This window comes from Rhea pennata, chromosome 7 (genome assembly GCF_028389875.1).
Source record: "Rhea pennata isolate bPtePen1 chromosome 7, bPtePen1.pri, whole genome shotgun sequence".
NCBI lineage: Eukaryota > Metazoa > Chordata > Aves > Rheiformes > Rheidae > Rhea > Rhea pennata.
The window spans coordinates 1,139,128-1,283,306 of NC_084669.1; the positions used below are offsets into that span (position 1 = coordinate 1,139,128).

Sequence of the window (144,179 nt, forward strand, 5' to 3'; positions counted from 1 at the left end):
GCTTTCCCGACGGGAGCCGCCGCCAACGGCCCCTTTCCCGACGGCGGCGGCGTCGCCCCGCGTCTCCCCTCAGCGCCGGGGTGTGTGTGGGGCGGGGGGCGGTAGGGAGGAGGAGGAGGAGGCGGCGCCGCCCCCGCGCGGCCCGCGGCCTCCGCTCCCCGCGGCCGGGCGGCGCCTGAGCCGGGCGCGGGGCGGGGCCTGGCGGCGGCGCCCCGCCGCGAAGTGGAGTTCGCCGCGGCTCTGCCGCCGCCGCCGAGCGTGGCGCGGCGCCCCGTGCCATGCAGGATGCTGCCGGCTGCCGCCGCCAGCAAGCGGCCGCCGCTGCTCTGGCCCGTGCGCGCCGAGCCGCCGGCGCCGCCCTGGGTTTGGATGGTGCCGGGCGCGGCGCTGCCGCCGCCGCCGCCGCCTCCCCTGCTGCTCGCCCCGCCGCCGCCGCCGCCCGCCGCCGCGCTGCTCCCGGCGGGCTGGCCGCTGCCCTGCGAGCCGCTGCTGCCGCTGCTGTCGGCGGCGGAGCCGCGGCGGCCGCGCGGGCAGGTAAGAGCCGCGCCGGCGGTGGGGGGGCGCCGCGCTCGGCTTCGCGCCCCGCGGGTCCGGCCGCAGCCGTGCGCGTCTGGTGTCCGGGGAGCTGGGGGTATTTCTGATCTGTTTTTTTGGGGGGGGATTTTGTGGCTTGGGGGAGTTTTTTAGCTTTGGGGTTTTTTTTCGATTTTTTTTTCCTCTTTCTGCATTAAAACAGAGAGATTCCGGGCCGCGGGAGCCGCAGCGCTGCACGTCGTGGGCGCCGTCCGGCGGGGTGGCCCAGGCGAGCGGCGAGCTGCCCGGCTCGGCGGTTCGCCCCGCTCAGCGCGCCGAGGGGAAGCGGGGCGAGTTCTGCCTCCTCTTCTACCTTCCCTTTTTCAACAAGGAACAGTCGGGACCTCAGGCACGGCGGTGTCGCCGGCACCTGCGCTTGGGGAGAAAACAGCTGGTTTGGGGTGTAAGGGGAGCGTAAGACCGACTGTTTTCACGTGCGAGACCGCCCAAGCAAGCTGCGAAAATACGGCTGCTGTGCGAGCCCGCTGCCAAAATAATTTGAGAGAACATACATTTCCCGGTTTTATTCTGCTTCTCCTTTGCCTCTTGAGGCGTATTTTGAGAACGCTTTCACCTGCTGTTTTTCTGCCTTGCGTGTGAGATTTTGTCTGAGCAGGGAGAAACCAGGCTGCACTAATGAGTATTAACAGTTAACCAAGTGCCCTTTAACTACTAGACTATTAGTTTATAGATTTCTAAAGCAGTTTGTAATGTCAGTCCCAGGCGTTACGTGTCGCTCACCACCTAATGCCTAACAAAACAAAATAACGTTTGCTGAGTCGGAATTTTGCATGCTTATCTTCTATGTAATGAAGAATTCATGAGAAATACTGCTTTATTCAGTGTAAAATAACTTTGTCACTGTTCCTTCCCCCCTCCCCCCCCCCGCCCCTTAAGTGGATATTTGGAGCTCATTCTCCGGTCATAGGATTTTCACCATCCTCTAGCGTGGAATTTGTTCCTATTTTTCCACCTGTGTATACATCTACTGTTCCACCGCACGCTGGAAAAAGTTGGATAGACAAAAGGCTACCTAATTGCAAAGTAAGTCTGATCTCGGTGTTTGGAGGTATTTTTAAGGCTAATGTATGTTCTAAGGGCTGAAAAGTATTACAGCTTTTGTAAATTGTGAAGGCATGCAAAAGGTCAGTAGTCTGTCAAGCAAAATCCTATTAAGAGGGAATGCTGTAAGGAAGGATTAGTAAAGAAAGCTGTTTCAGTAGTTATAAATCTTCAATTTTCTGAAGTTCTGAAAAGACTGAAGTACCTTTAATATTTATATTAAGTAAAATTACAACCACAGTGTGATTTTTTTTTGAGAACTTTGTTTTTTCCCTCTGTTCTCAACACATTATTATTTTTGCATACAGTGGGTGAAATTCTGGCACCGCTGACATCACTGGGAGTTTTTGCCAGTTTCATGGGGGCCAGAATTCCACTTTCACCTGCTTGGGTTGTAACTTTGCCTGAGGGTATGCACATGTGTAAATGTAACTGAATAATTAAAATTAGCTTTTGTTATTTTATCCTTCCCCCTTCCCCATCCCCTGTCTCTCCAATTTAGAAGAAGACTGAACTTGCCATATTGCAGCTAGCCTCGTTCTAGAGTAGCTATGTCTGAGACACAGTTGGCACAATCTATTATTTTCTTTTTGCAGTGCTCTATAAGCTGATTAGTCATGTTAAAAGCCCATCGATTTAGAACTGATCAGCTAACCACTGCCTGCAAACGCTTATGGAGCGTAAATCAATCTATTTTTGTGAGTTTGTCCCTGAATTGAGATACTATTCATGTCATAATATTGAGTCAAAGATACAAAACTTAGAGGAAAAAAAAGTGTGAATAAATTATCTTCATCCTTAATATTATTGTATTTACTTGTTTTGGGCAGATATATTTGAATAATGCGTTTGCTCTGGATTCAGCATGGATACATCCTGAGGAATCAAGAATCTTCCAGGGAAATGAGAAACCTCTGTTAATGACAAATCAAGTAGCTATGGCTATAGCTAGGCCAGCATCTGCCTCAAGGCCTCTCCCCACGGTGGTGTTGGCACCTCAGCTTATACCAGGTCAGTAATAAATAAATAAATATTTCTTAAGCTATTCTTACCAACTCCCAGAGATGAGTAAGTCATTATCTAAAGAAGGAGTTTTGTTCCATTCATATGAAAATATTTTGTTGGAACCTTGATTGTGAAAAGCTTTTCATCCTCTAAATTATTTTTAAAGAAGGAAAAGAACATATAATAATAGAATGCTGTAACAGATTCTCTAGTAACCAGCTGTCCTCTTCCAAAATGAAGGGGCAAAACACCTGCAGGACATTTGGTATATTTTCAAACAGAAAAAAATGCTGTTGCAGTTCATTTGTATTACCCTTCAGTTGCTAATTTTAAGAATTCAATGTGGTCTGTGTAGACAGCTATTAGTAGAGAAGAGTAATTGATCCATCAACTCATTAAAACTCAGTTATGCAAGACAATATTCATGAAATAAATTTCATTAATCTGTATAATTCAAGTATGTTACAGCTGTTAGCAGGAAAATGTTTTCAGTCTTACTGCTAAGCTTTACCCTTGAACAGAAAGTTTACTGCTGTAAAGATGGATCTGTCTATTTTTGTATTACTGTATTAATTTGGAATACCAGTTGTCTCATAGAAAAAGTTAAGAAGTAAAATGCCACTGATATTTAAACTGCCACCATATATTCTCAAATTCAAAACTGGACTATTCTTCGTGGCTTACTGACATGGTTTCTACGTTTCTTAGATCAAAAGTAATGTTCATTCAGTTGATAGCAAAGCCACTGTTATCTTGGTCATCTTATGAAATATTATTTTCTTTAGAAACTGTATAGCACCCAGAATTTTCTTATATTTTTCCAATAATGCAGAGATTTAGTAAGAGCATGCTAGAAGAGATCTTTTTACTGTTTGCGTTGATTTGCCACAATGATTAACAGTGAACATTATTCAGTATTGAAACATGCTGAACAACTCCAATCCATCCTGTATTTTAATGTCTTTAACAATACTTTAGAGGAAGCGGCATCTATTCTTGCCAGGATTATTTGATACTCAACTGTAGTGCTTGTTGGCTTTCTATTATGACTGATAGCGAGCATAAATAATAATGCCATGGGTTAAAAAACAAAAAACAAGAAACTTTCCCCAAAACATCATATTAATGCCTTCTTACCTGGATGTTATAAGGAATATTTGAGCTGTGTTCCCATATAGGACACATTGTTCAAAATGTGTTTTTAATGACGTATGCCATGGTGGGGCAAATGTTTAACATCCCTGAGTGAATGCTGTGTTTATAGACAGGTTGGGAGTCTGGTAATGTTAAATTGCTTAAGTATGCTTATGGTGACTTGTAGGTGCCATTTCTGATAGTGTATGAAGAGGGCTCTATTCTGAACTGTCGACTCAGGCAATATTCACAGTGAACCCATATAAAGAAAGTGTTTGGCAGTGGATGAGGAATTATTTGTTGTGAGTCTTCCAAGCCCAATTCCAAGTTTGTTATCATTAAGTCGCAGAAAAAAACTAAGTTGTTTCAAAGTGTTTTTTATTTTTTATTTTTTTGTTCTTGGATCTGTAACTCAGTCTGTTCTGACTAAAGAGATCTTTGGATGGATCAAGCTGGTGTAGATCCATTTTCTTTTCTTAGTCTCTTGCTGTGAAAGGTTTGTGGTAGAATTATCCTGAACATGCTTTTTTCTGCTGCTACAAAGACTGTCTGCTGCTAATTCTGTCTGACCTAACTCTACTTACCTGTCAGACTGAACCTACTGTGCAACCCAGTCACTCTTGTTTCTTTTGTCTTTCCTCAGCCTCTGCCTTTTCCCTTCTTTTCCATGCTCTTGATCATTTTCCCTCTGCTCTGTAATTCTATTCCATAGTGTGCTTAGTCACTCAGCACTGCAACATACCATCTTCACCTGAGTCCTCAGGTGCACATGTTCGTGTTATATCTGACTCTTTGATCTCTGAGATTAAATGCTTTGTATTCTCAGACAGCACTTTGTCATTGCAAATTTTATAATGACAATGAATTTCTGTGGGCATACCATTTCTTTGTGGCTTTATAGAGAAAAGGAAAACTCTACTATTTCTTGAGATAATGCATTGATTTTAGGGTTCATCCAGAGTGCAGCTTTTCCAGCTTCTTGATACAGCTCTATTATAGCTACTGAAGTCACGTAAAATAAACTTCTAGATCTGATCTAGAATATCCTTTCAATGGCTCAGGCCTTATATGAGAGACCTGTATTACTGAAGTAACAAAATGTCTTTTGGGAGATAGCTGCTATTATGTTCTTGCTCTGTGTGTTCTTGCTCTGTCCTGCTGCTGGAGATTGGCCCAGCTGGAGGAAATGGAGGAAATCAATCGATGTCCCACATGGTCTGCAAACTCTAGACCTTATGAAGACAAGCATGTGAATTTATGATGTTGCTGCAAGAATGCAAAGTTGTAATATCTGTGTCCTTGAACATAATCAGGATCTATTTCCAGACATACTTAAAGTTTTGGAGAAGTGTTATGGTAGTCCTTGAACTATTTCCCGTGTAATCTTTACACTTAATATGAAGATTAATGAAAATACTGAGGGCAAATAACATAGATGGTTTAAATTGAAAAGTCTATAAGCTTTTTGCAGACTATGTGAGTACATTAATTTTGAAAGCATCAGATACAGGAAGGTTTACCTTCCACAGTTATCAGTAATGATATAATTATTTTCTCAATTTGTCAGCAATGTTAGAGAGATAAAGGAATGAAATATTGGAGTTTGTTGAATGGCAATGCACATAATTTAACAGCTGGATGGCAGTGCACACAATTTAACAGCTGGAAGTATCACCTACTGGAAGTTGTTATTTTCTGTAAGAAAAGGAAGCTACTATTATTCCCTAACACATTACAAAACTTAAAATTATATTCTTATGATTTTGTGTATCTAAAGCAAATAATAACATTTTAGTTTCTTGCCTAGAAATAGTAGCTTGTTTTATTTTTACTAGTTGCTGTATTTTTTTTGAGGAAGGCGGTATCTGGATATTTGTGCAAAAGAAAGGACTAAGATTTTTTTCTACTGTGTTGTACATCTGCCACATGGCGTGAAGCATGGTTGGTTTGGTTATGAGTCAGATATGCCTCTGTTTCCTATGATATTCCTCTCTTCCCCAGAGCTGTCCTAGCCAGGTCATTTTTTCAGAACTAGCTCTTGTTTAGCACTGAATTGGTAGGGCTTCAGGATGGAGCCTCCTTTGGTGGAGGCACCCAGAGGTGTGACTTAACACTGGGGAAAGGGTTGTAAGAAGGCTGTGTTGCCTTCCTTTCCATTTGTGTTTAGCACTTCCCAGTATGGTTGGTGGCCTGCTGAAATTGTGTTACTGGAGCATCTGATCTGAAGGGCTGCTTAGTTGTCCCATTCAAATGAAAGCTTTAGCCCTCTGATCCTCAGTGTTTAGTGCTTTTATGATTCTCAATACTGTTAAAACTGTTAAATGTATCGAGATACTTGCTTACTGTTTGGAATTTCTGGTTTTCAAGAGTATTGCCCACGGTGATTCCTTTTAAAGCAAGTTTTCTTATTAGCATGCTCAAGAAGATATTCCAAGGAAATCTTGGAGAACAAGCATTTCATCAAGTCCTGTAAAGGAGGGATGAAGAGATATAAATAGAAAAGTGTTGTCATCTTTTTCTTTACAAAGAGAACTCTACAAACCATCGGTTACAGGACTGGTGGTTAGAATCAGCATGAGCAAATACCAAAGCAGGTTGCAGTAGCAACTTACAGTACAAGAGCTGGTGCATTGAGGGTGAGGTAAAAGATCCTGGTTGGTGTCAGAAGCAACTCAGTGCTTTTGTTGCTTTCAGATATTAGTTTTTAGCCTATAGCCCTTGAATTCCAGCCATGACTTCGTTTTGCTGAAGGGTGACTGTGAAATGGTGATAAAAGTTGCACAGATTCCCCCTCTCCCTGCCCTGTTTCGTTTCTATTATTTATTTATTTATTTATTTATTCCCTGGCAAGAACAAGGGTGAGAGCTTCTGCATTTTGGGGGGAAAATATGGATAATTAGGAATTTGGAAGAGAGAGTCTCAGGTTGGGAAATGATGCGATCAAGGCGAAAGGAGAGAGGAGCCATTCCTTACCCAGCAAAGGGATGACTGAAATTGAATTTAGACAGTTGAAATGGTACTTTGCACTGCTTTAGTGGCCCAGGGAAAGCACTGCTCTGGCATGACAGCATCTTTGGGTGCTCTGTTCTCTCTTCATGTGGACAAAATGTAACATGACTCAAGAATTATGGAAAGAGCCTGCTTCCTCTGAAAGGTTCAGAGTAAAAGAGCTTTGCAGAATTCACAGCCATTTATTAAACCGAAAGATATCTGACAAATACAGGGCTGCCGGCTGCCTATGTGTTCTGGTGCTGGTAAAGCAGTGTATCTTGACCTAACGTAGGAGACAGGAAGAACAGAAACAAAAGAATCATTCAAGCAAGGGTTACAGCATGTATTAGGAAACTAATTATGCAAGTTTAAGTGCTCTCGGACATCTTTGGTGGGTATAGAACAGTGCTTTTATTTCTAGATATTGGGGAATATCATGGGTAATCTTTATATAAGAAGCTGTTCATCCTTGATAACTTTGTTATCTTTCATTGGAAGTTGCACCTTGTACATTTAAGAATTTTTGTAGTCTTAGAACAGATACAGTTGTTCGATCAGCTGCTTGCTTAATATTCTGTGATTGCTTTCAGTGTGTTGTGTTTTGAGTAGATCTATGCACAGACTCAGGAATCCTGCAGGGAGATCCTGAGGCCTGTCTAACCATAGCCGGCTGTTCACTGCCAACGTACTAGGGCACAGACCCAAAGATTGTTTCTAATGCGTTCCCTACAGCTTACTGAATGCATGTCCTCAAGAGTTTCTAAGAGCAGATGTCATGGGCAGCCCAGCTATCTGGAGACCTACATACCCCTGAAAATGCAATGTTTATGATGCAGGAGCTCCAATTAGTTTGTTGGGTAAATGAAGCTTTGAATACTGCCTTCTACAGTTCCTACTCAGAGCTAAGTGAAACTTTAACACTTGAAAATTTATTTTCACTTTGAACTGCTTGATATTCCTCAAATTTATTTATTTTTTTTAAAAAAAAAAAAAAACACGTTTCAACATAAAGCAGATTTCCTTACTGATCTTACAAGTATTGTACTGGTTCTGGTACTGCAGGCTGCTTCAGTAGCTGTGTAGAAGAATGTATTAGGCAAATACATTGCATTCTTGGACATGTCCTTCAGGGAGCCCTGTCAGTCAGAGCAGTAAATGCTGTTGGGAGATACTGAAGAGGTGAAAGCTTTTTAGTGGTTTTAGTATTTCACAAAAATGATCTAGATATTTACTTTTTTTTCATTATTACGTGGGGCAAGCTAACCTGGATGAAGACTTTAGTGTTGACTTCCTTGAAGGAAAATAGAGTATTAAATAAAACCTGTTTTCTTGGAGTGACCTTTCAGTAGAAGATATTTTTTTGCTAAGTCAAAATTTTGTTATCTCCTTTAAATTTTAGCACTGTCTCTTTGCTCAAAAAGCAGGTTTTTTGCTTTCATCCACTGATACTGAAATTGGAAATATAAGAATTAATGAATTCATATTTTTTTTAACAAATTGGTTTGGTATTACCGATGCTATATAGATTAAAAATACTTGATGCTTCCTATTACTATTGTTTTTTTTCTTATAATCCTATTAACTTTTACTGAGTCAATGTTTTCTATGGCAAGTATCTGTATTAGAATGTATATACATATACATGTATATGTAGACATAAAATTTTCTAGATAACTTTATCTTAAATTTCACACACTTCCAAATACAAATCTATCAAGAAACGTGGTTGCTTTGTGTGTTAAATTTTGGTCACCTTCTCTTTGAGAAGTCTTAAGATTTTTAACAGATTTGGAATAGAGAAGTTTGGAGATCTTTTTGTCAGGTGTCCTGTCAAATTGTTGCCAAACTGAGCTAAGTCTGAGGCTTTTGAAAAATTCCAGTATGCATGTACTTGGTGAGATTTTAGGGACTACGTTGCTGAAGGACTGTGCCCATATATTCTAGATGGGAATTTTCCTCACCTGTAGCTCAGGGTTGTAGCTTGCCAGGAGTCTTGTACAAGCCATAAAGCTGGGAAATATTTCTCTTGTAGTTTTTTCAGTGCCTCCTTGTTGGCAAAGATGGAGAAGAAACTGGCTGTTTGGAGCAGGCTCAGAACAGGCGGACATGGATGGGGAGCAGTGTCCCTTCAGGTTCATGGGTCCGCTCCGAGGCTGAGGAGTGGAGCGATAGGAAGGCAGGTGGCCTTTGCGCCTGGAAGAGGAGGTCTGTGTTGAGGCAGAAGTGGCTATGGGACATGAAGAGCCAAATTATAAGAGCTAGCATTAATTAGGCTAGGAAACTGGAAAATCTAAAGGTCTGAGACTAAGAGTTGGCATATGGTAGGGGTTTGCAAGAAATGGTAATCTACTTTTATTGTTAAATTTGGTCCTGAAAGATGGGACTCCCTCACTGCCTTTGCCACATGTAATACTCTGCTTGTTTCTTAACTTATTTATAAATTCTTGATTTTTCCAGAGAGCTGAGAAACAGAAAAGTTGCAGGCTTTATGTTTGGAGCACATGACCATTTGTAATGCCAAGTATACTTAAAAAGTCAGGGTTTGGGCCTCTCAAATTGGATGCCTTAAATTTGTGGATTCTTCTGTGTTTAATGTGTGTGTGCTACAGCTTTCCACATGTAAAACAAAAACAGTAATGCAGGAGCTTGAATATTCTGCAAATGTCATGGAAACCCATCTTTGTTCGTGGACCACGCAGGCATTGCAGAGATGAATGCTAAATGAAGTCTCTGGGGATGCTTGACTTTGGAACTTTAATTGCAGCCTTTATGAAGTTTTTGTTTTGATTAATAAATTTGTGCCTAATCTACCTGAATTGAGTATAAATTTCAGTCTCCAGTTATGATTGTTTTTCACTTAAATTTACGTAAGTAAAACTACATGCAGTACCTCTACTGAAAGGCCGGTAGTTCTGACTCTTTTTTATAATATTGCCTTACTCTGCTCCCAAGACACCATTATAAAGAAATTCATATATTTGAGTGATTTGTAGAGACTGTTTTTATTTGATGAGAGCAAGATTCTTTTATTTATTGTGTATGGGCAGAAAAGTAAGCTGTTAGGGATTACTGGCAGATGTGTAATAAAACGAATTTGCATATATAAAAACAAATGTGCTTTTTTTCTTTAGGCTTCAGAAGATTAGAAGTATCAATATGTTTTCCCTTGCATTGAGAAATATACACTATTTAAGTCAACCCATTGCTTCATTTTATTTATTGATAAATACTGCTTCACTGTTGTTTACCACCTAGAATTTCAAAGCATGTGCATTTTAGGTCACAAGCCCATCAGATTTTCAGTAATCTGAATTCTGCAAGTAAAAATACTAGTGCCGTGAATTTATGTGCTATAGATCTTCCAAATATTCATGCAAGTTCCTTGCAACAGGCATCTGCAGTTCCTATTGAAACCACAAATGGTATCAAGTGCGTGTGGTAGTTTTATAGGAACACTGCAAGCAGACAGTTGATTTGAGTGCAAATTCCGGGTGGCTAATGGACACTAGGAGAGAAAAAGCAAAGAAACCAAGATGCAGTCACATCGCATGGGTGGGTACTTGCCCTAAGGAGGGGGCACATTGGTACGTTTATAGATTGCTATTCAATGAATTTTAAACTGTGTAAGAAATGACAGGAGGGAATTAACTAAGAAGCAACTGTGTCCCCATCTTGTTAACATATAATTCAAATCTTCAGCTCAAAATTTCAAGAATGCTTTTTACTGATAAAGGAAGTAATTGTTTTGTATTCATTCATTGTATTCATGCAGTCCTAAAACCGTCCAGTGTTAGACAAGATTTCCAGAATTTCTAGAATTAGTGATAAACTGGATTTAGTACTCTGTAGAATATTATATAAAGGTAGGTCCAATTTAAATAACACTTTTCATCACTTTTTTCGGGTGAGATTTTTGGTTGGAGCAAGTACTCTAGTCAGTTGTCTTCAGTGAAGTCCAACAGGCATCCAGCTGTGCAGAGTAACTGACACTCGGCCTGTTAAACAGATGTGGATCATAGAATCTGTAGAAACAAATTTGAGAAATGATTAAAAGGTTTCATTGTTTCTGAAAATTAAACCATATTTTATTGATAGTTTGTGTGTAGCCTTCTTAGAGCTACATTTATTCCTGTGGAAATAGTGTTAACTATTACACAGCTGGAGTGAAATCTTAGACCATCAGAATCCAACATACTGGTCCTATTGACGTCGCTGTACTAGAAAATCATCTTAGCTCATAGAGATCTAAGTAGAGCAAGCAAGGAGGATATCTATTTGATCATAATGATATGTAACAAATAGCCTTTTAATCTGAGCTGTAAATAAAACAATAATAAAGGTAGTTTTATCTCCAAGTGCTATCAATTTGGGGGGAATTATCTAAAAAAAAAACAACCACTGTTTTCAGCTTTAGGAGCTAAAAAGCTCATATCCTAACAATCACAAAATTTCTGCAGATGTGAGGCTTGCCTCCAACTCATTACATTTGGAGGGGAAAAAAACTTTTATTTAAAGCCTCTTTTCCATTTGGCACTTGCCTCTGATCAACCTGTGCGAGAAGAGGTTTGTTGAAAAAGTTGGAAAATTCATCCTTTGGTGCACACAGGATGTGAGCCCCGACCTGTCTGCTTGGAGGGGGGTGTCGGCGCTGCCCCTTTGCAGCCCTGGGAGGGGGGAGCTGCCTTTCGGCTCTGCCTTCGTGGCTTGCTGCTGCACCGTCCCCGCGCTCCGGCACGGCGCTGCCCGTGCAGCGGGGAGACCGGCAGCGAGCAGGCGAGCGCCAGGGAGCACCTGGCCTCTCCGAGCGTTCTCGGGGAAGATTTGGTGCCAGCAGAAGGTTTTATGTGCTGGTACCTGCTGGGACTGTTTTTTCCAATGCACACCTTGCATGTTGAGAAATGTTGAGAAACCTTAATCTAAGCAGCAATTCCTAGAAAGCTTCCTGAAATCAGTATATTTAGATGCATCTGTATAAAGAGTAAATATCTATATTAATTATTAGAACGATACAGATGTCATTAAACTTAAAATTTTTATAACAATGTAATTTAATCCTGTCATTTTTGTATAGAACTGTTCTTCTTATAATCAACTGTACAAACGATCCAGCATGTAGGGTTTTCAAAAATACTACATCTATAGCTGGTGGTTGAAATAATTTTGTGAAGATGTTCTTAGCTCACGCAGGGCAGCAGTTAGCAGGGAGCTGGGCTCCCTTGCAGAGGCTCTGGCCGGACGCCCCGCAGTCAGTGGGGAGCCCTGCATCGTCTGCAGGCGGGGAAACACTCGTCTTCCTGAGAAGGCCTGGATGTTTTGTCCCGTTCTTTTTCTTTTCATCTTGCTTTATAATAAATGTTTTGCTTAGCTGGGAAAGACTATTTCTCTTGTAATGCTACTGTTAGTCAAAAAAAAAAAAAAAAAAAAAAAGTGGTTGAAAGCAACATTAACCTGTCAGATGCTGGTATAAGTTATCATAGCAGCAAGGTTGTAAATATTCTATTCTAAATATTCCATTCTATGTAAATATTTTATTCTGCTTTTTATGGCTTGTCATCAAGGAAGGAGGATCAATCAGCAACAGTCATTTTAGCCTATTTTAACTTTATTCTCCTTTTTTCCACATCAAAAGGCAGTTGGTATCAATTCTAATACTGATAACAGTTTAATAATTTTAATGAAGAACTGTCATCTAAAAGACTTTAGCATTCTTTTCCCTAAAATGCTGTAGATGAAGGAAAAAAGGAATAAGGGATAATAAGCAATACATACAGCAAATGCAGACCAGCTGTCTGTGAGGGCTTTAACTAGTGGCTTGGCTTGAGCCTCGCAAGAAACAAGGATGCAGAAAATGAGAATGTTAGCAATAATTTGTTTTATGAATTAAAATAGTAAACTTGTATATTACTTCAAAGAGAAAGAAATATGAACACCATTTTCTCATGTATGAGATTTAAGACCTCCATGTTACTAACTTTTGTAAACATTGTGGTCAAAGTATTTGACTGAATTATACCAACTTAACTGAATTGGTATCTAATTTTATACAACTTCTGTAGTGTATGTATTTCTGTGTAAGGGCTTCAAACGTGTAGTATTTTGAATGTACACAGAAGATATTAGAGATCCCTCTGGACATTGCACGGTCCTTAGTATGTTTTTTTCCTATTAGTATTAAGTGCTGGTGCATTTCTCCCAAAGTAGACTATAATAGACAGTGTATATAATGGGGGAGCTTTTGAAAAGCTCTTCAACATACTTTGGGAAGCTTTAGTGTGTAGGGAGTGTTGTGTCCTTCCATATATTTGGCATGTGTTTACCTTGGTAGAAGCAGATCAGTACACTGAAGTGGGAACCATTTGTGTTATAATTGTGGCTTCTGGCTATTGCAAGTGAAAAAGAAAAAGCAGCAAAGTCAATGCCTTGCCGTGGTGCTTTTGTCCTCGCCAGGAGGAGGACACCTCCCAGTGCAAAGGAGCTCTCGCGGCGCCTTTGTTGGGCGCTCACAATAGATAATGTGCTGAAAGTATAAGCAAAACCCAACATTTCCTTTGATCTTTAAAAGAAGTTGCAAGGAACATACACTGGTGTGTATTAATTCTTCCTTCCTCCAAGACAGCCAAGAAATTCAAAAGGTCTCTAACTTGCTTGACTTTTTTTGCTCTTTTAATTTTTTATGTGGCTCTTTTGGGAAAGATATTCCTATCTTTTTGAGGAGGATGTTTTCCTGTAGTCAAACTGAAGAAAAAGACTGAATGACTGTAATTATCAAGTGCAATTTTAAATATAGTATTTTATCTGTACACTAAATTTTCACAATATGGATTTTTTTCCTCAAAGAGAAGAGTTCAAATTAATCATTTTGGATAAAAATAGATCTTCAAGTTTTACAAGTGTTGGTACACTTTTATTTTGTTAAATAAGGTAACTTTTGTTCTTTTGCCTTTCTCTCAAGGGGGAAAATGTAGGAACCCATTTTCAATAAGTTAGACAACATTAATAGCCAAAAGTCAGCTTTTGGTGTGTTCTACATAGGTGCAGAAATCTTACTTGAATTTAAGAAGGGCTCCCAAGGGCAGTATGTCATGCCGTGTGACTTCCTGTGTGTCATACAGCACCTGTCCGTCTACCATCGGGTTGGTGTACCGACACATGTAAAGTTCTCCGGAAAGAAGGAGCAATGGAAGAGCTGGAGGCTCTTGCCTTTCTTCTGAAGAACATGTGCAGGGTGGGCTGCAGCTGCTGAAAACAAAGCTCTTCTGGCCACCTTGTGCTGGCGAGATACAGTAGCGTGGCCCGAACTGTTTGATCCCACTACAAGAATTGTACCTGGGAGCTCAAGGTACAGTATGTAGCCTGCAGGCACAAGCCTGCCAGGTGAAAATAGGTCTTCCAGGTCAAAAGCAGGGAATAAGGTACAACTCGCAATGTTACGTAGATGACGCTATGTTAGAGTGAAGGAGAAGGTACCGCAGAAACAGCTGCTTTTCTACCTCTGTGCATATAGGCACTTTTCTATAAGGATGTTTCAGGGTAAGTATTTGAGATCCCGTCATCCATTGTGATGGGTTTGCTGCGTTGTTTCATTATCCTTGTTTACTTCATTTCATCATCTTAATTATCTCTGAATAAGCTCTTCATTGCTTCTTCAGCTGCTCTTCGTTCTTCAATTGCCTCACATAAAAATGTGTTGACCACCTCAAATATTTTCCCCTAATCTGTTTGCTTGTGAAGAGCAAGTTTGGAAGTCTGGGGAAGGGTGTTAAAATGGGGGTTTTAATTTAAGCAGCCAGTTTTTACCTGTGACGTGGCATATCTAGACAGAAGCAGATTTAGATGCTAGGGACCAGTGTTAGCAGTTTTTGCCACCTCGACTATATAGTGGTGATAGTATTTTCCTACTATTTCCAGGGTATTTGACCATTGAAATTTGGGTAAGTGGGTCATCAACAATTCTAGGAAACCCTTTCAAAAAGCATTTGGAAATGCTTATAGCCTTGCAAAATTAGATTTGTTTCTGGGAGAACGTTTTTCTCTCCAGCTAAGCTGAATACAGCAGAGAATCCCTTACTATAGAAGAGCCATGTTCTGGGCCACTTCTGGTAGGAGTTCCTTTGGCAAATCATAGCTGATTTTATGTTAGAGCTTGATAAATTGATGAGATGAATTCTTCAGTTGGCTGCAGAGCAAGGGACTGGGCTTGGTGACCCCAAAATATCCTCCCAGCTATATGTTCCCAAGTATTAACAATTAAAGGCATCGTCTTTTCTTCATGGAATTATTTAGCAAGAGGGGGAAAGAGAGTGAACTTCATCAAAGGCAGGGAAATCACCAAAACTTGTCTTTCAGCTGATTGATGAAACTTTAATAAGGAAATTGATGAAACTTTAATAAGGAACCCCTGCTAACTCCTCCTGCTTGAGTAGTGTTACTCATGTGTGCTCATAGAAGACTTGGGCTATCTGTGCATCTAAGGCTTATATTATTGTGCTGCTTTCTCTGACTCTTGGGGGAATTGCGTTTTCTCTCCCAAAATGAAAGAATCAAATGAGCAGTAAACAACCTTTCTGCTTATGAATCACCCACGGAAGCTGGTAGGAAAGTCACTTTTCCATACAGCGTTAGTTTTTGTAAACATTTTGGAACACATTTTGTTGGTTTTCACAAGTGCAGACAACTCCTGGAACTAGAAATGGGTGCCGTCTTTTGGAGGCTAGGTGTTTATTTTAACCTAATGATCTGTATTATTCCTCACGTGAATAAACAAAATTGTACTAAACATTTGGATTAGCTAGATGCTTTTTAAAAAAATATTTCCATTGTTGCTCTGATAGGATAATCTATTTTTTGTCTATCCATGACTGAAGGCTCAAAGCTGTAGTAATATCTGTTAGCGGGGAGTTTTTATGGCCTGTGTGTCTGTTGTATTAGCATGTAGGCAGGTGTTCTAAAGGAGTTATGTTTGGAATCCACAAATACAGTGGAAATAATGTAAGTTTTTTTCCGTGATCCTGACTGAAAATATCTGACTTCTGTTTTGCTAATGCAGAGAGCTTATTTTGTTGGCAAATAATTATTTATTAGCTATAACCAAAGCAGATTCCTTTCCAAAAACCATGGACCTGCTTTTTTTTTTTTTTTTCCACCCCCAGTAGTAATTGAGAGCGGTAACAGCAGTTGTCTGAATCCAGAGGAGAATCTGAAAGCCCGAATTCAACCTCTGGAAGCCTCTTCCGTGCGTGGGGAGCTGCGCGCCTTGGGGTGCGATGCGCAGCAGCACATGCGCTCGGGGCACCGCTCCCTGCGTAAACCGTAGCAGCAGCGTTGCAGTCCGGCTGCGTCGCCGGGCTCCGTGCCCGGCAGCCGGGCTTCCCTGACGCCCGTAACGGGCTGCGTCGGCGCCGGCTCGCGCGCCCGGGATGCAGAAAATCCCGAGGCTCTTCTCTCCCAAGCCTTGAGGATCCCAGCTGGGGGCTGATGCACTTGCCACGGGGAGAGGTCTTGGGTGAAGCCCTGGAAGGTATCCCTGTGGGCTGTCCGGGGCTTGCTGGGGGGGGTTAGCAGTCGCTTTGCCAGCCCCCGTGAGCTAGTGGCCTCCCTGGCTCCTCCTGCCCTCTGCTCCTCAGCAGGGCCTGCGAGACGTGCCCTGGGCATCCCCTTGCTGGAGAAATCCCGCTGCAGCCCGTTCACTGCTGCTGGAGATACTCTGTACCACGGCGCAGTTACCTACCGGTGTCTTGAGCTGGCCTTAAATGTCCCTTTGCTGGCTATTTAAAAAAAAAAAAAAAAAAAAAAAAAAAAAAAAAAAAAAAAAAAAAAAAAAAGGCGAGAGAAAGAAAGAAAAGAAAAAAAAAATATATGCACAGATACTCTTTGGGAAAAGAAATTCCATAAACTTATGAAATGCCTAAAGTGATGACTGTGATCAAACAGTGATTTTTGTAGAGCTACCAGTTGGCTGTTCTTGCCTGAAGGATTTCCATATGCACTGAAAACATTTGCTAAATGACATAATAAGCTAATGATTGCTTAATTTTTGAATACATAGCTCAGTGTAAAGAGAGAGTAACAGCTGGTGTTTGTCAAATTAGGTTTTCTTCTTAAGATTTTTGCTACTTATTTTTTTTGTTTATTTAACATACTTAGCCCTGATTGAGCTCTGAAGGTCTTCCCCTAAGTTTGTTACCCTTAAAGGTGAATGTTACATAGTGAAAAGTGTGCTCAAGCCTGGATTTGCTAGACTTCTTACCAGTTTTCATTTAAAATAATTAAAAGTTTTCTGCATTGAATGTTTTCGAGAGGAAGGTTGCCCATACATACAACTTCTAAAGCTCTGGTATTTGCATGCTTATTATTACAGGAAAGCAGTCCAATATGTAACATTAACATTAGACAGTTAATATAACAAAAAAGTCAGATTTGAAATCAGACAACTTGTATTTAGGAAGAAACAAAATAAGGTTGTTCATATAGGATTAGGAAGCCATGGAACTGAAAATACCAATATATTCAAATATTTGGCTTTTTAACATAGATTTTTCATTTCAGTGTGGTAACTCCACACAGTTTATATAGGACTTGTATAGTATTTTTGTTTGCTTTGTCCCCCTAGGTTACAATGGGATATTCAAATATGTGAGTGTTTTAATCTCTAAAGATGCACTAACTACAAACTGGGATTTTTAGGGTAAGAATTATGAAAGGGGTGAGGCTCTGGGGGATGAGCTACTGACGGGAACAATTACACTGAATCAGTGGCTCAGCAATAGAGATTGGACAATGGCTTTTGAGTTCTTTGAAAATGTTTTTAAAAACTAGTGTCTCAATAAGGTAGACATGCAGACAGTGGAGGCCATGTGAAAAATATTGAATGCTTTCCTTTCTTCTTGTTTTGAAATTCAGAATGCTGAAAAATACTACATAAATTCATTTGTTTCCGATTAAAGTTAATTATATATATTGTATTTCTTTCTTCTATAGGTGGTTGCCAGAATAGCCTTAAACCAGTTGGTGGTAGTCAAACCATTGCGTTAGCTGCTGCAGCAGCAGCCGCCACCACCGCCGTGATGTCAGTAGATTCTGAAACACCTCAGGGACCTTCATCTATGAGTGTCCAGCCATGCCATGTGCTGACCTTGTCACCAATCAGAATTCCAGTTTTGACTTCACCTTTTCCAGGTAAGACCTATTCCTGGTGGCTTTTATCAAATTTGGAGCAAGGAGAGCCTCCTGAGCATGAGTGTTGTTCTCAGTGATCTTTGTTAAACCCTTGCTGGATATGGATTACATTACTGTGTTCAGGACTTAGAGGTGTCCTCTGAAATTGTCTTAAAAATGAGTTCAAAACCCAGATTATTCCATATAAACTTTCAATTTTTATTAACATGTATGCATAGTATAGGAACTGAGTTACATCCTGTATGATCCTACTGACTTTTGTGGTCAGTAAGATGACATGATCAATGGCATTTAGTCTTTGCAGAAGACTCGATCTGTAATATTGGCAGTTGAAAGGTATCTGCTGTACATGCAATAATACTTGATTAAGAATCAACTAGATTGTTTGGTATACTGGAGAAGTTGGCCACTGTGCTTTATGATACGTTTAGATTGTTTCTTACATGAAAAAATGCTGTTTTTAGCAAGATATCATGTAACAGCATTCTGAATATGACACCTGAGGAGGTACTACTACATCCCTAACTTGTTATAACAAATCTGACTGATACAAAGTCATAGGGCTATTTTTGAAACAGTTTGTATCTTGACTGTATTTTAGAAATATTATATACCAATTATGTTAAAGGTTTCAACATGGGTGCATTTTCCATCATCTTTTGGTATTTGAAGTGTAACATAGCAAAATAGAGTGAGATAGAAATTTGTGGAAAGTATACAGTTATGGTTTTAGGTGTTCAAATGAAATTCTCATGTGAAAAATTATCTTGGTAATTACTGTTCCTGTTGAGCAATCATCAGAATCATTCAGGTAAATGACTTCCAGGAAAGTACGGTTAGAAGAAGTTGTTACCTATATTGACTCTGTGAAACTTCTCAGGTATTTGAAGAAGGTGGAGCAAACTGACTCATACAAACGAAAGTATAAGTCTTTCAGATGTTGTCAAGAGATGAGTGTGCTTAAATAAAGGTACAGAGCACAGTTACGTGCTGTTATGGGACAAGCTGTTGGTGAGACTTCCCACAGGGTTCTCGTTTGATCCACAGAAACTGTTCTGCATCCCTTTAAGTAAGCACCTGTAAGGAGACTCCGGAAGGGAAAAGTCATTCTTTATCTGTACTGAAAAAAAATTACGTGCCAGATATATTCTTCCAGACAAGAGCTTCCTTGAATTCAAATACTCAGGCATTCTAGGAAGAAGCAGTCACAAGGCTTTAGATTTATGACTGCAATAGCAAGCTCTGCGTGAATTGTGTTAGACACGATAGAATATTATAATATCAGGAAGCTATACCATTTAGATAACTGGCTCAGCTTTACAATGATAAACATGTCAGGCCATGATAATTGTTGCTTTCCTTTCAAATGAGTGTATGATAGGCTATCAGATATCATGTTTGGAGTGTCTGGGCAATCATCCTAGTGTCAATCATTCACAGTAAACTGCACAGTTCTGGGTCTTGTTTCTCCAACAGAATATATATTAGCTTTTTAAAAACAGAAGGTTTGAAAATGCCCAATACATGTAAAATAAACTTGAGATTCACCTAAACATTTTTCTCTATTAATCGTCAAGTTGCTGTGGTGAGGGCTATGTACTATGCGAAGATTTCTATAAAGCATTTTTCATGAGTTTCTTTTTATTGCGCTAGTAGCAAAGAGGATTTTAAGGTGTTCATTTTAGATTACCTTTGTCAATATGAGGTTAATGAAAAGCTTCCTGAACTTCCTATTAAGTTCAGTGCATTATGGAGTAGACGAGGAAGCAGAATTGTTCATACAACCTTGGAATAGGCATGGCTTTCAAGCTGTGCTGGCATTAAGTTCACAGAAATACAAGTATAGCTACCTGATAAAAGGCATGAGGATTTTCATAAACGCTAGTGAGTGAACCAGAATTTTGATAGACATGAATGGAAAGAGCTCTTGAATTAAACTGAGAACATAGCAGTTAAATCCTTTGCAGAAACATTAAAAAAAAAAAAAAATTTAGTCGGTACATACTGCTGCTGCAATATGACTTCCTATGATTTTTTTCTGTTGAAATACACGGTAGACAAGATGTTGAAGCTGGATTTAACTTAAAAATGGTCAGCTGGTCAAAGGCAGCTCTCTGCTGTCAAAAACAAAATTATATTTCTATATTGCAGTATAAGTTAAGGGTTGGGAAAGCATCAAGGAAAAGTAATCTAATGCACAGATAATCCCAAGTGTGAATATATTTTATTACCCTGTCTGCCTTTGAGTTAAAAACATCAGTGTGTTGACATTTATTAAAGATGACTTATTGTTCTCAAAAAAAAATAAATCTTTGAAAGAACATAATCTGTGGACCCTGGGGGCGGTTGCATTTTTCTTGTTTCATATATGATTTATAAAGTAACATGATAATTAATGAACTTCTCGTGTTCTCCTTGTCTCAAGTTTATGTAAGGCAATGTTCACATAGTGTAAATCAACTTAGGAAACAGAAGAGTGGATTATTTCAGTCTTAAATCTACTTGCATATTGTTATCTATAAGACTAAACATTTGTGTGCTTATTTATGAACTGTTAATTGATTATACTGGAGATGGCTATTACCACCTTGTGTAATACTATTTCTAACTGCAGTGTGGGTGGACTTTGTTTTATCAATAATCTTATAATTGAATATTTGTTCTGAAAGAGGCTTTTTAAAATGACTACTTATGCACCCTTACAGCTATGTTACTTTTTGGCAACTTAACTTAGTAAGTTAGTAAGAATTAGTAAATTAGGAAAAAAAAGGAGGAGTGTTAGTGATGTATGCCAACAGTAATTGGCAAATAGAATTTCCAGTATCTTACAGATTTCCTGTATCATAGATTTAATTTCTGGAATCTGAATTTCTTTGAGTCTGTGTCTTTGTGCCCCTTTCCCCCCTCCCCCCTTTTTTATAGCAAAAAATGAGATTGGAAGGTGGGAGTGAATCACCAATTCCTGTGGGAAGGGAAGCTTAAGTATTCAGAATGCTATGATATTTTTTACAAGTTCATTTTAATATAATTCATTTTATGTTTTATAAAAGAAAATCAGAAATAGAGATATCAGGATATTTGAATTTAAAACTTTTTGCAGCCTTTTTCTGTACAGGATTCTGTAAAAAGATCCCTCTTGAGCTTACGTGCATCTTCTCCCCCAGTAAAAAGCAGATGATAAGACGCTAATCCTGTTCAAGGGAGAAGGAGTAAAGCAAGTTTGCTGTGAGTGTAAGGGCTCTGTGATATGAAAAACTTTTGTAGTAATTTTTGGCATTATGTATTAGTTTGGCCCTGTGCTGATCTTACAGACTTTTAATGGTGGAAATAGATTTGTGGAAAAGAAGAAAAATTAAAATATTTGATTTCCGGGCGTTAGGGGATAGAGCCATGTGCAGAGCGTTGTCCTGGTTTGGACAAGCTTTTCTTGCTGCTCAGTGGCCGAGTGTCACCTGGGCAAGGACAGAGGTACGGTGGCATGAGAAGCCCGCATGGTGAGGTGGGTCTGCGTGGAGCTTTGAGGTGGTGCAATGCTTGAAATACAACTTAAACGCATTGCAAGCAGATCTGTGGGTCAGAGGGTTTTTTGTTTTTTTGTTTTTTCTTTCAGAGAATTACATATAGATCTGTATAAATTAAAGAGACTGTGGGTAAGGGGGAGGCATGTGTATGCATGCTGGCAATTGGCACTCAGCAGAAGTCATAGAAGTACCTGCTCAGCCGGTGCCTCTCTGCTAAGATCCAAAATTCAGACAGAAAACACCTTAGGCTGAGAAAATAAGCGTCAGCGAGCACTGTGGCGTAGCTCCCAAATGAGCAAGGATAACCGAGCCAAAAATGTGGTGATGTTTAATCATTTGTGCTCACCTGCTCCACGGAAATGTGAACTCGCCGTACACGTCTCCACCCAGTAACAGATGTTACCAGAGTCAAAAATCCCTGTGGTCAGTAAGTTTTTTAATGTGGCTGTTGCTTTTTCTTCTAACCTTAGGACTTCAACTTCCTTTAGCCCAAGAACCCGCTGTAGCGTGCAGTTACTCTTAGCATAGCACATCAATTTTCAGCTAGTAATGTTGCTGGACTTGAGATTTAAAATGTTATTAAGTCCTTTAAAAATCAGAAACCCAATTTAATTTTAGTATTGCCTGGGCAGTTGAATAATCCCATACTGCTAATCCTTGTGATGACTCTGTATGGGTTGAAATTGAATACCACTACAATTCTAATTTGTATTTGTGTTTGTTTACTATTCACATGACTGAAAGCAATTGTTTCCAACCTATAAAAACTAGTTTGGGCCATCATCATGATTTTAGTCTGTGTAAATGCATAGTATAATTAGAATAAGTTTGAGGAACACTATTCTCCCACTTTCACCACAGATGCATACAAAGGACAAATTTGTCTTAAAAATAGGGGGCGCAGTCATTTTGTGCATGGCTTTGCTATTTCTGTGTTGTTTTTAAAGAAATAAATATTCTTAGAAAATAAGACATTCAAGAGCTCCGCAGAGATGAACACAAATCTGATGGCTTCAGCTGAGTTGCTGCTGACATCTCTTTGAGAGAAAAGAATCAGAAGTATACTGGAAACAAAAAATAAATGAGCACACTGGTAAGTCTTTTTTTCCCATAGCATTACCTGCATTTTAAAAAAATCCTGAATTAGATGAATGTACATGGAGAACATGTACGTTGGAGTACTTGCCCAACTTGCAAAATTGTTTTCTTAATCATCTAATATACCCCAATCCTCCACTCCTTCAAAAAACAAACAAACAAACAAAAACAAACAAAAAAAGCACCCTTCACTGTTCAGCTTTCTGGCATGTGAAAAGGCCTCTAAAACCACTGATGTCCTGTCTCCGTCCTATAAAATTTGGGGGGATTTTGCTAGTGACTTATATGGCTATAGGGCCATAATTAAAATTGGTAAGTGGGTGTATGCTGAGACTGGAAAATCTTGTAACCTTTGTATATATTGTCACAGAAAGATAAGGCTTACTGCCGACCAGGTCGTACAGTCTGAAAGGGAAATGGTTCTGGGAAACAGCTAGGTTCCAGGATATCATAGGAAAAGATGTAAAAGCGAGTGTACACTGAGAAGCCTGGCTGGAACTCCGCTAGCAAATTACGTTAGTTCAGCTACCTGTGCCCCGAGGAGCGATGCAAGGGAGGGAGGTAGTCCCCAGGCTTCTTGTTCTGCCACCTGGAAAAAAGCATTTTTGTCCTAGGCTCTTGCTTTGTGGACTGTTCTTGCTTATTAATTCACTTCTCATTTGTTCTTCCTTTTTAAAAAAAAAAATGAAGTGAAATACTTGTGAAAATAACAGAATTTTGTTCTGGAGAATGGATAGATTAATTTCTGTAATAATGTGATTTATGAAGTTTTTCAAGATGCACATGTGTCCCTCAGACTTGATTTCCAAATTTTTTTCCACTTCTAAGAACTGTTGATCTCAAACCGTTCAAGACAAGGCATGTGACAATCAGTTTTGTAACATAGTTGTTAAATATTTGTACAGTTGTCAGACATATTATTCTGCTTACTGCCTTTCAGAATGTAGGATTCTATCTAGAAATTTATTTTAGCATTTTTCTAACGAAAGCTGAGTGTAACTATTGTGCCTCTTTGATGCCATTTTTGTTAATGAAAGTACTTTTTTTCCCTGAAACTTTTAAACAAAGGTAAACATTTCAAATTTCCTTCATTGACGGGGTCTTTGATATGCATATTTTCTTTTACTGAAATTTCACTGTGTTTAACATGGTGCCTCTTATCATTCCTGTACAATGAATTCTGTTTGTAATGCACTGAAATGCTGAGTGGAGTTGGCAACCCCCTCAGAACATCTAATAACTTGATTAGTGAGCACAGTTCACTATATAATCAAGCTTGAAAAAAGAAAGAGCTATGTGGTATCTTCCATACGTTACAGAGAACAAAGCAGCTGATTCAGCCAGCTTCTAATGATGAATATCCTGAATATTATGATTAGGCCTTCTTCTGAAAGTGGTTAAAACAGTAATTATTAGTGACTCCAGCAACAATAAAATTATGTCTTTGGTACCGCTTTTGGTTTCCTTTAAAAGCTATTAAGCTTACAGCTCCTTCTGGAAAAATGGAATTCCAGCAGAAAGTCATCAAAGCCAACATCCAGGGTAAGGTTTTGAGTAGTGTGTTATGGTCAGCCAACATTCACTCTTGCAGAGAAGGACATTCAAGATGCTCGTATATAATCCTAAAATGTTATTGCTTCTGTAATTATCTTTTGACAACTTCCAGAAGGTAACATGTAATTAGTTGTTTTACTTTACATTTTATTGATGATGGCTTGAGATAAGCCTCTCACACCAAGCTGGAGGTGTAATACCAATGCTTTTGGCTAAACAAATGTTTAAAATATTGATATTTGAGCTATTCATAAGCAATTCCCGTTAACATTCATGCATATGTAATGTAGTTATGTGAGCACTATGACTGTTTCTTCACTGTGCCTCAATGGTTAGTGTCTGGTGAAAAAAGTTACCCAAATTTCAATAGTAGGAGATATTAGAAAAATTAATTACTTGGATAGTGGGGCAGAGTGCATGCTCAGCAAGTTTGCAGACAAGACAAAACTGCGAGGAGTGCCTGGTACAGCAGATGGGTGTGCTGCTGTTCAGGGGGACCTCGACAGGCTGGAGAGGTGGGCAGAGAGCAACCTCATGAAGCTCAACGAAGGCGAGTGCAAAGTCCTACCCCTGGGAAGGAATCGCCCCAGCCATCGGGACAGGCTGGGGATTGGCCACCTGGAGAGCAGCTTGGCAGAGAAGGACCCAGCGGTCCTGGTGGATGGTGGACACCAAAGTGAACATGAGGCAGCGATGCACCCTCCTGGCAAAGGCAGCCAGTGGCCTCCTGGGCTGCATTAGGCAGAGAGTTGCCAGCAGGTCGGGAGAGGTGATCCTGCCCCTCTGCTCAGCACTGGTGAGGCCACACCTGGTGTGCTGGGTCCAGTGCTGGGCTCCCCGGTATGAGAGACAGATTGACTGAAGCAGGGAAGGGCTGCAGAGCTGATAAAGGGACTGGGGCCTCTCTCACATAAAGAGAAGCTGAGAGAGCCATGACTGTTCTGCCTGGAGAAGAGAAGGCTCAGGAGGAATCATATTGATGTGTATAAATACTTCTTTACTGTTGCCCAGAGAGTTGAGGAGTCTCCATCCTTGGAGAGATTCAAAACTCAACTAGACGCAGTCCTGGGCAACTATTCTGTGCTTCTGCTGTGTTTTGTAGCACTGTATTTTTTTCTTAATTTTTTTTATTGTTTTTATTAAAAAAAAAAAAAAAGACTGTAAGTCCACCCTATGTCCCTGAGAAGCCCGCTGAGTCAATCTATAGCACCAGTTTGAGAAATGGCAGCATAATCAACAACTTTTGCATCCTTATCCTGGTGTTGGACATTTTGTTCAATGATCCCTTTGCTCATCCTTTCCTAGAGAATATTGTAATTTAAATTGTTTGCAAGCAGCAGGGTATGCTGTAATCAACACTTTGGAAAAAAAATTATTTTTCTTTGAATAACTCTAAGCTTCATCTGTCATGAAAGTTTACACTAATGCTTGAATTCCTGAACTTTATCCCAGCTCTCCCCTTTCAGTGGAACTGAACAGGGGTTGGCGTTCCCTGACACAGCCTCCTAGAAGATTTTATCTGCAGAGCTAAAAGGTAGGTAGGGACGTTCAAGTTTGTTCAAGGAAGTGCTTACCGTGGGTGGGTGCATTTGCTAGAGTAAAATTCAAGGAGCCTCAGACGGAGTCTTTCAGAAACATAAGTTAGAGAGAAATACCCAAGCACAGTATTCCTACAGTTGCTGTAGAGCATAGGGAAAACTTTATTCACATCGATGAGGTAAAACGGAGACAGTTCCAGAAATTCTGTTGGAGCTCGGGTTTACTTTATCTCTTTTTTTTTCCTATTTTCGTTTATTGGTTCATCTGCTTATGCATGTGCCTAGCAACACATTCCTTTACAGAAATATTTTAATATTTAGTCTTGCTATTAGTGCAGTTTTTGTACCAGATTTAATATAAAGACAAACTAGGAGCTTTTAGAGATAAAGCTAGTTAGAGTGACATGTACTGCAGCTTCAATTTGATTTACTCTGCTTTTAAAGAGAAAACTTAATTTTCCAGTACCATCAAGCCAAATCTTTGAGGAGGACTATGTCTTAAAAAAACAAGACAAAAACTTGCAGTAAGCTTCTGGAATTTACGGTTATGTGGTATAATTAGGGTACAGGGTGTCTCACAGTCTCTAATACCACTCTTAGGGCTACTGTACCAATATAACAGAAGTTGCAATTTATCTTTTTTTAAAGAGTTGTGGTATTTATTTTCATACTTTCACATACAATTTCCTAATTACTCAAGTGAAAAAAGGTAAAATATGAGACTGCGGTTACGGACTCTGTAAATTAGCAGTGAGTACAAATATTAAAAAAGGCACCATCTGCCATATAAACCATTTGCCACCTGTTCTTTTGCTTTCAAAATTATTTAATGGTTTAAATTTAATGTTTTAGCCTGCCACAGAACAGCTGGGAAGTGACTAAGTATTTTTCCTATCAGGAACTTAGCAGCCAAGCAATGCTGTATGTTAGAAACAGCTCTTAATGCCAGAATTTTTCTGCATGGTCTTTCATGTGTCTGTCAGCTTGCTTCATGAGGAAATTCTGCTGATGTGAAACACATTCTTATAACAACAATTACTCAATTATTTTTATGGTATTTTCTGGAAAAGTTTCTCTTCCATAATAAACAGGAATGACGGGCAATTCACAGCAGTCACGTATCTATCATTGGGGGGAAATTAATGTGCTGGAGGGGCTACTAATGTGCAACCCTTGAATGCAGCACGCTTTTCTAAAGCCAGAGTTGCTCAGTCCAACCTGCCACATGAGTTTTCAAGTATAACGTGAGAGAACGTTTTCCGTAAGAGCAGCCCCTTTCTGGGTTGTAGTTGAAGAGTAAGCTTAGTCAGCTCTAGCCCCTTGAGCTCATCTGGAGATGAGGGCTGGGAGTTGTGTCAGTCTTAGCGGGACGCAACTTGTGTGGTTGGATGTGCCGAGGAAGCTCCTTGGCTCAGGCCAGCTGATGCCATTTTTGACTGTCGTGGGCTCCTTGTGTCACTACCAAGTGCGTTGGTGCGTTGGTTCAGCCTCTGCTGGAACTAGGAGCACTGCTGTTTGTTCTTTTTTAAAAAAAATTATTCTTAGATTAAATATATAAATATATATAAGAAGAGCTGTAAATACTTGGAGACCTTCTTTTACAGTTTTGGGCGTTTGAGGGTTTCTTTATGCTCTGCTGACCAAGGTATTCTGCAGGGCTTTATAGCTGTCTGGTTTTCTTTGCCTCCGACAGGCACTCGAATCAGTAAGACAATTCACTCATCAGTAACTTTCCTTGTGTGTTTGTTATTTAAGAGAGACTAGCCAGTCCATGTACTGGAAATCACAGATTTTAGATGGGCAAGAAATAATGTTTATGGAAAATAAAATGAGCATTTCCCAAATATTCAAAATGGAAACATGATACTCATCTATCCAGGAAGCTGGATTTTTTCCTGTGTGTGTCCTATGTGTCTAGCAGTTTAAAAAGCTTCACTTTGAATACTGAGTAGTTTTAACAAGCTTGTTGTAAATGATCTGCCCAGCTTTAATGCTGTGTAATGAAGCAAGCAAATGAATGTTTATAGTTATTAAAGTGATAACTTCCTACTCAAGCTAATATTCAACATAAAATTATTTTTCAGTTTTATATCTGTGTTGGCCCATGCGGGGAAAGGCATGCACATACAGCGGTTTTCTGAGCTAAAATAATGTCAGAGATTTCATTTAAATGAATATCAGTTTTCTGCTACTGTGGGACAGTAAATCTGTGCTGAAAACGGCAAGCACTCAGCTTCCCAACTAAGATTCTCTAAAACTGGGTAATTTTTCCTAAGATGATTCTGAGATGTCGTATGAGAATTCAGCCGTTTGTTTTCTGTCATTGCTAGAAAGCTCGATGGCTTTCATAATGAGAAAGTGTTGCAAAGGTAAACAGACTACATAAGAAAAAGGGATGCAGAATAATACCGGGCAGAAATTTTTGATACTGAAATTTCTTCAACATCCGTTGCCATTGAAAAATGAAGTCTGTCATGGAACACGATGCAAATATATGGATGGACAGATCTCAGTAGGCTTTATGGATCGTGATTCAGCTAGTCTATGTAAATAGATTATGACTTCTAATGCAGTAAGACAAACTTTCCGAATCTCTCATGTAACTAAGTATGAAAATACATTTATAACACACTTCTCATTGGAATAGGATTGACGTGAGTAACTAGAAGGCAAGAACTTTTGTCGTGGTAAAAATACACTTGCAGAGGGAATATACGGCTGTGATCCTTTATCTTATCTCCTGCAAGAATCGTGTGACCAAGCTGAGTTACGTTGCAAATTAGTTCTCCTTCATTCATTCCTCTTAGATAAACAACTGATTTTTCTAGTGTGAAGCAGAAGAAATTGGTTCAGTGTTTTGAATGTAATATCAAGATATTGACAATAGCAAAAACTTAATTAAGTATTTTATGTAGTGGTTGGAAAAAGCAAACAAGGCAAATCCTTTCATTCATGCCCAGCTGTTTGCTTGGTAAATGTCATGAAAGTCAGACTTAATTTACTATATATTTAACTACTTGTTAAAGCAAGTAGTATGGTTTTCCCTTCCAAAAAATGTCAGTGCAGTGCTGTTGAAAGAATGTTTTAAACCAGGTTTCACATGTCAATAGCAGCATATACACTCTTAAAACATCTGTGGGCTGTTTTTTCCCCATTTGGGGACAAATCAGTGGTGCAGATGTAGGCAGTTACTGTTGCTGAGAGTTGAGATGTTAGTACAACTATAACACTTAGCAATTTCCCTGCGGAGAGTAGAGGTAGCTGCTGAACAAAGTCAAAGGGAAGAGCAGCGAGCAGATTCCAGGACAGCTTGGCCCTGTGTTTTGGCAGCCAACTTCCATGTTTCGTTTCCAGCTTTGTTTTCATGCAATGTCAGGTAGAGCAAGCACACTTTGTAAAGTTTAAAAGCTAACAAAAACCATAACTGTTCTTTGTCTTTTGTGCCTTGTAATTATTTGTCCAACCTCATAATATTTGCCTGTCCATCTCAGGATTTTCCAACTCCTGCCTTCACTGGAGTTGGATGTCTTAATGTTTCTTGATCTCGTGTGTAAGACAAGAATGAAGTGGGTGGGAACGGAGTTAAGACTGGAGGGAATCTTTGTGGTTCTTGGTCTCTAATTTAAGACTGGTCAACTGGCTCAGGAATCTGTTGGGTAAATCTAGTTCAGGGGTACCTGCAAAAGTCGATGTGTGTAATACGTGTGACGGAGGGCGAGGAGGAGAGAGACATCACTGAGCAAGACGTATCTGCTGCAGTAGCGACTGTTGACACGGGAGTTTTTCTGGTGCTCGCTGCCACAGGTCAGCCCTCCCAGCAGTACAGCGGGAGCTGTGCGGTGCTAGCTCAAGTTAGCTAATCTCACGAGAGCAGTTCTTTCCATGCAGTCCTTTCCCAAGGGCTAATTTCATCTGTGTTGAGCTGGATCATTGCTGATCCATAAGGGAAGAGATCTCCTTTTTCTTACAGCTTCTAGGATGCGAATATACCCACCAACATTACAAAAGTATTGTCTGTAAGCTGAGCTCATTTTTTGTGTGTGATGTATATATTTATACGCTTGCTTAAGTGTTCCTGTGTGTATGTAAATCAATTTATCGCCTCGTCATCCACTATGAGACTTTTTTTTCCCCTGAAGGACTTTTCCACAAGGAATTTTACTTCATGTTCTTTCTAGTATAGACTAAAATTTAGTTGAGGTTTCTTTTGCTTAATACAGGGTATACAAAAGCCACAGGAGAAAAGAACAAGTTACACAAAACTAAGAAGTAGAATGCAAACAAATAGCTTCAAGGCAAGGAGAGTCATTAGACTGCCCCTTCTAGGACGTGTGCAGACAAGAATTTTTGTTTGTAATTGTGAGTTTTTATTATTTGTGACCATGAGGTTTTTAATTGGACCTAAATGAACAAGTTGTTTGGGTGACTGCTGTAGTTAATTTATGCAAGTAAACCACCAGGAACTTCAGATGTGTTTTCCAAGACCTAAAATAGTTATGTTACACTGCTGTGCTATGAAATAGTTCAAGGGGTAATGACACACAGACATCTTTTCTGAGTTGATTAGAAATATTGTGCAGCTGTTGAGCAATACAGTGAAGCAAGTTTTGCTAAGCTCAATATAAAAAGATGGAAAGATGCAACAGGCATAACAGTACTCTATATTTTTCTTTCACTAGAGAAAATGTTAAGTGGGAAGAGACGTGCATGTTTTTCTTAGTTATTTAAATATGTTTTTGTAATATTTTCAGCCAAATTTATTATTTTTCAGTATTTTTTTTTGCTTATTTTGATGTTAAAAAAAAAAAAAAAAAAAGCTGTAGTGTGGATTTGAATTAACATGTTCTCAATGTTCTCAATGCTTGATTTTTACCTGTGGTACCAAATCAAGTCTGTATGTTACATACGCCAGTAAATCTACTGCAAACAGACAGAGTCAGGTGGATGAAAAATTCTTTGGTCTCTGAGAATTGACGTATTCTTGTAGAATTTCCCTCTGCAGAATTTTCTACCTTCTAGTGGAAGATGTTTATGATGATGATTAGTTAGGAAGTAATTTTACAGCATTCCATGAAATTGAGTGCATTCAAAGGAGGCTAATATTTTGTTAATTTTTCTCCTAAACAGTTTGCATAATGTAATTGTTAATTTAACGTTGAGTAATTCCATGCCAGAAGAGCATGCTTCAGATAATTTAAGAATGCTATTACATTTAATCTGGGAAATTAAGAATAACATAGACATACCTATTGCTTTGGAAGTTTCTTCTACAGAAACCTGAATGTAAATATAAATTTCAGGGAACCGTAGCAATTATGTGCTCTTGGCCTATTAGCAACTCCAAGCAGACACATAAGATTTGTAGTGGTTAGATCAGAAGAGTAGCATGGAAAAGGGCCTTCTGTCCCTTTTGCTAATTGTTTCAGTCCTTCAGCTTCTAACCAGTGCCACAAGGGACACCAGAGATAATTAGCATACGCAACAAGAGTGTACAGGAAATACAAGATTTTTTTAAACATTATTTTTTCATTTAACCAATAAAACAACTATTCCCATTTAACCTCTTAGATGGTAGAAAACAAATGTATAGTAATTTTCATGGTATCTTTAACTAGTTAAAGTTAGGAGCCAGTGAACGTTTTCCAGTTGGCTTCACAGGATTCTCAATCAGGCCACACTATAAACGTTTAGATAAACTTAATGAGGTAAAATGAATCTTGGCTAATTGAGCAGAATATAAATAAGAAAAATTAATTAAATTCCACAATTTTAAGTGTGCCAAAGATGCTTCCCTGGAGTAGCTAAATAGAATTTCATTGATTTTTATTGCAAATTTAGTTCTGTTTACTGTGCTCGAAACTAGATGAGTACGCTCCTCTCCAGAAACAAGGTGGGAACGCTCACAGGGCCTTGGGGGAAAGCCGGTTGCTGCCGCGGCTCTAAGTGCTCGCACTCCACAAAAGGCAAACAAGTTACTTGGATAAATAACTTTCTTCGAATTTGCAAAATCCATTGTCGGTATGAAACGGGCTCTGTCTGCAGTCGCACCGGAAACTCATCTCGATGTCCAGCGTACAGGACTGATCTAAACTGAAGGCGGCTGCCATCGTGCCATGGAGCTGCACCGTGGACCGTTGGGCCACCAGGCTGCAAGTTGTTCAGCGGTTCTGTGGGAAAAGCCATTCCTGACCCATAGGTGCACTGATACCCAGAGATGTTTTGTTTTCTCTCCTTGGGGTGGTATTTATCTGAGACGTGCAAGGGTACTGATGCTCCCGGGGTGTGGAGCACTGGACAGGGCCATGTGCATCTGCCTCGTGCACAGCCTGAAACCCACCACCTGATTTAGGTACATATTTATTATGATCTCCAAAGGAACCAGGCTTTAGATGCATCTGAAAATATGACTGAAGAGAAAGGATTGGAAATTATTCAGTTAACAGTTTACCGAAGGAGCTGTTCTCTGTGGTGCACTGATGAACTGGCAGAAGATTCCCCAGAGGAGAGTGTTGGTGCCTGTCCCTGCTGCACCGCAGAACCTCAGAGAAGCAGGTAGAATCTAACTAGAGCTCCACGTTTCCTGGGGAAACAAATCCTGTTGTGTCCTCTATCATGTTGACTTCCATGCTGTAATTTCAAGAACCACTTATTTTAAATCTCAGTTCAGACACCATCATAAAAATAGTATATAAGAAATAAAAAAGATAGAATCAGATTTCTGGTTTCTACTTTACTAGTTTCAAAATTCCAGACCTGCTTTAGGACTGAAATCCTCCTAGAGGCATTTATTTGAAAAGATTTTACCGTGAAATACAAACGGATCAGTTCATGCAGAAATAATTGCTTTGATATAACAGATAGAAATTTGAAGTTCCAAAGATCTGGTACTGCATAATTTATTATATTCTTTCAGAATTACATCCTATTAAAGCAAAACATTCAAGATTTTTGCAGGAGTTAGTTTTCATAACACTGGACATAAATCACAGAAGTTTTACAAATGTGAATATATTAACAAGCAGTGAAAAGCATTACAAAAGATAAAATATTTTAAGTGATCAAGCTGTGTGCCAACCATCTTCATTTGCTGTGAGCGAATTGTTGGAGGTACCAGGTGCTCGCACACATCGGAGGAGAGGGAAGGGAGGCGGTGAGCCTTTGGACGTAACTGCAGGGTAATGAGAAACTGTGTGAGCTGAGCCCTGGCTCTGGATACTCTTGGCCTAAGGAAATACGGGGTAGCATAGTGCTCGGAAAAAGCCTCTCCCGTGCCGAGTTTACTGATTTGCAGCCAAAGGATGGTAAAGGAGCCGAAGTGGAGGAATAGCGCTGGTGTCCAGCTCTGTAGCATGTAGAAGTACAACGCAAAGCACAAGCCACTAGCAAGGAGCCGCTCTGGATCAGATAATCGAGGCTGAAGTGCTGCTGCCCTTACTCAGGTAAGCAGTTCCCTCATCTTCAAAGCGGAGGGCGCTCAGGCAGAGCGTCGGTGGTGCCTTCGCGGTGCCACGTCTCCAGCGCGCATGGGACGCCCTGGAGAGCTCCAGGACGGGAGCCAGCACGTGCCCCTCCTGTCCCACGGCGTGGCGAGCGCGGCACGGGGGCGTCATCCCTCTGCTGTGTTCGCCCGTCAGCTCAGGGTGGACCTTGGTGGGACCTTTCCTGCCAGCCTAGTCCCCTTGATTCCCGAGGGTGCACTAGGCTTCCTGGTCGGAGCACAAGCGGGTTTCTCAAAGGAGGGCCAGTGGCACCAGCTTGGCACTGTGCTGCAGCACTGCCAGGTCTTTGCGTTCCAGGAATCCAGCTCGTTTCCTCTAGCATCAGGGAGGCCAAGCCTTGGTGTTTTTGGCACCTTGCAGCCGTTGGGTGTGGAAGGGCAGTGGGATTCGTGGCTGGATAGGAGGAGGCAGGTGCTACCACCAGCACAAGCCCCAATGTGAAGTCACTTCAGAAGCGAAAATCTACGTGTTGCTGCCTTTTGTCAGGTGGCATTCATTCTCCTAGCTATTAAAATGAGGCACAGAAGAAAAGAAAGCCCTTTAAAATGAAAGGGTAGACAAGCCTTTTTATTTCTTTAGGGAGCAGAAATGCCTGATTTTCGTTAATACATTGCTTATTTTTATGGTAAATCTAGAGGATGACTTAAATTCTACAGCTTTTGTAAATCACACAATATAAGCATCCCATTTTAACAAAATTTAAACATTTTAACGAAAGAATAGTTTGACTTTCTGTGCAATATTGCTTAAGTACAGTGTCCTTTCTTTCATTATGTCTAACAGGTGCATTCTGTTTACTGTAGGCAAAGATTGTTTTGCTGGGAGAGTGGTAGTGTTTGCATTTTTTTTTCTGAAATAGCATATTGTTTGCTTTCCAGAGGATCATATTTGCTGGGTTGCTTGGTTTTAGAAGGCTATAATCACTTTGAAAGGATAAAGATAACTGTCCTTTTGCTGTGCAGTGCAGAACAATTCAATAACATTGTGTACATTTCTTCTGCAAGCGAACAGTGCTAGTTACATATACCTAAGACAGATTATATGAATCTATTTAAATTATTTCTGTGTACTTGTAAGTTCATATAATTTATGGAAATGAAAATGAAGATTAGGCTTGATGCACTTTACAAAAATCGTTTTAGTAGCTTTAACGCTGGTTTTTGGAACACAAAGGCATGGTGGCATTGTTCGGATGTAACTAGGAGCGGGATTTGTCAGAAGAATGTTTTGGCTGTTGTTTGCTTTTTTTAGGAAATGTGGGGATAGTGAGGCAGCCCAAGCAGTTTGGAGAAACTGTATTACATAATGAAAATCGTAGTTAAATGTGGAATTTATCTTTACGTACTTGAGATGCCTTCCAAGTACTGTGAGCTTTCCTGTCTAGCTGTGATGACTTCTGCCGGAGAGCAGCCCTATTGACTCCTGGTGGCAGTGCCCAGAGAATCAAGATGTTTAATGCCACTTAGTGGGGTGTAAAGGGAGCCCTGCTGAAAGGAGAATAGCCACAGCTGGAAAAAGGATGCAGAAGAGAAATGGGCCCTGCAGACCTAAAGGGAGACGCAGCACGGCAGTATGGGGCGATGGGGTGAAGCAACGCTGGGCAGGCAGTGCTGGGGCTTGGGGCTTTAGGGAGTAGAGCAAGGCACTTGACTCTGTCAGACCTGCACACTAACCTCGGTTGAAGGAAAAAGCAAATACAATATGGATGTTACAGAACTTTAAATGGTAGAGACAGTAGTAGTATTTCTCATCTGCTTAACTGGTATTTATTTACAATAAAAAAGAATATCCCTGGAAAAGTTTAATGTCATTACATAGGTAGTGTATTGGGCATATATTTATTTATATATGTATAAATATACATTTGAGATTGCTCTGTTAGTGCTCTGGAACAGGTTGCAAGGGTGGTGGGACATCTTTAACCTATTTGAGTTTGGGAAAATGGTGCAAGCCCTTTGATCTGTAAAGTCCGTTCAGTTTCTTTGGCCTTGAGATTAAACTTATAGTGAAATTACTGCATTTAAATACATTGTAGATCTGTAATATATCACAATCAAATTAGTTCTCTCTCTTTAAGGTCAATTCCAAAATAATATAGAATAGTTATACTTCTGCAGTTTCTCTCTGACAAACTGAAAGACTAAGCGTCTAATTTGCATTAGTGAGTATTTTTTAATCAGTTCTCTCTAACAAAAGATTTATTTTCTTAATCTCAGAAGAACATACTGCTCTAGCATGGCAGAGTTTTATGACCATGTCAGTGTTCGTTTGGCGTTAGCAAAAAAATAGAGTTGGGAAGTTAATCTGGAGAACAACTTGTGCAATTGCTCGTTTGCTGGGGAGCTAGGTTGGAAGGGAGGAGGCTACGGCGCGGCGGCGTGCCGGCGCCGAGCAACGAAGGGCTGTCTCTGCGTGCGGCTGCGTCGGTCCCTACTGCCCCGTGTTCTCCGTGGGTAGTTTAAAGATAGGAAAGAAGCCATTTTTCTTTCTTTCCTCTCTGTTTTGCAAATGCGTGGCTGATTTTAGCGCTCGTGAAAATGAGTGATTAATCCAACTGCGGTGAGCCAAATGAAGCAGGTGCGGTTTAGGTGTCCTGTTGGAGATCCGGGCTGCCTCTCCATTCTGCCTTTTTGGTCGGTTCCCAGGGGTCTCTTGAGTACAGGCTGCTAATTTGTGGTTGGAGGCAGAGTTTGTGAGAATGAAAATTGCAGTGTGTGGAGAATGAAAATTTAGTGCTAATTTTTTGTTGACTAGAATTTTGACATACTTATTTTCCTTTTTAATAATTAAGCAGTGACATTTTCACAATTGTTTTCATGAATAGGGTTAAGAAATTTCACTGGGCTGCTGTTTCCTGTTACCATAAATATTAGAAAGTTTCAAGTCTCACTAGAAAATGGTGACACTGAAATTTAAAGATTTGAGTGATGCTTTCTAGAAGAGAAGTCCACTCGGTTCACTTGCATCAAATATATGAGTTTTCTTTAGTGTTTCTGGTATTTGTCCCTTTTTTCTGAAATTGCTTTCCCTTTCTTATTAAACTAGGCAAGTTTTCAAATCATCTGAAGATACAGAAACTAATCACAAGCAAAATGTCTCAAGCATTAGGAGTAATGGTAGTTCAGGCAGGTGAGGAGTTAAAAGAGGACGCCAGCTGAGACTTCTGGGATTTACATAATTTACTTTTCTAAGTACAGGTCTTAAAAGTTGTGGTGGTGTTCAATAATCTTGTTATTTTTGTTATTAAATATACTATGATAACATTAATATATGACACTTGTAAGGATATTGCAATGAGAAAACTCATTAAAAGTTGGGAAAGGGTTTGTATTAACTTTTACAGGTCACAAGCTCTAGTTTAAGTCTAGACTTTTTTCAATTAAACCTCACAGACAGAGGAGATAACTGTTTTCATGCACAAAGGAAATTAATTCCTGGCTTGGGTCATACATACCGTAAAGGCAGTGTCAGAAGATGGGGAGTGCACTGTAATGCTGTCAGGCGCTATAATAGGATACGTCTCAGAGAAAACTTACTGATTTGTAGAACCATTTCCCCCAAAAAGGCAAGAAATAGGAAGCTAAAAAACCCATCTAAAAATCATTCCACTGAGGAATCTTTTAAATCACAAAGTTTCTACTTTCCCAAATGTGGCAACAAGACTTTCAAAAAGCAATTAGTTTTAACTGTCTGCAATTAGCATCTTTTGAATGGCAAAACCGTGGAGGAGAGGGGGAGTGAAGAAAGGTTTATACAAGATTCTTCAACAAGCTTCTGACATTGAAAACCTTCCATTCAATGAATATTTCCATGCATAATAAAATCAACCGATTGGTTGTGATTTAGTGTACTGCCTGGAGATTTCATGGCTTGCTTGTCCCTTTAGTGGTGCTCTGGCTGCTGTTTCCAATGGGTTGTTTTCTTAAGGTGGGAAGGTAGAAATCAGGGAAGCCTTTGAAGCACTGGGTTCATGTCATTCCTCATCCGGACTGAAAGGGTGGGGAATACAACCCAGACTGGTGAGTTTTTACTGTGACTTTCCACCTCCCTCGGGTTATGGAGGAAAGCCACCTTTTCTAGATAGGGAAACATTTTTCTATAATGGGATTATTAATGCAAGACCAGTAACAGATGTTTTAGTCAGGTACTGCTGGAGGGAGAATTGCATTTTATTTTCCTTCCGTAGTAATCCTTCAGTGGCCACGGTTCGACGTAGCCGGGTGGCAGGGACAGGCCACGGGGCGATGCCATGCACAAGGAAGTCTGCCAAGGCTTTGCTGACAGTATTTTTCCATCCTTACTTCTAGACAGTTTTTCCTGCTATCTTGCCGGAATCTTCCTTGCTGCAGTTGAAGACTAATTCTTCTCCTCCTGTCTGCTATGGATGGCTACCCCATCATTTCTTCATTTCTGCACTGGTCTGTACTGCATTTAGAGATTGCTTTTCCCTTCCCTAGACACACATAGCATTTGCTGTCTTGGGCTAGACAACCCCAGTTTACTCAGATTTTCATCAGAGGTCTTGATTTCTTGTTCTCTGATTATTTTGGTTGTTCTCTCCAAGGAGCACTCTCTCATGGCTTTCTTCAAAAAAGATGGCTCAGAACTAACCTGAACACACCACTGGCAGCCATACTTGGTGCCCTCTTCAGTGGCGGGTAGGATGAGTCCAGCAATGGCCCAGACAAAATATATTTCAGCTTTGTGTTTGATATTAATCTCTACCCAGCTTCTTTCTTCTATTAGAAGCAAAGTAATGGAAAACAAAAACTACCTAGAACTGTGAATGTTTGGGAAACACAGTGCCGCAGCTGGATGGGCCAGTTCATGTGGTTTCTGCATTTTGAAACCTTTTGTACCCTTCGATTTCCTGGCAAATTCATTTAGCTGCAGAAATTTATGGAAATTGATAGTCAGAAGGCTCAGAAAACTTACCTAAGCAGGCCAGATTCTGCCCTTAGATGTATATTTACTTCTCTAATGGAGTTTTTACGTTTGACTTAATTAGCCTTGCTTTGATTTGTGACCACTGCTGCAGCGTTAATTATCTGTAAAGGAGAACGGTGACAGTTTTAGCGATGACCACTGTTTACTACTTCGGAGCTGGCTGTGAGCCTGTGGGTCGTACCTGGTCACGGAGGGAGGAAAGTCCCTAGCTGAGCACATGCTTTTTTAGTATTCATGTGCACGTAAATATGTGTGCATTTTAAAATCAACGTTCCATGTATTTAGACCATGGTTCTGTGCACCGTCCTCTTTTGATTTGGAGACTTTCTCAGTCCTCTGTGTAAAATGCTGTTTGTGGCCGTGTCGAGACTGCTTGGCATCTGCTCAGGAAAGGCAGTGCCACGTGCAGCGGGCTGCAGTTGCGAAGCCTAGGACTTCAGGAGCTAAGGAGCTCCAGGTGATCCAGGCATAAGGAGCTTCTCAAGAACACGAGAAAGCTGTAGGAACCAAACCTAAACTCACCTCCAGGTCTGAAGTCAGGCAGGAATTCTTCATCTCAGACTGGTAAGAACTGTTTGGTTTTTTGCTGCTTTCGTTTTTTTATGGCTGCCTCGTCTTTTACGCCGTAAGAAATTCTCTTTACTTCAGGGCTGGAATATGTAGAAAAGTCTCTTCATCTCCTCTGCTTTCTTCCTGTGGCACACAGTTGTTTCAAAACTTTTGATGTTCCAGGCCTTGAGGTTGTATGAGGACCTAAAAAATAAATAAATAAATAAAAATAAATAAAATAAAAGGCGCAATACTCTGAATGAAATTGGAAGGCACTGGACTAGTTTTGTGTTCTTCTTTTACTAATTCTTGTTGCAGAGAGAGGACAGTTCCAGTGCTGGAGTGAGAACTACAGCTTGCAGCCATGGATGGCTCATAAGAGTATTTCTGCCTTGCACTACCCTCTCTTTTATTTTACTGTCTTGGCCTTTCTTTTATAAAAAGTAAAAATTTTATCAATATTTAAACAGCTATGTATGTCACATTTATTTTGAGGTTGCATTTCCTGGAGATTTCTTAACTAATCTATTCATAGGGTTTATTCTGAAAGATTTTTTTTTTTCTTAGAAAAAGAAAAGTTATTGCAGCACATTACAGAAGGCAATTGTATATATGATTTTATGTATTTGGATATTGTGAAATAATTTCTGAACCAGGTGGAAAGTTAGTTTAAATACTACCATGTTAATTGGCTAGCCGTTTGCACGTTTTATAGCCATTCTACAAGGTTCAGGGTAATGGGAAATCAAACCTGGATAATTTGCTAAATATTCCTTACCACAAAAAGAAAATGGCTGATTTTCTTCTCGTTCCCCGCAAATGAGAATTTTGTATGTGTGTGTCTGTAATATATGTTTGGAGGAAACATTTTTCAGGATCAGCTTTAGCAGATGAGAAGTACTTCGAAGCAATGCTGATTGAACTTAGACTGCAGTCTAATATTTGTAGCCATGTCCTTTTTACAGTTTGCATCTTGTAAATTCTGTTTGCGTGGAATGACATAATGAAATCGTATCTTTTCTTCTTCACTTAAAATAAATTTTCTTGTTAAAATCATGGTGAATAAAATTGCACATTATATAGTAGTTTGATAATTTGCGGTCATATAGTGCAGTCTGAACATTTTTCTAGTCTACTCAGTGGTATAAAACCAGTCATCATATTCATTTCTTTTTAAAGGAAAAGGAATAGGGTTACTGACATGTGGGAATTTCTCTTCATCAGCAGCTGGGCTTAGGTGGAACAAATCGAAGTTTCCGGAAGGCTGCACGAGCGTGACTGGGGTATCACTATTTTGGTTTTTTTTTTCATAGCTCATACTAGAGCCAAAATGAGTCTTCAGAGACAAAATTTGAGCTTCCCACTACTCAAAATGCAGTTCCAGGAGTGATTTGTGGAATAACCCTTCATATGAAACTGGTAACAGACAGAGTCCTGTAGGAATACAGGAGGCAATACGAGGTTAGGGCTTTTAAAATGAGAACCTAAACTGAAATTCTTGAATTTTTACTTTGTTGTCTGAACCTTGACTTGGCTTCTACAGAGCTAAAAATCTTTCCAGAAAGAAAAGATGTAGGAGGAATAAATGATGCTCAGCTCATCTCTGCATTAATGCATAAGGCCTCCTGAGAGGGAAGTTTTCAGCTGGGAGCCTCATGCCCTGGAGAGGTGGTTGCTCCATCCGTCTCTATGTGGCTACGAGTAGTTGAGTTCATGCAGGCTTCTTGCGTTCAAGCGAATCATTCAGAAATGCCATGCAAGTTCTCTGTGGCGTTTCACAAGGACAGCACTAAGCTTGTAATTTGTAAGAAGCTATATGAAAACACTGAGGTCTTTTTTTATTCTTATTTTTTCTCAGTGAAAGCTCTTGACATAGTTTAAAACCCAAGTTAAAAGCAAAACAATAATAAAGATGCAAAAGGAGAATGACCTATGATCTTGATTTGGCTCTGTATAATTACAGTACTACAGGATTTGGCTCTGCTCCAAAATACATCTCACTCAATTATCTGAAACTGATAGTGACACACAGCTTACAAGTTATTTGACATTATACTTTATTTTTGATTTTAACTTTAAAGGAACCAAAGATTATTGCACACAACAAAATGAAAATCATGAATTCATTTTTTTTAAACATTTTGATAAGTTTCTCAACATCTCATCATATTCTTTCTCTGTTAAGCTTCATGTATTTCTTTTTTGACAAAAAATCAAATTAGATTTAATTTAGTGTTTCTTAGACAACAAAAACATAGCTAGAAAATATTTTTTTAAAAAAAGCTCCAAGGATTTAACTTCAGGCAACCACAACAGAAGAACCACTGACTTGCTTCATAAATTATTAGAAACAAGTTGTTATTGAATTGTGAAATTTAGCCTGCTGCACATGAACTGTGTCTATTAGTTATAAAGGTCTGATTCTGATAAACTTACTCAGAGTGAATTTTATTCAACATAAATAACAGTGCCAGAGTCAGACTCTCAATATAAGTGAATGCTTATTTCTATTTTACGTGCTCAGAAATGTCTGTAAATAGGTGGCACCTAAGTTTGCAGCCTACACATCCTGTGCTTTAGGCTTCTGTTCAATTTGAAGTCTGGAGGATGGCAAAGTTTGAAAAATGAATTCAGAGACAACTGTGTGCGAGGTAAGGGAGCTGCAGGGTTGCATCCTTCCTGGCCAGATTACCCTTGTAAGAAAGACGAATGCTCCTGCTGCTGTGCCACGGGAGACCTGTGAAGAGCATCGATAGCTACGGAGGCAAAAAGGCAGAAGTGCAGAAGAGCTTCTCTGTTGGGCATATTCTCTGTGTTAGTGGTTCCACTTTACTCAAGGGTAGAGAAAAAGGTTGAAAAAATTTCTGCATTAATTTTCACTATGGGATTTATGAAGCATAAAGTAGAGCAATGTGGAGGAACTGACAGTATGAGAACATCATGCCACCATCTCTGGACAGCTAGCTCTCATCTGCGAACTTAAGCTGTCCCTAGGAACTGATGGCATTCTTCCTGTAGAGGTTCAGTAGAGTATGGAGGGACACTAAATGACACCCTCCAAACATTGCTAATGAGTCAAAAATAAATAGGCTGTAGATTTTGAGTCTTGTGAGTTTTTAATTAAAAGCTGGATGTCAAATAGTGTCAGGGTAGGTTTCTGTGATATGAGTCTGGCATGATTAGATATCCTAGAGACTGCTTTCCCCAGCTATGTCATATGTTGTGTTTGGCCAGGGCTGAGTTTAGTCAGTGAGCTTCAGTCTCAGGTAGTCATTAGCAAAATCAGTCATCTGCACTTCCCAGGTAGCATAAAATCAGCGTAAAGAGACAGCGTTACGTGTGATCTGCTACTGCCAGTCATTTATTTTATCTCAGCTGCAACTTCGAAATATTTGGTGAAGTCCAACCTGCGATTCGTGCCTTGGAATTCCCCAGGCACTTCTAGAAGGTCCATGAGTAATTCTGATCATCATAGTCAGAAAATTCTAGTAGTTCTTCTCTCATCCGCAGGATGGTTTACAAGCAAGCAATTGTATCTTCCATTTAAAGTGAACGTTCCGAGTAATACGAAGCAGTGAAAAGTAAAGCTGTAAAGTCTTGCTTGATCAAAAATAGATCTTTCTCTATAAGCCAGCAGTATTGAGGTGATACTACTTTCTCTGGAGGTAGCTTGTAATCGGTGGGGTGGGGTAAATGAAGATGGGAAAGGTCTTCCATGCTGGGTCCAATGTGAGTTTAAAACTTACAGTTATTTACCATCCGCTGGCCTTCCTGCCTCAAGGTGAAACAAAATACTGTAGAGTCTGTTTCTCTCTTGATTTACTGTTCTACTTCTTAATTATTGTATTCACCTTCTTGATAGAAGCATTTTCTAGTGATGTTTCTTGCCCTTGGGACCAGGGGCTGTCCCTGCGCTTTGCTCGGGGCCTGCTGCAGTGGAGTTCGTTATGACAAAATGCTGTAATTCCAGTAACTGAATTTCTAACCTCTGTAGGTGAAACCTCAGGCTTTCGTGCTTGCTGGAAAACAAACAAGTTTGAGAGCTGGTTATCCCTCTGCTGCCTCAAAGGTACCAAGGTTTGGTATTTTGGAGTACTTGCTGGGAAGTTTTAATCAGTTGTTCAGGTGACTCGAATGTGGCCAGTGTAGAGTTGGGTAAGATTCCCAGCTTTGGGGGAAAAGGCCAGTATTTGCCTAGTTAAATACCTCGTGAGCTCCTTGCTTCACGAGGAACTGTTTGGGAGGGCCACTGTAGCAATTGTGGAAAACGTAACAGAATTTGGGAATTGCACCCGTATGCCATCTGTACATTCCAGGTTCAGATTTGCTTACTTTATACAAAACTTGAGCAATTTTTTAAAACTTTGCTAAGGTTTTAAAAAGGCACCTTTATCCTCACTTCTTGGAAGATCACGGTTGTAAGAGATGTAGAGGTGGTAGCAAACTTTAATATGGATTTCAGCTACAGGAGTGGCTTTATCCTGTGAGAGGATGTGCCTAGTGTTAGAGAGGGAAGCGATGGGGTGGCGGTGCACAGCTTCGGAGTGGTCTCCCCAGCCGAGACGTGGCGTGTCTGCAGCAGTGCCTCTGCCCTGCCTCGGAGAAAGGTGGTGCAGGGAGACGTTGCTGTGGTGTGCAGCGTGCGAGCCTGGCTGCTGTCAGTGCAGGTCCCACGCTCGATGCCTGGCAAAGCAGTATGCCTAAGGACGAAATCGGCAGCCTTGATGCGGTGATGTCTGCACACGCGCGCGCGCACACACACACACGTGGGTAGGCTGCCTAGCAGCTGCGCTTTGCGTGGGCTCCAGGCCTCTGCCAAACGCCGAGCCGCGTTCGAGGTGTCAGCATGCATCCGAGAGCCCGTGCAGGAAAGGAGATCTGCTGAGGAGCTGGCACAGCTTGAGCCAGCATGACCATCAAGAAGTTGTTTGCATCACACAGCAGGATTTTCCAAAAACGCTGTTTAAAAACACAGGAAAGCAGAATCTAACTCCATCAAGTGTCAGAATATAATTGACTTTCCAAACCAGAAATCTGAGCTGTACACAACATAGGTTTGCTACTACAACTATTTCTATTCAGTTTAGCATTTTACTTATGCAGAGTAATCAGAGTTTAAAGGATTGGCATCCAGTTTCAAAAATAATCAGCAAAGCTTTGCTTGTAGTGTGGAGGAGCCATGTTGTGATGTAAATAGTTTTGAAACACTTTTTAGAGGTTTGGGGATACAAAAGGGAAGCTTATGGATCCCATAAATTCTCACTGAATCTTTTAAAATTTCCTCTTTAAATAACACACAGAATCAAACTGATTAAAAAATAAAAAATAAAATTCTGCTCTTCTCACTGTGGAGGCAAAGCCGTTTATGTTGAAACAGCTTCTGAAGTAGTCACCTAGCACTGTCTTTTTTTCTTAGTATGATCAGAGCAAGTATGAAATTCTACAGCTCTTCTGCCGTATTTAAGCAAGTAACGTTTGAACATAATGGCCTTCAGAGGAGGGAAGTCTCAAGTTCCAAAATTTAAGTTTATAATTTTTTTGAAAAATATACTGAATACATTAGAATTATTTTCAATCTACAAATAGCTAATTTTACCCTCAACACATCAAAACCAATCCAGATCTGTATATTTTGCTCTTATTCACACCATCTGGTTGTTTTTTATTTCCTGTGGTTGTTTGTTCAATAAGACTATGCTTCAGTGCTTCAGTTGCAGAGCAGAAAATCTGTTTCTTTTGTAACACTGATTTTTTTTATGGCTATACTCCCAATATTTATGGTTTGGCAAGAAGACTTGAAAACATAGTTTATTCTAGATTTAGAATTGCCTTTGGAACAAAAAAAAAAAAAAATCCTGTCAGCCTCCGGAAGGTATGTTTTGTGTTCATGCGTGAGGTTTGCAAGTGTGCAGTGTTACCAAATGCAGTATCAGCTCCCTAAAAGGCCAGCAGAAGTGGATCTACTTACCCTTGGCTCTTCTTTCTGAGGACCACTTGTGTTTTAAGCTTGCTCCCTCTTGCCACATGTGCCCATCTTAGCACACAGTAAGATGCTAGTTACTGTACTTAGGAGATGCCTTCCTAAGGTTGTCCAGAGTTACTTCAGTATCCGTAAGCTGATCAAAGTGTTTCACCAGCTGTGATCAAAACAATACTGATTTTCGATGTGTTGGAAGTGTAAGAAAGTGGGTGGAGGTTGTTGTTTTACTACTTAGGAGCCAGGCTCAAAGTGGGACAGCATGAAGACCGTCACTCATCGTTGGCTCTGAGGTGCAGCTCTGCGTAACGGCAGGTCTGCCCTTGAGAGGCTTCACACTGCAAGGTCTTACTTTGCCCTCCTCCACTAGTATTTTGCCTCTAAATAAGAGAGGAGGGAGACGCACCGACAATATTGTATGATGTTGTATCTTTGCTATCCTTAATTACGATTAAGGATAATACAAGTTTCACATTTTCTTGCCACTGATAGATAGAGCAACTTGAAAGATATATAGAGCTGCAGTGTTGTTTGGGTTAATTCATCAGATACTGCAAAAGGTGGCAGCTCTGATTTAGGAAAGTGGAAAGGAACAAAAATATTATGTGCTACTGTTGATACTGTGTCAGCACCTAAAGCTCGCAAGGCAGCATGCAGAAAAAAATGATAGTCTGCCTCCAGAAAGCTCAAAGTCAAAAGCTTGGTCTCTCTAGATATTTGCTGGGCTGCCTGACTAATCCCACTGAACAAAACTCTTTCTTAATTATTACACTCAAATATATTATGAAATAAATTCTTCTATGCTAATAACTTTTCCCTTTTTGCCATTTTACATTTGATGCTTTGGGTTTTAAAAACACTGAGTTTCCCAAGCTCCAAGATGGATAGATGCTTTGCTATTTGTTTTACATGGCTGCTGTAATATTGTAGGGTATACATGACCTCACACAGGAAACCAGTGTTTTGAATTGATGCAATATTTTATCTTGAGAGTTAGCAAACTAATAGAGTAGATTAAAAGCCAAAGAACTCCCTAGATAATTTAAGTAGAGCATCTCTAATTGATCCTAATGACTCTGAGTTACTAAATTTTGTGATTTCAGGGTAAGCGTCAAGTGCAATTAGAACTAATTAAGAATTACAGAATTTACTTCATTGACTTGCTTTAGTATAATTTAAGCATATTTTAGAATTAAACTAATAATGTATTAATGTAGATAGCATATTTTGAAAAGTAATGTTTTTTTAATCTCAGACATGAGTAGGTAGCCATGGCATCAGATTGCTTCTGATCAACAGGGAAAGAGTTCTTGGATTTGCCTGTGGATGTATAAGAATGATAAAGGCTGCAGATTTTGTCAGTATAAATTTGAGATAAAATTTGAGATTTATAATCCAAAAGGAAGGCAGAATAAAGGTGGAAGGATAGTTTTCAAGCAGAAATGCTCTCACACTTTGGAGACGTTAGATTGCCTGACTTGATTCAGGCCCTAGATTCTGAGGCTGCAGCTGTGCTTCACCGCAGCAGAGCAGAGCCGTCCTGGCTCCAACCCGCATGGTCGTGGGAGGATCACCTCGTGCTGGCAGCTTATTCCAACCGTGTGGTACCTTCCTTTGACTCCTATCTCTGCTCTGGCATGGGAGACAACCCAAACATTACTTATCTACGTCTCAGCAGCCCTGGCGGTCAGATCTGCTGATGAGCAAACTTCATGGTGCAGGAGAGCCGGGCTGGGTCATGGGCACTGCAGGGCACGGCGTCCGGGAGCCCAGCGCCGAGCCGCCCGGCGCAGTGCCCTGCACAAGCTGCCGGCTGACAGAGATGCCTTGATGGGCTGCTTGGCAGCAGGGCTGGAGCTGCACCCAGATTTGCTGCATCGGTACTTTTATTCCATTAACGCTTGGGATTAGTAGTTGGTTTGCAGAAGGCACCTGTCCTTTCTTCTTGCACTTGTTTAAAATGAAAAATTACAGCTAGTTAATTCTGGCTTGAGTAGCAGCAAGTGGTATTCTCCGTGGAGGTTTGTTTAAACTTACCAGAAAGATTCATGCTTTTTCAAAACGCACATATTGTTAGGTTACGCTCATTGACAGACATGAGCAGAGTTTTCAACTGGCAGATTACTGCAGGAGCAGCAGGGTCACTTCAGCACAGCCGCGGTGGTGTGCTGTCAAGACTAAGTGAAGCTGAGCCGGCCTTGATTCCTTTGCAGGCAGTTTTTGTAAGTGCGTGTCTTGACTCTCTTAAGGAGAGTCTGGAATAACATGAGTAGCTCACAGTCGACTCCGTTTTCACAAGTGATTTCCAAGACATCCCAGCTTAATCATCGCATTTGAACTTTATGGTTTGTGTATTTGGTGATGTAGATGAAGTAGGAAAGCAATATCTAAAAAGTTGGATTTACTGAAGCCTCAGTGCGTCTCTTTTCTTCCTGAAGCTGTTGTTTGAAACGCTCTGACACTTCCGAGCACTCTGTTCTGTAGTGCTCCGTAACGCACAGAAAAGTGAAAAGGCTGCTGTCTGCTAGGAGCATTAAGGCGTTTCTCGGAAGAAAACGGTAAAGATTGCAAAGCAGGTTTGGTGTAAGCTTGAAATCTGTGTTTTCTGGCTTCCAGAGATTTAAACAGAAGTGTATCGGATGATTTGGCCTTCATAATATGCTCCGTTAGTCATGCTTAACTATTTGTGTTAGCGAGTCATGTCAATTGGACAGGCACAATGTACAGTCGTTCACCACAAGTTTCAATTTCAGTTCTGCTCGTTTGCGGTGCGTGACGTGCTGCTTGGCGCGCAGGTCCGATTTTATGATGATGATGTGTTTTCATTTTGTTTCTCCTTTTTTGTTTTAAACAAATAGAAAACCAGTGTTGCTTGCACTTTTGGCCTTAAAGCTAATGGAGTCAGTGCAGTAACATATTCAGGTTCCTAAATCTGTGTGTAAATCAGAGCTTTGTGCGTTGGGCAATGATGGCAGTGTTACTGGGCCAGAATTACAGAGCCTGTGAACTCCTGGAGACCAATGTCCAATTCAATGGAGAGGATTTCTAGATGAAAGATACCTTATACAATGAAATTGTGACCTGGGAAGGAATGAAAATGGTGAGTTATGCCCTTTAAACAGGAGAGCGGGAGTTTTTCAGCACTTCTAAGACTCCATGGCTTTGGGAAGAGATACTCATCCACAACAAAGCAATATCAACAATGATCTCGATTTTGGTGCCTGGTGAAACATGTCTGTCTTTTCTTTCCTGCTGTTCCTAGCCCATGTTCTTACTCTGTGCTTAGCAAGTCCTAAGAACCACTGAAAAGAAAGGATGCCAATGAGAAAAAAATGATGCCAACTTTGTTTTGTTAAGATCCTTAATTTCTTTTTAATGAACTATAATATCAGCAATAACTTTAAGAATGTTTGACATGTTTTAAAAATGTATTTTTACAGAAAAAAATAGAGCTGTTACCCATACCTCTCAACTGATCCACATCTGGTTCAATGTTGTGATGATAAAAAACATTGCTAGAATTGATTGTATGGGTGGTAGAAAGTCATAGCATAGCATTTTAGTAAGTGTATATTACTATCGATCGTTTGGCTCTAGAAGAAGCTCATTTTTAAATCTTTTTTTGGGCATCTTTTTAAAGCTTTTTTTTAAACGTATTTACTTGATGTTGCTGATTGTTTCTTCAAACAAAGATTTAAGAAATGATGACTGCAGCCTGAATAGAAGAGCTGCTATATGTTAGTGAGTATAGCCAACACATTTCTGAAGGCTTTTCAGATTAATTGATAGGTTCCCAAGAACTAGATTTCCAATATTTCCAGGATAGAAACATGGTAAGAAAGTATATAACATGTAATAGCAAAAATAATTTAGAAAAAATTCCCATTGTAGAGATTTCCATAGATTTACCCCGAAGCAGGAATTTGAAAAGAAAATCTGTAAGCTGCAAGGTGGCCCTTAGAAATCACTTTTTTTATTATGTTCAGGTTATGATTCCTGTGATGAGAAATTGTGTAGAAAAGCTGGGGTTGCAGTTGAATGCAGACCTGGCCCTCGTTACACAGATTTCCTAGCTTGTTTCTGTAAGGGTTTGCTTAGATTTATTTCAGAAAAGAAAAGTTTTTGGAAGTGTTCCTGCACGTGAGTCAGTTTGTAAATAGCACGAGCTGCTTGCTGGTAGTGGCTGAATAAAGCTGTAAAACTGAAGGGTTGGTTTGCCCCGGGTTCGTGCTCCTCAGCCACCAGCAGCCTCTTTGGGGAGTTTGTGCCAGGTGACTGTGTGCCAGGGGTTAATTTGCTCGTTTTCTCCAAATGGAAATCAAATAACGTGCAGATTGCTTTCCGACCGTTCTGTAACGGCTTCACTCACAGTCTCTTATTATTCATGAGGTCCCTGCAGTAAACGCCTGTAACATGCAAAAGCCTGTTTGGCCAAAACAAGCCATTGGGCAGGTTTTCATGCATCTCCTGATTAGGAGTGGTGTGCTGTCATAGCAATCCCGTGGCCCAGGATCGACGACTAGGGTAACTTTTTAACTAGTATTTTATAGTCCATTAACAACAACACCTTTAAGTTGTATTGTCAGCTTAAAGCTAACTAGGGAATACAAATGCCCCCACGAGTGCTGCCCAGGTCCTGTGGCTGTGGCACGTTGTCCAGCCTCTCCAGTTACTCAGCCGTCAGGCTGCTCGACGAAGGCCGTGGCACGCAGCTTGGCTCCGCTCCCACTGCATAGGAGCAAAAAAGACTCTCAAGCACAGAAACTTGCGCCAGGCTGCATTATGGGGCCAGCGTTCCCCAGTTTCTTTAAATGTTGCTTTCCCAGAACATCCTGCGTTGGTAGCTGCTGAAAGGTAGCGTTCGGGAGGGAGCTACCCCAAGAGGATAGACAATCATAGAATCGGTAAGGTTGGAAGGGACCTCTGGAGATCATCTAGTCCAACCCCCCTGCTCGAGCAGGGTCACCTAGAGCATGTCAGACAGGGTTGCATCTAGGCGGGCCTTGAATTTTTCCAGAGAAAGAGGCTCCATAAGCTCTCTGGGCAACCAGTTCCAGTGCTCTGTCACTCACAGTGAAGACTGAAGACTTCATTTCTCTCCTAAGTGTCTCCGAAAATACTGCAAGACCTAAAACATAATGTAAGAGATCTATTTCTCAGTGAAATTGTATCTTGAGAAGCTTCTGCAGACATGATTTGAAACATGCAGCAATAGTCCTGTCTCAAAATCCCACGAGGGAGGAAGTTTTTAAAGAAAATCTAAATTAGTGTGTAGGAGGGTGCAAGAGCTGGAGGGTCAAACTTAAAATGAAGTGCAGTGATGACATGAGTCTGTTCAGTCCTGTTTGCCAAAATAATACAAGGGAGGAGTGGGTTTTTTTAATCATATTGAAGTACTTAAACTCTGTAGAAATACAGAAAAAATAACTGATATGAAGGTATCCTCTGATCTTAGAAGTCTTAAGGCTGTTTATTTGGAGACCCCAGAAGGTGATCATACCGTCAATTGATCCAACTTTACAGCTCTCTGTTGGATAACTTTTGGGGCCCCAAAGCACTTCCCTTGAAACTCCAAATATGAAAAAAATAAAGTAACCTGCGGGTGGAATGCAGATAAGAAAATACAGTGTTGGAGTTGCTGTTTGGCCGTCTAAAAGCAGTGGAGAAGCTTAGTAAATTCCTAAGCTCAAATGCTCATACTGCCAGAGGGCTGAATTTTAAGAACAGAAGAAAAAGAGATACAAAGTTTGCTTTGCTGAACCACTGTAATAAATATGCACCTTATGTGCACAAGAATGTGCGTTGCTTACCCACGGAAGCATGCTTTTGTGCAAAACAAAAGTTATTTTCTCTGTTTTAGCTGTACTTTGAGAACTGAATCCATCTTTTTCTAAGCATGTTTCTTGAATCCATCTTTTTTTTAATCATGTTTCTTCAGTAATCACTGCCATTTCCAGAAAGTTTAAAAATTTCATAATTACAAAAATTCACCAGGATTGATCAGAATTAGGCTGGGAGAGTCGTCTCATACTTGCTTGTCTATACTGCTGTTTTCTGTTACCCTCTCGTAGTTTGACCACCACTGTTAAGAGCTGCAGCAGCTGACAGTGTTGTACATGATCCCTGAAATTGTCTCATTACAGGAATTGCTCCTAATAACATAGAAGAAAATATTTTCCAATAATCCATTTTTTTTAATATGGAGCTTTCTTGCCAATCTGGCATTCAGAAATGTAACAAAGCATCATTTTAATGAAATGTAAATATTTTCCAAACACAGCGCCCTTCCTGTCTGGCATCAGCTGCTGTATATGAAAAATATCCAGGCGTACTGTTCCACTGCAGCTCACCCAGTTTTTATTATACCCAAGGATGAAATCCAGGAGGAATAGTCACAGCTAAAACAAAACAACTGCTAATTCCTCAGTGATAAAATATGTTAAAACAAGGCTTTCAGAACGCAAGATGATTCGGTCAGCAGTTGGACAAGCTAGCTTGAGCTTGAGTGCCAAGAGAGCAACATCTGTTGGACACCAAGCCTGCGAGAAGATCAGCAGGTGCCCTGTTAAGTGACTTGCCCAGGGCTGGTGTCTCAAGGAGCTGCACCTCCTGCTCTCTGCAAAGTGCAACGCTGAGTGAAGCTTTTTTGACAGTCTGAAGACTTCTGTGTCTTAGGGCTTCTCAGGCACTTTTTAAAAGTTAAGATTTTGCCTTCTTTCAGTGCAGGTGCTGACAGCAGCCATCTCCAAAAACACCGCAGCAGCACGATGGCAGCGGCTGAGTAGCCGGTTCTTGCTGTTGGTTTGGGAGATGGATGGAGGTTTTATTAGGATGCAGCTGCTGTAGTGGAGCAAACAGGAGAATGGGAGTCAGGAAAAACAAGAGTTTGTCTATCAGAATTGTAATAAGAGATAAAATAAAAGATATGTCTTGTTTTGAGGCTTTGGGAGACTGAGCTAGCAACACTGGTGTGAATCAAAATACCTTCCCACTGACCTGCTTTCCTCTAAAATTCTGAGGAGACCAAGGAACATGGAAATCCTTGAATGTTTGGGGAGCAGGTAGTTGCATTTTGCAAGGGAAAAGCTTTCTGCCAGATACTAAAACTATGATTTAGAGAGAATCAAACAACTGAAATTAAAAAGTCAGCATTTCATGATGTCACATTAATGTTTATTATGTGACATTATGTCATAATGATTAAATGTTTCAACTTAATTGCATATTAACTGAATTCCAGCATAAAGGTGGAAGAATGGATATATCCTTTAGAAATAGCTGAAGATAATTTTCCGTATTGTCTTTCTTTTGTGGAGTTACAGATATGTGTGGGTGTTTGTATAATTATATTTGTGTATATATATCTGTAGTTACATGTGTGATCTATTTTTCATTTAACCAAAGAGTGAAAACCCTGTACTAATTTTCTGACCTCCTTATAGGACAATTTATTAATCTAATAGAATAGTGATGAGGTAACTAAGTTTCTATACTTTCCATTATTAATTTAAATCTAACTTTGCTAAAGGCAGTGATTTTGCGAAAATTTAAATTGCTGTTTCTATTTAAAAGAAGATGAGAGAAGTCTTGATATATGAGGTGATTATCTACCTTTTTTGAAATACTCGTCTTCATATTACGATTTTCTCACTGTACCTTTGGCTTTTGATGTTGCTTTTGTTATGACCAGAGACTGTGATTAGAGGCAGCAGAAAGCGCCTGCGTTTGCCTGCATCTTCTTCTGCCACTGTTGGAAACAAAACTCAGGGTCTGACCTCGTAGGGCAGCTCTTGTTCTCATCCAAGTATGATTTCGTCTGATCCTAAAATGAAATCAGGTTTTCCCAGGTGAAGCACAATTTGTGTTTTAGCCCTCTCTACAACTTGTTTGCCAAGGAATTTAGGAATAAAAATTGGTGTGCCAGCTTGTACCCTTTTTTTGGTAAAGAGGGAAAGGGGTGGGGGAAGATACTGTCATGAATATATGTTTGCTTGGACTATTACTCAAAATATTTACATGATTTAAGTGGCAAGTGTAGTAGTCAGTCTTGCACCTGATGTTCTCAAAAGGCTTTATGGAAGCACTGGCTGTGCCACTACTGCCATAGCTACGTGCAAGGATGGAGAAGCTGAGAAAGCTCTTACGGCTTAAGTTGATAACAGAGGCAACTAGGAGGAGACTGGGAGGTGGAGATACTACTGATTTCCAGTGGAGAGGGGTCTTTGAAGACCACATCCAGCTGGGAAAAGGTTTCTTTAGCACAGCGTCCTGGATGAGAGATATGAGCCTCCTCTCCGAGGCAGCTCCCCGGGATCCCAAGGTGAGACCATGAGGCTGGGGCTGGGCAGGGCTGTGAGATGGGGGATGCTCAGTCCCATATTGAAGAGATGCTGTGTATTGCTTCAGCTTATTAGTCAGGCTCAGGAGCACCACGATTTTTCTGAGCACCTCTGCAGTGGACAGTGTTGCAAAACTGCAGCGGGACAGAAGTGCTTTTGACTAAGCTGCGCACAAACCCAGCTTGCGTGAGCTGGCAGATTTGTACTAGGTCAATGCCACGTGCTGCACAGTTTTACCAAGATATCGCCTAGTTTACTGTTTCCTTTAGAAACTTCACAGCAGTACATATGAATGGAACTGCAGCTACGTCAAAAGCAGGGAAAGCATTGGCGGTGAAATAACTGACGTTATCCTGAGCTCCTTGAAAAACACAAAATGCAGTTCTCTGGGAATCAAACTGATCTTTGATGGGATACATTCAGTATACAGTCACAATATGGTGGCTTATCTCCTCTAAAGAAAACCATGGAAATAGTCCCCTATAACTGCAAATCAGTATAAATCTTCTGCTTAAAAATTGAGAGAAGGGGACAATTTTATGCCTCAGACTCAGCAAGGTCCTTGGTGTGTTAACCAGCTTTCCAGATGTTTCTTGTCACTGCCACTCCTTTTGTTTTCTGTATTAGTTATTGAACCAGTAAATATTTGGCTTTGGCTTGACTTCCAGTTCAATCACAGTGACTGGAGCAAGCCAAAACGTCTTGCAGATTGTCTGTGCTACACATGTAACATCACACAACGGGGAAAGGGAAACCCCAGAGCAAATCCCCGCACCATTTCACCAGCAGCTCAAAAAGGAAGTCTGGCTGGGACTTGAACCGGCTCAGGGGTAGTCTCAGGCTCAAAATTGGCTTTATAAACTCTTGATGTTCTTCATATACGGCCTGTCCCTTCTGAATAAACAAACAAATCCTGTCATCTTATTGTTAAATTTGCCTCAATTTCTTTCTGGCTTCTAAATGAGAAGTCAATGAGCTATTAGTGTGTTCCAGATGAGGGAGCACTCAGAAGTATTACATGGGTATATGCCATAAATCATCATTATTTTGTATAACTGCTTTCATGGTAGATACCCAGGAAAACTATAAACAGTAATTGCCAGTTTCTTTTCCCTGGCTTCTAGCATTTTTGGAGGGTGGCATAGTCTCACTGCACTTCCCTCTTAAGAATAGTAATGTATTCCAGCTTGCTGAGGATTTTCTCTAGAAACCTAATGCTGGAGCTAAATGAAGGGGGACACGATAGATTTGTTGTAGCGGGTTCACGTAAGACCTCCTAAATACATTCTTCAGTAGTAGGGCAGGCTCCAAAAAGCCTCGTGGGTCTAACGAGAGGTCCGGCAGCACGGAGTTGGAGAGCCGAGCCCAGCGCTGGGCGCTGCCCCGCCGTCAGTCTGCTCCGCAACGCACCCAGCTCTTCCCTCTCTGACTCTGCTTTTCTTCAGTTGCGAGTGGGGGGTTGCAGCAGGAGGCAAGGCGAGTCCCTCGGAGCCCTGGCGACATGCCTAGGCCGTTGCCTTGAGCTCACTTCAGGCTTTGCGGACAGCGTCGGCGATGGACTGTGCTGAACTGGTTTGCAGCTGGGACGTTTACCTGCCCGCCGTGCTGTGCAGAAGTTCTGTGCAAGAATTCAGCAGACTCTTTCAGACATTGTTGACAGGAGCATCTGCTTGAAAAACACATGCATTTTGCACTCTGAAACAGACGGGAAGAGATACTCAGATTCAGAAATTGCTGAAGGGTTTTTTTTTTTTTTTTTTTTTTTTAAGAACATTTCTGTGCCTTTGAAAGAAACAGAATAAAAAAAAAGTCAATAAAGGCAGCGTCAAGGAAGTCTCAGGTTTAGCCAGCAGAAAATGGCCTTGAGGAAAAATGTAGTGTGACCTTGAGGAAAAAGATAAAAACAGAGCTTTGGGGCTGAATATAGCTGAAAGTGTCTGAATGGTTTGTAAATATTGATTTTTTTTTAATTGTTCGATTCCTCTTTTGTTCAAGATAACAGGCTACTTTTTCACTTTGAAATAAGAAGTATTACCCCAGGTCACCAGATCATAACATATGTTCATTCCAAGGGAAGTAAGTCCTTGGGCCCTGATCTTGGCTAACTACTCGGGTCATAAGGCAGCAGTAATAGTAAATCCAAGTGTGCCTGTGTCCAACTCTATTACTGGCTATTAGATACAGTGATTATTGAAATTATTCATTTAATTGTTTTCCTCTCTTCAAAATTAAACTGCCTGCTTATGTTTAAGAAATGTTTGCAAAACAGCCCTCACTGTTGCTGACGTTATTTCCAGACAACAAATTGGGAGTCCTAATGCTGCAAAGCGCCTGGCTGCAGCCGAGTGCGTGTCCAGTCTGCAGCTCACAGGGGTAAGCGGTGTGTTGCCTGAATTGGAGAGGGGAGGTGGCTGAGCAAAGGATCCCTCGGCGGCTTGTGACAGCGACAAAATCAGTGCAAAGATGAACAGCGCTAGCAAAACTTGGGTTCGTTCACCTCAAAAATGACACCGCCCCCCGCCCAATTAGCTCCCTATCACAAGGTATTACCGTTCACTGCAAGTCCACGTGGGCAAGATCAGAAGTATATATATTATTGTTTTAAGGTTGCTGGCAGATGGTGATTTCATTCACCATGGTGCTTAAGGATTGCAATCAGGAAAATTCCTCCTAATTAATATTTAAATGATAGAAGAATTTGACGAGATGCAGATTTATTCTGTTTCCTTATTAGAAACCATCATGCAGTGGTCTCTCCTGCCTGTGACCTTTCTCACCAGCAGAAACACTGCATTTCTGTATAATATTTAGTTTATATCAAATGCTGTTCTCCCTGACCCACGTTGCCTGACCTACTTAACCCTAATTATGAAGTTCTCAATGTTTCTTATATTCTTTTTCAAGTTTTTTTTTGAGCTTTACCCCTGTTTCTCTAAATTCTAAAAGCAATCCTGCTGGAGACATTACTGAGTCTATAGAAATGAATTAAATGTGAAGTATTGTCAGTGACTTTTATAACTGTGCTGTGGTTTCCCTCCAGCATCACACATTGGATTTTCATTCCCACTAGTTAGCTTCAAATGATTTAGCTACCTACAGTGATAGTTGGGTATTACATACATTTTTCAAGTAAGACAAGTTCTGGGGCATAGTGCTCGGTATCAGACATCTCTCAGACTTCTCAGTCACCGTAAGGACAGGGTGAGGTAAGTACTCCAGTAAGGGTAGACACCTCTCCCTCTGCGTCACCAGGTCAGGGCCCGGTGGCTGCGTCTCCGACACGGGACAGGGATCCTGCGGGTTCAGGATGAGGCACTGCAGGCTGTACCAGCCCAGCAATAGGCGTGTGCTCCATGGGTCCTTCTGATGAATTGAGTATTGAATGGCTTCATTCTTCTGCTTTTCAGCTTTGTATTCCTTCCAGCAGTTCCTGGCAGTTTGGGTAGATTTCTGTCACAGTGTAAAGCTTTTTGTTGATGCTTTTTTTTGTAATTCGGTAGTGTTAAAGTAGTTTGTTTATTTTGGAATAAGCCAAATATATTTAGCTAAATATAGATCTTGGTTCATATGTTTTGATTACTCTTCTGTTGCATAATGTTCAGGTGAACATCAGAAGAGCAGATAAATGAAACATCTTGATTTTATTAAAATATCATAACATTAACTTGAAATGCACCAAAACAACAAACTTCTCTATTACAGAGCGAACTTTGTTTCAATACCTGTGAACATAGAGCAGCCTTAGTTTCCCTCAGAACCTGTTGAGCATTTCTCAGTGTGGGTGCATAATCCACCAAGGTAAGCCTGCAGTTATGTTGTAAATCAGCTACAAGGTACCTTCTGGCTATGCATCTTTGAAACTTCAGTCTGAGAAGAGAAACTTAAGACTCGCAGTATCGTTTCTTCTTCTGCTCACACATCTCCACATTGGAGTTCCCAGGGGAAAACTTTGTTCTCTCCTTCCGTATTCCCCTGTTGTCTCATTACATTTTTTAACTATGTTTTCTGTTAAAAAAAAAAAAAAAAAGACCAAGAGAGTTTACTTCTTTTCAATTTTCAGCTGTTTTGTTACTAACTGGGCAGATGGGAGCAATAGTGGCAATATATGATCCTTCTTCTGTTACAAGCTTCTCCAGAATCCCCATCCCTTGCTGATCTCAGAGGCCCTTGGACACTGAAGGGAGAAGAGAGCTTTTTGGCAGGGGTACATGTAGCAGAGCGTTGAGGTATCCTGTCTGTGAGTGGTTAAGGTAAATCGTGGCAGAGGGCTAGTTACTTTGTTTCCGCTCTTGGGATTCTGCCTGTGCAAAGGCCGGATAAAGCAAAGACTGATGCACCAGCTGTGGTGATCATGTCTTTCAAAAACAACAAAAAAAGAAAACTTCTGCTGAAATTAGCAGAGTTCAGTAGAGTAAAAGGGCTTGCTGTGTTTGTTACAGACTTCAAATATACTGAAAGATTTTCAGAGAAGCATGGTTCTGTTTTTCAGTAAGTTGTAACACAGTCACCCTTACTAAGGCTCATGTGAAGGGCAGCTGTAGCAGACTCATGCCGTCTTCAAAATACAGGCTGCGCGCCCCTCTCTCCTGCGACACTTTGGTTCCCATTTCCCAGTAGCGGCCCGATGTGCTGGTGGTGAGCGGGAGGTGGTATCACCTGTGGGCCCTTCCAGCAGTGGCGTGCAATGGCATTCCCGTGCGATGGGCCCACTCTTGTGCCCAAGAGTTCAAGGTGGGCTGCAAAATGTGCTGAGTTCCGTTCAAAATGTGAATCGTAAATAAGCTGCAGTAATTGTCATTTGCTTTTGCGATGGTTTCTGTGGGCTCTCCAGGAGTGGGGGATGCTGAAACGCCAAGATACGCGCAGATGCCCCCCGAGCAGCCTTTAGACACGGCCCGACAGCAGCTGCCAGCAGCAAAGGGACGAGTGGCGTTTCTCTGGGCCGGATTGCTTTACCGCACGCACCTGGGGCACTGTCTACAGTAAGTGCTTCCTAGGCTTGCTTTTGTCTTCAGCTACAATTTTTATATCTCCAAACCTGTGTTTGCAGCCTCCCACGTGAAAAGTCGTGCTCCCGGAGCAGCATCTACAACTTAAAATTTCTGAAGTTTGATAGATAGCTTGGTCATTTTCTTTAATTATAGTTTAAAAGAAATTATCTGCATGTTTCTTGCACACGTAAGGGTATGGAGATGGAGGCCTTAAATTGCTTATCCTGGGGAAAAAATAATCCTCACAACTAAATTAGTACTGAAAACTATGACTGTTCCCCAGTCAGACAGGCTAAACCAACGAAGTCACAAGCTGTATGTTGTCTTTATTTGCTTTTAATTACCTGACCCAAAAGCCAAGTCTTTGCTTGTGGCAGTATAAATGGAAATGCAGAACTACAATTCTTTGCTTGGCAGATAAACAAAGTTTGCTGTTTTCATACTAAGAATCCCCCACTCTGGTCAAATAGTCGCATCTTCTTCTGAGGTGTTTTGTACGTAGTCGAGCACATAAATAATTACGTTTGTGTGTTCCATAGCAGGCAGCAAAGCTTCACTCGCCCACTATCTCGGTTTATAAAACTTAGCATCAGTGAAAGTAATTGCGTCAGAAACAGCCAGGGAACTTCACAAACGCTGCAAACTCATAAATAAAAGTACCAATTAGCCACTACCTCTGCGCAGCACTCAGTCTTCTTGTCACACGCGGGGTGAAAGTGCCCCTAATTGCTTCGGAGGCGTTGAATAATAATGTGCCTCTCCGACCCTCCGCACCTTTTCTTCAGAAAAACACAAATAATTCTTTGAAAGATAATTCCTATTTCATATTTTCTTGCCAAACAAGCATTCCAACAATATGGTTGAATTTTAGGAATTCTTATAGGTATGGTCTTAACAGGTTCTGATGTAGACTGAGAGCTTTAGTATAGTTGCTGTGCCTGTTAGAATATATAGAATAATTACATGCACAGTGTATTTGCTGTCACCTAGGAAAGACTTTTTCCTTTAGAATTGATTCCATTCATAACGCACTTTTACAGTGCTATTAATAAAAACAAGTTCTGACATGTATTCAGATAAAATAAATATAAATGACAAACTATGTTGTTCAATAATGCATTAATATCTTTTGTCCCATAGAATAAATCGTGACTTAGGAAGAGACAAAATGAATTTTGAAAGGAAAAGCTTTGGTTTTAAAAGTGTGAATCAATGCCCATGAACCTCAACTGAAAGACTTTGGTTAACTTCACTGAGCTCAAGATTAGGCCTGTGCTACATGTATTTTCAGTATGAATGCATTAAAATAAATTACGTGGCCCCTCTCCTTTTGGGAAGGCACTGCTTTCATAGGCGTCTCAAAGCACAATGAGGAGAACAAGACGTAAACCCCTGCCAAACTCCTAATGTAAACAAAAATATGCTGAAATTACTATTTAAGTTCCCTGATTTAATTGGAGCATGCACGAATTGAAACTAAAAGCAACAGCAACAAAGTCTGATGCCTTAGCTAGCTGTGATTCGTGCTAATCTCGAGTCGTGCTGTTCTGCTGTTGGCAGTCTGACTTGTATTAACATGGATTCGTTAACATCCTTGCTCTGTATAACAGAGTAATGATAAATGATAGGTCTCTTAAGGCATAGATTAAGCATTATAAAGAATAGGTTCGCCCAGAAAATCTATCCTTTAAACTAGAGCATGAACTGTAGTGATTTATCTGCTCCCTCTCCTAAGGTCTGTTTTGGCCACCAGCAAGCTGACGAGGGAGCTAGCAAAGTGATCTGTCTTTACGATACAGGGTGAAAAATAAAGAGCTTTGTAATACTGTTAGTTAGAAATAACAAAGGTGAAGAAGTTAGTCATCTGTCTAGAAAAATCCTGAGAAATGAAAGACAGAAAGGAGTATCTTTTACCAAATGCTTTACTCCAGCTTCTGCTTTTCTTTTCTTTCCTTTTTTTTTTTTTTTTTTTCTTTTTATGTTTGCCTGTTAGTATCTAACTTGCTTTAGACTCCTGGTATACCTCTGGGAACTGTTTTCTGCTAAAGGCAAGGTGCTGTTGCTCAGTTATGCAATGAGGATGTTCCTACTCTGTTCTTCAGATGTTTAAGCAGCAGCGTAAGGGTGATGGTTAGATATCCCAAACATCCGCATTGTCTCCTATTACCCTAATTCAAGCAGCAAGGCCGTCAGGCTTGGCCTTCTGCGCTCCTCTTGCACAGGACAGTGTTTTAAACCATCATTTTGCAAAATGCTTGAGCATGCGCCAAGCTCCTAGCTTGGGTGGCGTGGCATAGGGGAGTGCTGAAGATATGGCCCACGTCAAAGCTGCCCTCCCAGGAGCAGGGCCAGCTCTCCTATGTAATTACTGCGTGGAGATGGAAAGATAAATCAGCTCTCTGCACAGCAGGTATCCATCCCATCAATGTCACTGCCGGCTTTACGTGGAAATTAGGGGATGAAAGCAGCTTACTGTTCCGGGAAGCTGCGTGCCTGCCGTGGTCCTGCCGCCCTCTTCTTGGTAGCACGCTGGGGCTCCTGCCAGCACACACTTTACCATGGCTGCAGGATTCACAGGGAGAAGGGGGCTGAGGGGGCACCTAGGACCTTTTCCACTTTCTGCACGTGAGTGGAGGCCAGAGCCCATGGACGGCAAGCAGATCAGATATCACTGCTCTCCAGCAGAGTATTTTTTACTAATAGAAGAATCCCCTCATATTTTTCTCCTGTTTCAACACCTCAGGGGTATGCTAGCTGGTTCAGAATAAGAGGCAGAGATGAAGGGAAAAGGCAAAGTTATGTGAGTACTTCTATACGGCTTTCATACCCAGCCTGCGCAGTAATAATGTCCACATCCCTGCAGCCTTGTCAGCCCTATGTTCCAGCAGTCAGGAGATGCAAATCAATGTGTATTCATCAAGCATGCAAATCAGGGCAGGATATCACTTGCAGTGGATCTTCAGCTTTCTGAACCACCAGCTCGTCTGATAGTGTCCTCGTTCGTCCTTGTAACATCTTTGTTGTTCTCAAACTGAGATGTAGGTTACTTGTATTTTTAGGTGAAAGTGGAATGTATCTTCACTGAAATGGCCTTAAAGATGGAGTGATGTTCTTAAAATGCATGACTTACTAGTTAGTCCCTCTTCCTGGGTTTTAACAATAATCAGAGACTTCATGGAAAAGAACAGTTTTATCCTCCCCCTTCTCAGAATCGGTATACAATAAAATTTGCCTTAACTTAATCGTAAAATGCACGTAGTATGTGTGGGTGTGTGTAGGTTCTTTATGGTTCTTGTTCAGGTATTATCCCAAGCCAGGTTATTTTCAGTTCATATTGAGAGCTTATGTTGGATTATGATATTAAACCAAATCCTTGGAGTTTATTTGGCATTTGTATTCCAAATCAATCTATTGCAAAGATTGCATTTTTATGAACGCAAAGTACTAAAAAGCACAAATATTTATTCCTTTAAGGTTATGATTGCCTTAAATCATTCAAGCTTATTTGGTGAGCAGAAGATATAATTAAATGAAGCAGTTGAACTTGGTCTGTGTGTGTGAAATAAATAAAATAAAACGCTTGACTGAAATAAGGTGGAAGCTGTGAGCTAACTGCTTCCATCGCATTGAAATCTGCACTAAGAATTTTTTTTTTTTTGTTCCTGAATGTGAATGTAAATCCAGGTAAAAAGCAGTTACAAGTTATACAATGGAAAGCCATGTTTCAACATACAACATACATTATGTTAACAGAATGAGCAGAGGTAATCTCAACTGGCGTATGTCTAACCATAAGGAGATAATTAAGCACATGTTCTGAAGCGATTCCAGTTTTAGGTGCACAGAGCTAAGGCTGTATACTGAAATTCATTTCTCTACCTGGATGTGTGCTTGCATTTAATTGGTGTCCCTGAACGCCTCAGAAGTTGCGTGTGAACCTTCCTGTATCTGCACACCTAGTCCGTTTGTACGTTACACACTCCATGGTCAGAATAACTATAGTACAATCTCCTGTAAGCATCAAATAAAATGCAAGCCATGGGATTTGTGGTATTTGTTTTACTTGTGTGTTTTTCTCATCTGCATTCTAAATCAGTTTTCAGTAAACTGCAGTTTTCTTCTCTTGGCTCTTGTGTGAGTCATGATACCAAGCTATGATTGAGGGTCAGGTTTGGGGTCAGGTTACGGTTTGTTACAGAGTTTGTCCAAGGCATAGAGGATTCTCCAAGACAAACCTACCCCATCAGGCAAGTTCTTCAGCAGCCAGACGCGTACCTGGACCAAAACATTGGGTAGGCGAAACCACAGTGACAAGTTCAAATCTGTAGGTGTGAACCTTTTCGCCTTCTCTTACAAATTGAAAGGTGGAAGAGGACAAGCATGAGATGCCCCGTCATGCTCATGTCCAATATTTCTGGATTTCTTGTTATCTTTAAAGATGGCCATTCTGGAAAAATGGCTGCATTCCTTTTCCAAGTCTTCTCTGTTGTAGATTGCAAAGCGTTGGGTAAGCAGATACCTCACCAAAATCAGCAGAGACTAGAAGGCTAAAGGTCGTTTTAACCTATCTCTGGTACCTCTGAAAATGGTAGAATGAAGATGTCTTTTTTGTTGTCATTGAAATGATCGTGAAAAGCCAAGGAACACCAAATGCCCCTTGTTCTGTAAAAGGAATCTTATCAAAGGAATTAATTGTGTAGTAATGTACATCTACGATGCATATATAAATACTAGTTTAAGAAATAGTTTCCACATATATGAAAAACAGAATTTTACTCTACTCCTATGTGCATACCACCGGCTATCTTCATAAAAATGGGGGAGGGGGGAGTGCTTTGAACGCTCTGGTGCATGCAGATTGCTTCATGTAATTAGAGGCACTTGAGACTCAAATGTCAGAATGTACGTGAAAATCGATGGTTCCTCAGAGCTTCTGTAGCTCCAAAGAGCCCATCAAAGTTAATAGTTTTGCCAAGGGATTTGACAGAAGCAGAAAGAAAAAGAACCAGTGCTGCCAGTGGTCCGAACATCAGCTCAAGCTAGGAAGTAGTTCAGTGTCTTGTCAGAGGTGGCCAAGTTAAAACTGCCTCCAGTTACAGTATTACACTGTAGATAGCAGAACAAGCACCACAGTATCCTAGTCCTTGTCTGTAAATGCTTTATTTACAATCCTTCCTTCAAAGTATATGTGGATTAAATTTATCATAGTACATTGGTAGGTAAATCCTTACTCAAGCAACTGATAATTTCTTGCAGGAATTTCTCTTTTCTGATTCAATTGCTAGCAGTAAGGAGAAATAGTGCAATGTTTCCTTTTCTGGTGTGTTTTCCTGCAGCTGCTTGCAGATAAGCTTCTTGATATCTCCTCCTGGTAGCCCTTGGTGACTTTGCAAGGATAATTGTCAGCAGGCTGCTCTTCTGTCCTGGGGAGGAAAATGTTCAGAAAAAGGCAAAGTGTTGCTTCATCATGATGTTTAGTGGATTGCAGAGATCCTTGTTCTTCTCCTCCTTCGGTTGTGAAAGTGCTTGCTTCTCTTTCTAGTGCTATCTCCAAGCGTGTTCCTGTTTGGGTTTCTATGAGAAGTGGGCAGCTGTCACCTGCGGATTGCATAATATCTGATGGGAATACCTAATTGTATTTCTTTATTGTTTAAAATATCACTGGTTGTTTTGGAACTGTTGCTCTCTGCCCTGGCAAGTCTGTGCATACATATCTATGATATCTGCTACTTTCCCAAGTGGTTATTTCCTTTGGTCCGTATGTTAGTGAGTCCTATTCTAGATACAGAGGAAACGCATTCAGACTGCTGTAGGGACAAGTGCCCTTTGTATATGGCCATGTGTATGTATATATACTTATATATATGCTCACACAACCTAAAAGCAATTGCCTAGGAAGATTTGTACATCGTGTATAGAGTTTTATGTACATGTTGAGATGTGTAGTCTTTTTATTTGTCTGTCTCATTTGTACAAATCTCTGCTATGCCTGGAAGCTTAAAGTAGTTTCTGCACTGTTTTCTCTTTTGCTGCTTTCTGCCATTTACAGCAACTGGGCTGTCACCACAAAGCGTTTCTAATTAATCGTTCCTCTAGGAGGGCCGTCTTCTATGAGCTTCGCCTTCAGGCGGTCAGACCGTAGGTACTAGACGACACAAGTGCACGACGAGTGAAGTTTGGATGCACTCTTCATTTGCATGAAGAGTGAGAAGCCCCTTAAATATATTAAATATGCTCTACATTCATTTGGTTTTCAAGTGTTTTAGGAGGAGGGCAGCAAAACAAAAATCTGAAGATCTAATATATTATTACACGACAGCTTTCAGGCCCATTGCTTCTTGCTGTGTGCACACGTATTCCTTGGTGATATATCAGCATATGAAAATGTGCACGTATGCATGTAGCAAGTCTTGTTTGCTTGTGCAGTACTCATCTTAAGGTGGCATTTCAGCTCTCTAAAGGTCTGATTCTGAACCAGTGAAGCCAGAAGTTCAGAGAGTGATCTGAATAATGCTGTCAAATCTTGAAGAGAAATAATACTGTATTTTTATGGTCTGAATAGTGAGGATTTATTAGATCCTCTTAGGAGAGGAAGTGAATAGCAAGTAGCAGGTTAGTAAATGGATCCTCCCAGCTTATTGACAATAATAATCCTTCTCACCTTTTTTATGTTGAAAAGTTGCAAAGTATTAAAAAAAAAGCGCAGAGGAGAGGGAGCCGCTTCTGTGCAGGCTGGGCGCAGCGCGCGTCGCCCGCCGCCGCCTGCCAGGCGCTTCCTGCGCCTAGGGACTGTCCCTGGCAAGACTTGGGCCTCTTGTTAGAGTAACTCGGTATCTTTCCAGACCTGTTTGGTAAGGGACAAGTAGCTTTGCGAACTGTATCGGAGAAAGTCGTCTGCTCTTGGAACAAAACGCCTGTCGAGTCCATGGCACTTTTAAGAATTGTTATTCTTAAAATAGCGCATTTGTACACTCGTTTGGCTTTTACTTGCTGGAGCATGGTTTTCTGAGGTCATGGTTTCTAAAGCACAGAAGAAAATGAATGTAAAATGAATAAATCATCCTTTAGCTCCTAATGTCTTTAAGATACCCTGGCTAATGGCAAGCTGAAACCGTGAACATGCATTCTCTGACATACCGTGGCCTTAGGATCCTGATCCCAACTCCGAAAGCTTCCAATACCTCCTACTTTTATTGACGATACCTATTATTTTTGATAAAGCTTTAATTTCCCCTGGGTGATTCCTCCGTCGTTTGATAGGAATATGACTTTCTAATTCTGTTCGACCTTATTACTTTAACAAGATTTATTATGTTTGCATTTCTGGGGGTCTCTCACTGGTATACACTGGGTTTTCTGTAGCCCAAGTTTCTACTTGTTCATTTGAACAATTGCAATGATTACCAATTGTTCAGATATATCTTTTCTTGGAGAGATTGGAGCTTCCACTGCTCTCTTCTGGCTGTTGAGGTGGGAGACAAGAGAGAAGAAATTACTAGAATTTCAAAATGAATATTTCGTTTTACTCATAAGTAATTCAAATTATGTTCACCAGAATGTATATCTCTGGCAGCTTCCAGAAGGCACTAGGATACTTCTGGTCCCAGCTGAAAAGTCTCCATGTTAACTCCGTATTTGCTGTTTTATGGCTCAGATCAGTGAGGAAATGCCCTCTTGTGCTATCCCCACACCAGCTGACATCCATGACTATAGTTTTGAGGAAGAAAAATGTTTTAGTTGCATTCAAAAAAGAAGATCTGTATTCTCTATGTTAGTGAGAGTTATGTTTATTAATCTGCTTTGACACTTGGAAACTGAGGAGCAAAAATCAATGAAAAAGTTTATAGAATATAGGTGAGTTGTTATAATAAAGAGTGGAGGCTCCAAAATGAGCCATGATACTCATAGTATGGAGAAGTCTGGATAACAGTGGTGTGATAGAGAGCATAAGAGTATTTAGTGAAACAAAAGTGTTGTAAGTTCCTCAGGTGTTGAATTGTACTCAGGAAAAAAATGTTATTCTCAGAGTCTGTCTTAAAGTAAAGATAGATTCCTGCAGTCAGTTCAGTCTTGAAAAGGTGGCTATAAAGAGACTGCTAGTGAGACACCTAAATTTATGTCCAAAATGAGGTGGTGTGAAGGTGTCCTTTCATTTCTGAAAGAAGGTTTAGTGTCTAAACTCACAGATAATGCAAAACTAATGCTCAACTTTTGACCTCAGATTTAGCAATAGCCACAAATTCTCAAGGATTAAGTAGCCTAGTTTCATTAGCATAGTTTTGGCAGCAGACTTGAATGACTAATTTATCATAAATAATGTATTTGATCATTTTAGTGGTTTTCTCTTTTGTGACTTGTTTGTGAGAAGACTGTGATTTGCTTGGATAAAGCTCTTGTTTCAAATTATTTGCGAAATATTTTCTGTGAGTGAGAAGGGCTGCAAACAGTTTGTGTTGAGTAATTTATAATTGAAATTGGAGGTGCCTTATTTAGTGTGTAATGAGAAAACTGATCTTATTGTATGTATGTTCTCAGTCTATTAATACATCCTTGTAAATTCTTGTTAGGCGACTACATAGTAATTAATTTAAATTTCCAGCTGTGATTGTTTGCTGAGAGTCAATGCCTTTGTAGATATATTGGCCAGACAAGACCAGTAATTCAAATAAACGCAAAGCCTATTGCTTTAAACATGTGCTTAGATATTTAGAGAGAAATGTTTGAATTTGCATCAGTATGTTTAGCAGCAGGGGAAAAAATAGGAACTATGAAAATAGGCTGGAAAAAAATGTGAGTTTTATAAAGGCAGTTTTGTTTAGTAGGGGAACAAACTGATTTCCTTGTGCTTTAACTGCAGGTTCTGCCTCTAGAGTGGACGCTCACATGAATCCTTTGATGCCAGCTCAAGTCACCAGGGTAACTGCTGTATCTGCACCAGCCGTGACTTTCATGGCAACCAATCTGATGGAGCAGACATTAGCAGGTGTGTTTATGTTTCAGTGTACTGATTATATTACGGAAGCATATGTTACATATTTGTCTACTTCCAGCCAAATCGTTTTCCATACTACATGGTAATGGGGGACCCTTAAAAATCAGCTCAGATTTTATGAATTTTGCTTCAACCAGTTAGGACCGTGTTCAGAAGGTTTCAGATCCTGTTTGCTCTGTCTGGCAATTGGCAGTCGCTTTGCATTTGATAGTACGAAAGGCGAGTTTCTGAAATGTCCCTCGGCTTTTCGTTTCCCACGCCAGCGATATTCGCAAGCATTTCAGTGATAATACGGTTATCTCTTGGCTAGTTGCTCCATGAAGCCTCTTTGGTTTAAGTCTCAGAGGAAGCTTTATGCTGTAGTATGATGCAACTGTTTTATCCCCTGTCATCTAAATGTATGTGTGTTGTACTGAAAGGAGGGGAAATGCTATTCCCAAAGGCTGGAAAAAGTGTCAAGGCTTCATTTAGATTTGCGTTTCCACAGCGCAAACCACGATTAGAAAGAGATCGGTTTTTGATGGAAAATTGTGACCGTCTTTCCTAATTGCATGAAATTCTTACTGCAATACTGTCATTGTTGTGAAGACAGGAACTCTGTTAATAGAGGTGAAATACTACTATTGGACTAAACAAATTGCTTCCTCTCGCTCACTTGAATATACACAGCAGTAAGCAAGAGGTAACAGCAAGCCCTGTCTAGCTATATTTATTATCACATGGGTAGGAACACATGTTGAAAGGCATATTTAATAAAACATTCTGGGAATTGTCAAGAATTAATAGGTTTCAGTACTGGTGTAGTTTATCTGATCTCTTATACCTGGGGAATATTAGCACAGTCGTGGAGATGTTGGAGGGCTGCATATTAGAGATGGATGTACTAGTACTGTATTTGATCACATACGGATTTTTTTTTGTATAAAAACTATTACTTATTCAGCTAAGTGTTCACTCTGTGTGTGCATCAAGGTCTCCCCACAGCTAAAATATAAGTTTCATAAAATCTTTTTTGGTTAGCTGGGCGAGACCAGTCCATACATCGAGCTGTAGGCTCCTTTTGAGGTAGTTATACCTATCTTGAATAAGATCTTCTGGTTGAATTTGTTTTACTGAGTATTCCATTTCTGTCTGGAAATTGCTGAAATTTTCAGCAATACAGACAACTTAAAATTGAAGGAAAGTTCATATGCATTTTTTTTGACTTACTTCAGTTCGAAGTTTCTCTTTCAGTTTGGTTTGGTTTGGTTTTGGGAAGCACCTACTGTCCTTCACCATCCACTGAAGTGCTGGTCCTCTGCTTAAAGACCTACATGTTCCTCCTTAGGATCATTAAGAATACTATTAACTCACTTGCTTGTTGAAAGCAGATCTGATGGAGGAAATATTGCCACTATTTAAAAAATGCGTTGACAGAAAGATGATGATTTGTGCAAGAGCCATACTGATGTGCAGTTGATTGCTAGTTGAAAACTGAAATCGTGACTTCTGATATATTTCGTATAAAATATATGCCATAATCTTATTGGTAGAGGTGAAAATACAAATCCTCCTGATTTTATCCATCGTGTTGAATGATGATTTGACTGTATAAAGCCTTTTGATGACTATTAAAAGGCTAGCATGACATTTGGTCAATAGTTTTCGTAAAGCAAATGACTGCTAGGCTTACTGAGGTGCCATAGTTTTGGAAGAGCGATCGTTATATTTTCACATCTATACAAGTAATGTAAATAAGATGACCCATTATATTTTTGTTTCTAGCTTTTTCTTGAAAATACAAAACACGTATGTCTCTCCCTGTTTGTCTTGTTTGATTTGCTGCCAGCAAATTATTTAACAGAAAAATGGCAATTTCACTGTAGTATGGATTTTTCTTTAATGTTTTTCAGGAGATCACACTGTTTTCTATAGGTTGCTACAAGGTGTCATTATCTCAATTGGAAAAACAATCAAAGTAAGAATCATAATTAAGAACAAATAACAGTAATAAAGGTGTTTCCATGCATCAGTCTCTAAAGTGCCGTAGGAAAGCAAACTGCCCGCGTGCCCTGTAGGTTGGCGTGTCGGCATGGGCGGCTCTGTCGCACGCTAACGTATCCAGACAAAATGCACACAAATCCCACCAAAGCAGCAGGTGTCCTCGCATGGAGCTTCGCACGGCGCATGGCGTCCCGTGGCCGGGCAGATGTGTGCGGAGCCCAGCGAGACAGAGCGTGGGTCTCTCATGTCTGGCAGATGATTTGTGAGCGTTCAAAATGGCAGATGTGTTATAACGTCGTCTCAGCATTGTTTCTTCACAGAAGAAATTGTTGCACAATTGAGCTAGTGCACTGAGTGTTGGTGGCAGGAAACCACCAAGCTGGGCCTGTCGCAGTTGTCACAACGGTATTTTGCTCACGATTGCACACAAAAATCCTTCTCTCTTAATGAAGACAACATTGATAAAATTGTCTTTATTTCTAGGACAAAAGTAGTAAATTTTGCAATGGTCCTGGGTTCTGGTAGGGATTTATTTTTGAACTTATTTTTGAGTTCTCAAGTAGTTTTTCTTTTTTCTTTTTTTTTTGGGGGGGGGAGTAATAGTAGGTACGAGAGAAGTGGAATTGTTAACTGCTACTCTCACAAAGCTTCACATAATTCTATACATATTCAGAGCTGAGACCATTAAGTGTCTTGAAGATCAGGGCCAAGATCTTGAACTTGCTATTTAATAAGAATCCCAGGAAAAGAGCGGAGGAAAGCATGTCAAAGAATTAGCAAAATTGGAGACCAGGAATGCCATTGAGCCTGAATCAGCCTTATGGAGGAATGGAAGAAGCTGCAAAATAGTGCAGTGGCTTAAACCAGATGAAAAACAAGCCAACCCAGCAGAAATACACTGCAAATAAGTGGACCTAAGGAGTTGCCTAATGTGCAGGGAAGGAAGCGGCATGAGAAGAGAGGTGTGTGCGTGTGAGCAGTCCCTGGCGCTCGCTGGGGAGCAGCTTCCAGCAGCGCTCCTGGCAGTGCCAGGTCTGCAAGAAGCGAATATACTGGCCTAAGAAGCAAGTCCTTGCTTCTGGAAGGTGTGTGGGTGATCGGCTCTTCACTCCTCAGCTTGTCTGAGGAAACACCCCAGGGGTTTTTTTTTTTTTGCCTTTTTGCTCTATACCAAAGAAACTATATTTTCAGAGTAGGGGCAAATAGCATCTCTTGGACAATGCTGGCCATATACTTGAAAAGTAAAATGAGGAAGCAAGTTTTCTTTGAAGTTTGCATTGGGAGTATAGCATGTGCTGTGGTACACTAGAAACAGAATTTCTCCAGGTTGCTCTTCCAAGCCTGTTACAAATCTCCAGGAGAATAAGCAGGGGAATGGGAAGCCATGGTCATAGAAGAAGAAACCTGCTCAGGGAGGCATGTTCTCTGGAAGGGAAACAGAGCGTTTGGCAGGTAACAGCAGAAAACGTGATCAAAGCAGAAAATAAGCAGTAGTAAAAAAACTGAAATAAACGGTGCGAGCAGAAGCAGGCTGTGCCAAGGGAAGCCGTATTTCTTTAAAGCAGTGGTGGCAGCGTGAGGCCTGGACCCGCACTGGGCGGTGCGGGGTGCTCTGCACCCTGAGCAGAGCCTTGTGCACCCCGAGGTGCTGAGGCAGCACAGCGGTGCTAGTACGCAGCTTCTGACAGGGCCTGCATTAAAACCCCACGCTTATCCCGGGCAAGGGGGGACAGGGCAGGAGCTGTGAGTCAGTCAGATGGGTTGTTTGAGGCTGATCTCAAACAGACAAGAGCAGTGAGGCTGTGGGGAGAGGAACGACTGACCTACAGGGATGTTGCGGGGACTGTAAGAAATTGAGCATTTAGATGTGTGCACCTAAACCATTTTAGAGTCAAAAATTTAAACCTGCTGAAACTTCCTGTGAGATTAATGAAGCTTGGTCTCCAAATAGCTTTAGAAAACTAATTTTTACTATTTCTTGCCCATAGCTTCTTACGGAGTGAATCAGTCTCCCCTTTTCCCTCTCCCTCTCCCTCTTCCTTCTCACACTGTTTCTGTTTTTAATAAGGTGTTTATAACTGTATACAGGCAGCCTCTGTAATATACCCCAGATAATTTTGCTCTTGCACCTTTACTTTTGTACTGTGAATTATTTATGCGACTCTACCTACAGTGAAGTCTTAAAGAAATCTCTTTAATCAGAGGTCTTTATTCACCAGTCTGCAGCGCGTCCTTTGGTAGCATTACAGCGACGACAGGAACACATCATTGTTAATTACAGTGCTAAGTTCAGGGGTAAAAAAGCTATGTGATTATGCTGAAAATATGCCACGGTAGCTTAATTGTCAGGCTGCAGTATGCTTTATACACTTAAATCTAGTTAAGGAGGAAGGTTGATTTGCGAGAGAAGAGCAAAGCTGAGCAAAGAAGTGCAGCAGCTGCAAATGGGGGTGCACCTGAGTCTTGCTCAGCGTCCTTTTTCCATGTGCAGAGATGAGAAGAAATCTGCAATGACCTAGGAAGTCTTAACAACGGTCTTTTAAGATTCCTCTTCAAAGGCAGTGCAGGTCTCTAATGCACAGCGCGGCCTCCCAAAGCCTCAGCAGTTCCCGTGCCGTTGGGTCTCTTTCCATGCGCTGAGGCTCCCTCCTGGATGCGGCGTTCCCTGCTAGTCAGCTGCAGGCTTCGGGGCTAGCTGGAGACAAGCTTGACATTTTTTGATGTTATACTTAGTGAAAACCGTGTGAATGTTCAATACAGATATAAAAGTAAAGGACTCCTGACATGCAGCATGACTTTCAGGAGCTTAGCCCACGTTCTTTATTTTAAATTCTTTTTATTCCCATCTTATTTTAAATGTGCTCACTGTCCAAAATTTTATGGGAGTCTTGTTTGCGTGGCAGTGCTTAATGACCTGTGTGCTACGACGCTTCACCAAGGTCTTCTGCACTGATGCTATCTGTTCCTAGCGTATGCCACCACAGCTACGTCACTCCCCGAGGCTGCGACTTTCCCGTTGGGATAACGTGAGGGAGTTTGCAAAGGGGAGAAGAAGAGCGGTTGCCCCAGGCAGTAGCAGCCCAGAGTATGTTCGAATAGGGACAAAAATTATGATGTAGGTGAAGAATCTCAGACTTAGTTAGTAGTGCTTCACAGTTTAAGCCAATCTTTGGCTATTGAGGAGGGTGAAAACAGCCGGGGGAAGAGCGGTTGTGTCCTGTGTTGTGCCTTCCTTCGCATCGCAGCTGAACTGCCTCCGCCTTCAGTGTATCTTAGCTCACCTCACCTATTTTAGTTCTTCAGTGTCGTTTGTGGTGAAATTTCACACACGCCATAGGGATTTTTTTTAATCTAGCAATTAACATTAATATGTATTTATTAATATATTTAATTAATATATATTTTTATATATAGCTATTAATTTAGAAGTAATGCTAGCCACATAAACATATCTACTACGTTTCTTGTTTCTCACGTGTATATACCTATACATATAAAAGAATGAAACATCCTGGCTATTTTTTAGATGAACACATAATTAGACTATAAAGGAATTAAAACAGCCTTTTCCTAGGATTAGGGAAATATCTAGGAAGAGGCAGAGTTGGCAGGGAGTTACCGTGATTTCCCTGTTAGAAGACGACTCTCCCATCCGTTAAGCATCTTACATTGAAAGTGTTCTTCCGTGTTTGGATGCTTCTTGTCATAGTTACAGGATCAGGGGATTTGGCTTATCTAAACAGTAATTTGTCTGTGACTGTTTCATCACAAAGTAATTTCCCTTCCAGAATTACTGCTTCAGGGATTATTTCATGGCAGGACCTGAAGAGTCGAAAGCAAGAAATACTGAGACGTATCACGCCACTCAGCAGCGTTATCCTTAAAGACTTCCAGCTATGGTACAATAAGCAGAGCACCAGAGCCAATTACGCGCATCTAAACCGCCATACGAAACCTAGGGTGTTCAGGCTGATTCACATGCCTTTAAATTGCTGCAAAATCAATGACTTGTAAAGGAACATTTACTACAAAGGGAGACGTCTCAAGGTTTCTTTCATCCTCTGCAAGCACATTTCCGCCAGGCGCACTAATAGCATTTTGGTTTGAAAGCCACGCCGGAGATGTGGGTGTTGGTAACTAACGCATCGCGCCTACAGTTCGGCGCAAAGAAGCGTCTCAGCGGTGGACTTGGAGCATGCCACGAGAAGAGAAACAAGCAAGCCAAAATACCTGTGTGAAACAGTTAAGAAACTGCTCCTGTTCTTCCTTCTGCCGCGTTTTAGAGCTTTAGAATATACACGTATAGCAGAGGTACGTCTAAGCTAGGTCCTCCTATTGCGGTGCTGAACTTTGCCGAGAGAGTTGAGTGAGAGAAACATCTTAGGTTCCCAAATGTCTTTTTTATTTCTCTGTTTTCCTTATAAGGAGCTTTTTGATGGGATTTTTATCTTCGCTTCTGGCACCATTTTCCAACACAAACAATAATGCAGTGCCTTAGTGTAGACTATAGTTTTACTCTGAGTTAAACTAAAAAACATAATATTTCTTATTTGACAGCAGAATCCTGATTATTTTCTTGGCTTAAGAATGAACTCCCAGCATGGCAGTTTCTTCTTGCCCTCTTTCAGGTGTTCTTTGGCACAAAAATGCACAACTAAGTGCATACCCTTGCTTCCGTCTTAATCATTTAGAAATTCCCAGCAGAATCACTGTATTGCTCCTTTGATTCCTCTGATCTTTCCAGCTGTTCTGGCTATGATTTATGTCACCTTTTCTAGAAGTGCATTAGGAGGAAAAATAGGTTTGAACACTTAGAGTCAGACTGAAGTGAGATGTAACTTTACAGTGTTTAATCAAAAATGAATTTATCAAGTAATGCTTTGATTCTCTAGTAACAAATGTCTAGTGAAGAAAGCTAAATTTAGAGATGCTTTTGATAAGTATTATCTACTCCATCTTCCTAGCTACTGTAATGTGGGAATAAATTGATAAGGTTAGTAAATCTTTTTCATTACTCAAAAAAGTTGAGTAAGTCATCTTCTGAGAAAAGTGACATATTCTAACTTTTATTATGATATATTCATTGGTGAAGCAGAGTAAAATTCTTGACAGGCACTAACGTTTTCATCAGTGCAGTTCATGTTACATGTATGTATCTATGCATCGGTAATCTGTGCAATTTTCAAATTAATTGAATAGTATTCTTACGTGTGAATCTACTATATAATATACATTACTAGAAAAGCAACGCTTTCAAATAGTCTTTTTTAAGCTACTAACAAAGTTTTAGACTATTCGGCAGACAGAAAATTCTCCCTGTCTCTTAAGTTGAGCTGGTTAAAAGGTGAGATCAATATGTCGCGGTTTGTCCTCATCAGAGCACTCTGAAGTGGGAAGTATAACCTCCCGTTTGTACTGCAATGTGGTACCTGGAGCTCGTGAAGAGATGTGTTACGCCGCTGCTTGGGGTTTGCAGTGCGAGTGCGGTGGGGTGGTGTAGAACGGAGGTTTCCTTGCAAAGCCAGCGCTGCGTCTGCTGGGCATCAGTTCCAGCGTGCGGATAGTTACGGCAGTGATTCCAGAGTGTTTTGAGCTGCTTTTCGTAAGGGCTGGAGCCCTGCAGGTGTGTACGCAGGGTAGTGCTTGATTATTGTTATGTATAACTCTTGGAATTTGTTTCGTGAATGAGTTGAAACATCATCATCATCTGTTGTTTAACTGTGCCTAAAATTTTGTAGAAGTTTACGGTGGAATTCTAAACGTCGTGATGTGGGACCCTGCTCACAGTCTTGTACGCTTTTAGGCTAACAGGAACCACTAGATTGTGTAGTCCAATCATTTGCTTATCACAGGCCATACATATTCTCCACTAACCCATTACTGTGTGTAGGGTAAAATAAATTGTTATTCTGTTTCACTCGAGAAAAGGCAATTTAGTTAGGAAGAGCAAGTGGAAGAGAACTATGAACTATGCTTTTTTATTTTAATCAGTTATCTTACTAAGAACATATGATGTTCCTGCTCCTCACAGGTGGGATGGGATATCTTTGTTCAAAACCCCAGAGATGCTACAGAAAATAAAATCTTTTTTGATTTCTCAGTCAGAGAAATACTTTTCTGACTGCTAAATCTGTGTCTGCTACTTGCATCCTCTTTCCATTCTGTTACTTGTTGCCTGTTATCCAGACACACAAATTTTGTAGCCAGTGGAAACACTTCTGCGGAAACACTTGTTATTTAGCAATGTGATTTAGTTTGAGTTAAGGGTATACACCTATTTTTAAGATAGAGACAACTGTTATTTTATAAAGGAGAGGAACTTGTTCTTGCAACTGTTTCCAATTAAAATGCAATTAAAAGCCCATCCACTATTTCCATGCAAGTTAACTCAGAGCATAAAAGTATCTTCCAGCTTCAAAGGGAAACAGTTTCCGAGTTCTCTGGGCAGTGTCCTCTAGTCATTAACGACATTCGCGGAGAGAGTGCTTACTGTTCGGCGCAGCACACACGGGGCCCGTTTTCATAGGGCTGTACGTAAGATATTAATTCCAGATGTTCTCACTGCTGTGAATCCCACATCCTCCGTTAAGGGCAGTTGAGTTCCACTAGTTTAAAGCTGCTGCAAATGTAAGCAGCGCTAGCTGAGGGCCAGCTAATGGTTGGATAAGCAGATACAAACTGATGTGGCATAAATGTCAAAAAAAGTCGTACACTAAGAAAAGATAGAGTTGCAGTCTCCGTTTGATCATCTTTCCATCCCACGAAGGTACAGCCTGATACTAAGTGTGAAAGATGCTGCTGTTCTCACCCATTAACATTTGCAGTGCAAGTGTAAGCAGTGAGTTTATACCGTGTTAAAAGGAGAAATAACACATGCATTTTGAGACTGCCTAATTATGAACCATTTTTTAAGGAAACATGTTTTATCAGACTCACTGAATCTGTTTCGATTTTATTACATCAATTCTGTTAAGTTACCTTAAGTGTTTCCTCCCCTCCATAAGTGTTCTCACTTTCAATCTAGTGATGAGGTGATGATTTGATAAACTAAGGGGAAAATGAATTTCCGAAGATTTGAAGATTGCTACTAGGAGCTTCAAGTAATTGATAATTTCCATGAGATATATTCATGTTTCCATAAAAAGAAAGTTTCTGCTTTGATTTCAGAGAAAGCAGGAGAAAAAACTCAGTACAATAAAAATCTCATTCTAAAGTATTTGGATGTGTCACAGTAAAATAATGTGTGATATCTAGAAAAGCAATACAGTCCTTGTCACACATATGTATGTCACATACCTATGTGCATATGTGAACGACACGACTGAGCGCAGGGGAGATGGATTCACGTGGAGCTCTGTGTCTCTCACTGGCCTATAGAAACAGGCTTGGTGTGAGCTGGGTTGAGTCATGAAATTGTCATCAAATCTGTATGCACAGAGTGCAAAACTCCCGTCGATCTGGTTACTAAATGCTTATAGTATTTCGTGTACTTCCCAGCACTACTGACTGTCTATTCTATCCCTGAGATAGCAATATTAGTGAGACTTTAGTCTTCTTTGCTTTCAGAAAATAAAAAAAACAGTGCCTACTGACTTAGTTTTCCCCAATAAAATTCTTAAGGTAGTATACTCTTGCAGAAGATCTCCTGCTAAAAGCCGCAGTATTCAGTTTTAAATAATGAAGCATTTTGGAGCACCACCTGTTTTATTCTCTACTAGAGGTTCTGTATTAGATAATGAGATAACTCGGTGGTGTTAGGAATGTATTTGTTGTATATTTAAAAGAAATGTTTTGCCCTCACAGATAATGGCAAAGAATCAAGTAGATCCTCCTGCCCACCAACCTTGATTTTACATACTGACAGAAAAAGTAAGCCAGTGGAGAGTGGTGATGATAAGGTCTGTTACAGATTTATTTTTTCTTCTTTTAAAAGAAAGTCTTTTTAAAATATTGCACTGCACAAATTAGAATGAGAATAAAGGACTGTTCTTTGATCTAGAGCTTTGCTGTCAATATAGGATGGTTCCATGCAGTTGATTTTAAAGAGCTATCTATTTAATCTATCTTGATCTGTCTATTTAATCTATCTTGGTACTTTATATATCTCTGTCGTTGTAGCATCATACTACCTAGAGAAAAGACATTCATGTCTGGTGTTCTCCCCCTCCCCAGCTGTGAGAGTAATAGCTTGCATAGTTAATCAGTGATTCTTGATGCTATTGTGTGAATGTGTATGTTTTTTTGCAAATGTGGAGATGTGACACAATCTGAGACAAAATTCATGTACTAGAAGTTAAAATGAAAAAAACAGATTTTGTGATTTTCACAGAATAGTTGGGTTTGACAGAGACCCCTTGAGATCATCTTGTACATCATCTACAGCTTTTGCTTATGTTTAGCTGTATTTTAATTTGTTCCCATTGCCTCCTCTTGTCTTGTCACTGGATACCATGGAAAAGAATCTGATTGCCTTCTTTACCCTGCCACCCCACCCCAATCAGGTCATTGATATGATCCCCCTGAGCCTTCTCTTCTCCAGGCTGAACAGTCACGGCGCTCTCAGCTTCTCCTTGTGTGAGAAATGCCCACGGTCAGCTCTGTGGCCCTTCCCTGGACTCGCTTCAGTCAATCTGTGTCTCTCTCATACTGGGGAGCCCAGCACTGGACCCAGCACACCAGGTGTGGCTTCACCAGTGCTGAGCAGAGGGGCAGGATCACCTCTCCCGACCTGCTGGCAACTCTCTGCCTAATGCAGCCCAGGAGGCCACTGGCTGCCTTTGCCAGGAGGGTGCATTGCTGCCTCATGTTCACTTTGGTGTCCACCATCCACCAGGACCGCTGGGTCCTTCTCTGCCAAGCTGCTCTCCAGGTGGCCAATCCCCAGCCTGCCCCGATGGCTGGGGCAATTCCTTCCCAGGGGTAGGACTTTGCACTCGCCTTCGTTGAGCTTCATGAGGTTGCTCTCTGCCCACCTCTCCAGCCTGTCGAGGTCCCCCTGAACAGCAGCACACCCATCTGCTGTACCAGGCACTCCTCGCAGTTTTGTCTTGTCTGCAAACTTGCTGAGCATGCACTCTGCCCCATCATCCAGGTAATGAATGATGTTGAACAGTATAGACCCCAGTATCAACAGAGGACACCACTAGCAACTGACCTCCAGCTGGACCTCTGATCACAACCCTCTAAGCCTGACAGTTCAGCCAGTGTTTGATCCACCTCACTATCCATTTTATGTAGCTCGGATTTCCTCAGTTTGTCTGTGAGAATGTTATTGGCAACAGCATTGCAAACCTTGTTAAAATCAAGATAAACAACATCCACTGCTCTTCCGTCATCCACTGAGCCAGTCACTTCATCATAGAAGGCTACCCCATTGGTCAGGCAGGATTTCTCCTTCATAAATCCATGCGTGCTACTCCCAGCCACTTTCTTGTCCTTAACGTGTTTGGAAATGGTTTCCAGGATTATTTGCTCTATCACTTTCACAGGGATCAAGGTGAGGTTGACTGTAGTTCCCCCGATCTTCCTTCTTGCCCTTCTTGAAGGTAGGGGTGACATTTGCTTTCTTCCTGTCCTCAGCAACCTCTCCTGATCACCATGACCTGTCAGAGATAATTGAGAGTGGTCTGACAGTGACATTGGCCAGCTCCCTCAGCACTTGTGGGTGCATCTCATCAGGCCCATGGACTTGTGATATTCAATTTGTTTCAGTGTTCTCTAACCTGATTCTCCTCCACAGAGGGTAAGTCTTCCTTGCTGCAGACTTTCCCACTCTTTTCAGAGACCTGGGATTCATGAAGGCCAGTCTTGCCAGTAAAGACCAAGACAAAGAAGGCACTGAGTATCTTAGCCTCTTCCTCAATCTTTCTCACCAAGTCCCCTGCCCCATTCAGCAGCAGGCCTATATTTTCCCTAGCCTCCCTTTTGCTGCTAATATGCCAGTAGAAGCTCTTCTTGGTGCCTTTCATGTGCTTCATCAGATTCAACTCTCGGTAGCTTTGGCTTTCTTAACCCTGTGCCTGGGTGCTTAGAAAAGGTGTCTCTGTTCTTCCTGGGCCATCTGACCATGGTTCCACTCTTGTATGCTTCCTTTCGAAGTCTGAGGTTAGTCAGGAGCTAGCTGTTGATCCATGCAGGCTTCTTGCTGCCTTTGCTTGATTTCCTGCATGCCAGAGTGGACCATTCTTGAGCTTTGAGGAGGTGATCCTTGAAGAAAACCAGCTCTCCTGGACCCCTCTTCTCTCCAGGACTATCTTCCACAGGATTCTTCCAAGCAAATTCCTCAACAGGGCAAAGTCTGCTCTTCTGAAATGCAGAGTTGTGTTCCTGCTTTTTGCCTTGTTCCCTTCTCTCAGGATCCTGAACTCCACCATCTCATGGTCACTGCAGCCAAGACTACTCCTGACTTTCATATCCCTGACCAGTTCTTTGATTGTAAGTATGAGGTCCAGCAGATCATCCGCTCTTGTTGGCACCTTAATCACCTGTGTGAGGAAGTTGTCATCAGTGTATTCCAGAAGCCCCCTGGACTACTTGTGCCCTGCTGTAGTGCTCTTCCAACAGATAGCAGGTTAAGTTCCCTCATGAGAACCAGAACCTGTGAACCGGAGGCCTCTTCCAGTCACCTGAAAAAGGCCTCATCTACTTTTTTTTCCTGATCAGGCAGTCTATAGCAGACATCAACCACAACATTGCCCATGCTGGTCTACCTGGAAATCCTAACCCATAAGCACTCATCAGACTTACCATCTGTCCTAGAGCACAGCTCTGTGGATTCTTGCTGCTTGCTCCCATGAAGGGCAGCTCCCTCTCCTCATTTGCCAGGCCTCTCCCTCCTAAAGAAACTCTACTCATCCACAGCAGTCTTGTGAGCTATCCCACCACATCTCTATCAGCCCAAGGAGATCATAGTCCTGCAACTGCACATAGACCACCAGCTCCTCCTGTTTGTTCCCCATGCTGCACGCCTTCCCATACAGGCTCTTCAGATGGGCATTCACTCATGCTGATTTCTTATGAGAAATACAAGATCTTCTCCCATCGTATTGTCCTCTTGGCACTTCCTTATTTTGGTGTATATGCTTCACATAGGTACCTTTCAAGCCTGTTTTGTGATTCTCAAAGTTTCTCTTGTCCACATCACCTGGCACCCTCTGCTTACCAACCTGGTCTAAGACTTCTTCACTTAATAGTGGTTATCACTTCCCACCCCCATCACTCCTAGCTTAAAGCTCTCCTCACCAGGTTAATGTTCAGTTCCTTGGAAGAGTCTTTATCAATTGTGGGGGATGCATTTTTCTTCCACTATCTCCCTCTTTGCTTTATAACCTTTTATTGGGGAGATATATCAGTATTATGGCTGAGCCCAGTTCTGTGGTGTCAGTGTAAATGTCTAGAAAAATAGTATTTCCAAGACTGCAACTGCTGAGTCCCTGTAGAGCTTAAAATTCTAGGTGCCTAAACACATCTCCCCATGTACAAGGAGGAATTCCTTCATGGCTCCTTCCTTTTGATGTTACTAATTTAAAATGCTGTGCACTGCTTAATGAATGTTGTGTATAGCACTTCTTTAAAGGATCAGTCAAGGGGTTCTTTAATAAAACTGACAGGTGAATGTAAATGAAAAGCAATATTTTGTGTACCTTACACATGGATAATCTTACATGTTTGCAACTCTATTAGCTTTTTTTAAAAAATAGATTATTAGTATTATATGAAGGAAAAGGACCTAAATCATAGTCTTAGCTTCTGTGAAATAAATGGAAGTAATTTGCTTTCTGTACAACTCATAGAGGCATCATCAAAATGGCTAAAGCTAAAAGAGGAATACCTTTATCTGAGTATGTTGGTGTCAGCAATGAAGGTGCTCGAAGCTACTACCCTGCACCTTCCAACAGGCATGTTCTGTTCCACCACACTGTTCTGCCCACATGCCTTTTACATTAGGAGCTTTGTACTACAAGAAGAGGAAGTGTAGACTGAGCCACTATTCAATTTATTTTCATTTGTAACATTTCCTATCATGTTGTCATCTTTATGCTTTCTGCAACCGAAACTTCTCTGTCTACTCTCAAACTCTGCAGGTATTCCCCACATTTACAGCTGCACTGATACTTGGGCACAATCCTTAGTGCTGTAAGTTGTAAAGTACTTTCAGGAGGAAGACCTCAGTATACATATTTTATTAATTTTTAATTATATATGTGCTTCTCAAGCTTTGATATTCTACTGAGCTATCACTGCCCTCCTTTCCTACACTGCCCCCTCTCAATTAGTTTCTGTAAGCTACTACAATAAATAGCTGTTCTTTAACCATTAAAACACTTACTGCCTGTACTTTCTGGAGAAATCATGCAAGCAGCTGTTCAGCTATGCCATATTATCTGTTAAACCATCTGTAGAGACCAGCTTTCTGAATAACGGCCAGAACCGTATCACAAGTTTCTTTGATAGCAGCAGAAGTGTGGTCAGATCCCTGCATGTCACGCCTCTGCATAGTTTCAAGTGGGTGATACGGTTGGCCATAGCCAAAGAGAACTGCTTTTGCCAGCCTTACAGCTTTTCAAAGTACCATAAAGAATGTGAACAACTAAACAGCTAGTGATCACAGAGATACTATTAACCTTTGCAGAGTACTCTGTATTCCCGGGATTGTCACTCACAGCTGCTCCAGTTCTGTCCATGCAAACTGTTTCCTTCAGTCACATACTACTTAAAGTACTAACGTTTATAAGAGTGTTTTCTTGCCAACTTGGGTCATCAGCACGCCTTTTCCTTGCCGTTTCCCCACTGCTCCTGTGTGTGTGTGCTGTTGCTTTGACCTTGAGTGGTCCCTTATTGCGCTCAGCAGTCACAGCTCTCCATTTGGTTCCAGGTCTCGGCCTCGTTATGAGCTTAGTCTTTCATTCCACACCTTTTATTTCTGATAAGATACCTGTCCTACTTACATTGCAATATACAGAATTACACATTAAAATAGCCTAAGTGAGCTATTGGCAGGTACAAGAGCACGTCTACTGGTTTTTCATTTGTGTTATTTGAAATGGGACAACATTTTTATTATTTCTAGTTTATACAGTGTTCTCAAGGTAGCTACTTGTTTGTATAACCACTAGGGGAATAATGGCAATTTGGGTAATCCACTTCAAGTTAAAGGGAATGATTTGTATGACAATAACATCCTTATGTATCAGCTTTATTTGTTGACTAATCTCTATCTGTCTTTAAAGGATCATTCTTTAAAACTGTTAAGTGAGGATGACAGCACAGCAAATGGCAACAAGCCTGTGGCATCCACCCCAGTGCCAGGATCACCATGGTAAGCAAGTGCAAGCAGACCTAATAAAAATCGTTCATCAGTATCATTGCTCTAGCCAAACGTGCATTAGTGGCCTGTTATGTGGGGAAAACATGCTGCGCTGGTTGTTAAGTAGCAATGCTGAATTCCTTTGCAAGTTTCCACTGCAGCTTTTCATCATTAATGATATACTTAATGAAAATGAGAGGACATAGCTGCAAACCCAGTATGAGCCAGCTCCCCAAGATTTATAGGGTAAGTGGAGTGTGCTACTGAAAGCCAGAAATCAATTCCTGCAGAATGTAACTGATTATTTTTCTTTCTAATTTTGTTGCTGTATATCTCTGCTTGCGTTCTGTAAAGTAGTGTTGTGTTAATGTTCAGCTTGGTTCTTTAGGGCTCAGATCTTATCAGACCTCACACATTGAGGGTTCAGCTTGGAAAGTGCTGATGGATCAAAGAGAAAATGTAAGCTCTCTGAGAAATGGTTCTGCCTCTTAGGGCCAGATCCTCTTCATCTCGTAATTATTTTCATTGGCAGTGGAAAACTCCTGTTGTCTTGCAAGACTGGTACTGATTTTAGGTTATATCTGTGAAAACAGGTTGTGTCCCATGACCCAAGTTTCCTGACCAGGTTCCCATTCGAAAATTACATGCTGTGTAACTAAAACGCCGATGTGATTTTGAAATGAAAAAAAAAAAACTGTCTTCACCTTCTGTCTAGAATGGTTCATTAGATGGATGTTTGTCTTCTTTACCTGTATGCATTTTATGCTGGACAAAATAATCAATTTATAGTCAGTTACTGAAATCTGTGGAACCTTTGGTTAAAAGACTCTGTAAATACTGGTCATTATTTACTATTATTACACAGTGCCATTTTTTGCAAACTAGCATTGTAAACCCAGTCTGATGTCATACCTAAGTTAGACATCATAAACTTGTGATTTGCATTAATCATTTCTCTTCCTGACCTTTGTTTGTTGATATGAAATAGTAAACAGGAAATGTTTGAATCCAGGAGTGTCATAAGCAGTTTATAGCTTCGGTGATCCTTATTCAAAAGAGACATAATCGTTTGGTAACCCGCAACGGAAACTCACGGCATTCCATCTTCTTTAGCAGTATATGCTGAATGGTGAGTGGGCATTCAGTGCATTATTCGAAAGTGCACCACTCTCGCATCCAACCTGGTGATGCTTTTATCTTCAAGGCGTAACCATACTTTCAGAGTCTCCTGATAGTTTCAAGAGGACTGCTTAATGACCAAGACAGTACTCAGTGTGCTAGAAAAGGCATCAAAATCTGGTGCTCTTGGACCAGAAGAAAATTTCATAGCCCTCATACTGACACTTGTCCCCTTCTGATGTGACCAAGTCTGATCTGCACCATGACTCATAATCGAGTGCAGAATATGGGTGCGTCAGTCATAATTTACAATTTTTTGAATAGGAAAGTTTTATAAAATTAGATGTGTGACACAAATTCAACAAAATCCTGAATGTACTTCAACCACTCTCCACCTATAGGTTGGCTCCATGCTTCTGCGGGATCCATGGTTGATGTGACATCACCAAGCATATGCTGGGATGTCATTCTGGAGCAGAAGCAGGAAATCTGAGTGGGGCTGGAGGTTGTACCACTTAAAACAAATTAAAAGGTGAGTTTCCAGTTGTTAATGTGCTGCCAGCCCCTCTTAGCCTTGCAGGACATTCAGCACATAGTGCAAAAGGCAATGGAATTCAGATAATTCCAGATTTGATCCTCCATTCCTTATTCAAAAAAGTAGGATGGGCCTATTTGGTAGATGCTGATCTTACTAAAATAATATTTTTTTCAAAAGTAACAAGTCGTATGTTTTAGGATATATTTAAACTTGTGGGATGCTGACCATTTACATATAATACCCTATCTATCTATGTTTTCTGTGAATTAATTACCATTATTTCCACTGCTAAGGCTGACCACTTTTGTAACAGAAGAGTTTAATTTGAGAATAGAGAACAGTGTCTAGAATAGACAGCTGTTGAGTGTATTTGATAAAACACATAGTGAATACTTAAGAAGTGTTTCTCATTCTACTGTTGTCAGCTTCTAGGATACTGGGTGGCAGTTAGGGTACCAGAGAGACATCTTAGAGATGGAGAAGGTTGGAGGAGATGGTTAGAGATTTCCAGACTGAATGGGAATCACCGTGTGAAGGAAGTGGAAGGAGTCATAACTGCTGTGCTGCCATTTCGTAATGCTGTCAGCACTAATGCAAAGGCTGTCAGGCATGCCTGGCTTTATGAGCTGCATACATCGGTTAGCTTCAGTGGCAAGGGGAAGTTCACAAAGCGTTTGTAGGATCTTGAGTAGAGGGAGGACAGGAGGTGATTTCAGAAACCTGTGGACATGCAGAGGGAGAAAGAGCAAGAAGAAAAAGCTGGTAGAAAAGGGAGAGAGCCAGAAGAGAGTAGAGTTCTACATAGACAGGCAGCAGTGGGTGCTGGTGTAATGGATGAAATCACCTGCACTTACCTTATCTTCATCCATTTTTGTACCTTCCGTAGGCATTGACTGCTCGCCCAAACCCTGTGCACCTGGACGTCCTTTCTCTCCTTTCTTTCTCACACTTCCATGTTTCTCTGGTAATAATAAAGGCATTGAAATAGCCATTGTATATTGCTGAGACTCAGAGGAAATTGCTTATCAAGGAGACTAGGACAGTAATGTCCAACTCAAAAAGATCAGTGGTTTAAGGTCTTCACATCTCATCAGTGCTTCCAAACATCAAGTTAATATATAAATTAAAAAAAAAAAGGAAGGCAGAGGACCTACTATGATCAGCTAGACTGTAATTGGTAATAGCAGAAAAAATTCAAGTATATTACCAAAACTTATTTACCTTATGAAATAAATAAAATATGTTAATATTATCATCTTATCATAGTCTTACTCCTAATCTTACTCATACTTAAGTTATAATTTCCTAAATGGAAAAACAAGCATAACAGTATCTCCATTTGCAATTTATGCTCTGTGACAAAATACCATGCTCCCCCTTTGGATAATTGAAACTGTTATTTTACCAAAGAGGGACAGGCGAGACGTTACACTGGGAAAAGGACACTAATTTTTAATCAAATGTCAAATTGCATTGGTTGCAGAAAAAAGAAGAGGCATCACAGGGGACCCCAGAGTTTCTAACCTGAGTAATGGCAAGCAGGACCTGGTGGTGTTCAGTGATTAATGAGCAACATCAACACCTATTTGAGTGGTCAGAGAAGCAGTAAGCGCATCAGGATATAAGCAGGGACAAAACACAAGTTTCTGTAAATACTGATTAGAATCTCTGTCAAGTAATAGCTTAGATAGTCCTGTCTGTGTGTGATAACTTCATCGATCCTCAACAACATGCTGGTTTCAAGTTTACCATCATCTGCAGGTATTTCCCCTAGTGATTCAAATTCCAGTATGCTTATTTGTCAATAAAATACATTACAGTAAGGGACATTTCAAAGCAGGCATTTACTTCTGTGATTGACCTATATCCTGATCGTAAGACGAATATTTAATAATAAGAGGATAAATATAACCCTTTTAAATTAATCAGCTAAATCTGACCTCTTCACCTAAATGTGAAGCTTCCCCCCCCCCCCCCCCCCGCTTCTGGCATGATTGTGATATTTATGGTATTGTGGAGTCTTTGTTCTAAAATGTTCCTGTAAAAGGCTGTCGTGGTATTTTATGCAGTGGAGACTTGTGGCTAATGGCACAGTTGCAGTTTGTGACCTGATAATCAGGGTCTGGGACAGAGCAGGGGAGCCCGTAGCATGGAGGTGCGTTGGCAGGTGTGCTAATTACAGCTGATCATTGCCTCGGCAGCGAGCGGTGCCTCTCTTTTGTGAGGCTGTTTCTTGATCCAAAACATTTGTATATTAAAATAATGTGGAAGTGATTAAAATATTTGTCATGTCCATGTCACGAAATTCAGGATTCATCTTGTGAATGTTTTAACTTTACTGAACATAGTTTCTCAGATCTTCAGATTCAGTAAGACATTTCTTAGATGGAACTTCTTGCTGCTGTCTGTAATTGTACAAAGGTACATTTCTTAAAAAGGTAATATATTTTTATTATATGTATGGGCAAGATCAGTGGTGATGTCTTACCAGTAGCATACAGAAAATTTCAAAGTATCATGTAAAAATACTTTGTAGTGATGTAGCAATTTTCCTGCTTGCAGTTTTTTACCCAGACCAGGCTTCTTTTTAAACAATTCTGTTCCCTACTGTGTCAGTAACAATTAAGCACTGGAGATCTTAACAGTAATAAGATTTGTTTCTTCCAGGTATCTATGTTTCAGAGAGACTAACATCTTCCCATTTTGTTTGTGTGTGTGTGAGTCAGACTGCATATATAATGCTTGTTTTCTTTAGCAGCTATCAGGACTTCTGTGGCTTTCTACTTGCACAGTTAATGTCCTCAAAATGTGAAGTATATTTTCGTATGTCTTCTTTTGCTATGAACATCCCTGTTTTCCTCCTGTCTTACTTCTTTCCTACTATGATAGAATATTGGACCTACTGCTCTCATGGAGTGTTTATTCCATTTCTATGGCATTTTATTGATATGGAAAGAGTTACTGTACTCAAGATAACTTGAACAGGCTAGACTTCTGCAGGTTGTCAGTTTGAAATGAGTCTCACCTATGCACTGTAGACTAGGATATAATAAGCTAGCCATGAGTTAATTTCTTGTTCATAAGTGTATTTGGTATTCCCTAAGCGTAATTTATCAATTGAAATAGGTGTATAGTCTGGACTGGAGATGACAGAGTCTTCTTCTTCAACCCTACAATGCAGCTGTCTGTATGGGAGAAACCAGTGGATCTAAAGAATCGCGGCGATATAAATAGAATCATTGAAGACCCACCTCATAAACGCAAACTGGAAACTTCAGCAAGTAACTAATGCTGTGATTATTTGCATTTATTTAAACTCAGATGTTAAATGAAACTTGATCGCTAAATGCATTCAGTGAAAATTTGGTAACCATAATTAGAATGGCTTTTGTTGAGATTTTGTGTAAAGCATTGTGTTAAAATTGATGATCATTACTAAATATTTGTTTCACTGACATGCTAAATTTGAGGATTGAGGACATTCATTGTTTCAAATGAAGAAATAGATGGCTTCTTATTTTGGATGAGTCTTTGATGTATGAAATACATCTTGGAAGACACTGTCTTTATGTCTTACTACACTTATATTTCCAAGATGTACATTAGGAATGCATTAGCGTAGTTTTCTTCATCCAAATGTCCTATTGACTATTCTGAAAAAGGAGATGCTCTGTAGTTAATGATTATTCAGCCAAATTGTAGAGGGAGAAAAAATCCCAATAGTAAATCTCAAATGACTGCTAAAAGGTTTGATAGAAACATTGATGCTTCACTCCAGACATAGCTTTGCCACTCACCTTCTAAACCCTATGGATTCCTGAAGGGATATGCTTGGCTCTGACTAAAAAATAACCTGCTGATCTACAGGAATACATATTAAGTGGTTCAAAATGTAGTTTAAAAGAAAGGCCATGGCTTCTCACTGATCTGAGGTTTGCCCTCTGGTCCTCCACTAGACAGGCCAATTTGCTGAGACAGTTTTTCCAGCCTGATTTTCCCCCTACACACACCCTCTTCCATTGTACCCACCCTACCATGTTCCCCATGCCATGCTCTCATTTCAGTTTACTCTCCGTCATTTTGTAGTTCAGCCCCAGCTTTATTCTTTAGTGACCATCCCGAAGGTTGCCCTTGCATGTTGGCCTGAGCTTGCCAGAGCAGTGGTGGCTCCATAGCTTGTTCCACTGTGTTTCTCTCCAAAGATTTTGTATCACCAGTTGATGTTTACCCCTTTTGCTACGTTACTGGGACTGCCCCGTTCAGTGTGGACACTTCTCTTTCGCAGCTCCCTCCGTTGGCGTTCCTGCAGGAGCAGTATCAGCAAGATCTGCCGTTGCGGGAAGTCATCCAAAGCTGTGCCAGCCATTGCAAAACCTTGTTTGTTTGATTGAGCTGTTTATGCCGGGGAATTCTTACTTCCACCACGCCCATTTTACTCAATGGTAGTTTCACTGGAAAACCTGCTTCAGCTGATACCTGTTCTTTAGTGGCAAGATCTAGAAATATGGAGTGGGAGATAAGATGTGACCTTCATCATTATTTAGAAGTGTAATATTTTTTAACTGAAAATAAGATAAGTCTGCAAGTTTCATGAAGTGACCTGTCCTCTGTGCTCATGCTATCAGGGCCATAATGTAGGCTTTGATATGGAGGCACAGCTTCAAACTAACTACTGCAAGATAAAGGTTGTGGGTATGCATTTGTGGGTTTGAAAGACTGTGCTTACAGGTGATACAAGTAAGTAATAATCAGGATTTATGTTATCATTAGAAGTTTAAGAAGAAATGCTACAGAGAGTGGTTTTCTATTTATGTATTCCTTACCAACATATAATATCATTACATTTTTCAATATAAATTTAAATTGTAAGAGGCTTGAAACAATATCATGGGGTTTTTTTATATGGCTTGAGCAAGTTTTCATAAATATCCAATAATTCTAAAGCATATCTGCTGAAGTTAATTCTTCAGGAGTAAAGTGTAGCATAAGTTTTATGTTGCAGGATGTATTGAAAGATTGATTAGTTACTGGCTGGAGGGCATGATAACCAAAGATAAGACTGAGGGTCATTATTCATGGTCTATCATTAATTAATGGGAGGATCTAAAGCCAGTGCTGATACGTGGCATTTCCAAAATTTATTTTTTGCTCTGGGTTCCATCCTTTATAGTCTATTATGTATATGTGTTATTAAGACTTGATTCATGCACCAGGCTCTTTATGACCATGGCTTTCATTGTCGCTAATAGTCTTCATCTTCTTTATTATCTCTGGGGCTTGTGACTGCTCAGTATATGAGAAAATGAAGTTATAATTAGTGAATATTAGCTGATGAGGTCAAAGCAATTAATTGTTACCATTGCTCTTACATTATAATCTTGGATATATAAATAAAAGACATGAGCTGTGTGTTTGCAACAATGGTTGCCAAATTTATTTAGTTTTGTTGCTGCTGTGGAGTTTTAATTAGAAGCTTTAAATCAAAGGCACAAAATAAATGTGACCAAGCATAATTATTCATGGAGTGTCACAGTTTATCTGTGCATCACTCCACTGAAAGATCAAGTGGTTTTATAATTTAGGCATAAATGAAAAATTATTCATTTGCCAATTATTCTGCCTCCGTAAGGAACATGTGGTGGAGTTCAGTACGCGCCACAGCTGGGGGACACGGGACCTTGTCCCTTCCTCTCCGAAACCAGCTCTTTGCCAGTGCAGTTCCGGTGGCTTCGGCAGCATCATACCCACCTCAGTTCCCTGGAAACACCCAGACTGTCCGAACAAAGAGCTCCATCATTAACAGAACGTAGGGCCAAGGCAGAAGCAGTGTTTCCCAGACTTGCATAATCTTGTCATCCATTTTACCAAGCTAGAGCTTTGTGGTAGAATAGTGCAACATTTTTTGATTACCGTTGTATTTTCTTTTCACTGATTATCGTTACACCTCTGTTATCTTAGTGGGGATCATATACTGACCATAATATCCTTTTCCCTTCTCAGAGATTTTGTGAAATTGTTCTTACTGCAGAGGATAAAGGCATTTTCATGTACTCCTATTCCTCTCAGCTCCTGTGGTGCTCGAGTGTATGCCCACTGGGATTTGTGCAGTCAAAGTCATCAGACTGTGCAGGTCGTTAGAGTATATAAATGCAGTAGACAAAATGGTGACTTCTTTTTTTTAAAAAATGATTTGGCTGAATGTTTAGGCTGAGGAAAAGCTTTCCCCCTCCCCTTAAATAAAAGAAAATTGGTGTTTTAAGTATGCAGAACTCCATATTGATTTGTTTGATCCTGATCCATACTGAAAGTCATGATTTAGTCTACTCTGTTCCCACAAATATTTTGGATTCCTTAGTATTCAAATAAAAATATAAATATAAATATAAATAGGGTGTTAGATAATGGCTAATAGCCGATATAAATAGGATAGGTCAGCTCCTAGTCTTAGATGAGATACATGCGTGCTAAGTTTCTTTACAAAATCATGAATCAGATTTCTGTGTGTTGCCGATGGATTGACAATACTTTAAGTCTACTGCTGAAGAGTGGTGTTTTCTTTTGGTTCTGGAAAGTAAACTGGAATTCATTACATGACTGGAATTAGTTGAATGATTAAATTAATTAGAATTAAGCTTGGCAGACAGTCAGACTGGGCTACTGCTCAGCTTCGTGATTTCGTGGCAAGATTACTGTCAAGTAATATTCTTCCTCAAGCTTTAAATCAATTATTAGATTTTGTGCTCAGTTGCCTCTCTTCCTTTTCGCAGTCAGTATATAATCTTGCATGAGGCCCAGTGGTACAATATGGTTCAATAGTTTCCTAAGTGAGAGTATAGATATCATTTGCCATGTTTTACTAAGTTTTCCATTGCACTGAAATTTTAAGTGATGGTACTAATTCTAATTTTGTTCCATTCAAGACAGAATTCCCATAGTAGTCACTCATGTCAGTAAAGCAAGAAGGATTTAGTACCTCTCCTGCAAGTAGGCTGTCATTTTTCAGAAGAAAAACTTCAGATAGGTCATGTATCAGCAGAAGGAAATAAATACCAATATCAGAGTAGATTTTGTAGAAATAAGGACTGTGCTTGCTCAATCATCACTGAACCTAGAGTCATCTTTAAATTCTGTTCTCTTTAAAACAACATCAGTGCTCTTTTATTTTCATATTACCATCATCAAAATGTATTGAAGTTAAGATCATTGCTACCTCTACATGTTGTTTAACTCCTGATTAATAGCTTTATAATATGTGTATTGAATTATATTCCACCATCTAGATCTACAAATTGTTTTTCTTATTTCTTTGTGTTTTTAATTGAGCTTCCCGAAGAAGAATTTAGCAAGAATGGTTCATGTACTTAATACAGATAAAAGTTAACATTTGCTGAAAGCATACTAATGTACAAGTAATTTCCCTAAAATAGGGAAACAAAATGAGCCAAGAACAAAATTCTGTCCCATTTGAAATAACTGGCCAAACTGTATTAACTTCAGTATTCTGAAGATTGGACCCACACAAATAAGAACTTGAAATTAGTTGTTGACTTAAAAATAATTACTATTCTGTATTTGTATTAAATATTTTTTTCTAGCAAATCCCTTAGAGGTGAAATCCTAATCTAACTGAAGTCTAGGAGAGTTTTAATTGACTTCAGTGGAATTTCACTGTATCGAGTTATTCCAAGCAGCTAAACCATCCATTTTTATCTCCATAACCTAAGTTCAATTTTATGTTTATTTTGAATTATTTTTTCTTTATCTTTTCATAAGAAGTTTCTTATATAGCAAGACATGTCTTTATTACCAATCTAATACAAAAGGCTTAGGTTTAGTTTCTCTGATATTCCAAAACCAACCAAATACAAGTTGACTTTCATTTTCCCTAGCTAATGTCTGATCCCACTGAAAAGTGCCCAATACAAACAAAGCAGTGAATGGACATGAACTCTAGCAAACTGCCTGAATTTCGCTGAAATCTGTACTTTGTAGAGTTGGAAAAAAAAGAAAAAATTTAAAATTCCGGGAGTAAATATCTGTTCTATATACTTCACGTTCATTCTGAATAACCACACCACTTCAAAGTCCAATGTGGAAGAGTATCCAGGCAAAAGTATGAGTGGGAAGGCACTGGGGATGTGGAGGTTCTTCCGATCCGTGTAGCTATTTCCATGTAACTATTGCATTTCATGCACTTATGTAAGAAGGAGAAATAGGGAAAGAAGGAAATTCTAATGTGAATTAGATTGTCGAATTGTGCAGGCTTTTAGGGCTGAAATGCTTTTGTGATGACATCTTTCTAGTTACATTTTTAAGGGAAGGGAAGAGGGAGTATCAGGTGAAACTGTAAAATGATTTCGTAAAACCCTATCACAAATGAGAAATTTTTCGGAAGGAACATAGTTGTTTTTGTTACTATCACATAACTATTAATGAAAGCATTTCTGAGTATCTGATGAAATATATGTTATTTTTAAAACCCTCATTGGAAAACATTAAACACTTGAGCAGGTACCAAAGATCAGGAAGTGAAAGGTTAAGTGGAGGAGTGTATATTCCCATTTCTGTAGTTCAGATCTAATCACTCTGATTTTATTTATTTTCTTTTAGCAGATAAAAGTGTAAGTTCATGTCCAGGAGATGAAAATGATGATCTTAGCATCAAAACTAAAAGAAATAAGTAAGTTATAAAATTTACTTATCCATATGTAATGTTGCGAAGCTACAGTCTTCTACAAATCAGTGGAAGGAGAAAAAATGTATTTTCTTTCTTATGGATAAATTACGAGAGCCATTCATAAGATATCCACTGTTCATCAAACTGCATGATTCTCTAAAATATTTATTTTCCATAGCCATCATCCATTTTTTGTGAATAACTGTTATTTACGCTGAAATTGATGAAAAGATTGAACTGTAAGGATATGTATTTATGTGAAAGTCATTGGATGAAAGCTTTAACGCCATTGAAGTTAAGTGCCCCCTTGCCACTGCCAAAACAGCAAAGCAAAAATGAAATAAACAGTTCTCTTCTTAAGGAGCACCTTGGAGACATGTCATCCTCCTTAACCTCTGGCCGGGTAACTGCAGCGGGGGTCAGCTGTTCACAAGAGCTGGCTCTGCATGAGATGATGGTTCAAAATGAAAACAATTGGCAGTAACATAAGTTTGCGTAGCTATGTATTTGGGGGTATTTTAACCGGTAAACACAAAAAAATCTGTATTTTCAAAGTAGATGTTTTTAACGTAAATCTGTTCTCTCTTATACTGCTACTTTTATCTTACTGGATAATTCTTATGACCTCTCTAGCATTTCCATGGATATATGTTGTTATGAAGGAAGAATCAGATACTGTGAGATAGATACTTTTTTTATTGAAATCAATGGGGTCTAACTATTGCCATAAACTGTTAGCTGTAATCCGACATTAATATATTTTAAAAAGCATTTAGATTGTATTTCCTTACTAAAGGAAATATAAATCCATGGAAATAAATCCATGAACCTCTACATTCTTCTATTGTTTCACTGAGATATAACTAGACTATTTTAAAATAGTCAAGTCAAATTCTTATCTAAGCAATGCTGTAATAGTGCTAAATACAAAAGAAACAAATCTTCAGGAAAACTCAGGTTTTCTGGATTTTCTTCACAGATCACAGAAGAGGTGAGGTTGATGTGGACCTCTGGAGGTGGTCTGGTCCAAGCCCTGCTCAGCAGGGACAGCTGGAGCAGGTTGCCCAGGACCATGTCCAGTCACTGAATATCTCCAAGGATGGAGAATCCACAACTTCTCTGGGCAACATGCTCCAGTGCTTGACCACCTTCAGAGTAAAAAAGAGTTTTCTTACGTTCAGATGGAATTTCCTGCATTTTAATTTGTCCTCATTGCCTCTTGTCCTGTCACTGGATACTTGCATGTGTGGATTTTAAAAGCAATATTACATTATTGTTATGAACATTGTTACAGCATTACTGTCCTATCTGTTTTGAGATCTGTAGGCTTCCAAAATTGTGAGAATAGAAGACTAAGAGCAGGTTCTGTGTGTTTGTCATTTTGACTGTGAAGTCAGAGACCTTGTTGTAGTCTTTTGGATATAGATTATTGTATTATTTGACTAAAGAATATTTTATTTTTTATTGTAATTCTTGGAAAGAGAAAAGTCTATATGATTTGCAGCATCATTTTCAATTAGCCATGCTAAAGAAGGTCTGTCCTGATGATTAAATGGTGGAATAGTGTTCTATATTTCCTCAGTTTCAACTTGAGAAAGCTTTTTGTGCCCACTAAAAACTGAATTGGATGTTCCATGGATCATATTACAGAATAAAAACTGCTAATACAATTAAAAAGTCACTATCGTTCTGTGAAGAATAACAATTTGATATCTTTCAAATCACTAATAATATAATTTTAGATAAATTTAAGAGTAATGTAATTATTCACAGACAGACGCGATATAGCGATATGTTGGATTCATATTACATACTGATGTAATTCACTTTCTCAGAACCAAATTTTGACTTTCATATCATAGAACACCCTGGAAGTAGAAAAGTGTTTTCATGTTGAAAATTTGAACTGAAGAATTATTTAGTATTATTGAAAATTGCATTGCTAAAAATGCATTCATTGTAGATGTTAAAAATCAAAGTGCCTTGCTATCATTGTCCTGATTGAACAGTGTAATGATTTTCAGATTCTTGGTCTCTGATTTTTTGTTTAACTTCAGTAAAGCTTGAATCCATTTGTTGCTCAAAGTATTAAGAAACAATAGGGGAGACTCAAATCAGAAATTTGAATTCCAGATCTGAGTTTGCTTAGTTCTTTGAAGTCAAAAAGTTTGGGGGCATAGAAGCAGAGAAAATAAAAATAACAAGATCCGTTTCTTCAGTGACTCCTTTAAAATCTTCACTCCTTGACAAACATAATATATAACTGTCACTTTTCTATAGCTTGAAACATAGGGTAGCATTTCACTGTTGAGTTACGCTCTTTGATCATGGAGCTATGGCGCACTTCCCCATGAAGAGTTGTCATGGTTCCCTGGGAAGGGCCCTCAGGAGAACGCCAGCTGAATAACTAGCTGCAGATTTGGGGAGCTAGTCAGCTGTCAGGACCCGCAAAACTTTGCGTCCGCTTAGGGCGTCCGACGAAATCCTACGTTGCCGCAGAGTTTTCCAGCGAAGGTAGAGGGTTAAAAATGCACTCCCAAGTTTACAATTACTGAACTATTTTCTATCTTTCCTTGTTAAAGAACAGAAGATTGCCAAATTGCTGACCGGAGGAAGGATGATGCGGAGGAGAAAAATATGAAAACATCAGCACATCAGATTATGCTTCCGCTAGAAGAACGCATTACTCATTTCCGTGATATGCTTCTGGAAAGAGGGGTAAGAAATCAAATTACGTTATTTGAAATATTTCATTTATGAAAATGTGGCGCCCTGTATGATCACTACAGAAATCATATCAGAATTATGAACTAGCAATCAAGTGAAGAATTATTGGGGGGTTATTACCCTTGTAATTTTTATGTTACTTTACTGTAATTCTCAGTGCCTATGAAGATAGTCTTGTTACTGGTATGAGAAAAAAGGAGAAATTTGAAACAGCTCATAATATTACTTACTCTGCAATTTAAAATCAGTTAGGAAAAAAACAGATTTTTCTGAGTATTCTTACTAAGTATTCTGAGCGTTGTAATAGAATTGAGGTTTAGTTTGGAATATTGGCTTCTGAAGAGCTCAGGCAAAAATATATTAAATGCCACTGACATAAAATCATCTATTTAAAAATATTTTCCTCATATCTAAAAATGTTAGGTTTATATGGTTATTTAGATACCTTCTGATGTCATCCAGTAATATATGCTCATCCAGAACACTGTGCACTTTCTAAGTGAAACTTTAAATAAATTCATACATGCTCGCATATCCGAAAATGGTAGTTTTTCCAGCTCAGAACAGTGGCTCAGTAGTATGCGAAGGAACTTGGTCACACACAGTCCCAGGGTCCCAGGGAAGCCCTGGAAATGTTTACTACATGGTGAATGAGGGAAGAGCAGCACTTCTTGTGTGTCATCCAAAAGACAGAACAAGACTGAGAGATAGTCCTTGGAAGCTCTTTGCTCTTGTTAACGTGGGAAAGATGTCATCAGTGTCAACTCCACTGATCCCAGCAGTGGAAAACCAAATTCCCTGCTGTTCCTCCAAAGATGAGTGGCCTGCGTTTCGGCTCCATTAAGAAAGAAGATCCTGGAGTTGCACAAGGGTTAAGAAAATCTGCTCTTTTCCTCGGACTTTCTCACTTCGTTGAGAAAACTTGGTGGCTCAGCTGGTTGACGCTGAAGTGCAGAAGGTGGAGTAACTGCCTCAGACCCCCTGAGGTTTTTTTTCAAACTTGTAAAAGAAACCAGTCCATCTCACTGGAGGCAGCCAGGCGAGAACCCCTGGAGGCACGGTTCCCCACCAGGGCCGTCCTGCCGGTGACTGAGTTCGGAGGAATCGTTCGGACTGCATAGCTGATACCAGAGTTATTTTAGCCATTTTACCGTGACCTAATCAAGATTATGAGTAGATAGGTGAAACGTAAATTAAATTTACGAATAGAACACATCAGTGCTATGAGCCTCATGACCAGCAGTGAAATATGAATTACAAATCACAGTAATAGCATCCAGTGACTGATTTTGTAAAGTGCTTCAGCCTGACTTTTATTTTCTGCAGTAGCATTTATAAACCAGTGTTGAACTGGCCTCATAAAGATTACCATCAATATAAGAAATTTTCTATACAGTTATTTGTAGACATAAAATCACCTCTGTGGAAATCCATCTCACTGCATCCCTGCCCTTTCCCAAGAACTGATGATTTTGTGCACAGACATTATGAAATTAATACGCAGAACCCATTTACGCCTGATTCTGAAAATGTAAATGAGTGTGTAATGGACTAGTGTGTGCAGATTTTATCCCTCCCTCCAACTCTCTCAAAACATATTTTCCATATAAATCTGTGTAATTTCTATTAAAAAATTGAAAGTGGTTGGTGTTAGGCAGTAAAACCTATAATGTTTATCATTAGTAATCAGCAGACTTAGGAGGCATATAATTAGAGGTTTGGATGTCAGAAGCTTAGCTATCTCCAGGCTAGAACTGTTTTATTAATACATTTTGTTGTTTATGCTTAAAAAAAATACAAAGGCCTGTAAATAAAGACTGGCTTAAGGTTTCTATTAATATATTTTAAGTCATAGGAAGGTAAGTCAAAATTTAAAAGTATGAGGGATATTCTGTAATACGATTCTTTAAGTATAAGACTCAGACTAGCTTGTTAAAATAAGAAATTCAGTAAATTTACTGTTCATTTTGCTATTATTTAAAAGCATATAGATGATAAGCTAATTTATGTCTTTGGCCCCAAACGTTTGCTTAATGTCCCTAGAGATGATAGTTAGGCCCAGCTGGCTGTCATTCTTTGAAATGTAGTGAGGTCATTAATGTTCTTTTAAACTGATTACTTAAATGAATGTCTCCTGCCATTTTCTCATAATGTTATTATTTCTCAAGAAGGTACTTGAAAGCATTACCAAGTACGTTAGCTAGCTAAAGTTCTTCTGCTTAGCTCTGGACCTTCTGTTTGTCAACCATGTATTAAAGATGTATAAACAAAAGAATGTTCATTGTAACATAAAACTAAAATGTGGTTTTGTAGCCCCAAGACAATAGCACTATTCTTAAGTCATTGGCAAGATTTTCTATGTAGAAATACAATTTCCAATATGATCATCCTTCAGTATTCTTTCTGATTGCTTTACATTCAAGGTACAAAGATTTTTCAGGATATAACCTTATGTGGCTAACAAAACAAAAAATAATGATTTTGCCTTCTTTACATTGGAAAATGTAAAGAAAAAAGGGAGGAGGGACTCACTGGGCCCCCACCTTCCAGTTTCAGAACATTTCTTGCAGCCTGCAGTGTCCTGAAGAATAAAAATTTCAAATTCACCAGGCTATACTTAGGTTTCCTACAGATCTTAAGTCAGATTTGGCTCATTCTGTAGGAGCTCAACGTGGAGGTGTTTAGTAACCACATTGCCACTGGAAGGGACCAGTTTCTGAGGCCCCTAGCACCCTGTGGGCACTGTGCGATGAACCCCAGACCCTCTGCAAGCCCCACCGCAGTACTGTAACACCACATAAGCTGGAGTTGTCCTGCAGCTATGCTACACAAATGTCTATACTGTATTATATATGTTTTTTCCATATACTTTTCTTGCTGTGCAAGCTTACGATACACTTTGTATGTATATGTCTGTAAGGGTGAGTGGATAGATAAGGAACTGGCAGAGTTTACCACTAAATGTTTTTATTTGAAAGGGGAATATTGACACAATCATTGAAGAGGATAGAGTTCAGATGCACACACATTTGCTGTAACTCGTCTTTTCCTGGATTCAGGATTTCAAAGTCTGCCGAACAGCACTTCCTGACAAATAATAAGATGATCTTGTTTGTGAATTAAGAACAGTTTTGGCAGGAGTGTGAAGAGTTAGTTTGTATATTGCTATTATTTCTTAAAAAAAAAAAAAAAAAAAAACGAAGAGCTATATTGATAGTTGGAGTTAGATTCTAAGCTGCTTTAGTCATGGTGTAGATGTGCAGGGGGCTTACCTCTCCGGTCATGCAATAAGCAGTAGATAACTCACACAGGTCTGAAAACCTTTTATCAAATAACTGCATAAACAAATAGGCTAGTTTGTTTTTTTCCCTGTTTTTCCCCCTGTGTTTTCAGACAGACCCAGACAGCTCCCTTTCTGGAAGGACAGGCCAATGTGTTGCGGGTCGAAGCAGGTGGCAGTGAGAGTGATGAGGGGAGGTTGCTATGGCAGACCGAGAGGTGTAGTTAATGAGTGCATTGAATATGCTCTTCATTTCTCCCTGTCTTCCTAAGACGTGTGTGGTTGTTCCTAAGACGTGTTCGAGGTGCCCTCTCTGGTCCCCAGCAGCCAGGCCCTAAGGCAGCTCCTTTGTCGCTCCTGCCAGCTCTGTGCAGATGCCTCCATCACCTAGGCTCTCTGAAACTGTGCTAGATGCCTGCATTTAGGCAACTGAATCCTACTTTTTAGTGTCTTTTAATACAGGTCTTTAAATTTTGTTTGGGGATGCTGGGAAGTATTTCACAGCCAATAGTAGGTGATGATGTGTGAAGTGGATTTCGGCTCTGCAGACCTTACAACCTAGGCATGGTTGCCCATGATAGCCAAAAGCTGGAATCAATGAGCCTTTCTGTCTTCTGCCACTATATGCTTCCTGCTTTTTTTTGCATGCATTTTGGTAGCTTTTGGCAGGTATGGGCATTGTTTCTTACCAGAACAAAGATTCATTAAAACTATGAGTTTTATACTGATGAAGGTAAATGGATCTACTGCAAATACGAGACACTTCACCTTTGTTTTCTTATAAATCTTTTAAAAACCAGACAGAATCTCTACCTACTATCACACATGGGCTTCCAGAGCCAAGGAAAAGTAAAATTAGTTATTCTGATGCCTTTCACTTCTAAGCATACTACTCAAAGTCAATACACAGTGTTTTCATAAGCTTTTTTTCACTGTACTTTGGATTCGAGTTGAAAGCATGAGTACAGAATTGAAAAACAAAGACAAACTCAGATCTCTGTTTTCTCTTCTGTGTGTGTTGATACTGGGCCACGAAGTCATTTGTCCTGTAAGGAGATGCCATCCCCAGCATGGCCAACACATGTGTTCCGTGGCTGAATGTCACACAGTAATAAAGACAACCACAGTACAATACTCACGTGGAGATTAGTCAGAATGTTAATGTTTTATGCTTATTTATAAGGGTCCAAAATGAGTATCCTGAAGAGCAATGTGATACTTATAGCTACAAATAAATTATAAATATCAGTAGCAACATTTTTTTTTAGGCATGTGTCTGCCGTATGTGAAAGTAAACTGAAGAAACTTTCATAAAAATGAATAATTATATGGCAAATTGCCCTTACTCTAACTAGCCTTGAGTTCAAACTGGCCTTCATACTAGGAGCAGAGTTGATTTCCAAGACGGAGTCTAGGAGACATCCTAAGAAAGGCTTCCTCAGGCTGATTCTTCTGTATGGAAGAGAGTCTGCCCTTAGGCATCTGTATGGACATGGAAGCATTAGCATGGGTGGCAAGAAGAAAAAAATTGGAAGAGACAGCTCCTAGTGAAACTTTCAGTGCCCCAGCAGAGTCTGTCTTCAACTTGGATTACATAGTTTGCTTAATGAAGAGATGCTTAAGAGAAAACAATTCTGTCAATGAGAATTTTTCAGCACATACTACCTAAGTAGTACACTTAGTCCAATTTAAAATTGAACATGGGATATCCCACAATTCTGTAGTCCTTTATTTGCCCTGCAGATATAATCTGGACTGCTGCCTAGTCCATACATAACTTTTCAGCTAGGTTATACAGACTTTTTTCATTCAAACTGGAGATTTGTGTTTCAAGATTGATATATTTTCATGTTCCTTCTTGGTAAATGATTGCCCTGCATTGGTATTATTTTACCGAGGGGAGCGCTGGTAACTTACTTAGTTTGCACTCTAAAAGTTAGTTTGAAGCTTCGAAATTCCCTAGCTCCCAGTGCTAACAATTCTAGTAGGAACGCCAATCCATTTAAGTCCATTTTGCATCATCAAAGCTTTCCTGCTTGATTGGTAATCAGTCTATCTTATGCTTAACATAATTAATTTTTTTAGTGAATTTACGCTTTTTTTGTGATTAGGTGAAATATTTTATGTTACTCCAGAGTTTTCTGTAACAGACTAATTAACAGTGATGTTGTATAAGATATCAAAGCCAGGCTGGGAGTTTAAGCCATTCAGAGTGTCGTTTCATAAAACTTCCTGGGTAAAGGTGAAGAAGGAAGTAAGGGACCTTCTCAACTTTGTTTGGCCTCACAATCTTATTTGGTTGATGCTGCTTCTGATATCGGCAAATAGATTGCAAAAGAAAATACTTGATTCTAGCATAATTGATTGAGTCCAGCCAGGGGCAGTGAAAGGATAATGTTGTCCCAGTGAAACAGAATAGGCTACCTGCTTCCCACGGAGGATCCTTACAGATCGTTCACCTCATGGAGTTGAAGAGTTTATTTGAGAACACAGAAGAACTTTCTTATTAATATGATATTTCTATTTCATATTGTCAATATACAAATGATGCAGTTAGCTTGGATTAACACCTAGATTTAGTTTCTAAGAAACTGGAGTCAGCAAAAGAAGAGAGTAGAATACTCAAGATAGAGAGGAAGTGACATCTATGAAGTGCCACTGAAGGGAAGTGTTACATTGAGGGTTGGACTAGATGATCTCCAGAGGTCCCTTCCAACCTCACCAATTCTATGATTCTGTGATTCTATGATTTACATAAAGCATGGTGCTTTGAAGATAATCACTATTAGTTCTTCAGTGTATGCATGCACAGAAATCCTTATTTTGTTTATAATCTAAATTTTTTAGAGGGAGACTAAAGCTGAAATAATTGCTTAAATGGAATTCAAAGCTTCTGTTACATTCACCAAAGGAGATGATAAAGGGGTATTTCCATACCAACTACAGATTCCTTCCATCAACAATTGTGGAATGAATATCTCCTAGATACTCATTCAGACCACCTAGAGCAAATCAATAGTAATGGTGTGGGAGGACCAGAGCATTGCCAGAAACATTAAAATTCAACTGCCCACTTCCTAAGGCATCCTTTAGAGGGTTCATTAACTGTCTGACCTACTCTTTCCTTCACCTTGGAACATCTTCATTTTAAGTCCTTAATACAATTGTTCAGTGCAACTTTATTTTTATATTTAACAGGTTTCGGCATTTTCTACATGGGAAAAAGAGTTACACAAAATTGTGTTTGATCCACGCTACCTTCTGCTCAATTCTGAAGAACGTAAACAAGTGAGTGTTATCTGTGGTATAGCTTCTGATTGTCAACAAACATCTCCCAAATTAACAGTAATAACAAGGTCATTATCTTGGTAAGATAAGGGATAGAATAGAATTAAAGCATCTCTCTTAAATTTGTGCATGAGACTCAACTGAGGTTCTACTCATAAGAAAATGCTGCCTCCTTCTTTGAAAAACAAATGGTAGGAAGTGAATTTGCACATAGTGAAGAGAAAGTCTCTTAGGTTGCAAGAACAAATCCTATTGAGTCTAGGAAACTCGGCTGCAGAAAAGGTAATGACCATAAGGTAATGCTTCCACTGTGATTTAGATTGTATATTATAGAGGAACTACTTCATTTTTATTACTTAGAATGTTTTCTAGGAGTTGGTAGTATTTATTGCTATATTTTGCAATAACTAAACTTGGTAGATACAAGTGGATAGAGCACAGTGGCTAATGCCTGTGTCTCTTTGAAAGGGTATAGCTTTTCTGGCAAGCCACAAAGGGAAGTAGAGTTTCTACTGCCATGGTTACTTGGGCATTAACTATCACTGGGGATCTGAAAGGTCTGCAGGGTCACAGATTAATCTGAAAATTTAGGAGAGATGCAAGGATGTTGCAGAGAAGGTGAACTCTTTTATTCTGTAGTTATTTCTGTTCCTTACTAGCCTCTTGTCATCTTGGAGAAGGAAGAATTTGGAATATGGAATTGTCAGTTTTTGAAATAAGCAAGGTGAAAAATGAACTTCTTATTCATATTGCATTGCACTCTGTGGCCCATATTGTCCTATTGATTCTCCAGAGAGCTCTGTGTAGGTATTTACTGAGGGATTGGAGACATATATTCTCATTTACTACCTTTCCAGTATTTTCTTTCCTAAGATAAAAAGTAAAATAAAATAATAATGAAATATAGGAATGAAAATGTGAGAGAAACTCACAGAATGGAAAATACTGACAAACAGGATACTGAGCAAAGAGTTTTGTATTTTATTTCAGTGAATCAGCAAGGACAAAATATAGACCTTGATCAGTCAGTCAAGACTTATTACTTCTTTTGTTTTGTCAAGCATGGAGATAATAAAAATATGTAATGAATGTACATTATATAACACGGACGTTTGCTAAAGCACTGCTGACATGGACCTTGCTTGTGGGGTATGTTTAATGCTCAAGGAAAGGGATTATGAAAAGCGAGTAGTGGGCAGTCCTATATATAGAAAGCTGTAGTCATGTTGATGTTGTTTCTAAGAGTGACGATAATTCAGGCTCAGAACTAAGGTAGAAGAAGGTGATCATTAGTTGCTTTTCTACAAAACAGGTTTAAAAAAATATTAAACTTGGGAGCGCATGCCATGTATGTAATACATTTAAGCTGCCAAACTTAAAGTAATGGATTTATGGACATTCATTCTACACAGTTCCATTTGATTAGACCTCATTTTCCTCCAGGAGTAATTTAAGAAGAAAGTTAGACTTGGACAAGAGTAGATCACCAATTTATCAGATGCATCTATTTTAGTATAACTAAAATTAGTAGCAAAAATTATTTAGTTGCAAGGAAACATTTACCTTGACTGATGCTGACGGTGTGGCCCAAATAGTAAGCATCTGAGTACTTTTTGAATTATGTAAACGAATTGATGATATTTAAGGGCTTTAGAAGTGAATGCCGGCTCACAAGAAGTGAGTGCGTGAACAAATGGCCGGAGCGCGACTACCAGTGCCACCGTTTTGTTACACAGGTAGCTTGAAGAGGGCAGGGTGGGGCGTTTTGAGTGCAGTTTATCTACAAGTGTCTCAAGGAATCTTCTTTTGACTTCTGTTCGGACTAGTTTGGAGTGCGGACTCTGGTGCTTGTGGGTGTCCTTGTGCTGTCCGAGGAGCACCACCAGCTGGTATTGGATATCTGCAGATTGATTTCCTTACTCATCAATATTTCCCAAGGGGTTATTAACTGTGAGAAGATGCTACAACGTTTAAGTCAAGGAACAGTGAAGGGTAAAGGAGCACCTGTACTAGATAATGAACTATCTGTTAATTTTGATTTATTGTGTTCATTATGGTAGATTCACTGATACTAGAAAGGCAAGCACTAACTGCATCACCTACTTTATTTCTTCCACTTATTTCTACCATTTTTTTTCTAGTCTGTTCTTACAGTCAACTTAAACAAATACATGCAGTATAATAAATTTAGTTTTCCTAGGTCTTCACTTAAAGTACTTATCTTATAGCCTTGGTTTTTTCATATTTACTTTACCAGTGCTGTTTCGTCCTTTATCTGCATATCAAACTAAGTATCAGTTGTATTTCAGTTACTTTACCTTCCATGAAGGTTTGCACTTGTGCATCCTCATGAGTGAAGAGAAAGTAACTATGGTAGCAATCATACTTGATGCACATACTTTTTGTTGTAAAAAGGAAAGGATGGTGAATAAGGAAAGCAAATAGCATTTTGAGAAACAGCTGCTTTGATTCAACAGGTAGGTGTGCCGTACTTTGTAAAGCACAGAACCGACAGGGCCAGATTTGTGGTATTTAAAAATGTGATTAAAGCAGTCAGCAGAACTTCCAGACATAGCTAAGTCCTTAACACCTTTTGATGAAACGAAAAATCCTGATGCTGAGCACCCTGCTGCATTTTTAGCTGCCAAATATTGTTAGAAGTGGGACTGTCAGCCCTTCCAAACACGTTAACACTGCTCTGTAGGTTTGTACAAAGCACCGTGTGTAAGCTCATGCTTCACAGCAACTGAACTGAGTTTTCTGAGTTTCTGAGTCAGGCTTTCTTTGGGTAACTTTCAGATTATTGCTATTCAGCATTATAGACATACTCAAGAATTCAAGCAAGTTGGGAAAGGTACAAGATCCAAACAAGTCTGTCGTGTGGATACAAGCTACAAGCAATAATTCTATAAGCAAGACCAAGTTATCTACACCTAGGTCGGGAAATCTTGATTTATGTTATACTTCGTGGTTGGATGAAGGTATTACCTGTCCAAATTATAGCTTTTTCCAGCTACTTACTATATGAAAACAACTGACCAGCCATCCATGAGGCGGATTCAACTACATTTGAGTCAGGAAATAGAGTGCAGATAAAAATTGTAATTCTTGAGATTAAAAACCCTCTGATCAGGCATAAATAGTATAAAATCTTTATTAATAAATACTGTATCTTGTTTCCCTTTTTTGAATAGATATTTGAACAGTTTGTCAAGACCAGGATAAGAGAAGAGTACAAAGAGAAAAAAAATAAACTATTATTAGCCAAAGAAGAATTTAAAAAGCTTCTTGAAGAATCCAAGTTATCACCAAGGTATGGTGGAGATTTGTTAGAATGACTTTTCTCAAATTAGGCTATGGTTATCCGTCCTGAGACTCTAAAATTAAACCTACTCTTTATATCAACTTATTTTATACATCTGTTCTTATAATGCTGTCTTAACTGTTTCTTCCTTTTTTTTTTTTTTTTAGTTATTTAGTTATATTACTGGGAAAGGCAGTGCACCATCTCTCTGCCTCTCTTTCCAGTTTAGTGTTTAATATTTTGCACAACATGTTTTTTTATACTTTTATAACACACACACACACACACACACACTTATCAGTTATATAAAATTAGCACTTGAATGTTAAGTCACATTAATGTTAGGAATATATGTAGAATTAGTGAAAAACACTTCTTTTGGTTTGGTTTTGATGGAAGAGTAACATAATCTAACAAAGTTGTTATTCGACAAGGTCATTACTAACGCATCAGTAAATTAAAGCAAGACCTACAATGCAATCATTTTTTTTCTATATGGATTTTTAAGTAAGGGATCCAGAATAGGAAATTCAGTGCTGAGGATAATTTGTAAATTACATGAAAATAAAGAGGTTTATGTGTTATAATTCTGGTTAAATTGTTGGAACTAAGAAAATGCAGTTCTCTCTTACTAAGATATGCAAATAATTGCACAGCACTGCCTGCCTAGATGCAAAGATATAAACAACATGTTAGACTGTATGGAGATAATTGTAAGTGTCTTTTGAAAACAAAACGGAGAATAATCTGGGTTTATGTAACAGCTAAGCAGTGGCCCCAGCAGTTATGTTTTCAGGCTGCAAGGGCAAAACCATGCTGGCCTACAGGAACAGAACATCTGACGCCTTAATGTTTGTCTTGAGCTAACTGTGAGAGCCCAAAGTCACAGAAACTCGTCTGCCTGCGGTAATCTCCGGCTTCATTTTAGCACTGTAGTAAGAATCAAATTAGAAAAAACAGACCTTTACCCAAGTGACTGTTACAAATCTGCACGGTAATTAGAGCACAGACTCAGTCAACAGCAAATATTGCAAAATTCATATGGCAGAGCACAGTAACTCCGCAGTATCACTGACAAAGCACGCAAACACGGAGGCAGCGATCAGACGCAGAGTGCCAGTATAACGACAGAGATGTGCAGCATAAATCATCCCCGCGTGGGCTCCGTGAACAGCCAGCGTGCAGGGTAACCAGGCTTGGCCCTGCCAAAGTAAACATGAGAAGGACCTGGAGCTTCTCCAGGTCCCCCCATATTCTTGTCTGAATTGTCGTAGACAACTTATGATGGAAATTATCTTGTATTTTTGAGATAGAATTCAAACATAAAAGATGGTGATGATAATTGCATTTCTGTCTGCATTAGTTTTTCTCTACAACAGTTTTATATGACCATGCAGCCTTTGGTTAATCAAGCAGAAGTCTGGATCTTTTCATAATTAAACTTCTGTCAAGTTTAGTCAGTTCCTCTGGTAATATCTGTTGGTAGTCACGCTTTTTACTTACTATACATTTGTTTGTTAATGATCATCCCCTTTCCTGCCTTCATCATCTCCTCTGCTGCAAGATGCAACCCGTAGGATCATAGAAAAGTTCAGACTGGATGAACCTCACCCCAGGAGGTCAGCTAGTCCAGCCTCCTGCTCAGAGCAGGGTCAGACCGCTCGGAGGTAGGAGGTACATCAGCTGCTGCTCTGCACACGTGGCTCCTGGCCCGAGGGCTGCTCGGGGGCTTCTGCCACCGCCTGCTGCTTGGCACGGTCTGCACGCCGGCAGAGAGCTGCCAAGCATGGCGCAGGAATTTCTCGCCTTCCTAGCATAACTACTTTTCTCCACTCCTTCGTTAACGCTCTAGTTTTCCATCATGTGAACGTAACCTGAAGCTAAACTAAAAACCACCACTAGAAAATTGTGCAGCTAAGTGATATAAAAAGTCCAAGAGTTTTTTTTTTTTTAAAAAAAAAAAAAAGAAAAAAAAGACCTAGTAGCCGGTATAGTGGTGCCACTCTCTTACGATGCCTGGCTATCCTGCTGCCAAATTCTGGGAAGAGGCAGTGGAAACGTACTCCTGTCCATGTGAGCCAAACATGTTTATTTGAGTTAATAAAGATATTTGGGAAAAATACGACTGCAAGTTTTTGTTACCAGCTACAGTGTTTGCATTTGAAAATGTTGGAGCTGACTGTAAGATCCTCAGGCGAAAGTCCCTGGGGATTTCAGTTGTATTATTGTGCCTGTGACTGTCACATTTACAATTAACTTGTTGCTATTTTTAGGAAAGATCAAGCTACTGTAGATTTCTTCAGGTATCGTATACTATTGATAGTCAAAATGCATTTGTTTTAATTAGTTGCTTAGTTATGTTTTTGTACTCCATTAGAGGCTAATCATTGAAATACCGGGCACAAGCCACTGACAAGGAGACAGCAGAAACCTACACTGGAGCAAATACTATGTCAATTAATCTAAATTGTCCAGTAAATGATCACACAGATTTCTCAAAATCAGAAATGGACATAACTATTGCAAGCAGATCACGTGAATGGGAAGCACAAGCACTTTTGGCACTAGTCTTGCTTTCTTTGTTGCAGACAGTACAGCGATATTGTTGTAAATATTTCCCAGGTCACATTCTTATTTTTAATATCTGTGTCAGACGTTAAATGTGGCATCCCGGTCAAAAAGGCTGAAAATGGATTGACAAAGTTGCAACTTTAAAATGTCTTTCTTTTCTGCAGAACAACATTCAAAGAGTTTGCAGAGAAATACGGAAGAGATCAGCGGTTTCGGCTCGTTCAAAAGAAGAAGGACCAAGAGCATTTTTTCAATCAGTTCATACTTATTCTTAAAAAGAGGGACAAAGAAAACAGGATAAGGCTACGGAAAATGAGATAAAAATTCATATAATTGGCAATAAATATACAAGCTAATGCTGTGACTGCAGTAGAAATTAAAATGAAGAAAAAAGCGTTTGGAGTTAGAGTTCCAACAGGTTAAAGAAGAACCGGATATCCCTGGGGAAAAGCTCTCTAAATGAGGATTGGTGAACATACACTGAATTTGTGAAGCCAGGTTGTTCTGCAGGAATCTGAAGGATATTTTGTTCTCAAAGAATTAATGTTTCATATTGAAGCTCTCTTTTGTACAACATTCAGAGTTTGATGCATTTCTAATTGCCATGATATGTCAATCCCTTAATTGTTTTAATTATGCAAATTACTTGTAATATACACAAATTATAAATCCAGTGCAGATTTGTAATTAAGCAGAAACAGATGCCATCCATAACAATCTCAAGATATTTTCTTCATTTAGGGGAATTATCTGAAGCAATCTTTTGGCAACTTTATGCATTAACGTAAATTGTTTAGAAGTACAGTGGTATGCAGGAATTCATTACTCAGTGTTCATATGTCTGTGTCCAGTTTTCTGAGTAGTAGTAATGAGATATTAATTGTTAATCATAGTGAAGAGTGTGAAAATCCTGGCATATGTTCCTTAGCAAAACCATAAATTTCAGAAATAGCTTTCTAATTACTGTGAATGGTGCTTTCAGGCACACAGTTAATAGCAACACTTCTCCGTAAAAGTTCCGTTAAAGAAGTTATTTTGTAAAACCATCATAGTACGATTTGAATTATGTTATTGTATGTGAAGAGTCTGCATGAGATTTTCTCTCATCATCTTTGTATAAATAAATATTTAACTTTTTTTAATTAATAAATATTTTAAGCCAAGTTTCAGGGGGTTTTTAAGTTTCTAAACTCTGGGAATTATTGGAGAAAATAATACAGTTCTCGTGGTTGTTACTCGAGAGGAGGAATACCACAGAGGAACCCTAAGTTTCTACTGCTCATGATTAGTATGCAAATTTTCACTAATATGTATTGGAGTTACGAGTGTTTTGGGAGCAAAGCAGCCTTTCTGACTAGGAAGATAACCTAAAGCAGGTGGAGGAACTCAGCACGGCTCCACTGAATTTCGGTATATTCCTTCTCTTTGCACTACGTGGAGGATGCACTATCCTCTTTCTTCTCTGTGTGATCATAATCATTTTCTCAGTTGTCCTAATTTTTCAGCTATTACTCATTAGATTTTTAGATTTCTGGTTGGTAGGAGTGATTTTGATATTTCTCCAACTAATTGTAATTTTTCATTAGATGTAGGCGGGTTACCTTTTAATTAAGCATGTTTTCTAATGATTTGGAAAAGTGAACTCAAATAATTCACGTAAGAGCACTTAACCTAAGACGTATTTTAGAATCGCAGAATCAGTAAGGTTGGAAGGGACCTCTGGAGATCACCTAGTCCAACCCCCCTGTTCAGCAGGGTCACCTACAGCATGTTAGACAGGGTTGCATCCAGGCGGGCCTTGAAGATCTCCAGAGAAGGAGACTCCACCACCTCTCTGGACAACCTCTTCCAGGGCTCCGTCACTCTCATAGGGAAGAAATTCACCCTCACGGTCAGGCAGAACTTCTTGTGCTTCAGTTTCTGCCCATTGCCTCTTGTCCTGTCACACGGGACAACTGAAGAGCGTTTGTCCCCGTCCCCTTGACACCCTCCCTTCAGGCCCTTGTACACATTGATCAGATCCCCCCTCAGTCTGCTCTTCCCCAGGCTGAAGAGGCCCAGCTCTCGCAGCCGTTCCTCCTAGGGCAGGTGCTCCAGCCCTCTGATCATCCTCGTAGCCCTACGCTGGACTCTCTCCAGTAGCTCCACATCTCTCATACTGGGGAGCCCAACTGGACGCAGTACTCGAGATGAGGCCTCCCCAGGGCTGAGTAGAGGGGCAGGATCACCTCCCTCGACCTGCTGGCAACACTTCCCAATGCACCCCAGGATACCATCGGCCATTCTTGGCCACAAGGGCACATTGCTGGCTCATGGTCAGTCTGTCATCCACCAGCACTCCCAGGTCCTTCTCTGCAGAGCTGCTCTCCAGCAGGTCAGCCCCCAGCTTGTACTGGTGCCTAGGGTTATTTGTCCCTAGATGCTGCACCCTGCACTTGCTCTTGTTGAACCTCCTGAGGTTCCTCTCCGCCCAACTCTCCAGCCTGTCCAGGTCTCTGAATGGCAGCACAGCCCTCAGGTGTGTCAGCCACTCCTCCCAGCTTGGTGTCATCAGCAAACTTGCTGAGGAGGCACTCTGTCCCCTCATCCAGGTCACTGATGAAGAAGTTGAACAGGCTGGGACCCAGTACTGAGCCCTGGGGGACACCACTAGCCACAGGCCTCCAACTAGACTCCACACCACTGATGACAACCCTCTGAGCTCTGCCTTTCAGCCAGTTCTCAATCCATCTCACTGTCCACTCGTCTAACCCACACTTCCTGAGCTTCTCCAGGAGGATGTTATGGGAGACAGGGTTGAAAGCCTTGCTGAAGTCAAGGTACACAACGTCCCCTGCCCTTCGCTCATCTACCCAGCCAGTCGTTCCATCAGAGAAGGCTCTCAGATTGGTTAAGCAGGATTTCCTTTTGGTGAATCCATGCTGGCTACTCCTGATCACCTTCTTTTCCTCCGTATGCCTGGAGATGATATCCAGAATGAGATGAATGTATGTAGAGTTCCAAAGCATGCTAGCAACCTTGATGAAAACTGTTCACATTTTCCTGTTTTTTCACTTTTTCTTGGATTTTGTTTTTCTCACATGCTCATTTTCTGGTTTTCTTCCACTCTGATTTCAGAAATGCTTCTGATAAACCTCATGCAATGGAGAAGGATGTGATCTATAGCAGATCTATTCCTGTTGCTGGAAAAATTCTCATTTATTTCTGTGAGAGCAAGATCTGACCCAAAGTTTATATAGGTATAAGTGAGAAAACATGTTGTAGTGTTAGAATTCTCAGATTAAACAGGTGCTTCCAATTTTTGGTCTCATCTCCAAAAGTGAGATTTATTGTTTAGATTGATTCAGGACCGTGTGAGCTGCAGTGCAAGCTGGTATGTGCAGTTTGGTTTTACAAATGCCACGTCGTACAAAGATCCGTTGCTGAGGCTCTCCACAGGCTGCAGACCTTTGCTATCTGCTCCCTCAAGACTTTGGCGTGATGATGATTTTTACACCACTGGAAGACCCCAGGTTGCTTCCACCTGTGTCTGCCTCAGTCACGCACGGATTGTCGTGTAGACACAAATGCAGTTCACTGGTAAGCGTGGCACAGTGGGACAGCGGGAACCTCTCACAAATAAGCAGGTCTTTCAAAAGATAGACTTCATGGGAGTTTTGCAAAGTCCCCATCAAAAAAAATGTGTATATATATATATTTTATATAAAAAATATAAAATATATATATATATAAAAAATATATATAATTTATATATATAAAATTTGGGGGGAGTTATTTCTTTCCTAAAGTATAGATATTCTGTCTGCCTGGATGCACACTTCAAAAGTGCCTTAGCTTGCATATTTTAAGGATAGACAATTCATAGCATTGCCTCACTGGCAAGAGCTCCTTGCAGGTAGTTGTGAATTGTGGCCACCTGTTACAGCAGAGCAGGTGATGCAGAGGCTGAGCCTGATGAGGGCACTCCAGACCCTCTCACTGCAGGACACTAGAAGAGAAGCAGGTGAGGGATGTTCTCCTGGTCCAGGTCCATGGAACAGTGTGGCGGTAAGGGGCTTCCTGGGGCTGGTGTGGCCTGATCTGAGGACACTTACCCCTGCCTGCGGCCCCTGCTCTGCGCTGGTCACATCGCAGCAGAAAGTCCCTGCCCTGGCCCAGAGCTTGGAGAAGGGCTGCTGGCAGGGGCTGTGTCTGGTGGGGGTCTGCAGCCATTTCCCCTTCACCTGGGAGGAGCAGTGATGGTCTGGCCACTGAAAACAGGAAAAGGCCAATTTACATGAGGCTTTGAACCTGGGAGTGGGGGAAAGTATGTGTTGGGGGGAGGCTTTGTGGAAAGAAAAAGCTTAATTTTGTGGTGGTGGAGTTGAAAAAAATGAAGTTCCAGAAAGATGTTAAATGGTCTTCATAAAGCTAATAAAACTGGGTTACAGCCCTCAATTTGCTACTTCTACCGGAAGAAGAGAATAACTAAATCTTCAACCAGACTCTTAATGGCTGTGTCTGTGGTCATAAGGGAGAGAAAGTCTTGGCTCTGTTTCAAACTGCCAGGAAAATCGAATACAGTTGGTCTGAGCCTGCTACTGAGCAAGGAGCAGAACAGGAAAAAGGTGCAGGAATAGTTGGATTCACTAGTGCAGCTGGTGAGAACGAGCTAGGAAACCTTCAGAAAAGCTGCTGGCGTTGGTGAACCCCCACCCCTGCCATGCCCCGTTGGATTTCTTGGTCTTCTTCTAAGCTTTTAGGTGATGGGAGAGAGGTTGATCCTGCAGTGTTGGCTGGCCACAGGCAGGGTCTCCCAGGAGCTCTTGCCTAAAGCTGCTCTGCTCTTTAGGCAGAGCCATGGATATGAAGTTGAAAGTGTAGAAAAGCTAGTGCCTGTGTTTTGTTTTGTGTGGGTTTTTTTTGTTGTTTTTGGTTTTTTTATTTCCGTATTTTTTGGATATCTGGTCTTTCTCATCTTCCAAGGTGAAAAAGATAGTGCAAAGCACCTAATGATTTGGGGTTCAGCCAGCAGCGTGGGCAGAGCCGTTCTGAAAGCTCGGAAATGGCACGGAGCAGGGAAGGCGTGCCGCGCGCTTCTCGCTGGAGCGGGCCCGGGAAGCCTCTTGGGGAGCAACACTCACTTTCAACTTGCGTAGAAGAAGTTTCCAGGGAGAGCTCGGTTTTTGCCTCTCCTATGAACAAAATGCTGACAGCGAAGGGAGCCACAGCTCCTAACTAAGGTGGAAGCACTGCAAGAGGTTGGACTCCTGGCACGTTCCTTTCATATGCTGACAAAGCACTAAAAACCACTTAATTTGAATAATGCTGCTTCAAAAGTAATTCATCTGCTTTAAATTCTTAGTAGGATTGTATTCAGCGAAAAATGAGAGAAGTAGAAGGAAACAAAGTGTAATCCTGTGACGGGTTTTTCTTTCGGAAAAATAGAGGAAAAAAATAGAGAAAAGTGTGTGGCTAATAAATTCTGATAAATACGGGCAAAGTGAAAATACACAGAAAACTGTTGCTGGCAGGTTTTTTGTCTTGTTTGTTTTCATTTCTTCTTTTTGGCTTTCCAGCAGAAGCTAAGCATTTTGGACTGGAAGTTTAGTGGCCCAACGATAGTTAAAGTCATTTTGTTCTACTTTCCTAAGTAGTTTGTGGCTTTTTTTTTTTTTTTTCCTTTCTCAACTTAGCTCTTCCTGTTCTGATTGCTTCGCTTGGGTTTAGTTTTGGCGAATATTACTTTCATCCCGCTCCTTTGGGAACCCATTTTTATATTGCTGTGATCATTGTTTGGAGAGCTAATCTCTAGCATAAATGAAGAGAAGTCACAGAAATGAAAACAAATGGTGGCATCTTTCCCAAGGGACTGCAAGTGTAGCTTTCTAGATTCACGGCGAGACGCGTCAGGTTTGCTTCTGTGAGCAATTTAACTTGATTTATCCTTCCAACCAGCAGTGAAATATCTACGCGTTGCGTTTCTTCAGCGCTGTGTGTGACGAGCCGAGTTGCTGCCTCTCGGCGTGCTTTCCATGACGAGCGCCCTTCTGGCAGGGTGGCTTGCGTGGGAGCCGCTCCGCGTCCGGAGAGTTTCGCATGTCTGTCTTCTGTTTAGTTGTCGTGAGGTAGGTGCATTTCATAGGGTCTGCACGGAAATGTGGCAGGAAATCAGGAAAAACCTGCTGGAAAGGGCAAAAACTCGTTCCCTTCTGAAAAGGGCTGGTTTTCACGCCGAATCTTGCTTTCTGAAACCAGGTTAGAGTGCTTCATCTCTGGGGACTTCTGCTAAAAGTTAGCTTGGCGTGGTGAACTGGATGCTCGGTCTGGCTAAACGCCATGTGGTCGAAGCTGGTGTAGACTGGGCTTCTCGCCCTTTTTCTCAGGTGTCCTATAGCTGGGTAGAATTTCAGCTCTGACGTTGGTGTCCAGAACGTGTGTGGTGCCTGGCACGCTGTGTCAGCATCGTGCGCTGCCCAAGGCTATCTCCTCCTTCCATGCCTGCTGAAATTTAATATTAATGTGAATAAGTGCTAGAGCCTGTGTAAAAGGATGTATTTGCAAATTATTGGTATGGCTAATGACTTGGTATCCAGTAAGATGCTCGGGCAAAAGCATGCAGATGTCTTCAGCTTTAAGATAACATACGACAATTTGTTCAGTATCTCCTTTAGTGATCGGTCACCTAGCGTGTCTGCAGAAAGGGCTCCTTGGCCCTCTCTGCCATCGTTACCCAGACGCTGGCACTGTCCTTCCAGTCTCTCCTCCTGGGTTATATGTTCTGTGCTCCAAGTTGTCTCCGGCCTTTCACTTGCACCTACTAACTGCAGCTTGTATTTATGGAGGGTTGGGGATTTTTTTGTTTTTTGTGGAGTTTTTTTTGATGACCAGAGCAAAACATAAGATTACTTTATATCTGCATGATGACTGCATCTGATTATTAAGTCTGTCGTGTCTCTACGTGGTGAGCACCTTTGTTGTCACAGAAATTAATCTCTAGATGTCTGATCTGACATTGCCTGCGGTTAATCCTTTCCTATTGCTATTTGTCCCATCCTCAAGGTTATCAAATTCTTCTGGTTAAGCCTCCTAAGCTTGTGTCAGGTCAGGTTTCATTAGCACACCTGCTGCTGGGCTGTGGTGGGCATCATCCTGAAACCCCTGGGTAGCCCGAGAGTTTCTTTCCACACTTCCGCTGTTTCTCTCTCGTTCTGCTACATCTTGAAATCCCTTTTTACCTCTCTTGCACAAATCCCCACTGTCTCCATCTCAGCTAACAATTACTAGTGTGGCATCCTTCTCCAAAGCTCTTCCGAAGCCCAGATGTACCACAGATCCTTGCCCAGAGATCGTCTAGGAAACCAGCTCCCTGCCCCTCTGCTGTGAGCTGCTCCATCCCAGCTCTCCAGCCGTCCCGCGGGCCTTGCGTTGCCTGCTCTTTCTCCCTGGGAAGACTTTTGACTTCCGATCATCTCGGAGGTTTTGGGGTTGCTTGCTGGTTGATTGTGTTTCCATACACGTGCTCTGCTGCTCTTTGCCCCAGACGTTCAGCATGATTTTCTTTTTGGCAGAGAAACGAGGGGAAGTATGAAAGTATTCAGCTTCTTAACTATGGTTGGTTAGCCTTTCGCATCATCTCATCCTCACTGAGGAGCATCACAAGCCCACTTATTTATTCTCTGTGTTTACATAACTGAATAATTTGTCAGTACTTGTTTATATCTGAAGACAATTTTCAAGCTCTGTCTCAGGATGACTTCTGTAGACTTTTGGGTTTTGATCGAGTTAGCTTTTGACAAATAAAGATACAGCGCTCTCTGCTGATTCAGCATTTCTTTCATTCGTAGGCTCTGAGCTCTATCCTGGAGCGCTTTTTTTTTTTTTTTATCAAGAGAGGAGGGAAGAGCCTATCTTGATAAGTTATTGCTTAAGATGCACATTTCAGACAGCTTTTCAGTTGAATTGAAGTGTGTCTAGTTCTGCTCTACATGCAAGTCCCTGTGCTGTAAAGTCTAGTCCATGTCTTAATTCCTAGATTAATAGTTTCATATTTGAGTTTTGGAATATATGTGTTCTTAGGCCTGGTTTCTCCAGATGGGATAATATCTACAGAAGACATTTTGCTCCTTTTTCCCTTTCTTGAAGAGAAAGGCTTTCCTCCAACATCACAAGACAGCAACGTTCTTTTTCACGCAGCGCCTGTTCCAAGCAGAATACATTTAACTTTAAAGAGCATTAGTAATAAAGACCGTCGATGTCTGAAAGGGCCCTGGTTGTAAGCTCGGCAGGCTGAGACTTCCAGGGCCTGTGTTTTGTTTGTATTAAAAATAATTTTCGATAGGCTGTGATATTCTTCTTCCAAAAAGAATAAAATATTGATTTTAATAATTCAAACATTGTGGTCAGCTAGAGGCTGATGCTCTCTCCGCCCGGAGCTGGGAGGAGGCGCGGGGGGAGCGTGGACCCGGGGAGCTCCTACGCGTCCTGCGCGGCGAAGTAACCCAAAGCGGAGCTCCAGCGCTGCCGACGGCCCGCTCATGGCAGCGGGCACTGCCTTCCCTTTCCGCGCCGCTACGATCCTCACGGACGCTTAACTCATTCGTAATGTTTCTATAAGCGGCCTAAGGCAAAATTCTGGCCTTAATTAAAATATACTATTTACAGACTGCCGGAGAGCTCTTGTTCCGTTCGGTTTCCTCATTTAGTACTTCCTAGTGGGAATATATGTTTGATTTAAATTAATATCCTGCTCGGCCCTAACGAGCAGCCCGGCTTCCTGGCCGTGTACAAGCACGTGATGCCGGCATCGGTTTTGCAGCTAGAAAGAGCAGAAAGTGGTGCTGGGCCGCGGCGAGAAGGAAGCGCGGTGCAGGCGGCTTTCTGGGGACGAGCCGCGGCCGCCCGTGTGCAAGGCGTGTGCAAGGCGTGTGCAAGGCGTGTGCAAGGCGTGTGCGGTGTTTCTCTTTGCTTTGGCTCCTGCCCAAGCGCGGAGCGCGACCGCCCCGCCGCAGCCACCCTCCGCCGCGCCTCTGGGGACTTGCGAAGCATCTCAGCATTTACTTGCAAGAAGCTGATAATTTTGTGAATTAAATCTTAAAAAAAAAAAAAAAAAATCTTTAGGTGGTTCCCTGTAGGTTTAGATGGCTTGAGGTGGGCAGCGAGGGTATTTATTGCTTGTCATCCCCAACGCCGACCTGCTGTGGCCTGGGACCTTGCCTTACGTCTTATGGCGTTGGTGTCTTTCAAGTTAGAAACTCCTCCTTTCTCCATCGGAAAAGCGGCAGGTTCCACGAGAGGTACCGGGCAGGGAAGCGGCTTGCCAGCCGGCTGGCTTCGCTCCAGGAGCGTGCAGAGGGAGAGGTCCCCCTGCCACCTCCTCCTCGGTCCTGCCGCTTCCCACCCCTTACGCCTAGCGGGAACTTAATGCCGGCGACCTAAAAATAAACTTAATTCCTTTGTATCGGAATAACTTGGGTGGGTCCTGGTTGAGTGAGTAATAAATTACCCGTGCTGATGAGCGATGAAAGGTCTCCGTAAAGCAGAACTGATCGTTTACGCGCTCTGACATTTTCACCAGACAAGCACAGAGAGAAGCTTGACAGGGGCTTTGGCTCTCCGTGCTGCAGAATTAAGGATGACAGATGCAATCTACAGATAACACTTTTGTCAGTGCTAATTTGCACAAATACGGGCTAATTAAAAATTATTAAATCTTTCAAATCTTTTCTGTCTCTTTATAGTGCTGAACTCTCTGCAGTTGCTTCAAACAAAAACTGGTTGCTAGAATGACAGGTTTTGAAATTATTGCACCAAAATCTCTATTGCCCCCAGTTGCTTTTGAAGGAAGCACATTACCGTGTTGTTTTAGAATTGCAGCATTTGCTTTAGGCAATAAAAAAAAGCCTTCTATTTTGCATATTCCATTTTGAAAAAAATTGCAAACTACGAAATTGGAAGTGGAATTAAGAGCATGAGTATTCCACGCAGCTGTTCCCGTGAACCGCCCGAGTACTTTTATTCTGTCCGAACCTCTCTCTGTCTGTCTCTCTCTCTTTTTTTTCTTTCCCCCAAACCTTCCAAAGCAGAGACCAGAGCAGAAAACTGCGACCTTTCCCTCTTACGTATTCAACGCTCCTTTGCTGCTAGGGGAAGAGTTTTGCTATGAGACTGAAAATGGGGAAAAGCGTTGACATCTGACTCAGTGCAGAATTCTCCCAGAACTTGTTAATTTATTGCGACTGGCCCCGGCTTTAGGGCTGCGAGAATTAGGTTGTCCATGTTTGCATGAGTGGAGTGTTCTCAGGTTTCCCTCCGTGCTCGCAGGTTGCTTTGATCATGGTTGTTAGGCCTTAATTGTGGGGCTTGTGCAAAGCCGTGGTAAAGCTGGTGTTTCGGAGACCGGTAGTAATTCAGTTCTTGGTGACATTAATGACATAGGCAGATGGTTTTGCACATGTTTTTATTTCTATTTCTATAAAAAAAACCATTTATTTTGATTGCTATGCTAAATATATATACTTTATTAAATGATCTTGGCCGTTACTGTGAATAACGGTAATTACCATATCCATGTGTTGGGTTTATAGCTAGAGTCTGACACCCTCTTTACTGCAAATGAATAGATATTAGATAATGTGATATATGAATACAGCAACAGCCCTCTGAAGTTAAAAAAAAAAAAAAAAAATGACGCACCTTTGGTTGATGCTCCCCATTTTTCTTACCTTCCCCAGCCAGAATAATTTATAAAGCCGCCTTCACAGGCTTGGTACACATTTCCAAGGGTACTCGAATATGAAATATGCAGTAGCTATGGTTCTTCCTTACGCTTGTTAGATGACACTTTTAATAAGAAAATATCCAGTGAACCTTCCCACAGCGTTATTGAGTGATCCCAGAGCTGTAATTCAGGGAAACCTTTTTCAGAAAGTACCTGCGTGTTTACAGCTTGACTCTACTAAGTTTTGGGTTCTTCGCTCTCTCTCTGGTCATTTCGTAATTGCTGATTTATGCTTGGGGGATATAAAAAGGGCTGCTTTGCCCTGAAACTGCCTGGCTGTTCCAGGTCCTGGGTCGCTCAGGGGCCTCGCTGCGGGCAATGGTTATCTCAGCATTAGAGGACATTTGTCACTATTGCAGAGTAATAAAATTTAATTATTGCAAAATATTGTTCCCCTTCCCAAATTTAATGTTATGTATTTTCTAAAGCATATGTGTTTTTTTTTTTTTCCTGGTGACTTGCAGTTGCAGTACTTTTTGGCATTAAAATAATCCCCTTTCTTTAAAAAAACACAGCGCTGGGGGTGCGGGCACGGCTGTTTGCCTTGCACCTAGTTGCACGAGCTGGGGGAGCTGCCGTGACGGCAGCGCCTGCCCAGGTGACCTCTTTTGCAGCAGCTCTCACACGCGCAACCTTGGAGCTGGTTTTCCACAAACAGTTGCGTAGGTGACTCCATCCGGGCAGTCTCGGAGCAAGCAGAACGGGGAACGAACAAGAGTGGTCGAAGATGCTGGCTTGTTTGGGGTAAATATAGATTTCCCATCAACCGGATTTGTTAAGCTTGCTTATGTGCATCATCAACCATTTCCAGCATCTTCCTTTTGCATCCCCTGGTTGGAAGGGAAGCATCAGCAAATGCAGGCTTTGAGAGAGCGATTACAAAAAAGCTCGGGAAATAATAAAGCCGTTTAACGAGCCAGGTCCTTGTAGACTCGCCGTTCAAGCTGCCCTTCTCCTTTGAGGGAAACAAGGAGCTCCAGCCAAAACCTGCTTGCTCCCCTACTGCGTTGGCAAGTTTGCATTTTGCATGTGGTTACGTGGCCGCTTTTCTCGTGAAGCGTGGGCATCGTGTTGGTGCAAGCACAGCAGCGCGCCTCCCTGCACCCCCGGCGCCGCCGCCGCCTCCCGCAGCGGCGCATGGGCGACGGGCTCCCGCGGGCCAGGGGAGGATTTGCCAACCCCTCAGCTGCTAAAATCTACGTCAGTCTTGTGCAGCGCCGCTTTTACAGCTGTGGTGCCGCCTAGCGAAGCACGCGCATCATTAACTGCCGCACCGGCACTAGTGCAACAAGCTTGTGCAGAGGCAATTCTCTTTTTCTAATAACTTTCAGAAAAACATGTTTAAAGTTTGATCGTAGTTGACTGTTGCTGTTTTTTTCCTGCTCTGGTTCTGGAGCTCCTCATGCGCAAGCTGAGCGTCTTTGCACGCACATCTGTGTCTGAAGTTCACGTATGCGAATCCCCGCGCGTGAGGAGCTCTAGGTACAAGGTGGAGTCTGGTCTGAGGTCACCTAGGAGCTTCTCCACTTGCGTTTTCTTGCATTAGCTCTTTATGATGTCAAAATCTAAATGTAGTTACTTTCATACTGGAAAAATAATCTTTGAGCTTGAAGCATGGATTTTGTGAAATAATGCATCTTTAGAGCTGCATTTTTCCCTCCAAAGGAGGTCAGCCATTAATATTAGCACATGCTACGCACAGCACACAGGGAAAAACTTGGCTTGACACTCTTTTGCAAAGAAGTGTCACTATAAAAAAATGTTCTTAGTAGGAAGAAGTGCCCTTTCCTGATCGACTGTGTGGCTAAATTAAGTCCAGAAAGGGTAACAGGTTATGCCTTATGTAAGTGATTTTCTTAACCTTGTGGGCTGCTTGAAGGCTTTAATCTCAGTGGTGAGGATCACAGAAAGGTATTTTATTACTGCCGGTGCTGCTGATGTGGTTGGGCTTGTGGACTCCATAGTGGAAATCCCGTCTGCCACTTTCCTGAAGAGCAAATCCTCCTCGTTAGCCTTTTAAATTGGCTCAATGAGAGAAGAGAACAGGACAAGGCTTTGGTATCGGAAAGCTGGAGCGTATTTAGGGCTATTTGGTGCCCGTTTCTCTTTAGTGGTCACCCAAGTCCCCAAAAGCACTGCCCAAGCATAGGCTCCTCCTCTTCCTCCTCTTCCCCCTCCTCCTTTTCTATCGTTTTCTAGGCACTTATGTAACCCCACCAGTTTTTCTGGACACTTAATTGTGTCCAGAGCATCCCCCAGAAAACACACATTAAGAATTTGATTTTAGAAAGCCCGATAAAAACCAAAGCAGAGAGAGAAGTACCGCAGAAATGGGGGGACGTGTTTTCCATCCCAGAATAAATAGCACAGCAAACGAAAACTGAGCTTATGAACAGCAAGAACGTGAAAGGGGGAAATTGGAGGAAATTTGGCATCTGGGGCAGGCCCTTTCCGAGGAGCCGTCCGCGGGCGGCTGGTGACGTTCCCGCGGGCGACCAGCCACCCCTTGGCCACGGTGCCAGCACGGTGCAGGGACACTGTGTCATCTTGCGCCTGGAGGAGAAGCAGGAGAAAAGGGCCAAAGTGCCTGCGGCGGTGTTACTTATTCATGCCCATCTGCAGCTGCGTGCAGAAGCCAGGCTCCACTTACAAGTCATGTTTCTGCATGACTGCAGGCAGAAAAGCAATAAATGAAGCACCGTTTGCAATAACAAGCTCTGTTCTTAGCTGCCGAGCGGCCCACCCCGCGAGGACCATCCGCGTGGCTTTCCACCTCTGCCTACCCACGGTGTAGACTGTGGTGTTTTGGTGAGTTAGGGGCCACCAAAACCCTGCCAATCTGTGCTGCCAGCTGCCAGGAAAACGCCAGGACTTCTGTGAAAAACTTTTCCACTTTCCTGGCCTCGAAGGTCCTTCAGCGTTCAGATTTTCTCCCATCGGTTCGTTGTGCCACCTGAGAAAGCGTTGCCCATCGGGAAAGAAGGTGGGAAAGGAGAGGGCCGAAGGTGGCCATCGCCGCGATGGAGCTGTCCTGTAAACTTGGCTTGTTTGGATTCAGAGCCAAAATTTGCTGTGTTGGGAATCGCCTTCTGCAGTCGTTTTGCCCAAGTGCTCCTCTAGGAAGATCCTGTGCTTCAGAAATGATTTACCTGGAGGAAAGGGGGGGAATCTGTGAGCCCTTGGGCTTGTGCCTTCAGGTCCTCCTTTGCTAGAAGTTTGCGTGAAAACTCCTGCTAGGATTTTCAAGAACAAGGAAAATTCTGTAATTTTAATAATTTAATAATACATCTCTTGTAATTTTAATATATGAAATGCATAAACTAACCAGCATATCTGACTACTCTAACTGGCGAATGTGTGAATATCTCCTATATCAGCACATGTGCCCCTAAAATTGCTTTCCTATTAGATGACTTAGAGTCAAATACTTCTGTTCCTAAGTCGATAAAACCATGAGAAAGCTGTGAATAAGCAAGCATGTAATAGGCAGTGAAACAGACTTTTTTTAAAAAAAGGAATACATTTCTGAATACAGTAAACAGTATATATGAACCCGAAGCGCTGCAAGCAAAGTGCTGTGGCTTAGAGCAGCGAATGCTTCGCTGCAAAGTCCTTCCTCCTCTGCGAGGTGCCGCCCTCGGGGTCCTGCACTTCTGGGGGAAAACGGGGAGAAACGGGCGGTGGCGGAGGAGGCAGTGGTCGGTGTTTCTGGAGGGGAGCTCCGGCCGCGCCGGAGCCGGAGCCGGGGGCTCGCAGTGCGGTTGGTGAACTTCGAAGCGCGCTCCAAACCTGCTTGCATTTAACCTAAAAAAAAAAAAAAAAAAAAGCTCCAGGGAAATACTCAGAGCCAGGGTTTTATTTATTTTATTTACAAGTTTGCTTGTAATGATATTGCCTGGAAATACCGGGGAGGAAGAGTAGGACCTTTCTAGCGGTGTGCAAGCAGGTTTCCCCCACAGCCGTGTCCAGAGGACATTAAATAAGCTTTGAGGCTCGACCTCCCCGGTGCGGCGTTAACCTGGCCGGCAGAGCCGTTCCAGTGAGCTCGTGGGGAGGGGATTTTCTGAGCTGCCGACGCCTCCGAACCCGTCCCAGATATTTCGCGGCATTTTCCGGCACTGACGGATGCCGGGGAGCACCGCGCCGCGAGCGCGTCGAGCCGCAGGAGCTGCGGCGAGAATAAATCTTCCGAAGCAGTCGATTTATCGGTGGATTTGCTGTTCCTAATTCAAAACAAGCGAAGTGATTACTGAAAGCAAGCTGTTAATTGGAGTGGAGCTCGTTACTGAGCGTTCTCGCAGGCACCAGCGGGTTTTGTTTAAAACGTTGTGTTTAAAATGGGAGCAGTGACCGTATTTGCAAAGCCTGGCCGGGGAAGAGAGACCTCCCGGGATCGCCCCGTTTGGGAGGGCGAACTCGGCGCGGGGTCGCCCGCCTCCGTTATTGCGGTGCCCGTTCTGAAAACGGGGAGTCGGGAGTGACGACGGGAAACAAATCATAAGCGAAATGGAATGAAGACTGTGGTATAACTGAACGGTGTTTTAGCTATTTCTCATTCACCTGTTCTCAGATTGCAGCTCGGCCGCTGACTTCTATTTTGTTTTCTTTTGTGTGAAAGAGAATAAATTTCAAATGAGCGGACAGAAAGGTGTCCGCTGCAGGAGCTTTTGCTAGGTCCCTGCAGGACAGTGTACCCACCTGCTAGAACATTTATTTGTGTATATCTTTTCCGGTAAGGTATGATGTCGCAGGATGTTTGATCTTCAAACCATCAACGAAAAGTAAATAGCCACTGATACTTTAACCACTGCTGTTTCACCACCTCTGTTGTAAATTTTAGCTGTTACTTGCTAAGGTTTCAGAATTCCTCCTACGAGAAATGAGATTACTCCAGCCTTTAATCAAAATTTCATGGCGTGACAAAGTTGTTTAAATGCATCTTGGTTTGACCTTATTCGCAGCATGTCCAGCCTGTCCCTCCCACTCTTGCAGCGACAGCTCCTCTCATCCTGGCACTAAGTGATACAATGCGTAAAAAAGCTGAGTTAGGCGCAGACAGCACTGGGACTAGTTCCTGAATTTCTCATTCTGTTTCAAAACTGAATCAAATGGTAGAAAATCAGGTAGGCATCAGCCTGTTCGGAGCAGGCGCACTGGAGTCTTGCATGAAGAAGGCAAGATTGGAAAGATCCAGGTTTCTAAATACATGGATTCCTCCTGGATTCACTAAAGACCACCTTGATGCTCTCCTGGGGCTTTCCAGCACACAAGACTCTCTTCTCCATGCGTGTCACTCCTGAATGTACTAGCCCCATCTTCTCATCCTCTCCTTTTAATTTGAATTTTGTGGAGAGTTTCGAAAGCATGAATTGCATCGAAACAGCCAGGTCTTTTCTGAGCCTAAAGCTTCCTCTCTCTGGGATGGGCGGGGGAGACATGGTGGATATTGCTCGTACTGCCTGCAGAAAACCTCGGCATCCGAATTGTTCTCACTGTCCTCTGATGTTCTCAGGAGCATCCAGGGTCATACAGCAGCCCAGGCCAACCGGCACCGAAAAACAGAAGCGTTTTGCTCTCGTGTTTATGCTCCCTTTGCATTCGGAGACTGTGTGGCTTTAATTGTAGAGTTATGTTTTGTATTTCCACTCCATTCTGGCCCCTTTTCAGGTGTTCTGCTGCTAATTTATTTATAAGTACCCCAACATGCTCCAGTGCCAGTCTGTTGACCCAGCCTTGCAAGAAGTGTTTCCTATTTGCAGGGAAATATATCGCTTTGTACCATAGCACGTTAATCAATACGAAGCTCTAGCTGTTGCTTTACCCATCCGCATAGGCCAAACCAACTGCTGGTTTCCAGCGTGGGCCAGGCCTTGAGCACAGGTGCTGCTTTTCCACCTAATGGCCCATATTTATGCATTCTTCTTTCAATCTCTTCTGATGATGATGGGATCGGCTGTTTCAGAGGAGATGCAGGAGACCTGCTGCTTGGCATCTCCCGTGGAGAACCACTTCATTAGGATTCATTCTTGCAGCCCCAGACATTCATTCTTGACTTTTATCGTGGTGGATGAGGGGGTATGCGTCTTACTTTCTTTACTTTGACTTGCTCTACACTTGGACGTCTTCACCGCGAGCAGGAGTGCTTTTCTGAATCCTGTGGAGCCTGCTGCCCTGGTGAAGGGCCGGGGTTGTGTTCAGGTGTCATCCTCGTCATGCTGTGCCGCGTGGGCGACCTGCTAGCCACGGGGGGGGCATGTTTAGCCATCAATTTCCAGGGAGGAAAGTCCTTCTCTATGCATGTCTCAAATGCTGCCCTTGTAAAATGAGGTGCTTTATTCCATGAAAAGCATTTTCATGTAAAGTAAAAAATAAAATTAGTCTTATGTAGGAAATTGTTAGTATCCCATATAGACTAGATAGATCAACTTAGGCAATGGCAAGCGTGCTATGATAGATAAGGATACTGAGGTCTGCCGAGCCTTGTTTGATTTCTATCCAGTTTTTAAGTTGCCTCATACTTTACTTTTACTGAATGATACTACAGTGCACAGATGAGCTCGTTGTTGCTACTGATTCCCAGGCCTTATCCGCCAGTGAGTGCTGGTAATCTGGAGCTCATCGAAATGAGTACTAGTTCAGTGAATTCTTCCCCAAATGTGTTCATCTTTGGCAAGATGTAACCATCATCCTGCCAACGATCTTGGCTTGTCTTGGCCCTCTGAAAGTCCTCACGGTCTGTTTGTTTTCTCAAGCTTTGATTGGTTTCAAATAGTTTGTGGCATCAGCAATTTCCCCCCTATATTGCTTGATCTCTTTTCCAGGGCACAGGCACCAACAGATAATAGTTTAAGGCTGTTCATGCTTTGACCTTGACTTCTATCAGCTTCTAGGTCATAACAAATAAAAAGCCTGAGCTTTCTGAGAAAATTCCTACCTTGGGGAATGGTGGCCTCCACCCAGTTGCTAATATACAGGTGATAACTTGGAAAAAGCATGCACATCCTCAACTGGTGTTGGCTCTCCCCACAGAGACCAGGCATAGGGTGAGCCTGGAGCCCATCAACCTTCTCCTCTACACAGGCAAGGTCCTGGGCGTTGGACAGGGACACCGCTGCCGACGTTACCCACCTTTGGCTGCCCTTTGCCGCAGAGTTTCTGCACACACAGCCTCTCACCTTTATCAGTGCTTGTCACAAGAACTTCAGAAACAAAATTCCAGATGTTTTTTACCAGGGAGCCATGTATCATGAATGCTATTGATTCCTTCTGCTAGACGTGGTGTTGTTTGAAACAGCTCGTCCTTGTTATCGGAGTAGCAGCAAACCTCCTGAGACCAGAGTAGACAGTGGCTAATTTGTGGTCAATACAAGTAAGAGCTGGTAGAAAATCTCTTACCGGTTTCTATTAAATGCCGTGCTTATATCAGACTCATACGCACGTCTTCATTGTTTCCGTTTACTCTCTAATTTTAAACTCATAGCAAATAGAAAGAGATTTCCAGATCTACTGAAATTGAAATTAGGAAAATCCTACTAGGCTTGTGCAGATGATGAAAGAGAGGATTGTTAAACCTTTCATAAGATACCTGTACGTATTCTCCAGAGCCAGGCAGATACAGCCTAAAATCACAGTGTCGTTGTACAGCCTTTGTAGAGCAGTCTTTGCAGGTGGACGTACTACCAGCAAAGCTTTGGGCTTCAAAGGGCCGCATTGCTCCCCACGAAGAGAAGGGGAGGGATATGCCATGTATGTGGGCACAGCGGGAAAAGAGGAGAAGCTGGATGTGCAGCATCCTGACTGTGCTTTCCAGCCCCACAGCAGTGCCTCCAGGCCCCTTCGGCATTTTGGGGGGGGAGTTGCCAGTGAGCAGCTGCTGGTAGATGGACGTGGTGCATCTTCCTTCCTTCCTTCCTTCCAGACATGAATATGACTTGGGTTGCCGGAGCCAGGAGGCCCCGAAGCCTCATGTTGCTAGGGAGAGGTTAGAGAGGAACTCTGCAAGATTAACCTTGGGGAGTTTCCTAGTTTGTCTGATGCTCTGTTTCTCTTCTGTGGGATATTTCTCTTTTCCTCCCACTCATCCACATTAAATTCAAGGATAACATGGAATTAATCATAAAGCCGTTTGATAGCTTATCTGAAGATTTATATTCTTTTTCTCAAAGAAAAGAACATAGCCTTGTGCAACTGAATAGCCATGAATCATATCAGTGTCACCAGCAGACAGAGGAGAATTAATGTTTATTTTACGTTTAAAATCTGATATTTAGGAAAGGAAATTCTTAATGTGTTTTATAGCATTATTTTTATTACACTTGTCACCGCAGCATTTAGCCAAAATTAGGTTTCTGAGGAAGAGAGATTTGGAGATGGCATCAGACACTGTTGGTTTGTACAAGTTATACACGGCACTGAGGCCCTCAGCGTAGGTAGAGCCGATGGCTGAAGATGGTTTCTGAACTCATAGTTCAAAACCCTCTTCCTCCACCACTTGCCTCTAGCCATTTCAGCTACTTTCCTCCATGCATTAGCCTAATGGTCATGTTTGGGGTTTTTTACAGACATGTAAATGAAGGCTAGCTCTTACGTTGCCCAAAGCAAGAGAATTTCAGTGCAATATTGGGTGCATGCTCTTACCAACCTCCCTGAGACCACTCCTGTCATTGCAACCCCATCTCTGCCCTGGTTGTGGTGGGGTTCACATTTATGTCTCCAACATTCACTCTCAGCCAACTTGTTGAGTTTAGTCTCACCCAAAGAACTTGCATTTCAGCAGGGTAAAACCTTATTTTGGCATGAGATATTAAACTGTGAGTTATACACTGTGCTAACTGTGCAATCAGTTTGGAGAGGTGCAAAGAAAGCCTACAAATCCTGAGGGCATCTGCAGAAAAGTCAGCCTGGTGCCCCTGCAGCGTTTGGACGCACATGGCTGGCCAAAAAGGAGCCCTGCCAGGCCTGCGTCTGTGTTGCCTTTTATACACTTCCAGAGAGATGGATTACCTGGAGCACAAAGGTAGCGCAAAGCTCAAGCAACGAGCTGTCGTGCTTTGTTGGGTTCCTGTATTCATAAACAGTAAGGACTCAAGAATAAGTTAATTTAGGAAAACGAATTTCCCATGTCATTAAATGGTCTTTAGAAAATTGTTTAAATTTATTTTTACAAGCTGGGGGCTGACCTTCTGGAGAGCAGCTCTGCAGAGAAGGACCTGGGAGTGCTGGTGGATGACAAGTTGACCATGAGCCAGCAATGTGCCCTTGTGGCCAAGAAGGCCAATGGTCTCCTGGGGTACACTGGGAAGAGTGTTGCCAGCAGGTCGAGGGAGGTGATCCTGCCCCTCTACTCAGCCCTGGGGAGGCCTCATCTCAAGTCCTGCGTCCAGTTCTGGGCTCCCCAGTCCAAGAGAGACATGGAGCTACTGGAGAGAGTCCAGCGTAGGGCTGCGAGGATGGTCAGAGGTCTGGAGCACCTGCCCTAGGAGGAACGGCTGCGAGAGCTGGGCCTCTTCAGCCTGGGGAAGAGAAGACTGAGGGGGGATCTGATCAATGTGTACAAGGACCTGAAGGGAGGGTGTCAAGGGGACGGGGACAAACTCTTTTCAGTTGTCCCGTGTGACAGGACAAGAGGCAATGGGCAGAAACTGAAGCACAGGAAGTTCTGCCTGACCGTGAGGGGGAATTTCTTCCCTGTGAGAGTGACGGAGCCCTGGACCAGGTTGCCCAGAGAGGTGGTGGAGTCTCCTTCTCTGGAGATCTTCAAGGCCTGCCTGGATGCAACCCTGTCTAACACACTGTAGGTGACCCTGCTGAGCAGGGGGGTTGGACTAGATGATCTCCAGAGGTCCCTTCCAACTTCACTGATTCTATGATTCTATGATTGTAATAAATCCATATCACAGTCTAGTTTACCTTCACCATCATAACCAGATTTTAGCGGTGCCATTTAAATCGATCACGGTGGCATGTAATGGTATTTAACATAGCTTACCACGTTAATCTTTACGGACTCACAGGAGACTTTCAATTTAGCAACCCGAACTGTCTTGGGAACGATCTTGAGCTTGTGTATAGAGCAGATATATTTCAAAGCTATTGCCTTACCCCGTGATCAAATTTCTTGACCAAGTTTTATGATCTATGCTTTTTTTATTGTGATCCATATTAGAATAAGTGCTTTGTCTTCTGTAGTCATAACTGACATGGTAAGTGTTATTGATACTCAAAGTGCTCGTCTGTAGCTAGCTGACAGAGATCATTATGCCTCTGGGTAAACCCTGAATAGAGATTCATCTGCTTTGCAAAAAAAGTATGCACCTCAAAACGTGCAAAAGAACATGAATAATGACTTGAACTTTAAAGTTCCTCAGACTAATCTGCGTTGCTCGTAAGTTTTCAGAACAGCAGACAAAAGTAATAAATACTGTTTTTTTCCCCCCTTTTCATCCTTTCCATTGTGGCAGGCCAAGCTTCACGTGTGCTTTTGGGCACTTGAATAGCAAAGTTTAGGCCAAACAGGCTGCAGCTGCCAGGCTGGCCCTGGCTTCGGTGCGCGTGGGCAGGACCAGCAGCTGGTCGCTGCAGCAAGATGGAGAAGATGTGTAATGAGCTGGCCTGCTCTGATGCTTTGGAGAAACAAAGACATGTGTCGCTGTCCTTCTCGCATGCCACCAAAATGCCAGAAATCCATCACTGGAGAGCAGGTTGCTGGCTGATTTTCCTTTTTTCAGTGTGTCCTGAATTAACTGGCTTGCGTGTTTGCTGGCAAAGTTACTCCTGAGTGGATGTGGGAAGACAAGGGTGATGGAAAATAGCTCCTTGAGGTATTTCTGGAATTCAGGAGGCAAATATTTCTGTGTTCTGTGGATAGCGCATGAAACAGTCCTCTGTCCCATCGCTTGCCATCATCTCATCTCACATGACTGGAAGGAAAATTTGTGCCCATTCTCTGCAAATATTCTTGCAAAGTCTACCTGTGACTGGAATCAGCTTGTCTAATGCTGAAATTAAATGTTTAATTAAGGGCTCTTAATACATAAGCTGTTTCTTTTCCCCTCAAAACTCTCCAAAGCTGTCTATTTGATGAGAGTTTTGGAGAAATCCTTCCTAGTCCTCATTGAAAAATAATTTCTGTGTTTTATGCCTGGATATAAATACAATCTCTGTCTTTGTAGAAAGACCCACTCAGACAAAAACATGTAGTGCAAACTTTAATTTTACTGGGTGGAGCTGATCAGGTCAACACCATGAAATCACAAGCCTGGAAGGCCTCGCTCACCAAAGCTGGATCCCTGCTAACAGCCCACCAAAGTCCCGGCCTGAAAGATGAGTAGAGCAGAGATCGCCCGCACCGTTGCGCGTAGATCGGGTGATGATCTTTGTCGGCCTCTCGTGCAAACAGCTGACTGCTGGAAGGCAGGAAGATACGTGCTCGCCACCGATAACAGAGTATTTTTTGGTAAGTGAGATGACAGAAGTCCAACGTTCTTAATGATGAAAACGGTTGTGATAAGTGGAGGCGTGTAGAGACATGTAAGTGAGATGTACGAGCGAGGTGCACACTAGCCTCCAGCTGATTTCTTGTAGACCAGTTTATACCCTTAAAAAGTCAGTGAAGAAAATCGTTAACAGTCATCTTGCCAACAACTTCAAAAGGAAGTGAGCTGCTACAGAAAAACCCTGCAGAAGAGGCTACTAGCACACTTGCAGCAAACGTGGAGAATTCATCCTAATTTTGTGCATGCCGCTGTCATGCTTTTCGGTGGCTTTTAGTCTACAGTGTTGTCAGCCATTTTTCACGATGTGTGTCTAAAGCCAAACGTTTTTTTGGAATATGCTTGGAAACAAATGCGTTCATCCACTTCAGTAGTATTTGCAAACCCTTTTGTTCTCTTCCTCATGAATATTCACGTGGCCGTATTTTTCCTGGCTAAAATGCGTGCTGTTTCCAAGCCTCCCATTAGCGCAGTTCAGGGGTAGGACAAACGCGCAGCTCTATCACAGAGCGTGGGCGTTCGCAGGACGGGATCCGGCTCCGGACCATCTGGCTCTGGATCGCGCTCGGACGTTGGAGTCCTCTCCCTCGGAGAGCTCAGGTGTTTCTTTCATGTCCTAGACTCTGGTGCAGCCAGAAACGCCGGCTGGAAATTTAATTTTGCTCTTTCTGTGTTGTTGCAATTTTACTGACTTCTGCAGAATTATGCTGGATGCAAATATTTCCATATTTAAGTTAAAAGCTTGGGTTTGTTATTTTTCAAATTACCTATTATTCTTCCTTTAAACTAACCAATGAATGGAGTGCTCTGAAATGTACTTTCAGTTTTCATATGTTCCAGTCCTGTATTTGTGAGTTATTGAAGAACTGATTTTTTTTCCTCCGGATTGACACAAGTCCAGATAAAATGTAATCCTTTGTCACCTGTGAAGTGCAGAGATGCTTTACTCTCTCTCTGCTTAATTCATTTGTCAAAAATGCTTCACTGCTTCTTTTACAATGTTCCAAATATCCCTCTCTTTTTTTGTGTGTGTGATTTTTGTGCAAAGAATGTGTTTTGGGGCTTTATGATCCCCAGCCTTTCAAATGCAGTATGTTAAGGAGATTCATCTTTTCTCTGCTCCCTTCAAAATACTGATGTCTGAACTGTCTTAGCAGAGGATGCTTCGAAGCAGGAGAACATCAGACAGAAGGAGAGACGAGCTCGTTAAGAAATAGGCAGGCAAAAGCTGTATTTTTACCCTTTGTGATGCTGCAGAATGATATCCCCCAAGCCCTCTAGCCACAGCGTAGGTGGCAGAATAGGTATTACGTATGTTTTCAGCTTGCCTTGAGACCAGCGTGTCTGTCCTTTGATTGACGGCTTTGAGCAGTGACATAGCAGTATGAATTAATTAGAACATATTAAAAGAGGCACTGCATATAAAAGCAAATGTTGTAACAAAAAAAAGGCTGATGGGAATTCAGCTGGGCAATTCTCCTAGGAACTAGACTTTGGAAGCCACTACCAGCAAAATAACTATTCAAATTAATTTTTTAAATCAGACAAGGGCACAGGGCTTCTATTTTGACGTATTTAAAATATTAACATTTTTCAGTCTAAGTATTTTAGTATCTCGAACCCCCAGATTACACTCGAAAGATTTCAAGCAAAAGCCCCAGGCTTGCAAATGTTAAAAGACATCAGTATTTCCACCCAAGTCCTCGAAACCTGTCGGTGGGAAGGGGAGCGCACACAGACAGGGTCAGAAGTGGTGCGTGGAGGAAGCTCACCACGCAGCGGGGCGACGCGTCAAGCCACGAGCTCTCCTGCGGCTTACAGGACCTCGACACACAATTTGCATTATGAAGCTTCCCTTAAAATAGAAATTAACCCCAAAGCTCTTCTGGCTCAAAAAACATGTATTTCTCTGTCTTATGTTCTCATATTGTAGAAGGGAGAACGGGCTTGGTGGAAGCCAAGGAAGGCAACTTCTACTCGCTGGCGTTAGGGAGGTCCAAGCCTGGTTGGATCTCCATCTCTCCTGAGGAGATCTTTGGAGGCTTTTGGAATGTCAGGGGAAGAACAGTTGATACTATTTTACTAATTCCTCTTCCTATTAGGCTATCACCACACTGCATAAATGACTCCGAAATAAAATCCCGAGCCTCGGAGCAGCTCCTCGCCTCTGTATCTCCAGCCCCTTTCGCCTGGGTGTTGTTTCCCAGCTTGGACGCCTTTTTAGCGGGGATTGCAGAGCCGTGGGCGCTCGTTCCTCGCGTGGCCGCGCAAGCCAGGATGGGGGAACCCAGGGCTTTCTGGCGTGCCGTTGCTGGGGAAGTCGGCGATGAGAGATAACTGGTGTTTTAAGAAAACCACCGCAGGGCTTTGAAAGAGCTGCCAGTTACCTGCGTTCTGGCGTTGCTCTGTGCTGCATTGGGGCCAAATCTGTGTTCTTCTACATCACCCTTAATATGAACCATGCAAGTTGGTACCAACTGTCCTTTAAATCCCCATGCATGCCGGTGCAGATGGTGTTGCAAGCAGGTTCCAGGTTTGTAAAAAAGTGCAGTAACATTGATGCAATTTTTGATGGAACTTGCTCTTACATTTGCTGCAGGTGTCAAAATCTTCCTAAGAGCAGCTGAAACACAGTGGCTTGAATCCTCGGAGACTTCCCGATGCGCCGGCTCCTGCGAGTGCCCGAGGGAGTCAGGAACCGCGGGTATTATTGTAATTATTTCCCCATTTATGTGCATCCGGGGGCAGCTTGCATATGCAGAGGGTTTTTTCCCCACTGAGCTCCTCCTGGGTATAATTTAACGTACAGCTACCTATGAACCTACAGCTCCTCCCATTCAGGGTCTCCACTCTCAGAGCTTGTCCCAGAGGTTTGCCAACCACTGGGCAAGCCCACCACTCGCTTTGGAGGTGAGAGGCACTGTTCTCCGTCCCTTTTCAACGCCCCGTTGCGGCTGGAACAGAATTAGCACATCATTATTTCGGGGTCGAAGAAACCATCCCCAGCGAAATGGGAATCCGCAAGCCAACGAAAATAATGAGAAAAATAAACATCGACTCCTCCAGAATTAGCTGAACCCAAAGTGCCCAGCAGCATCGAAGTACCCTCTATTAAAAAAACAATACGTGTTAGTCTGAGAAGGTGAGCGGGAATAGGAATGAGGTAGAAAATTATCAAACGTGAGAATTTCCTTTAAAGGCCAATAGCAAAATATTCCGCTGTCATCTTTCCATTACAGGCAGAAAGTCACATGTTTAACCTGGTCAGAAGCATGGTTTCGTCTGAACGGTGCTTTGATTGAAGATCTCTTTTGAAGCCCCACTGCTTTATTTGAGAACAGCGGTTAGAATAAATAAAAAGAGCATCAATACAGTCTATAAGCTGAAAGATAAATGCCATATGATGTTTTCAGAGCATAATATGAAACTCAGATGGGCGGTACTGATTTAAAATAGCAGTACAGAGAACGTAAGCACCTAGAAGCGAATGCGGGAATGGACCCTGTACGTGACAGAAGAGTCACGTCTTACAGAAAAATTACAGCGATAGCAACAGGATTTCGTGCCGTACTCCTGCATTCTGCCCCTGAGTCCTGGTTAATAGAGGAGGGCCCTGGCTCGCGCCCCGCCGCCACGCAGCAGCGCTCACCGGCAGCGTGCTGCCGAGGAACTCCCGCGCGGGCGCCAGCTGGAGCTGCTGCCGCTCGCGAGCGTCTCCCGGCCGATTCCGAAGCACGGCCAAAATAAGAATTTGCAGAATTGTGAATCATAAATATTCATGCTGCAGCTGCCGCTCGGCAGCACCGATCGGGTCCGTGGCGACGGGTGAGTAATAAGAACTCCCGATTATCGCAATCTGGGTTTGTCTCGTAACAAAAAAGAGTAGTATATATTAGTCTGCTCGTGAACGCTATTAATTATAGCAGTCATCATTTCCCTTTCTTGAGTAGCTGCGGGCACTACTTATGCAGGAATAGGTTTAGAGAATTATGTGTGTACACCAGTATCGATGATTAATGTAACCGTCAGGGATGCAGGAACAGAGTTTCTCTCTTATCTTCCGCTGCGGGGCCTGAAAACAGAACACAAAATAATGAACTTCTGTAACTTAGAAACATGCGTTAATAGCGGTATGTTTAATTAAACAAATTCTAGAGATTTATAAGCAGAAATGGTTTCCCAATTAAATCCTCTAATCTGTATGCTTAAGGTAGCTTAGCGCTGTGCTGAAAACTTATGCGAGTTCCTAGAGCTGCAGTGACAACTTGACATCAAAGAATTTACTTGGAAACAGTTTTTTCTCCCGGGGTTTGTAGTAGCACTGCAGCAGCCGGGCTGGGAGCTCTCCACAGCCGCAGATACGCATACCAGAGCCATATAGCACTTTAAAAAGCAAATTACCCTGACAATCTGCTATCTGATTACTAGCCACTGTTTTCCAAGAAAATAAATAGCTCTTCCTTACTTTTCAGGAAATTAGGATTTGACAGACAGGTAGAAGCACATACAGTCACAAACCGAGAAGAAAGCACCGAAGGCGCAAAAACGCAAACGCAGAGCTTGCCATGTGCATCGGTTCTTCACACGCCTGTTGCAAATATTTAATTGATTGCGACTCTGTCAATAACTCATCATCGTTGCTCTTAAGGAGAGTAACTGGCATTTTATGGAGCGGGACCTTGGCCGAGTCGCCGCCCGTGCTGGAGGGAAGGTGAGTGCGAGCGAGCTCCGGCCCCCTCGGCAGCTCGCGGGGAAGTTTGGAAACACGACCTTTGGGGCGAGCACCTGCAATCAGCCTTGCGGCGTCCCCCTAGAGCGGGATGCCCTCGAGGTCAGCGCGACGGCCAAGACGTTTAAATTTTATAGATTTGCCCCCCTCCGTTAAAACAGGTTAAAAGGCCTAACTGATTTCCCTTGAGGAGAAATGAGCTTTGGCGCGTTACTTAGCAGCTAGTGACAATTTGCCTTTTCCTTTTTATTTGGGAGAACTCGCTTCAAATTTTACAAGAGCACTTCCAGTTCATGTTTATGCTCATCATCAAAATACCACTCTGGTATGTTTTCTTAGCTTTGAAAAGCACAACAAGGAAACCCCACCCTGCTAAATGGCACCTTAATACCTGCATATATCACAGATCCTACCCACCAGGCGGTGTGCGCAGAGATAGGGCTGGGGAGGATTTTGCTGCTCGTTGCATTTGCACCAACAAAGGAAATAAAAGGTCTTGCACTGCACAGAAATTGCAAATAAGCACAGTCTCACTCCATCCCAGCGGTGACATTCAGTATTTCCAGGCAGAGAAGTGCCCAGAGCCTGCAATAAAAGCCAGATGAGGTGTTTTTCTGAAGAACAGCAAGTTTTATCCCCTTCCCTCCAGCCCCGCAGCCCTGTGGGCGATGCTCTTCGCAGAAATGGGCCGTGGATGTCCTTAGCCTTGAAACGAGAGCTGGGGCGCAGCGGTACCTCGACCGCAGGGTGTGCAGCCCAGCGCGGGCAGACCACTCGCTTTCCAGTCGGCATCGCTCTTACCCACTGGTGTGAACTGCTTCCACTGCTCCCAGCTGCTTCCCGTGCTGCTAGCAGACTGCTCTGCGGCAGCACCGTCAAGACAGATTTCTTTATTATTATTTTTTTATCTTCCTTGTGTTGGCATGCAGAAACAAGAAGCTCAGTTCTGGTGTTTTTCTAGAAGAAATGCAAAACTTCCTATTAAAGAAAAGGTACTGACTTTTTACATGCTGCCTTTGCAATTAGATTTAGTGCAAACTGCTTTAACAATATTTATTCAGTTTTTGCAGTACATCGTGTTTGACACCCGCTCTGTCCTCAGTCCGGTACCATTTCACGACTCCCAGCCTCACCCAAGCAGCTTCGTGACTGCCGGGACGGAGGTGGCCCAGCAGCCTCCAGGTCTGTGAAACGTGGTGACTGCACAGCCGCAAGCCACGTCCACGTCCGCCCTTAGTGCGTGTGCGAGTTACCTAACGTTGGCACCGGACACTAGCTCCAGCCCTGATTCACTTCTCTGTCCCTCGGTCTCGCCCACGTTCCTGCCCAGTGTCACTGCTTTGGCAAGCAGAGCTGGACCAAGCTGGCATCAGCCCAGCATCAGCAGAAAACACTGTTCAAAGCCTGAAGCCGATGCACGCCCAAGCCAGCCACGATTTTTGGTATTCTGCTTCACAAAGTCTCCATGGGAAGGTAAAAACGGAGGTGGGCTGCAGTCAGACTCAGTACAGGCTGCTTTCAGCTGGTGAACGACCGCAGGAGTCCTTAATGGTGCCCATAACACCAAAACTTCCTCAGCTTAATGTCATTACCACTCCTAAACACTAGTGTTTTGTTTAAACCAGGCTAACCATAAGACATCAGTACACAGGGCTAAAACCTTCCAGCAGTCCCAGAGGCTTATACGAAAAATCCAAAGATTTTGAGTGTGGAGTCATCAATAAAATAAATACAGAGGGAGTAAGAAGCCCAGATATGCCCGGTGTGAAGCACCACCTGGGCACTCCAGCTTTGATACCTTGAAACATAGGTTTGGAAGGGTTTTCCTTTCCTTGCAAACAGCTTGCTCATTTCTGTGTCTTGGTCAGGAACCAAGATCTCTGTAGACAAGGAAGCCATAGAGATCTCCATGGGTTGCGGGGACCTGCTACCCGAAACAAGAGCAAGTCACACCGCTGTGGTGTCCACAGCCCGGGAGCACCAGTTGTCTCTGCTTCAGAAACCGAACCAAAGTAACACCAAATGTGAGTCTCCTTTTTTTATAAAACTGCTTAAATTGTGTGCAATAATAGTGGCGACAGTGGTAGTCAATGAAGCACTTCACACTAAGAGTGAAGGCAGATCATGGTGACATTGAAATTAGTAATATTTCAGGCTTTCTGTAGAGAGTCATGGTGCTAGGTCCACAGATGGCTTCATTTGAGTCAATGCAGGTTCATAGAAGCAGACTAGGGATAATTTCAGCTTGTCAGGATGTAAGGTGCTCGCCATCTTCAGGGAAGTAATAGCCATTTACACAAGGTCAGCATCTAACCAACAACTTTCTTCACTCCAGAACTGTCATTAAAATATGAGTCCTTGAGGAGCCGAAAAGCTTCTCCGGATCCTGAGAACTTCTGTTTCCAACCTCAGCATCTAGCAGCGTTAAAAGCAGCCCACACCTCTGCATCAGTGGAGGTTTCCTATGGGCTTTGGTAGGTCTGGGAATGAGCCCTTTTGTTGTTACCTGGAAGGGAAGCAGGAAGGAGAGCACCTTTTCCAGTTCCCATCCCTCTTCTTCTCAAACGAGAAGCTGACGTATGGACAGGTAGGAGTTGTCAGGGCTGTGCAGTGTCTTGGCTGCAAGCATTAAAAAGAGCCATTGCACCACACAAGGCTGTGAACACCACAACCTTGTCCTGAGTGCCTTCTGCAGAGGGCTACTTCCATAAAAATGAGAACAATGCAAGGTTTTTGCAATTATTACTTTATTGTAATGTAAAAATTTAGAATGCATTTTTTTCTTTGACCATGCTTTATCTCAAGTTTATACCAAAATATGTGGTCAGATGCAGGCATGCAGCTGCAGATATTAACGTTTTTCTATGAATATCTTGCACCTGACAGTTGTATTGCTGTATACAGGATTTGCATAATAATGACTATATTCCCCAGGAGGGTGCCACAGATCAGAGCAGATAAACGCTAACTACATCTGGAAAATCAGGAAGACGAAGCTTCTCCATATACAGTCTCATTTTAATCTTCAGAAATAAAAACAAAGTGCACAACAGAATTGCGTTGGTCTTGGAAAACAAAATGAGAAAGCTTTATTATTTACTAAAAACAGAGGAATAACGCAGTGGATGAGGAAAGAAAGCTGCCGCAACGCTCGTATAGCTCTGCCTGAACAGGAAATGTATACATCTGAAAAGGAGAGATGTAGATTGTATTATATTTTATTATTTGATTAACCTTTGGAGCATACTCCACCAACTCTTACTGTGGCCCTCGTGCACAGCCTGGGCCTCTCTACAGAGTCCTCTTGTGTTGTGGGGATCATAGATAAGGACCTTTCAAGAGCTTGCTATTTTTCAGCTATTAACTCATATCATCATTAGCACTAATTTCATCCAAGCCTATGTCACAGTTTCCAAATTAGCCTGTGCCAGAGGGTTGCTTCTCCAGCCTAGAAACAACCACATTGCCCAGGAACAAGTAAAGCTCCCTCACACGAAGTCTTGGCACATGATGAAGGATACAGCTGGGCTGCACATTTATTAAAAATCCTTTACTCAAAAATTGCAACACTGTAAAGCTTAAATGAGGTCTAAGGCCCATTCCAGGGCCATTTACTTGCTTTCATGTTTGCTCTTTTTCCTGCTCATTAAGCTTAATTTTCTATTGTATAGAAACATCTGACATGTATATTATAATCAGGAAGACATGATACTATATATTTGGTAGTAAGTATTAGGCTGAGAACTATCATACAGATGTAAGCTCTGCTTTTGTGCACTTCAGGATTGACCCCAACATTTCCAGCAGGCTTTGGACCAGGACAGAGATCCTAAGATGGGGCCACCTATGAGAGTGAAACTTGAGCGAATGAAACACAGGGTGCAGAAAGAAACTTTGGAATATAAAATTTACTGTTTACAGGAAAAAAAATAGTTATTATTTTTACCAGTTATTTGGAACACTCTAAATCTGCGTGGGGGAAGATGCTGGTGCGTGCCAACGTGCAGAAGTTCCTCCTTGTCCGTCTGCAACCCGCCCTTGTCACAAAGCAAAAGCGCCTGCGACTTTATCCTTAAGATTTTAGTGGTTAGAAAAAGAACTCAAAGTATCATAAAAGACGTCGTAAGGATAAAGCAATGAGTATTTTTTGCCTCCCTTCTGAGTCACTTAAACTGTCGTTAGAAGAGTTGGCTCCACACCCGTTTCTGGACATATTCTCCCTCAAGATTTTAGGGAGGAGCAATATTGCCTAAATATTCTTCTTTCAAATGAGTTACTCATTAGCTCATCCCAGTAACAAATTAATTGATCAGATACACAAGAGACAGCAAGCAAACAGGTAAAACAGTTTCCAGAAAAGCACTTGAACGGATTTTGTGCATCCATCAAGTGAAATAACAGCTCCAAATACCGTGCTGTCTCCTGGGAGGTTTATTGAATATAATTGAGTTTCTTACCAGTATATGCTCACTTTGTTTGTAAATTATCACATTAATATGCATTTCCTGATATTTATGAGCCACTTTCTTAATATTATCTAACATTTATCGCTCTTGAAATTATAAAGCTTTAAGCTGTAAAGCTAGATTGATATTAATCAGCCCTATGTCTTACATTTCAATTATCCATTAACATGACATAACATAATTTTATTGTATTTTGAATTTTCCCTTAGCTTCTAGAAAAGTGTACCGTTACTATTTTATTACAGTGATTCAGAATTAGGCTTGCTGTACTGAGGTATATCTGTGTATGCAGTAACAGCTACTGTGGGCGCGGGGGGAACTATAAAGTCATCAGACCGGCCAGGAAAAGCGTTTGGTCTTTTAGCCATTTTCTATTTTGTACAGGAACTTACATTTTTCCTTGATATCACAGTGTTTTGCTCTTTTATGCTGACAAAAAATCTCAGATTTATCGTTCTACCTCTGTTGAAGCTCTGCCAAAGACTCTTTATTAAATTGCCTTATTCGAATCGCAGCCGCAGGTTATTTCCAATCGAGAGTGTCTTAACTTGGGCAAGGATAAGCTTTAGATACCTAGATTTAAGTGTTTGATAAAATATTTCTTAAAAAGTACTGTGACACTGGCACGTGTATTCACCAAATGTATTAGTTAGGACTGAGGCGCCCTTATTAATTGTTTTCAGACTTTTTGATGTTATTTGTCCCAGGCTACTTTGTACGCAGTCTACTAGTCCGCTGGAGTAAGAATTGTGAATAGTTCCAGAAACACTGCTGCTGCAAAGATGATCCCGCTTCTGCACGGCGACCCGCAGCCTTGGACTACGTAAACCCACCAGACCAGGTGTATCACCCAGCGGGATAGAGGATTAGGGTTTTTAACCATTAACAGACTTGCTGTTTTTTGCATGAGCAGGCAGAGGCAAGTCTGGATGGCTTTTCCTCGCCCCAAACATCCGCTTTCATACTCCTTGGAGTCTGGCGTCCACCGTGTTTTGCAGCCTGTCTCGGAGACCCCCGCAGCCGGCGTGAAGTAGCTACTCTGTGGGGCGGACCCAGGCAAACGGAGCCAGCTCACGTCTGCCCCGCCGCCGTACAAACCTGCCCTGCCTCCCAAGCACCAGAGCAGCCCAGAATTAGAGCGTGATCCCAGGGTTTTAGACTGCGTGGAAATGGAAAAAAAAACATTTTTTCAGAAGTACTTAGGAAGTAAATCCCAAAAGTCTTCTAGGTACTAATTTTCTAAATTTTGCTGAGATGTCAGCTTAGGTGTTTGTACCACATTTTGGATTAAGCCACAGATGATTTAGGAGCACAGGTCTCATTTTCAAAGGCTGATTTGAGGGCAATTCACACTTACTTAGTACCGACTCCCTTTTTGCATCTAACATCTCTTTAGGCAGTTTTGGTTTTAGGAGTCAGTATATTGCACATAAATATGTATGAGAAGGATGCATGGAGCTGTGCCAGCCCAGGAACTGCCGAGCACATCTGTATCCTCCACCCTGGGCTCCTACCGCTGGGACATCTAATAGAGCCATCCAGAAAGGGTTTTGGACAACACCTGCTTTGGCAGGGGCAAGGTCTGTTGTGACCGCCAGTCTTGTGCAGAAAATTGCTGAATCTCGTGGAAATCCCGCTGCAGAAAAGAAGAAATACCGAGAGCGTCTGGAGTATTGGGATTCATTCATATTAAACTAATGCTGCTGTATGAGCCGTCCAACACGGTTATTTCTGCATTTACGAGCTTGCTCTGTTTCAAGGTCTTCATAAAGTTCGTTGCCTGCAAGTCGTCGGGTAGCTGTCCTGTGAATGTCAGCGTAGGTCAGTGGGCGTGGGGAGACAAGATAATTCTTTCAGACCAATTGAACTTTAATTTTTTTTATTTCCTTTTAATATCCATGCAAACGTGCTCCAGAAATCAGAGAAGGGGGAGAACTGCTATTTCCACTACTGCATTCCTGGACTGCTCAGTCCAAATCATATATCCTGACTAAAGGCTGAAGGAACTAGCCTTGGACCTTCAAAACACTTGAATTTATTGACAGATGACCTCCTGAGCAGCCCGAAGTCTAATTTGGTGGCTGTCAGGACACACGGCTTGGTTCTGCAGCGTTCATCATGTGCACAAGCTGGCACCTCATCAAAAATTATTTTTTTAAGTATGAAAGTCACAGACTCCATTATAAAAATGCCATCCAAGTGCTCAGCAATATGGGGTCCGGATAGATATCTTATTTTTGGTCTGTGTGCAGGGGCGACTTTCCTTGGGGCCTGGATGCAGGGGAAGCGTTGAGCTGAGGAGCGAGCTGAGCTGACCTCTTTCCTCATGATATTTGAAGGACTTGCTTCTGCACAAGGGCTTTATCCTGTGGTTTCCCCTTCTTCTCACCTCCTCTGCCAACCTTCTGAACCTGTTAACCAGGGTTTGGGAGGTTTTTTTGCTTTTATTTGGTCAGAAAGGAGAAGGTTTGTTAGATGCTGGAATGCTTTAATAAAAATCAGGAGTGTTAATGGGAGAATTGTTGTGACAAATCCTCTCCAGCAAAACCTGCAAGTGCTAATAAAAATTCCATTAGTGCTAATTATCAACTGCATTCAGATGGCTACGGCACGCGATTAACCATTACGTGCTTATTTCCCTCAATGTGCAGACAGGGACCCGCGTGGGGCCGCCCGCTCCGTGCACCATCTCCATGGGATTTGTGCTGGACGAGCTGTTGCTGAGATGCTGAAAACCCACGTTTTGGGGCGGTGTTGTGGGGCGTCTTTGTTGTCAGCCAAATAATGGCATTTTTGCGACGTACTCCACTGTAACACCTTCGCTGAACTGGCTTGCACACTTGCTGCAGCAGTAAAAGCTCTGTCTGTTGGCTACACCCAACGGGTCAAGATGCCACCAACGACTATCTGCAGCCCCAGGCTGGCTCATCTACCTCATCTCTGCCCAACAGCAGCAGACCCACCAGGGCAGGAGCTCGGTGAGTTTGCTGTGTAACGTAAGCAGCCTGGTTGCTCTCTTTACAAGACAAGGGAAGTTGCTCCTTTTAGGCTAATGAATCCCATTTACTTAGGCTGAAGGCAGCATCACTATTGATTCATCTCACATCAGTCACCGCTGGAACGGAGCCAGGAGCTGCCGGTGATGCACAGGGCTGCAGCCGGGCTTCGTGACGCCCGGAGCAACGCTCCGAGCAAATCCTTCCCCGTTTCACACCTGTTTTATCGTAGGTTGCAGGTCTGTCTCCAGCAGCTCAAGGGTCACTGTGCTTTTTCTGAGGTCCTGTGCTGGGCTGGGGTGGCTGGGTGCATGCGTGGCAGGAGGAGAGCAAGTGCTCTGCGTTCACTCCCATCACTTTCCTATCGTCCAATTAACTCTATTAATAGCAGCAGCAGCACTTCCCCATCAGCAAAACTTTCAGGCCTGTAACAGCTAAATGCTTCCTGAGAGATGCTGGAAGTCAGACAGCACTGGGGCTCCTTAGCGACGTGTGGTATTTTAATTAGCCCTGTACCTATAAAAGGATCATAGGAAACGGGTGAAGTTCTATTTGCTGATCTGAGGAGCGGAGGAAAGAATATGTGTTTGGTGCTACATGTAGCTGAGGTAGGTGATGCTTTAGCAGTTATCTTTCTTGACCTTTGATGGTGGATTTGCATCCCAAAAGTAGTGCTGGTAGAGTTTGGCTCTTGACAAAGAAATTTACTGTCAGTGCAGTTTGGCAGTGGAGAAGAAATTTCTATATGAAAAAAAAAAAAGAAATTTTTCTACCTATGTATCTCTCTTGCTTTTAGTTGTGTTCAAAACGCATTAAACAGACAAAATGTTATGTTTCTATTCAAAGGTGCTATTAAGATACATCTGCTTTGAAGACAGAACATACTACTGGGGGGGATTCTTTCTCCCTGAGGAACTTCATAATTTTTTAGTTTATTTTTATTTTTGATACAGTTGGCACAGCGAGACAAGTAAGGCATGATGGCAGCTGTGGGCAGTCGCAGGGCAGCTCACTGCGGCGAGGGAAAAATCACCCGTAAGGGAAACGCGGCGGAGCGCGCTCCTCCTCACGGCGGCCCCGAGGGGCAGGGGGCCCGAGCAGAAACCCGTGCGGTTAACGCTTTTAGCAACGGCGTTTGCAGTCCTGTGCGTATCGGCCATTTGATTCTGCCCCGGCAAAATCGCGTTATTTTTGTTTTCCCTTGTTACATACGTATACACACGTATATGTACGTGTGTGTGTGTATATATATATATATATATATATATATATATATTCCTTTGTGTATATATACACACATACACACACGCACATATATATACTTTTTCTTGGGGGGGGGGGAGAGAGGAGAGGAGATGCTAATGCTACCCTGGTGAAAATACGGAAATGAAAAAGGTCCTGGAAAAAATCCGGAAATGAGAAAATCCTGGTGGCCGCCCCCGCGCGGGGCTCCCTGACATGTCCAGCTGCACCATCCCGCGGTGCAGCAGCAGCAGCTTTTGTTTTCAGCATCATTTCTAGTGCTTTAGACTCTGTCCTCCTGAAGGACCATACTTCAGTTTTACCCAGACTACTAATAAGGGATTTAAGCACACCGGCTGTATAAAACAGTGCCATTTTTCTTTCTTGATGGACTGGCTAGCAATGTCAGACCTTAATGGAGAGTTGTAAGTGGATTTCCCCCCCCCCCCCTCTATTTTTAAAATCTGCTTACGTTTCACCTGGGGGAAGTCAATTTGTGTTCATTGGCCATGTCCTCGTTTCATTAGGTGCTCGTATTTTTGACGTCCCACGACTCCTATCGCTTTTACATTGCACAAATCATTCAGAAAGCAGGCGAAGAAATCCCTCTGTATCCCCGTGATGATTCAGCCCTGGGTAAATCCGAGAGTTTGCCTGTTTCTGAGATATTTCGTTTCCTATCTCTGAGGCCTTGTGCTGCGGTATACGTAGGATGTAGGTCTGCTTTCTAAGGCACAGAAACAGTCATATTCTAATC

The 144,179-nt window shown here is 41.5% G+C and overlaps 1 protein-coding gene across 1 annotated transcript; it reads left to right on the forward strand.

The window, feature by feature from the left end:
• Window positions 1–285: 285 nt before the first annotated feature.
• Window positions 286–108,059, forward strand: TCERG1L (transcription elongation regulator 1 like). The gene is made up of 13 exons (XM_062580392.1): window positions 286–534; window positions 1,471–1,617; window positions 2,466–2,646; window positions 17,743–17,940; window positions 66,811–66,936; window positions 76,732–76,826; window positions 82,158–82,246; window positions 87,018–87,172; window positions 92,502–92,571; window positions 95,151–95,286; window positions 101,774–101,863; window positions 105,058–105,176; window positions 107,903–108,059. Exons 1-13 carry the CDS (start codon window positions 286–288, stop codon window positions 108,057–108,059), a joined length of 1,812 nt encoding a protein of 603 aa, XP_062436376.1.
• Window positions 108,060–144,179: the final 36,120 nt, after the last annotated feature.

What these genes read in the sequence shown, in the direction of transcription:
- TCERG1L (XM_062580392.1), top strand. Translation starts at nt 286, where the DNA reads ATGCTGCCGGCTGCCGCCGCCAGCAAGCGGCCGCCGCTGCTCTGGCCC. An exon ending in TGGAGAGTGGTGATGATAAG is followed by an intron (nt 76,827 to 82,157) that starts GTCTGTTACAGA and finishes CTGTCTTTAAAG; the next exon opens with GATCATTCTTTAAAACTGTT. An exon ending in CAAACTGGAAACTTCAGCAA is followed by an intron (nt 87,173 to 92,501) that starts GTAACTAATGCT and finishes ATTTTCTTTTAG; the next exon opens with CAGATAAAAGTGTAAGTTCA.